The sequence below is a fragment of the Heterodontus francisci genome, chromosome 16 (assembly GCF_036365525.1).
Source record: "Heterodontus francisci isolate sHetFra1 chromosome 16, sHetFra1.hap1, whole genome shotgun sequence".
Taxonomy (NCBI): domain Eukaryota; kingdom Metazoa; phylum Chordata; class Chondrichthyes; order Heterodontiformes; family Heterodontidae; genus Heterodontus; species Heterodontus francisci.
Window position 1 is genome coordinate 94,487,665 of NC_090386.1, and position 144,179 is coordinate 94,631,843.

At 44.4% G+C, this 144,179-nt stretch overlaps 1 protein-coding gene and 1 pseudogene across 1 annotated transcript; both read right to left on the reverse strand.

The window, feature by feature from the left end:
- Positions 1-226: 226 nt before the first annotated feature.
- psmf1 (proteasome inhibitor subunit 1) lies at positions 227-60,213 on the reverse strand. Its single transcript, XM_068048648.1, has 7 exons — positions 60,049-60,213; positions 57,714-57,866; positions 52,463-52,545; positions 43,299-43,496; positions 19,901-19,954; positions 8,979-9,137; positions 227-721 (listed from the first exon to the last, which is right to left on the reverse strand). Exons 1-7 carry the CDS (start codon positions 60,175-60,177, stop codon positions 670-672), a joined length of 828 nt encoding a protein of 275 aa, XP_067904749.1. The 5' UTR covers positions 60,178-60,213; the 3' UTR covers positions 227-669.
- Positions 60,214-98,701: 38,488 nt separating this feature from the next.
- Positions 98,702-100,881, reverse strand: LOC137378326 (general transcription factor II-I repeat domain-containing protein 2A-like; annotated as a pseudogene).
- Between the last annotated feature and the right edge of the window lie 43,298 nt (positions 100,882-144,179).

Here is a 144,179-nt window from a genome sequence, read left to right on the forward strand (position 1 = left end):
TCTTCCCAGGGCAATACTTCGAAGGGAAAAGATTTGTAGGGCTACAGGGAAAGAACTGGGGGAGTGGGACTAACTGGCTCATTCAAAGAGCTGGCACAGATACGATGGGCCGAATGGCCTCCTTTTCTGCTGTAAGATTCTATGAATTCATGAGCAATTCTCCACAAAATGTCTTTACTGAATAAGGAAACAAGTGCATCGACATAACAGACTGCAATCAAACTACTTTTTCATTTACACATCAGTTTATTAACAGAATCACTTAACTCAAACCCTCTTATGCATTTAATATCACCCGCCTACCTCAAAGGCATTGCACAATGACAACTCTGTGACAATGTGCAGGAGAATGGTCGTAAGTCAGCATTTGAAGCATGTGCCGGATACGTGACAATAAAGCACTTGGCTGCCCTTAAGAGTTTCACGCATTCAGTTCATCAACTAAGCCCCACTGCGAAAGGCAGACCGGCTCAGCTGAAGCTGATCTTCATACAGGAGCACACCAGAGCAAGCGGCTAAGTTACACAGTTCATAAAATATTCAACCAAAAGAAGCGAAGGCCACAGGATTCCACAAGTTGTGATCTATTTTCCAGGCTTTTTTTAAAATAACAAAACTTGTTTTAGGGGGAGGCAAGGGGGCTGGGGGGGGGGGGGGGGGAGAAAAAAATCACATGAACAAGTCATCATATCCTGGAGGAGGAAGATGGTCTGGGTCAGGGCTGAAAGAGAGAAACATTTTGTAACCATTCAAAAATCTAAACATTAAGCACAAACACCCACCCCCTACCACCAATTCACACAAGTAATGTTCAATGTTGCCAACCCTCCAGGATTGCCCTGCAATCTTCAGGAATTAAAAGATTAATCTCCTGGGGAATGCAGCGAGCAATGCCTAGAAAAGAAATAGTGTGTTTTTTTTTAAATTTGCTTTAAACACTTTCATTTATTAATTATAAAAATATTGGAGATGGGGGGGAAAAAGCTATTTGACCAGGCGGAGTGCTTGGATGTGTGTTGAAACCTCCAGGGATTCTGCCCCGTAAGAGTTTGCAACCCAACAGCGCAGCTGAGAATTCAGCTCTATACGGAAAACTAATCCAGCTGAAGCTGAACAGCCAACAATGCACATACCAGGACGACCACCATGGCAGCTGAAAGGGCAAAGATTTCAATTTTACTGCAGTGACTGACACCCATGTTAGAGCAGATGGTACAAGGTGAACAGCAGCAAGTGCCAAAGGAGCTTCAGCGGTGTCCTGTTTCCGTTGGCACATGGTGACAAGAGCTGGGAACTCACTGGGCTCCAGCAAAAGACTGAGTCATATGCAAACACAACAAAAATTTCCACTGGGACTGCTGCAGGTCGTGCACAGTAACAGCAGCCAGACTGGGGGGCCCGGCTGGTACAGAAGCTACACTGTGTGAACACTAGCACCTGCTTGCTTAAATGTTTCATCTGCAACACACTCCTCTGCTCCTTTAAAGCGTTTTAGCCCATCTATAAAATTAGTCAATTTTTGTCTGTCTGGATTGTTTTGATTGGTCAGTTAGAGACTGTTAGAGACTGTCAGTTGGGCATGTCCACGGTGGGTTTATTTGGTGGGCGAAGACTGGATAATGATTGTGGTGGCAACAGCAGGATGGGGAGATTGGTGGAGAACAAAAACAGCAGAAGGTAAGGGGAGCCCAACAAAGTTACCCTGGCTGGAGGGATTGTTTCTGTGAGGGATAGCACGGGAGGGATGGATGAAATTGGTTAAGTGAGACAAAATTGCAGGGACACTTATTTGATGTAAATTTTACGAAAGCTATCCTTTGTGCTAAAAATGAAGATTCACCAGATTTGAATGAAAGTGTTTTGAAAAGCTGTCAGCTGAATTAAAATACATCAGTGCTAGTGCTATAGACAAAGATGATAGTCTATACCCTTCAGAGTTTCTACAGAGTCTAACTCCAATGGGAATGTCACTGCAAAATCTTAGACTTAAGGAAGAAACAGTTACAATGTTGCTACAAAACTTGAATCCTAAACAAGAACTTTGTCATGGAATAAGATTGATAGTTAAGATTTTTTTTAGATTAGATTAGAGATACAGCACTGAAACAGGCCCTTCGGCCCACCGAGTCTGTGCCGACCATCAACCACCCAGTTATACTAATCATACACTAATCCCATATTCCTACCAAACATCCCCACCTGACCCTATATTTCCCTACCACCTACCTATACTAGTGACAATTTATAATGGCCAATTTACCTACCAACCTGCAAGTCTTTTGGCTTGTGGGAGGAAACCGGAGCACCCGGAGAAAACCCACGCAGACACAGGGAGAACTTGCAAACTCCACACAGGCAGTACCCAGAATCGAACCCGGGACCCTGGAGCTGTGAGGCGGCAGTGCTAACCACTGCACCACTGTGCCGCTGTTCTCTTCGATGATAGATGCTTAAATTATAACAGGCAGATTTCAAGGAACTGGAGTGTTCATTCCTTGAATAATTTTGAGCCCATCAGATATGTAAACCTGCCTTTTCAACTCAGGAGGAAACAGTTCTCAATGAGACTTTCATATTCTATGACTATAAACAGATCACAAGGCCAGACTGTTGACTAAAAATTTGTATTTTTATTCCGAGGCCTGTTTTTACACATGGACAGCTTTATGTAGCTTTTTCCAGAGTGAGAAGTTTTGATTCTGTTGAAATCTTTGGCGAAAGAATAACTAGAAATCCTGTACTTAAAGTACTGTTTCAATAAAGATACTAATTTGACCACAAATGTTTTGCAGGTCTCTGCTAGTGTAAAATGAATGGCTCGATGACATTGGCTATTAAAGGGAAGAATGCATGAAGCATTCACCCTGCTAATGTTAAGCCTAATTTTAAGCCCAACACTAGAAACTGTTGGCAAGCGGGTCTCATATAAAAACCCTCAATGTAACCTACAGGTGCTTTATACACAAACACTGAAAGTACATCAGGATTGTCCAAATGAACAGACTTCTGATTTGGACATTTCTCGATTCTATCAGGTGATTAATATCAGATAACCAATGTGGCAGTCAAGCCTGTAGAACCTGTTTAACATTGGAATGTGCAGTCTTTGTGAACAGGAAGGTGGAACTTTATAACAATTAATGAGGGCACCGTGTCTGAATTCATCATAATTGAGATCTGGCTCAAAAAAGGTCAGGACTAGGTACTAAATATTACTGGATACAGGGTGTGCAGGAAAGGTAGGGAAGGAAAGGAAGGAGGAGGAGTTGCAGTATTGATTAAGGAGAATATAAGAATGTTGGATAGAGAGGAGATAGAGACCCTAGAGGGGTCAAGGGCATAATTGATTTGGTTAGAGCTAAGAAACAATAGAGGTACCATTACATTACTGGGTGTATTCTATAGGTTACCAACTAGTGGGAAAGATACAGAGGATCAAATGTGCAAGGAAATTAGAGGTGCAAAAACTATAGAGTAGTTATAATGGAGGACCTTAATTATCCTAGTATAGACTGGAATAGTAATAGTGTAAAGGACAGAGAGAGGGCAGAGTTTCTACATCAGTATGTTCTCAGTCCAATGAGAAAGGAGGCATTGCTGGATCTGGTTCTGGGAATGAGGCGAATCAAATAGATTAAGTGTCAGTAGGGGAACATTTAGGGGACAGTGATCAGAGTATCATAAGGTTTAGGTTAGCTATGAAAAAGGACAAGGAGCAATTCAGAGTAAAAGTAATAAATTGGGGGGAGGACCAATTTCAGTGGGGTGAGAACAGAGCTGGCCGAGGTAAACTGGAATCAAAGATTGGGAGGCAATTCTGTTAACAGAACAATGGACTGCCTGTAAAGAGGAATTGGTTCAGGTACAGTTGAGGCACATTCTTATGAGGGGGTAAAACGTAGGACAAACAAAGCCAGAGCTCCCTGGATGATGAAAGAGATAGAGCATAAGATGAAGCAAAAAAAGGGTGTGTATGACAGATATCAGGTTGATAAAACAAGTGAGAACCAGGGTGTGGAAAGCTCAGAGTGGAAGTGAGAAAACTAATATGAGAAGCAAAGACAGAGTATAAGAGACTGACAGCTAACATTAAAAGGGAATCCAAAGTTCTTCTATAGGCATATAAATAGGAAAATGGCAGTAAAATGAGGGGTGGGGCCAATTAGGGACCAAAAAGGGGATTTATGCATGGAGACAGAGGGCAGGCTGAGGTACTAAATGAGTACTTTGCATCTGTCTTTACCAAGGAAGACGCTGCTAAAGTCATAGTGAAAGAGGAGGTGGTTGAGACACTGGATGGACTAAAAATTGATGGAGGGGAGGTGAAAGAAAGGCTGGCTGTACTTAAAGATGATAAGTCACCATGACCGGATGAGATGCATCTGAGGATACTGAGGGACGGGTGGAAACTACGAATGCACTGGCCATAATCTCCCAAACCTCCTTAGATAGAGGTATGATGCCAGAGGACTGGAGAAATGCAAATGTTACATCTTTGTTCAAAAAAGGGTGTCAGGATAAGCCCAGCAACTAAAGGCCAGTCAGTTTAACCTCAGTTCTGGGAAAACTTTTAGAGATGATAATCCTGGACAAAATTTAGTTACTTGGACAAATGTCGATTAGTTAAGGAAAGCCAGTACGAATTTGTTAAAGGCAAAGCACATTTAACTAATTTGATTGAGTTTTTTTGATGAGGTAACAGAAAGAGTTGAAGAAGGCAATGCAGTTTTTTTTAATTCATTCACGGGATGTGGTAGTCGCTGGCCAGGCCAGCATTTATTGCCCATCCCGAATTGTCCTCGAGAAGGTGGTGGTGAGCTGCCTTCTTGAACCGCTGCAGTCCATGTGGGGTAGGTACACCCACAGTGCTGTTAGCAAGGGAGTTCCAGGATTTTGACTCAGCGACAGTGAAGGAACGGCGATATAGTTCCAAGTCAGGATGGTGTGTGACTTGGAGGGGAACTTGCAGGTGGTGGTGTTCCTATGTATTTGCTGCCCTTGTCCTTCTAGTTGGTAGAGGTCGCGGGTTTGGAAGGTGCTGTCTAAGGAGCCTTGATGCATTGCTGCAGTGCATCTTGTAGATGGTACACACTGCTGCCACTGTGCGTCGGTGATGGAGGGAGTGAATGTTTGTAGATGGGGTGCCAATCAAGCGGGCTGCTTTGTCCTGGATGGTGTCGAGCTTCTTGAGTGTTGTTGGAGCTGCACCCATCCAGGCAAGTGGAGAGTATTCCATCACACTCCTGACTTATGCCTTGTAGATTGTGGACAGGCTTTGGGGAGTTCAGGAGGTGAGTTACTCGCCTCAGGATTCCTAGCCTCTGACCTGCTCTTGTAGCCACGGTATTTATATGGCTACTCCAGTTCAGTTTTCGGTCAATGGTAGCCCCGAGGATGTTGATAGTGGGGGATTCAGCGATGGTAATGCCGTTGAATGTCAAGGGGAGATGGTTAGATTCTCTCTTGTTGGAGATGGTCATTGCCTGGCACTTGTGTGGCGCGAATGTTACTTGCCACTTATCAGCCCAAGCCTGGATATTGTCCAGGTCTTGCTGCATTTCTACATAGACTGCTTCAGTATCTGAGGAGTCGCGAATGGTGCTGAACATTGTGCAATCATCAGCAAACATCCCCACTTCTGACCTTATGATTGAAGGAAGGTCATTGATGAAGCAGCTGAAGATGGTTGTGCCTAGGCACTACCCTGAGGTACTCCTGCAGCGATGTCCTGGAGCTCAGATGATTGACCTCCAACAACCACAACCATCTTCCTTTGCGCTTGGTATGACTCCAGCCAGCGGAGGGTTTTCCCCCGATTCCCATTGACCTCAGTTTTGCTAGGGCTCATTGATGCCATACTCGGTCAAATGCTGCCTTGATGTCAAGGGCAGTCACTCTCACCTCACCTCTTGAGTTCAGCTCTTTTGTCCATGTTTGAACCAAGGCTGTAATGAGGTCAGGAGCTGAGTGGCCCTGGCGGAACCCAAACTGAGCATCACTGAGCAGGTTGTTGCTAAGCAAGTGCCGCTTGATGGCACTGATGATGACACCTTCCATCACTTTACTGATGATTGAGAGGAGGCTAATGGGGCGGTAGTTGGCCGGGTTGGATTTGATGTGGTGTACATGGACTTCCAAAAAGCTTTTGACAAAGTGCCACAGAAACGACTTGTCAACAAAGTCAAAACTCATGGCATAAAAGGGACAGTGGCAGCATGCATATGAAGTTGGCTGGGTGACAGGAAACAGAGTAGTGGTGAATGGTTGTTTTCAGACTGGAGGACAGTATATAGTGGGGGTCCCCAGGAGTTAGCATTAGGTCCACTGCTTTTCTTGATCTATATTAATGACCTAGACTTGGGGACAATTTCATAATTTGCTAATGACACCAAACTTGGAAGCACTGTAAACTGTGAGGAGGATAGTGAAAGACTTCAAGAGGACATGTGGCAGAGAAGTGTGAAATTATACATTTCGGTATGAAGAATGAGGGTGAGGCAATATAAAATAAAGGATACAATTCTAAAAGGAGTGCAGGAGCAGAGGGACCTGGAGGTATTGGTGCACAAATTGTTGAAGGTAGCAGGGCAGGTTGAGTAAGTGGTTAATAAAGCATTTGGGATACTGGGCTTTATAAATAGCAGCACAGAGTACAAAAGCAAGGAAGTTATGGTTGAACTTTTATAAAACACTGGTTTGGCCTCATCTAGAGTACTGCATCCAATTCCGGGCACCACACTTTAGGAAGGGTGTGAAGGCAATGGAGAGGGTGCAGAAAAGATTAGATTAGAGATACAGCACTGAAACAGGCCCTTCGGCCCACCGAGTCTGTGCCGACCATCAACCACCCATTTATACTAATCCTACACTAATCCCATATTCCTACCAAACATCCCCATCTGTCCCTATATTTCCCTACCACCTACCTATACTAGTGACAATTTATAATGGCCAATTTACCTACCAACCTGCAAGTCTTTTGGCTTGTGGGAGGAAACCGGAGCACCCGGAGAAAACCCACGCAGACACAGGGAGAACTTGCAAACTCCACACAGGCAGTACCCAGAATCGAACCCGGGTCCCTGGAGCTGTGAGGCTGCAGTGCTAACCACTGCGCCGCCCCAAAGACAACCCCTTTGATAGTGTGGCATTCCCTCAGTACTGCCCTGGAGCATCAACCCAGATTTTGGGCTAAAGTCCTGGAGTGGGACTTGAACCCACAACCTTCTGACTCAGAGGCAAATGTGTTACCAACTGAGCCAGGGCTGACACCAAGATTTACAAGAATTGTTCCAGTGATGAAGGACTTCAGTTATGTAGATAGATTGAAGAAGGTTGAGAGATTTTACAAAGATATTCAAAATCACGAGTGATCTGGACAGAATAGGTAGAGAAAATGTTCCCATTGGCAGAAGGGTTGAGAACCACAGCTCACTGATTTAGGTGAATGGCATCGTGAGGAAAAACTTTTTTTTTCCGCAACAAGTGGTTAGTATCTGGAAAGCACTGCCTGACAGCATGGTGGTGGTAGATTCAATCAGGGCTTTCAAAAGGGAATTGGCTAATTACACGAAGAGAAAAAATTTGCACGATTACAAGGAAAGGATAGGGGAGTGGAACTAGCTGAACTGCTCTTGCAGAGACCTGGCACAGACACAAAGGGCCAAATGGCCTCCTTCTGTGCTGTAACCATTCTACGGTTCTATGAAATGCTTTGTCCAAATCTAAACCTATTTTGCATTTCTTACAACCCTTGGAACCCACAAACTTTAAATCGCCTTCAATTCTGTTTCCGACACACTCCCCCTCACTCCTGCAACATCTTTCTCATTCCTCTCTATCTATTACGCTACTTCTATCTTGTCTTTACTGTGTTTCTCGGTATCTGTTTGTGACTCTGTTTACTTTATTCAGTCTGTACTCCTTCAATTTTTTCCGCTCCTTGATGCCTGTTCTCTCTCATGTCTCCTTCACTTCAACTTGCTCTCTCTCCCCTCCCCATCATCTCCCACTCATTTCTCCACTTCATCTCTCTTTCTCTCTCCCTTCTCCACTCATCTCGCTCTCTCTCGCTCCCTTCTCCACTCATCTCGCTCTCTCTCGCTCCCTTCTCCACTTCATCTCGCTCTCTCTCCCTTTTCCACTTCATCTCGCTCCCTTCTCCACTTCATCTCGCTCTCTCTCTCCCTTTTCCACTTCATCTCTCTATCTCTCTCTCTCCCTTCTCCACTTCATCTCTCTATCTCTCTCTCTCCCTTCTCCACTTCATCTCTCTATCTCTCTCTCTCCCTTCTCCACTTCATCTCTCTATCTCTCTCTCTCCCTTCTCCACTTCATCTCTCTATCTCTCTCTCTCCCTTCTCCACTTCATCTCTCTATCTCTCTCTCTCCCTTCTCCACTTCATCTCTCTATCTCTCTCTCTCCCTTCTCCACTTCATCTCTCTATCTCTCTCTCTCCCTTCTCCACTTCATCTCTCTATCTCTCTCTCTCCCTTCTCCACTTCATCTCTCTATCTCTCTCTCTCCCTTCTCCACTTCATCTCTCTATCTCTCTCTCTCCCTTCTCCACTTCATCTCTCTCTCTCCCTTCTCCACTTCATCTCTCTCTCTCCCTTCTCCACTTCATCTTCTCGCTCTCCCTTCTCCACTTCATCTTCTCGCTCTCTGTCTCTCCTCCACTTCATGCCTGAACGTTCCTGTCATGTCCTCCTGCACAGTGGAAACATTCAATAGTGCAATTTTAGATCATATTCTTCCAATGTCAGGCTGCAAATGGAAAAATCATATTGAGGTATACATGGTGATAGGGGTGGGAGCAATTTGGCTTTGCAGATCAAGAAGTATATTCCACAGTCAAGCAGGTTGGTTTAGAAGTGATTGTTTCTACAATGTATGGGCCCAAGTCCAGTCAACCAACCGCAATCCATTTGTAAAGCTTCCTGTGAATTTCTAATCAGTAAAAAGAGTTCACACATACCCAGAACGACCCGGTCCAACTGGTCCGAATGGGTCAAACCTGGCTCCGGGCGGGACTGACCCTGGAGGAAGCTGTCCGGGTATCCCTGACGATGGGTCAAAGCCAGAATTTGGGATTCCTGACCTTAAAGGATCTACGATCATTCCACCTCTTCGATCACTGGTGAACAGAAAAAGAGAAACACTTTGAGCCTACGGCATAAAAACCAAGGACCAGCCTTCAGCTGGGCTTGGGATTAAACCTGATCAAGGCCAAGGATTTACAGTCCAGGAGTGGAGATTGATAACTCATTCAGAGTTAGATTTCAACACTAACCTCAGAGTCAAAATTAGCAGTTTTTCAGGCAAGTGCCCTCACTTGATCCTCTCAGAATGAACGTGAACACACAACACCAAATGCATTTGTATAGACTGACATTCCTAGCACAGTAGCGAGGGCGTGCTACACTGTCGGAGGTACCATTTTCGGGTGAGGCGTTAAACCAATGCACCATCTGTCCACTCAGGTGAATGCAACAGATCCTTTGGCACTATTTTGTAGAAAGAGGGGTATTCAGGTCAATATTTATCCTTTAACCAACATCTATAAACAGATTATTTGGTCATTTATCCCCCTATTATTTGTGGGAGCTTGCTGTGCACAAATTAGCTGCTGCTTTTTCTACATTGTGACAGAGACTATGGGCTGAATTTTCAGCCTCTGCCAAGGCCAGGATCGGAGGCAGGCTTGAGCTAAAAATAGCCTCACTGGCCATCTGCTGGTTCCCCAATTCCACCCTGCTTCCACGTCATTTTTACAGAGGTGGGATGGTGCTGGTGAGCGGCAGGGCTACCCGCCTGCACATGGCAGGTAGCCAACATGGCTCATTAAGAGCCACTTAAGGCCAACAAAAGGAGTTCAAGTGGGATTTTCCAGTCGGCCTCCAGGTTCCGGGAAGGGGCAGGAGCTAGTTTAGGTGCCTGAAGGCGGTATCCCAGCAGCAGGCCAGGGGGTCAGTGCTCCAGGCAGGTCTATAATTGGAAAAATGAGGATAACTTTATAACAGGCAAGAATTCTCTATCCCAGAGGGCTGTGGATACTCACTGAATATATCCAAGACTGAGATCGATAAAGGATAGAGCAGGAAAGTGGAGTTGAGGTTGAAGATCAGCATGACCTTGTTGAACGGCGGAGCAGACTCGAGTGGCCATATGGCCTACTCCTGCTCCTATTTCTAATGTTATAATAATGGCCGGGATTTTACCCTTGACGGACGGGTGCCGTCCACTGACTGAAATGTCGGTGGTGAACCCGCCTCCGCCTGGCCTGGGGATCTGATCCGCATTTTGCAGTTCCCCGGCCTTTAGTTGGTCTGAGGCGGGACTTCCACCCGCTTGATGCAGGAAGTCCCACCTAATGGAGCTGCCGGCCAATCCACCAGGAGTGGTGGCCACTGCTGAGACTGCTTCCCGATACCTGGGTTGAAGATGTCGGGGAACCCGGAGAACGAAGGTAAGTTTTTGGTGCCTCATTGGGGGTGATTGGTTGGGCCCCGGCGAGGCAAGGGTGGTCGATTGGGGGGACGGAGGGACGTGCTGGGGGTGGTTGGGGCAGTGGGGGTGGCCCTCTGTCAGGCACAGGGTGCCTGATCATGAGGGCCCCCCGCCCCGAGGCCGTCAGAGAGCCGCCTGCTTTTGTCAGGCGGCTTCTCTCGGGCCTGGGCTGCTCGACCAGCCAGAGGTAAAATCCACGTGGCGGAGGCCCTTAACTGGCCGTTAAGTTTTTCATCGCCGCCGCCCTGCACAAAGTGGTGGCGTAGGCGGGAGCAGGTCGGGAAGGACCCCCTGAGCCTCCCATTCCATTTTACGCCCCCACCCCACCTCCGCCACCTTCCTGCTCTTTGGGGCGGGGGGGGGGGGGGGGGGGGGGGCGGTGGGTGAGTAAAATCCCGGCCAATGTTTAAGAACAGCACTGTGCAGGCGTCCCTGTCAAAGGCTGCTCACACAGCAGGCGGAACATGTTATCGGAGCTGGTTACCGATGCTTTCCTTAACTTGGAATTGTTTCACGGTCTGTCATTTCCCCCTATCCATTTTAGTTCCCACCTTAAATGATCCCACCCAGCTGCCTTTTTCCAGCAGACAGCGTGATGCGGTCTGGGGCTGTGATCTGAACGTAGCCAATACAACCCACTCGCATGGCACCAATACAACTGCTGGTTGGGCCAGTGGAGAGTGAAGCTCAAAAGACAGTCAATACTGATATTTGTAACCACATCGACAAAGGTAAACCAGAATAAAGCACTCACCATGAATACAATTATCCCAGCGGTGCCTCATTGATAGCACTCTCACCGCTGAATTGAGCACATAATCTAGGACATCACTTCAATGCAGCACTGAGAGGGTGCAGCAGTGTCAGAGGCACACAATGAAAAGGCCCACAAACAGCAATGAGATAACAACCATGTGACTCCAGATCCACAGCAATGTGGTTAACTCTAACATGCCCTTTGAAATGGCCGAGCAAGCCACTCAGTTGTACCTAACCGCTACGAAGTCAATAAAACGAAATGAAACTGGACAGACCATCCGGCATCGACCTAGGCAACGGAAACGACGACGACAAACCCAGCCCTGTCGACCCTGCAAAGTCCTCCTTACTAACATCTGGGGGCTTGCGGCAAAGTTGGGAGAGCTGTCCCACAGACTAGTCAAGCAATAGCCTGACATCGTCACACTCACGGAATCATACCTTACAGACAATGTCCCAGACACTGCCATCACCATCCCCGGGTATATCCAGTCCCACCGGCAGGACAGACCCACCAGAAGTGGTGGCACAGTGGTATAGAGTAGGGAGGGAGTTGCCCTGAGAGTCCTCAACATTGACTCCGGACCCCATGAAGTCTCATGGCATTAGGTCAAACATGGGCAAGGTAACCTCCTACTGATTACCACCTACCGCCCTCCCTCAGCTGATGACGCAGTACTCCTCCATGTTGAACACCACTTGGAGGAAGCACTGAGGGTGGCAAGGACACAAAATGTACTCTGGGTGGGGGACTTCAATGTCCATCACCAAGAGTGGCTTGGTAGCACCACTACTGACCGAGCTGGCCGAGTCCTAAAGGACATAGCTGCTAGACTGGGTCTGCGGCAGGTGGTGGGGGAACCAACATGAGGGAAAAACATACTTGACCTCATCCTCACCAATCTGCTGCCGCAGATGCTTCTGTCCATGACAGTATTGGTAGGAATGTCCACCGCACAGTCCTTGTGGAGACCACGTCCCGCCTTCACATTGAGGATACCGTCCATCGTGTTGTCTGGCACTATCACCGTGCTAAATGGGATAGATTTCGAACAGATCTAGCAATGCAAAACTGGGTATCCATGAGGCGCTGTGGGCCATCAGCAGCAGCAGAATTGTACTCAACCACAATCTGTAACTACATGGCCCGGCATATCCCCCACTCTACCATTACCATCAAGCCGAGACCAACCCTGGCTCAATGAAGAGTGCAGGAGGGCATGCTAGGAGCAGCACCAGGCATACCTCAAAATGAGGTGTCAACCTGGTGAAGCTACAACCCAGGACTAGCATGCCAAACGGCGTAAGCAGCATGCGATAGACAGAGCTAAGAGATCCCATAACCAACGAATCTGATCTAAGCTCTGCAGTCCTGCCACATCCAGCTGTGAATGATGGTGGACAATTAAACAACTAACTGGAGGAGGTAGCTCCACAAATATCCTCATTCTCAATGATGGGAGAGCCCAGCACCTCAATGCGAAAGATAAGGCAGAAGCATTTGCAACAACCTTCAGCCAGAAGTGCCGAGTTGATGATCCATCTCGGCCTCCTCCTGAAGTCCCCAACATCACAGATGCCAGACTTCAGCCAATTCGATTCACTCCGCGTGATATCAAGAACCGACTGAAGGCACTGGATACTGCAAAAGCTATGGGCCCTGACAATATTCCGGCAATAGTACTGAAGACCTGTGCTCCAGAACTTGCCGTGCTCCTAGCCAAGCTGTTGCAGTACAGCTACAACACTGGCATCTACCTGGCAATGTGGAAAATTGCCCAGGTATGCCCTGCACACAAAAAGCAGGACAAGTCCAACCTGGCCAATTACCGCCCCATCAGCCTACTCTCAATCATCAGTAAAGTGATGGAAGGTGTCATCAACAGTGCCATCAAGCAGCACTTGCTTAACAATAACCTGCTCAGTGATGCTCAGTTTGGGTTCCGCCAGGGCCACTCAGTTCCCCACCTCATTACAGCCTTGGTTCAAACATGAACAAAAGAGCTGAACTCAAGAGGTGAGGTGAGAGTGACTGCCCTTGACATCAAGGCAGCATTTGACTGAGTATGGCATCAAAGAGCCCTAGCAAAACTGAGGTCAATGGGAATCAGAGGGAAAACACTCCACTGGCTGAAGTCATACCTAACGCAAAGGAAGATGGTTGTGGTTGTTGGAGGTCAATCATCTGAGCTCCAGGACATCACTGCAGGAGTTCCTCAGGGTAGTGTCCTGGGCCCAACCATCTTCAGCTGCTTCATCAATGGCCTTCCTTCAATCATAAGGTCAGAAGTGGGGATGTTCGCTGATGATTACACAATGTTCAGCACCATTTGTGACCCTTCCTAACAGCACTGTGGGTATACCTACCCCAAATGGACTGCAGTGGTTCAAGAAGGCAGCTCACCCCACCTTCTCAAGGGCAATTAGGGATGGGCAATAAATGCTGGCCTGGCCAGTGACGCCCACATCCCGTGAATGAATAAAAAAAAGATAATCTCTTCTTAGTGATATTATTTGAGGGATAAATATTGGCCAGGACACCATGGAGAACTCCCCTGCTCTTCTTCAAAATAGTGCTATGGGATCTTTTACATCCACTTGAGGGGGCAGACGCAGCCTCGATTTAACATCTCATCTGAAGATGGCATCTCTGACAACAACACCAACTTGTATTTCTATAGCATCTTTAATGTAACAAAACACTTCAAGGCACTTCATTGGAGCTTTATAAAGCAACATTTGATTCTGAGCCACATAAGGTGATACTAGGGCAGATGACCAAAAGCTTGGTCAAAGAGGTAGGTTTTGAGGAGTGTCCTAAAGGAAGAAAGAGAGGTTTAGGCAGGGAATTCCAGAACTTACGGCCCAGGCAACTGAAGACATAGCCACAAACGGTGGAAATGATTAAAATCAAGGATTCTCAAGAGGGCAGAATTAGAACAGCACAGAGATTTTGGAGGGCTGTGGGATTGGAGGAGATTACAGATAGGTTATAACACTCCCTCAGTACTGGCACTTGGAGTGAAGTTGAAGTGGTGATCCATAGGGAGGACAGAGTCACACTTTCAGACAGAATGGAGGTGTTCAATAAAGCAGTAATCTAATCTGTGATTGGTTGCTGCTCACAGTGGAGACCAAACACTAGATGGGAGGAAGCACGTGTGAATGTCTGTTTCTCACTGAATATTTGGGCAGATAGCAATGATGGGACAGGAGGTGAATCAACAGGCGCTGTGCTCACTGCAACTTAACAGGACAGTGAGAGCACAAGGGCAGCTAGAAGTTAGCATGATGGCGGACTCAACAAGAGTGTCCGGAAAGAGTGGAAATGTCCTCAGTGGTGGGATCATATTGCGGATGGTGAAAGGCCAGGAGATGATGTGATAAGTGCAGGGGCTGGAATGGAAGGTGCCATGGATGTGGAGTGGGGTGGGGTAGGTAAGGGATGGGAGTGAAAACAGAGGCGCTGGTCGCAGCCCACGGGCAAAGAGCAGCTTCGGTAGCAATTGCCACAACTATAACTGCACGGGTGTGGCACCTTGTGGCTTCACAGTGATGCTTGAATGTAGTAATGATATACCCGACCACTCAACGTGGATGAAATAACCAAGAGGCAGTAAAATGGTGGGTCAGGAGTCCCCCAACCCCACCTTATAAAATATGGGCTTGGTTATTTCTGGATCAGGACAAAACATTACTTTCATCAGTTGGGCCAGATTTCTCCCCCCCACCACCACCCCCCCCTCAACATTGTGGGTCAGAAGAGGCTCCTCCTGCACAGTTATCTCCTCCTTCACAGAGCAAAATATTCAAAAATTGGTGCACAGTAAAGTGTATAGCTTCCTTGTACTTCCCATCAGTACTTTGAGATAAGAATCAGTGACTTCCGGTCGCTGAAAGAAGTAACTGCTTTGCAATGCAATAAAATTCATGGATTGAGATTTCAAACAACGAGAGCAGGTCAAACAGTAATATACTCTTATGAAAAATTGCTTACAGTTAATACAGGACTACCAACGCATTGCCACATCTGCTGAAACATAATCACCTACTTAACCAAAATGGAATAAAATACTCTGCAGATCACACTTGCAGAATCCAGTCGCTGTTGGCTTGATTAAAAAGGGAGGTGATTTATTGGCCTTGACCTTCACAAATTACAGAATAATAATGGGGACTCGGGCATACATGAGGGCGTACTGTAATATAACGCAGATTGACTGATAGAGGGCAGTCAGTTCGAGATCTTCCATTATGCAGCACATCCTCAATTAGAAGCTGCTGCTCAACCACAAGCTAGCCACTGATATTTAATTGTAGTTTAATCAGGGAACATTTGCATTCACAAATGAACATTGTAAAACATGGGAGAGCATGTTTAAAATTTGACACAAGATGGAGAAATGCCAAGGATGGAGGAAAGGGCTGTGCACAATGATTTTAAATTCTGTAAAGTTAATGAAACAGAGTTGGAAGGGAAGGTTCAGGGAAGTGTCAGCGTTGCGTTTTTATCAACACCGATCATTTTATATTTAAACCAGTTGCTCTGTGACCTATAGTACTTAATTGAACAAGCCCGTGAACCAATTGACATCTGTGCATCCCTACTGCTCAGCCAAAAGCTGTTACAGGTTTTACAAGCTGGAAGAAGAAAAATGTCTAGCAATTGTCTGTTTAAAAAAAAAAGATTTTATTTTGAGAAGTGTGGAGATAAGATTGAAAAAGGTTTCCATTATTGGAAGCAATTAAAACAGAAATGAAGAGGAAAATATGTTGGTGAAAATGTTGTCCCATTGGAAAAGTTTTCTTTGAAAGTAAAAGAAGAAAAATAATTCTCTACAATACCATTCATTCATTCAGACCGGATTCACAGCATGAATTGATCCCTGAAGTAAATGGTTTGTGTAGTTAATTATTGCCCTTGTCTTTGCTCTTTCATTTCCAATACAATGGGGACGGGGGGGGGGGGGGGCGCGCTGGGGAAGGAGGGGGCAAGTGCTCCAGAGATTAACCTCCCTGAACCCTAAATCCACTTAAACTAAATGGGACATGAAAGCATTGCAAAGATCAAAACAAGAAATTATTGACTCGAACCCCTATAAAGGTAATGACACAGTTTCTATGAGGCAATGCAGTTTCAGACTTCGATACACAAACTTCCAAATACTTTATTTCAAAAGTATTTTACACACTGTTTTTTGTTGTGGTGGTTGTGGAATAATCAATATGTGATAATGATGCAGAGGAACAGGAGAGGACATTTACTCTGATATCAGGACTTGGACTGGTTAAGCATACTTGCACTTGGGGCCTAAAGCAGAGTCAATGCTCCTGGGTTCAAGTAGAGAGAAACAAATTAAATGTCCTTCCGTGGTTTTCATCAATTAATCTCCAAAATCCAAGTGAGTTCAACCCAGCGATTCAATTTCAACAAGTACTGCCCTAAACTATGTGAGGATAGTACAAGGTAAGGCAGTGTGCATACGAGGCTGGTACAGGATGAGGCAGAGTGCCCGTGGGATTTGTGCAAGGCCTACTATCTTGCATAAAGAGACAGCAGAGTGAGTTAACAGGTGTGAGATTAAACAGATGTTGTTCTTTTGGGTACTGTGCAGGCCTCTGTACAACCCTCAATGTTACAATAAGCACCCTGCAACAACAACTTGCATTTATATAGTGCCTTTAATGTAGTAAAATGTTTTAAGGCGCTTCGCAGGAGCGTTCTCAGACAAAAATTGACACCAAATCACATAAGGCAATAGAGTCATAGAGTTGCACAGCACAGCAACAGGCCCTTCGGCTCATCGTGTCTGTGCCGGTCATCAAGCACCTATCTATTCTAATCCTATTTTCCAGCACTTGGCCCATAGCCTTGTATACTATGGCATTTCAAGTGCTCATCTAAATACTTTTTAAATGTTGTGAGGGTTCCCTGCCTCTAACACCCCTTCAGGCAGTGTGTTCCAGATTCCAACCACTATCTGGGTGAAAAAATATTTCCTCAAATTCCCTCTAAACCTTCTGCCCCTTATCTTAAATCTATGCCCCCTGGTTATTGACCCCTCTGCTAAGGGAAAAAGTTTCTTCCTATCGATCCTATCAATGCCCCTTATAATTTTGTATACCTCAATCAAATCTCCCCTCAGCCTTCTCCGCTCTAAGGAAAACAACCCTAGCATATCTAGTCTCTCTTCATAGCTGAAAAGATCCAGCCCAGGCAACATCCTGGTGAACCTCCTCTGCACCCTCTCCAGTGCAATCACATCCTTCCCATAGTGTGGTGCGCAAAACTGTACACAGTACTCCAGCTGTGGCCTAACTAGCGTTTTATACAGCTCCATCATAACCCCCCTGCTCTTATATTCTATGCCTCAGCTAATAAAGGCAAGTATCCCACATGCCTTCCTAACCACCTTATCTACCTGTGCTGCTGCCTTCAGTGATCTATGGACAAGTACACCAAGGTCCCTCTGACCCGCTGTACTTCCTAGGGTCCTACCATCCATTGTATATCCCCTTGCCTTATTAGTCTTCCCAAAATGCATCACCTCACACTTCTCAGGATTAAATTCCATTTGCCACTGCTCCGTCCATCTTACCAGCCCATCTACATCGTCCTATAATCTAAGGCTTTCCTCCTCACTATTTACAACACCACCAACTTGCATGTCATCTGCGAACTTACTGATCATACTTCCTATATTCACATCTAAATCATTAATGTACACTACAAACAGCAAGGATCCCAGCACTGATCCCTGTGGTACACCACTGGTCACAGGCTTCCAATCGCAAAAACAACCCTCAACCATCACTCTCTGCCTCCAGCCACTAAGTCAATTTTGGATCCAATTTGCCAAATTGCCCTGGATCCCATGGACTCTTACCTTCTTAACCAATCTCCCATGCAGGACCTTATCAAAAACCTTACTGAAGTCCATGTAGACTACATCAACTGCTTTACCCTCATCTGCACATCTAGTCACCTCCTCGAAAAATTCAATCAGGTTTGTTAGATACAATCTCCCCGACAAAGCCATGATGACTATCCCTGATAAATCCCTGCCTCTCTAAGTAGGGATTAATCCTGTCCTTCAGAATTTTTTCCAATAGTTTCCCTACCACTGATGTTAGACTCACTGGCCTGTAATTACCTGGTTTATCCCTATTACCTTTCTTGAATAATGGTACCACATTCGCTGTCCTCCAGTCCTCTGGTACCTCCCCTGTGGCCAGAGAGGATTTGAAAATTTGTGTCAGAGCCCCTGCTATCTCCTCTCTTGCCTCACATAACAGCCTGGGGTATATCTCATCCAGGCCTGGGGATTTATCCACTTTTAAGCCCGCTAAAACAGCAAATACTTCCTCCCTTTCAAAGCTAATTTGTTCAAGTATATCACAATCCCCCTCTCTGATCTCTACACCTAATTCGTCCTTCTCCATAGTGAACACAGATGAAAAGTAATCATTTAAAACCTTACCTATGTCCTCCGGTTCCTCCGGTAGGGCCTAATGGGCCCTACTCTTTGCCTGGTTATCCTCTTGCCCTTAATATACTTATAAAACGCTTTGGGATTTGTCCTTTATCTTGCCCGCCAGTGTTTTCTCATGTCCCCTCTTCACTCTCCTAATTACTTTTTTTAAGTACCCCCCTACTCCTCTAGTGCCTCCGCTCTTTTCAGCGCTCTGAATCTGAGATAATAAGGAACGATGAAGAGCTTGAAAGTGGTAGATTTTAAGGAAGGTCTTAAAGGAGGAGAAATTGGTAAAGAAGCAGAGGGGTATAGGGAGGTAATTCCAGAGCTTAGGACCGAGGCAGTTGAAGGCCAATGGTGGAGTGATCAAAACTGGGGACACGTAAGAGGCCAGAATTGGAGGAGCAGAGAAATCTTGGGAGGGTTGTATGGCTAATGGAGCGGAGGTGAGCCATGGATGGATTAAAAAATTTAAGATCTCTGCATAATCCTGTTTAATGCAAGTACCCTACAGCTCTCCATATAGCTCAGTTACAGACTGATCAAATTGAAACGAATGCAACCACAAATCCAAAACTGAAGTTTATATTTTTGTTTCAACAAAGATCCACTCAAGTTTTCATCTTGTGTTTGTGTTAAGAGACCCTGGTGTAGAAAATGTGTGTGCATTCTTCACCACTGAACAAGGAAGCAGTAGCACAGTGGTAATGTCACTGAACCCATAATTCAGAGGCCCAGGCTAATGCCCTGGGGACAAGGGTTCAAATCCTGTCATAGCAGCTGATGGAATTTAAATTCAATGAATTATTAAAAATCTGGAAATGAAAGCTAGTCTCAGTAATGGTAGCATGAAACGATCATCGATCGTCATAAAAACCCATCTGGTTCACTAATGTCCTTTAGGGAAGGAATTGCTGTCCTTATCTGGTCTGGCCTACATGTGACTCCAGACCCATAGCAATGTGGTTGACTCTTAACTGCCCTCTAAAATGGCCTAGCAAGCCACTCAGTTGTTCAAGGGCAATTAGAAATGGGCAACAAATGCAGCCTTGCCAGTGACACCCACATCCCACGAAAGAATAATAAAAAAAAGTCTTCCAAAGACTCCTGAAATTGGAATCATTGTGTTGTATCTATTAAACAAATGCTTTCATACCCAAATGGATCGAGGTCATCTCCTCCTGTTGCAAATGGAGCCATAGGGTCAGACCTGGAGTGGGAGGGTTAGGGGAAGAAAATGCATTTGTTAGCTGAGTATGCAAATGATTAATACATTAAAAGACTTCAAACATCCCTGGAAGTGTCATGATAGCTGTGATGGATTTCTTAAAATACTTGACATGCCATACAACCATCTTCTCATAATATTCAATGGTATTACTGTCATCGACTATCCCAACATCAACACCCTGGGGGTCACCATTGACCAGAAACTTAACTGTAACAACCACATAAATACTGTGCCTATAATACCAAGTCAGAAGCTGAGTATTCTGCAGCGAGTGACACATTCCTGACTCCCCAAGCATTTCCACCATCTACAAGCTACATGTCAGGAGTATGATGGAATACTCTCCTCTTGCCTGGATGAGTGCAGCTCCAACATTAGATGCTTGGCACCATCCAGGACAAAGCAGCCCGCTTAACTGGCACCTCATCTACCACCTTAAACATTCGCTCCTTCCATCACCAGTGCACCGTGGTTGCAGTGGGATCCATCTACAAGATGCACTGCAGCAACTTGCCAAGGCTCCTGTGACAGCACCTCCTAAACTCACAACTTCTACCACCTAGAAGCAAAGTAAGTGCATGGGAACACCGCCACTTCCAAGCTTCCCTCAAAGTCACACACAACCCTGACTTGGAAATATATCGGCCATTCCTTCATCACCGCAGGATCAAAATCCTGGAACTCCTTACCCAAGAGTACTGTGAGAGCACCTCCACCACACAGATAGCAGTGGTTCAAGAAGGTGGCTCAACACCACCTTCTCAAAGGCTATGAGGCAACAAATGCTGGCAGTGACGACACCCACATCCCATGAATGAATAAAAAAGTTCTATAAAAACGCACTGGTTTCCTGCAGCATTCGTAAAAATGCATCTCATCAAAGGTTTACAGGCAATCGCACAAAAGGTCCTGTCCTCCACACAGCACGCAGAATCTATAAACCACCAGCCGAAGTGATTAACAGAAGCTTGGCTTCTGTTCATACAAACATAGAAAGTAGGAGCAGAGTAGGCCATTCGGCCCTTCGAGCCTGGTCCGCCATTCATTATGATCATGGCTGATCATCCAACTGAAGAAGAGTCACTGACCTGAAACCTTAACTCTGCTTCTCTCTCCACAGATGTTGCCAGACCTAATGAGTATTTCCAGCATTTCATGTTTTTAATCCAACTCCGTAACCTGTTCCTGCTTTCGCCCCATACCCTTTGATCCCTTTAGACCCAAGAGCTAAATCGAAAACATACAATGTTTTGGTCTCAACTGCTTTCTGTGGTAGCGAATTCCACAGGTTCACCACTCTCTGGGTGAAGAAATTTCTCCTCATCTCAGTCCTGAATGGTTTACCCCGCATCCTTAGACTATGACCCCTGGTTCTAGACTCCCCCACCATCGGGAACATCCTTCCTGCATCTACCCTGTCATGTCCTGTTAGAATGTTCTAACTCTGCCAAGCTGCGGATTTAGTACCACGATGATGCAGAGATTGACTGTGCTTTTTAGCCTGCTAGTCACACTCTGGCGTCCTGTCAGCCCTCTGAGAACTCTGCACTCCTCCAATTCCGGCCTCTTGAGCATCCCAAGTTTTTATCACCCCATCACTCCAATAGTCATGCCTTCATCTGCCTGGGCTCCAAACTCTGGACTTCACCCATGCCCCCTCTTAAGACCTCCACCTCTCCTCCTTTAAGATGTTCTTTAAAACTGAGATCTTTGACCACACTTTTAGTCACCTGTCCCTGTAGGTTACATATTGCTTGATTATTATTTCATCAGCATTCATGTAGGGAATGATCACTAACATCGTAACACTTGAACCTGAGTACATCAGTGCTGCTAACCTCAAAAGTGTCTGAAATCAACAACAGGTTTACTGGTCCTGCTCTTTCACATACTCAGATATTACAGCTTTCTCTGCAAACATGCGCAGTGAGGGGAACTAACACAGATACAAGGATTGGATAACAGTCTGGACACCAAAGTGAGGGAGGAGGGAAACCAAATATTCCATTGACTAGAGAAGTTGCTCACATGGAAACTCAGCTATAAAGACTCACGGACTGTCTCTCCCATGCCTGTAACTTGTTCTCCTTGATTATAAGCGCCAAGAAAAATGTGGTCATGGGACCAGGTGTTTCATCTCCACCCATGATCACACTAAATAACACCCCACTGGAAGTAGTTAGAAAATTCTGCTACCTTGGGTCCACGGTGACAGACAATCTGTCCCTTGATGCAGAGCTTGACGCACGCATAGGGAAAGCAGCTACTAGCTTTGGCTGACTTGCGAAATGCGCATGGGATAACACCGGGCTGACCCTGAGGACCAAGCTCACGGTTTATAAGGCCTGTGTTCTCAGCACCTTGCTGCGTGGCTGTGAAACATGGGCAATTTACAGTTAGCAGGAAAAGAAGCTCAATTTCTACCTTTGCTGTCTGCAGCACATTATGGGTCTATCCTGGCAGGACAAAATCACAAATGTGGCAGTTCTCTCAAAGGCAGAGCTCCCAAGTGTGTTGACACTAATCAAACAGAGGCGGCTTCGGTGGATCGGACACGTCCGCAGGAAGGAAGACAGTCGCATATCCAAGGACCTTCTGTATGGTGAGGTAGCCAGGGTCAGATGACAAGTGGGGCGCCATAATCTCTGCTTCAAGGATGCTTGCAAGCATGACGATCACACTTGGGTGTCACTAGCTGGAGAAAGAGAGAAATGGCAACACATCTGACTGGTGTGCACTACCACGATGACCAGTTGCTACAGCAGCTTGGCAACAGGCGCCAATGTCCATAACAACAACTCACAGCGTCACTTGGCAGCTTCACGTGCAGCACTTGTGCCAGAACCTGCCTCTGAAGGACTGGCCTTCACAGTCATCAACAAAGGTGCACCAAGAGAAGACACCCCACCTAAATGGATTGTTTGCTGCATGTCCATCAACTTGCATAGATGGAAGGATGCCAACCAGAGAACTTGGGATTGTTCTCCTTAGAGCAGTGTTGGTTACGGAGAGATTTAATAGAGGTGTTCATAATTATGAAGGGTTTTGACAGTGTAAGTAAGGAGAAATTGTTTCCAGTGGCACAAGAGTCGTTAATCAGAAGGTACAGATTTAAGGTAAATGGCAAAAGAAACAGAGGGAAGTGAGGAGACTTTTTTTTTATGCAGAGAGTTGTTGTGATCTGGAATACACTGCCTGAAAGGGCGATGAAAGCAGATTCAATTGTTACTTTCAAAAAGGGAACTGGATCAGTACTTGAAGGGGAAAATTTGCAAGGCTATGGGAAAAGAGCAGAGGATGAGTGGGAATAATTGGATAGCTCTTTCAGCGAGCCGGTACAGGCACGATAGGCTGAATGGCCTCCTCTTGTGCTCTATCATTTTACGATTATACCCACCACAAGATTATTCGTTGGCACAGGCAATGCATAACCATGAAGAAACACTTTCAACAACAGATTTTTTTTTGGATAAAATTGGATGCACAGATGCCAATAGTATTTCTACAGGTTGCACTCAAAATGAAGAGAGTTGGTTAGAATAAAGCAAGTTGACGAGCACATGGTGCAGGTTTCCAGGCTATCCTCTACTGTACTTGATCCTGGCCCCAGCAAATGCAGGATAATAGCTGCTTGTTTCATTTTTGGTGGCAGCGTAATGATAATCTACAGAGATGTTATTCATCAGAAATACATCTGACATTTTCTGCAATCTCAAAGGAAAAGAACATCTTTGCAGCTTTGAAGCAAAATAATTTTAAAAAGCTAATTAAAACATCAATTTAGAAGCTCAACTGAGGAGACTGGCTGATACTGTGTTTAAGTCATAAATTACAATCTGCAAAATTGGCAATTTCAACACATGCCAACATGTTACAATCTCTCCAAAACCTCTAATTAACATATCAAGATTTTAAAGAAAGCTTCAGTTAAAAATGCTCTATAAATATTATGAAGGGTTTTGATGGAATAAATAAGGAGAATTTGTTTCCACTGGCAGGAGGGGTGGTAACCAGAGGCACACAATTTAAGGTAATTGGCATAAGAACAAGAGGGGAGATGAGATACTTTTAGATGAGTTGTTGTGATCTGGAATGCACTGCTTGAAAGGATAATGGAAGCAGATTCAACAGGAATTTTAAAAGGAAAATTGGGTAATACGTGGAGATATATTTACAGGGCTATGGGGAAACAGCTGGGTAGTGCGATGAAACGGATAGACCTTTCAAAGAGGCAGCGCAGGCACAATGGGCTGACTGGCTTCCTTTGTGATGTATGACTGCATAATTAAAAATGATAAATAATTCCAGATCCCATATGTATCCAAGTCTTTGGGATGTCACCAAAATAAACTGTCGTAACTAAAATTCCTCCTGCAAATGATCTCCACACAATTTTGAACCTTTTTCACAGTGGGACAAACGTTTCTGATCACCAAATAATAATCAAGACTGACACTCTAGTGCAGTACTGAGGGAGTGCTGCACCAAAGGAGGTGCCACCTTTCAGCTGAGACATTAAATGATTCCACAGCAAATAGGGCCTTTCGTAACCTCAGGGTGCCCCAAAGCACTTCACAGCCAATGAAGTACTTTTGAAGTGTAGTCACTGTTGTAGTATAAGTAACACAGCAGCCAATTTGCACACAGCAAGCTCCCACCCTCTCGGGTGGATGTAAATGATTCCACAGCACTGTTCCGAAGAAGAACAGAAGTGTTCTTCCTGGTGTCCTGGTCAATTTTTATCCCTCAACCAATTTCACTAAGATAGATTACCTGGTCATATATCTCATTGCTGTTTCAGGTGAAGCAGCCATTTACTTGTACTTCTTTCAATTTAGTATACTGTATTCGCTGCTCACAATGAGGTCTCCGCTACATTGGGGAGACCAAACGCAGATTGGGTGATCACTTGGCTGAACACCTCTGCTCAATCCAAAAGCATGACCCTGAGCTTCCGGTTCTTACCATTTCAACACTCCCCCTTGCTCTCATGCCAACATTTCTGTCTTTGGCCTACTCCAGTGTTCCAGTGAACATCAACGCAAGCTCGAGGAGCAGCACCTGATCTTTCCATTAGGCACTCTACAGCCTTGCGGACTGAACATTGAGTTCAATAACTTCAGAGCATGACTGGCCTTTTTTTAATATTTTATTTTTTTAACCATGTGTCTGCTTTTCATGTAATCAGAACTGCTCATTATTTTGCTATTAACACTCTTTCTGCTCCAATGCTTTGTCTTTCACCACAAGCATTAACACACGCTTTGCCATTGTCCCAGGACAGCTTTATTATTTAATCTCTCCTGGCCTCTGCCCTATCAAACACCTTCGCCTTTGTTCTCTCCCCCACCCCGTCCCCTTCACTTGCTTAAAACCTAATTCTTTTCTAACCTTTGCCAGTTCTGATGAAAGGTCACAGACCTGAAACATTAACTTTGTTTCTCTCTCCACAGATGCTGCCAGACCTGCTGAGTATTTCCAGCACTTTTTGCTTTTGTTGTTGTAAAAACCCATCTGATTCATTAATGTCCTTTAGGGAAGGAAATCTGCCATCTTTACCTTATCTGGCCTATGTGTGACTCCACAGCAATGTGGTTGAACAATTTTCCAACTGAAAATGAAAGGCTTTTTTAAAAAGAGCAAAGCACATTCCCAAAGTTTAAAACAATGCAACTAAATGAAAGGTGGTTCATGAGCTAATCAAAGTTGTTTCCCCCAGAGACTGAGCAATAAACCATTTTTTTTTAGCACTTCCAAGGAATCGGAAAACATCACACCAATTTTCTAGAAAGCCTTTTGATACCAGTCTGTCAGTGGAGAGAGAGAGAGAAATAAGGAGAGGCTTTTGAAACAAAAAGGCTGCAGACAGTCAAGGTCGGTTAAATGGAAAGTTGTGAAAACATATTTATTAAGCAGAGTGGTTAGAAATGCTGAATGTTAAATTAGAAAATATCAGAGGCAAAATTCAATTATGCTGGGGATGCAAAATAGACAGTAGTCGATCGACTGCCTGTTATACACCCCGCCTAACTTTCATTGACACAGATTTCAATGGAATGGAAATTTGGGCAGCAGGTGCAACAGGTAGCCAATCCACTACAACCTGTGTTCTGTTGCTGCCAATTTTGAATTTAACCCCACCATGTTGTTACGGAAGTGATTTTTTTTTGTTAAAATATTTTTTTAGGAATTCATAGTCAAACTGAAGAAATGTTTATTTATTTATTTAGAGATACAGCACTGAAACAGGCCCTTCGGCCCAACGAGTCTGTGCCAACCAACAAACACCCATTTATACTAATCCTACATTAACCCCATATTCCCTACCACATCCCCACCATTCTCCTCCCACCTACCTACACTAGGGGCAATTTACAATGGCCAATTTACCTATCAACCTGCAAGTCTTTGGCTGTGGGAGGAAACCGGAGCACCTGGCAGAAACCCACACGGTCACAGGGAGAACTTGCAGTTGGACCAGTTTTCTTTTCAAGAGAGTCATCATAGGAACACTGAAAGAACTGGTTTGGCAACAATGTTTACTGGTTGTCACATGACTCAAGTTAAAAATAGAACAGAAATCCTGGTAACGGGCAGATGTGGGCAGAGAAGTGACAGGCACCCCTTGATAGGACAATCCCAGGAGCAGCAGCGTGCACCCGAGAGGGCAGCAAACCCACAAGCTTTAGGTTGTAGTGTCAGTGTGTTTTACATTCGGGAATGAGATAATGTTAGCTCCTGATGTTGCAGTGTCAAGGAAGGAGAGAAGACCACAACCCAGCTCGCCTTCCAGCAACTATCAAAGACCCTGAGAAGTCCACTGTGTCAATTCATCTCGCCTCCTGACTTCAAAGAAAAGCCTGCTAAATTACTTCTCAACGCCGCCTGCAAAGAACTGTTCTAAAAGATCTGAGTGACTCGTCTACATGTACTCAGAAGTTAGACTGTGTGCCAGTTTTGGAACACAATATATCCATCTGCTGTTTTCTTCAGGAATGAGCAAGTATTCAGCCCAAATTTTTTTTTTTGTCTGTAACAGAGCTCTGAATGATAATCCCTGTTTTTTTTCAGTTAACCGGTGTATGTAAATGTGAATGCGTGCGTGTGTGTGAGGGGCTAAAGTAAAAAGGGAACTTTAAAATTTCTATCTGTGTGTTTAGGCTTTACTTCATTACTAGTTAAGATTTGTTTTGTAATAAACTGATAATTTTGTTATTCATTAAAGAAACCTGGATAGTGTGTTCTATTCTGGAAAAAATAGAGTATATGATTGACTGTATCGGAAAGTGGAAAAATTTAAAATATATGTTGTGATCTGTGGAGAAATGGGGCTAGAATAAACAGTGCATTCCTCCCGCCTCAGTCTCAACAGTGTTTAAACAAAGTAAAATAACTCACTAATGTAGGGAAGCGTGGCATATTCGTTATTTCATATTATTACAGACAGAAGTTATATGATTGAACAAAGTAATCTGAACAGAACTGCTGTTCTGTATAGTCACTCACTGTGAAACAAAGCTGATTAACAAACCATAGCAAGCCTCACCTCAGAGTATTTTGTTGGACTAACTTCAGAGAGATTGAGAAATAAATGTGTGAAAGACAGGAATATCTAGTTTAGGTCACAAAGGGCATTACTGTTACATCCCAGGATTATGCTGTTAGATAAGTCGATATTGGGCAGTGTGAGTCATTTGCCATACAAAGCATGATGGTTGGACCACCTCAGGAGAAACTGATGCCACTAAAACGAATAGGTATCTATGGTTGAACGGAATTCGTAACAGTATTGAAAAGCCTGCAATACTACAACCTTAGAAAATATTACTGTAGTGTATTGAGAAATGTGTGTGAGAAACACCTACATTTTTAGAAATTGCAACAGACCTTTTGAAAAAAACATTAATGAATAACTTAACAGCAGTTCCTGTAGGGTAAAGGCATGACAGTTATAATGAATTCTCTGTAGAATGTAATTTCCAATGGGACCATACTCTACAAGATGAATGAGTACAAACTAAACATAGTAGCAATACTATCAATTCAGTGGAAAACTTATACGGATATTGATCGCTATTTGGAATAAAATGAACAAACTTATAGCATATCCATTCAGACTGTGTGTGCATATACTCAAATGGGGAGGGGGAGGGTTTGAATTGGGCGGGAGGAGCAAAGGGTTTACTACTAATGCAAATCTGACTCCTCCTCCAACATCCCCAAGCTAGTAGACTTGCAACAATAACTGGGCAGGTGCACACTTCAATTTCCCCCGAAACATGCACCACTCTGTCTGCACCCAGACTGGGAGCCATGGCCCCCGAATGCAGCCTATGCATGCTACGTGCGCAGCAACTCCATAGACCCAGGTCCATGGTCCAGGTCCTGGCATTGCACACACAGTGATGATTGAGGAAGGCGGGTGCTTCATTGATTACAGGTAGGTGCATCCCTGTGGGGCAAGCAAGCAGACATGACTTAATGGCTGCTCTGAAGTGCTACGACAATCTTGATTTATATAGCGCTTTTAATGTACTAAAAACATCCCTAGGCAATTCACAGGAGATTTGTAAAGAAAATGTGACACTAAGTCACATAGAAGACATTAGGGCAGGTGATCAAAGCTTAGTCAAAGATGTAGGTTTTCAGGAGGAAAGAGAGGTAGAGAGGCTGAAGGGTTCAGGGACAGTCGAGATAAACTCTGGGGTTTCTCCAGAGTTCTTGAAAAACTGCAGGGTCATAGAATCATTGAATGATACAGCACACAGCAGAACATTTGGCTTATTTTCCATGTGCTAGCTCTTTGAAAAACTATTCAATTTCCCACTTCCCTCCACCCCCACTCTTTCCAATGGCCCTGTAAATGTTTTCCCAGGAAAACATTCTAGTTACAGCAGGAAAATCAGACTGCAATAAATTCAGAAGCCTTACCACTCACCCACCAATACCTCACTTCAACAAACTCCTTACAGCTGCCCACGGTCAGTGGAAACCTCTACTCTCAATAAAGAAAAAAAAGTGCAAGGTATGCAAAGTATTTTTGGTTAGAATACAAACTTTAAATTATTTGACCCGAATTTAACGCCCGTCGCAGGAGCAGGCTAGAGGCAGGGGGGTGTAAAATTGAGTGAGAGGCAGGGGATGCAGTTCCCATCGCCTTTCCACCCCTGCTGCAATTTTACAAGCAGTGGGGAAGGTGACACATGGCCTGCCTGCCCCAGGCCAATTATGGCCCTTGAGTGGCCAAATAATTGCCATTTAAGGGCCTCCACCTACCACCGCTGGTATATTACCAGTGAGGACAGGCATCTCAGGAGGCTGCCCAGTAAAACATGGTGGCCTCCCTGTGGGCTCGGGGGTGGGGGGGCTTCCTGATTGAGCACCCTGTGCCCCACGGAGGGCCCCCCCCCCCAAGGCATGAGTCACCCCCACTGGAGCATATTACCAACCCCTCCTGCCTCACTGGGGCCCAGCTAATTTTGTGGGGCCTCGCCGGGGACACTTACCATAATTGCGGGGCCTCCTCCATTGCTGCTCCTCTCACTGGGTGCAGTCCCAGTAGTGGCCACCGCCCCCAGTGGCGACGCTGGGACTGGGAGCTGCCAGCCCGCTGATTGGCTGGCAGCTCTTGGAGGCAGGTCTTCCTGCCTCAGAGGGATGGAAGTCCCGCCTGAGGCCAATTAAGGACCTGGGCCACATAAAATCACTGCATGGCTTCCAGGCCCAGTGGAAGCAGGCTTGCCACCAACTTTTTGGCCGGTGGGCAGGGCCGCCGCCCCAATTTAAAATTCCTGCCTTGGTTTTTGCTTGTATTTAAGCCTTTTACTTTCATTCTGAAGACCCCAGGCAGGGTGCTCACAGCTGGAGCTCGTGACCTGGCACATACTGAAATGCTTTCTGTTTTTTTGAAGAAATGTCTCCTTTAAAAATAAAAGAGAAAGAACTTGTATTTATATAGTGTCTTTCGTTATCACAAGATGTTCCAAAGCACTTCATTGCCAATTAAGTAGTTGTTGAAGTACAGTCAGTATTGCAATGAAGGAAACACAGCAACCAATGTGTATGCAGCAAGGTTCCATAAACAGCAATGTGATAATGCCTAGATAATTTGGTTGAAGGATAAACCTTGTCCAGGACACTGGGAAGAACTTCCTGCTCGTTTTTGAAATAGTGTCATGACATCTTTTAAGTCTACCTGAAAGGACAGACGGGTCCTCGGTTTAATGCCACATACGAAAGACGGCAACTCCAACAGTGCAGCATTGCCTTAGTACAGCACTGCCTTAGTACAGCACTGAAGTGAGTGTTTACACATAAACACACAGATAAACAACTATATGCAGGACTGAACTAATACCTAGTAGTCATTAAATACAACAGCTGCAACCTCCAAAGCACAAGCTATTAAAATGATAAACAGTCCAACTGTTACCAGTGACACCTCAAACCAATTATACAAGTTACTGAATCAGCTTCCACAGAACATGAATTCACCAAAGGAAATAAGTGGTTCTTGGCAAAACAAACCCTCTGACACACTGCTGGCGGCAGGGAACACAGCAAAGCAACACTCTTACAACAGAAATAATACAAGGCACATAATTACTGCTTCGGTATTTAGTGATGAGCCAGTAGCGCAAACTTGTTAGAGAGAGCACGGTGTCAGAATGGGGTGGGATTGAGGCCAATCCAGCTCTGAGGGAGTGCTGCACTGTCAGAGGTGTCATCTTTCAGGTGGGCCATTAAATTAATGCTCAGGTGGATATAAAAGATCTCTTGATACTATTCAAAGAGCTGGTCGTTTCCCACCCACCCAGACTCCTGACCAGCATTCACGCCTCAAAACAAAACAAATGGTTTATTTATCTCATCTGTTGTTGTGGGATCTTAATGTACGTTAAATGGATACTGTGTTTCTCTACTTAACAGCACTGACTGATCTCCAAAAGTATTTCATTAGCGATAAATAGTGGTGATAGGAGCAGTTTAACTTGTCTGTATTCTAATGGAAAAATACAGCTCCAGAGACCAGTAAAAAAATCAAAATACTGCGGATGCTGGAAATGGAACTAAAAATAGAAAGTTCTGGCAATATTTAGCAGGTCTGGCAGCATCTGTGGAGAGAGAAACAGGGTTAATGTTTCAGGTCGATGACCTTTTATCAGAAACGTTATTTCTACTTCTCTCTCCACAGATGCTGCCAGACCTGCTGAGTATTTCCAGCACTTTATGTTTTTATTCCAGAGACCAGTAATTGCAGTGTCCTTAACTACAGTCAAACAGAGCAACTTACTTCCTGGGGTTCAAAAACCTGTTTCGAAATGCCATCTGGGATATCATAGAATGGTTACAGCACAGGAGATTCACATTCCCACACCAGCTCTCTGCAACAGCAGCTCAGCTAGTCCCACTCCCCCACAGCCCTGTGAATTTTTTCTCTTCAAATAATTATCCAATTCCTGTTTGAAAGCCATGATTGAATCTGCCTCCACCACACTCTCAGGCAGTGCATTCCAAATCCTAACCACTCACTGCATAAAACAGTTTCTCATGTCACCTTTGGTCCCTTTGCCATTCAGCTTAAAATCGATGTCCTCTGGTTCTCGACCTTTCCACCAATGGGAACAGTTTCTCTCCATCAACTCTGTCCAGACCCTTCATGATTTTGAACACCTCTTTCAAATCTGCTCTTAACCTTCTTTTCTCTAAGCAGAACAGTCCCAGCTTCTCCAATATATCCACGCAACTGAAGTCTCTCATCCCTGGAATCATTCTTGTAAATCTTCTGCACCCTCTCTAAAGCTTCACATTCTTCCTAAAGTATACACCCCTTTGAACAAGTGTTTAACATTTGAATTTCTCCTGTATCATCTAAGGAGGATTGGAAGATTATGCCCAGTGACTCTGCAATTTCTACCCTTATTTTCCTCAGTATCCTCAGATACATCCCATCCGGTCCTGATGACTTATCGAACAATCATCATGAGTCACAGTAAGAAGTTTTAGGCTGACTATGGAAAAGGATGAGGAACAATCAGAGTAAGAATAATTAACTGGGGGAAAGCTAACATCAATGGGTTAAGAACAGATCAGGGATGAATAAATTGGAGTCAAAGGTTGGCAGGTAAAACAAAGAGATAGTTCGGGCATAGTCAAGGTACGTTCCCTCGAAGGGGAAAGGTAGGGTAAACAAATCCAAAGCTCCCTGGATGACAAAAGAGGTAGAGATTAAGATAAAGAAGAAAAAGTGTGGTTACGACAGATGCCAGGTAGAAAATATTATTGAGAACCATGCTGAATATAGAAGGTTCAGAGGGGAAGTGAAAAAGCAAATAAGAGAAGCAAAGAGAGAGTATGAAAAGAGACTGGCAGCTAACATAAAAGGGAATACCAAAGTTTTCTATAGACATATAAATAGTAAAAAGGTGGTAAAAGGAGGAGTGGGGCTGATTATAGACCAAAAAGAGGATTTGCACATGGTGGCAGAGGGCATAGCTGAGGTCTTTACTAAGGACGAAGATGCAACCCAGGCAATGGTGAGCAAGGAGGTAATTCAGATACTAGAGGGTTTTAAAATTGATAAGGAGGTTGTATTGGATCAGCTGTCTGTATTTAAAGTGGATAAGGCACCAGGACCAGATGAGATGCATCCGAGGTTAGAGGGAAGCGAGAGTGAAAATTGCTGAGGCACTGGCCATAACTTTTCAGTCTTCCTTAGACTCAGGGGTGGTGCCAGAGGACTGGAGAATTGCAAATGTTACACACTTGTTTAAACAAGGGTGTAAAAGATAAGCCCAGCAACTACAGGCCAGTCAGCTTAACATCGGTGGTGGGGAAAATTTGAGAAAGAACAATTCAGGACAAAATTAATAGTCACATGGACAAATATGGGTTTATTAAAGAAAGCCAGCATGGATTTCTCAAAAGAAAATCTTGTTTAACTAACTTGCTGGAGTTTTTTTGAAGAGATAACAGAGAGGGTTGATGAGGGCAATGCAGTTTATGTGGTGTACATGGACTTCCAAATGGCATTTGATACAGTACTGCACAGCAGACTTGTGAGCAAAGTTACAGCTCATGGAATAAACTCTATAATAGCAACATAGATATGGAATTGGCAGAGTGACAGGAAACAAAGTAGTGGTTAATGGATGTTTTTCAGGCTGGAGGAAGGTTTGTAGTGGAGTTCCCCAGGGACCCTTGCTTTTTCTGATATATATTAATGACCTAGACCTTGGTGTGCAGGGTACAATTTCAAAGTTTGCAGATGATACGAAACTTGGAGGCATTGTGAACTGTGAGGACAGTGTAGAACTTCAAAAGGCCATGGACAAGTTGGTGGAATGGGCGGACAGGTGGCAGATGAAGTTCAATGCGGAGAAATGTGAAGTGATATATTTTGGCAGGAAGGACATGACGACACAATATAAAATATAGGGTACAATTCTAAAGGGGGTGCAGGAGTAGCAGGACCTGGGTATATATGTGCATAAGTCATTGAAGGTGGCAGGACAGATTGAGAGAGCAGTTAATACAGCATACGGTATCCTGGGCTTTATTAATAGGGGCATAGAGCAAGGGGGTTATGTTGAATTTGTATAAGACACTAGTTTGGCCTCAGATGGAGTAATGTGTCCAGTTCTGTGTGCCGTGTTTTAGGAAGGATGTGAAGGCATTAGAGAGGGTGCAGAAAAGATTCAAGAGAAAAGTTCCTCATCCCTGAAACCACAGTTATGAAGACAGATTGGAGAAGTTGGGTCTGTTTTCCTTAGAGAAAAGAAGGCTGAGAGGAGATTTGATAGAGGTATTCAAATACATGAGGGGTCTGAACAGAGTAGATAGGGAGAAACTGTTCCCACTCGTGAAAGGATCGAGAACGAGAGGGCATAAATTTAAAGTAATTGGTAAAAGAAGCAAAAACGAGATGAGGAGAAACTTTTTTTACGCAGTGAGCGGCTAAGGTCTGGAATGCACTACCTGAGAATTTAAAAGGGAATTATACCATTATCTGAAAAGGAGGAATGTGCAGGGTTATGGGGAGAAGGTGGGGCATTACGTGAAATGCTCATTGGGAGAGCTGGTGCATAAAGGATAGGCTGAATGGCCTCCTTCTGCACTGTAACAATTCTGTGACTGTGAAAGAAATAATAAACATGCACTTCTATAGCTCCTTTCACGCCCTCAGTATGTGCCAAATGTTTTACAGCCAAAGAAATGCTTTTGAAATGCAGTCACTGTAATCATGTAGGAAATGCGGCAGCCACTTTATGCCCAGCAAGATCCAACCAACAATGAGATAATGACCAGGTCATCTGTTTTAGTGAAGTTGGCTGAGGGATAAATATTGGCCAGTGCCATGGGATGTTTTATGTCCACCTGAAGGGCCTCAGCTGAACGACTCATCTGAAAGACAGGACTTCGATGGTGCAGCACTTCCTCAGTACTGGAATGGGAAAATCAGCCTAGATTTTGAGTCCAAGTTTCTGGCGTGGGACTCAAACCCACGATCTCAGTGATACCCAATGAGCTGTGGCTGACACCTCATCAGCCATCTGCCTTTCAACCTGCATTTAAAGAGGGTGTTTGGAGCTTGCACAGAAGGGATATAAATCGTAACGCTGAAATGAAAATGAGGCACTGGAGAAATTCAAGAATGTGCTTCTTAAATGCTGTGCATAAAAACAGATTTAAATAAGGATGCTGATGATAATTTTTAAGTCACAGCTCAAGGGCAGTGGTGTGTATCACAGCAGAGCCCATGCACTAAACACATCTGAGCTGACTCAATGAATTTAATTAATTAGAGCAGTGCATAAACTTACCTTTATTAAACAGTGGAGGCTGCATTGCCATAGAAATGTTATAGAAGCCCATTAAAAAGAAATCAATTCATTGAAGCAATGTCTGTGGAATTTAAATCACATCAATCCAGATAAAATTGAAAATTGGTTTATTTAGTCTCTGTAGAACAGATTTAATCACCAAGCAAGCTGCAATACAATACTGCGCAAACACGAGAGCTATATGCTGCCAGTGAAGAACAAGCAGCAAGTTAACTCAACTCCAAAACTAAAGATCAGACACTAGGCTGCTGCTAAACAGCCAAGATGCTGAGCGACTCAGATGCAAGAGGCTGGGGGTCACAGATCCAGAAAGTTTATCAGTTTTATGCACCTTTTCATCACAAAGCAGTTGACTTTTACCGGGTCCAGTTTGATGAGCAGCTCCCTGGCATTTAAACCAAGTATCTGTCCGACTCAAGTACGGGCCTTGGCACATCTCGCACGGACTTAGAAGATTGGTGGCTTTAAGTCCCACTGCAGGATTTGAGCACTTAATCAGAGATGTAATTTCAGTGTATCACTGAGGGAGTGCTGCACCTTTGGAGGTGCTTTCTTTCGGATGAGACATTAAACTAATGCCCGTAGGCGGCCACAATACAGCCCACAGCACTAAGGAAGAGTTCTACCGGTGTCCTGGACAATGTCGGTCCCTCAGTCCAGTACCACCAAAAACAGATGAACTGGTCATTTATCTCGTTGGTGTTTTATGAGATCTTGCTGTGTATAATTTGGCTGCTGTGCTTGTGTACTTAACTACGATGCAACAGATTCAGGCAAGAAAAGACCTACAGCCCATCTAGTTCACCTATTCCACTGTGTTCACCTTGGTGTATTTCTAATAACCCTGAATCCCATTTGCCGACTAGAACCAGTCTAGTTCAATCATGAAACTCATTAAGGTTTCTTGCTCCACTGCCTGTACCAGTGATCTGTTCCACAAACCTACAGTACCTTGCAGTAAAAGAAAAAGTTCCTCCAGCATTTTCTTTTGTCGTTAATTTGCAAATATGACCCCTCGTACTTAAATTCCATACACAGCCCAAAAACTTATTTGGATGCAATTTGTCATCATTTTACTCACTTCTATCGTATTCCCTCATGAACAGTCAATCTTTCTTCTTAGGTGATTCCCTCAAGTTCTTGGATCAACTGTGCGCTCCCTCCAATAACTGAGTATTATTTTTTGAATTAAGGAGACTAAAACTACAGCAGTACTCCAGATGTGATCTAATCAGGGACAAACAGTTTTAAAATGACATCTCCAGACTTAAATGTTATTCCCCTTGCGATGCAATTTTAGTTTTTTTTTTATATAAGATAGTCTGCGAACATTGTCCTGATGATTTTAGTAACCTGTTCAGTAATGCCCCAAGATCATTTAGCGCATAATCCACATCGACCTTCCATCTCCCAAATCTTATAACTATGCACTTCCCAGTATTAAACTGCATCTGACATTTCTCTGCCTGCAGATTGAGTTTCATCAAGATCCTTTAGAATCTTGTCACTTGTGACTGTTCCTAATTTTATCTTCTGCAAATGTTGACAGATTGGGTGGAGAAATGGCAGATACAGTTTAATATAGGGAAATGCACAGTTACAAGATTTGGCAGAGGGAAGAGTGATGTAGATTATGTGCTAAATGGAGCCAAAGATTTATTTTTGAGGTGCACTCACTGTTGTAAGGCAGGAAGTGCAGCAGCCAATTTGTGTACAGCAAGATCCAACAGAGAATAGAAAGATAACGACCATCTAATCTGTTTTTTCTTCATTGCTGGCTAAGGGATGAATATTAGCCAGAACTCCCCTGCTAATCTTTGAACAATGTCATTTGATTTTCTACGTCTGCATGTGAAGACAGCCAGTGCCTTGGTTTAATGTATCATCTGAAAGACGACACCTTTGACAATACTGCACTGAAGTGTCAGCCTAGTTTATATGCTCAAGTCTCTGGAGTAGGATTTAAACGAGTGCTACCCACAGCTGACACGAAGAAGAAAATCTATCTCTTTGAGATTAAACAACAAAGAATTTGTTACAAGCACCATGATGGGCTTCAGGTGAGCAGAAGTGGGTACACTGATCTTCCATGATCAGCACCAGTGCAGCATTGGCAGACCAATGTTACTCAGGAACATAGGAGGCCTTTTAGCCCTGGGCCTGTTCTGCCATTCAATGATATCATGGTTGATCTGCAGCCTAACTCCATATACCTGCCTTTGCCCCACATTGCTTAATACCTTTGATAACTTTAAATCTGAGATTGGTTAACCAAAATCTAACAATTGACATAGCATCTATTGCCGTTTGTGGAAGAGAGTTCCAAACTTCTACCACCCTTTACGTGTAGGACTGTTTTCTAACTTCACTCCTGAATGGTCTGGCTCTAATTTTAAAATTCTGCCCCTAGTCCTAGACTATCCAACCAATGGAAATAGTTACTCTCTATCTAACCTATCAGTCCCCATTATTTCCTGGAAAACTTCAATCAAATCACCCTTTAACCTTCTAAATTCCAGGGAATACAACCCTAGTTTTTATAACGTCTTTGTAATTTAACCCTTGGAGTCCAGGTATCATTCTGGAAAATCTACACTGCTCTCCCGACAAGGGCAATCTCTCCTTCCCAGAAATTTTCACAGTATTCCAGGTGTGGTCTAGCCAGGGCTTTGTCTAGTTGAGGCATGATTTCTACCCCTTTGTATTCTACTCCTCTAGATGTAAATGTCAGCATTCCATTAGTCTTTTTGATTATTTTCTATACCTGTTCAAGACATTTTAATGATCTATGTAGCTGGACCCCACAGTATCTTTGGACCTCTACGGTTGCTAGCTTTTCACCATTTAGAAAGTACCCTGTTCTATCATTTTTAGTTCCAAAGTGGAGGACCTCACACTTGTTTACATTGAAATCCATCTGCCACAGTTTTGTCCATTCACTTAATCTGTTAATATCGCTTTGTAATTTCATGCTTCCAGCTACATTGCGTACAATGCTGCCTATCTTTTTCATTAGCAAACTTGGATATGTGACTTTCTCTCCCGTCATCTAAGTTGTTCATATCATTTGAGGCCCCAACACAGATCCTTGCAGGACACCACAAGTCACATTCTGTCAATTGGAGTACCTGCCCATTATCCCTAATCTCCGATCCTACCGCTCAGCCAGTTTCCTAACCAGGTCAATAATTTGCCTTCAATTCCATGAGCTCCAACTTTGGCTTACAATTTCATTGCATAGGAAACTTTGATGACTGGTATCAATGTTCTTTCATGTAGATTGCAGTGTTAACCCAAAACAACATGTTACAGCACAGTAGGAGGGTAATCATCCCATTGTGCCTCTTTGAAAGAGCCATTTACTTAGTTCCACTCCCCTGCTCTTTTCCCATAGCCTTTGCAAAGTATATATCCATTTTTCTTTTAAAATTTACTACTGAATCTGCTTCCGCCACCCTTTGAGGCAACACATTCCAGATCACAATAACTCCTTGTAAAAATAATTTTCTTAGCTCCTCTTTGTTTCAAACAGTTTTGTGAACAGATTCTAAAAATGCTTGACTTTTGGAGGAAGCAACATATGGAAATGTTTCAATTAAGAGCTTGTTCTCAAAAATTGTGTCTGCGATAGCGAATCTCTCGGCCCAGTGCTGTCTGTTAAAGACACTTCCAATCACATCTGGTATTCCATATTGTTCATCACACTGGATTTTATTGGTGAATGTAACACAGAGGTGGGGAACAGGAGTAACTCAGCATTCAAATGTTCATACAGTTACCCACAGTTTGCAAAAACTGTCAATTCATTTCAAAATAACTTGCAGCGAGGGGTCTCTTGTATTTAGCTGTCAGCCCTGGCTCACATAGTAGCACACTTGACTCTAAGCCAGAAGGTTGTGGATTCAAGGGCACAAAATCTAGGCTGACATTCCAGCGCACAGGGAGTGCTGCACTGTTAGAGGTGCTGTCTTTCAGATTAGACATTAAGCTGAAGGCCTTGTTTGCCCATTCATGTGGACTTAAGAGGTCTCATTGCACTATTTCAATCCAGTTCACTAAAACAGATGATTTGGTCATTTATTCCATTGCTGTATGTGGGGTCTTGCTGTGCAGATTGGCTGCCTCTTTTCCGACTATACAATATATAAATGCAACTCTTTCTTCCCTTCCTGTGCAATCTGAAAACATGACAACTATTTAGTTTCTGCCTGTGCTTTTTGTTAGAAATTCTTAAACATTCGGTCTCTTTACAAGAAGAGTCTCCACTGCCAGTCAAGAACAACCTCGAGCTGCCCCACCTAGTGGCTGAAATGGAACATTACTCCACTGATGCCAGTTGCAACAGGCAGACCAGAACAAATTGCACCAGGAGGTGACACTGGGTCTGTCTCCAGAGAAGGGTGAAGGGGACAGAATGCAGAAAGAGATGAATAAATGAATTATTATATCACCATTATAGTTGACAGCCTCAAAGCATTGGAAGTGCAGCTGGCATAAGATTTACAGAACTGGCGAAAAGCCTGTAATTTATTGCACTGATACAACTCACACCTGGGACAGGAGTTTAAACGTTAATTCTATTCAGAATGCCTGCCACTTGAAGGTCAGCTAATCCTTTTAAAAGATAGAAATAATATAACTTCCAATCATAGAATTTTTGGCACAAGGGGAGGCCCCTCTGCTATCTTCCCACACAACACAAATTACATTTATATAGCACCTTTAATGTAGCAAGATGTCCCAAGGTGGTTCACAGGAGTGGAACAACAAAACATTGACACAGAGCCAAAGGAGGAGATAATGGTTCCGATGAAAGGTCACAGACCTGGAACGTTAACGTTGCTTCTCTCTCCACAGATGCTGCCAGACCTGCTGAGTATTTCCATCACTTTTTGTTTTTATTATAGAGGAGGTATTAGGACAGGTGACCTAAAGCTTAGTCAAAGAGTTAAGTTTTAAATAGCATCTTAAAAGGGAGAGGGAGAGAGAGAGAGGAAGAGAGAGAGAGACAGGAGAGGTTTAGAGAGTGAATGCCAGAGCTTAGAGCCCAGGCAGCTGAAGGCATGGCAGCTAATGGTGGAGTGAAGGAAATATGGGATGCACAAGAAGCCAGAATTGGAGAGGCGCAGAGATCTCGGAGGGTTGTTGGGCTGGAGGAGATTTAAAGAGATAGTTAGGGGGCGAGGCCATGAAAGGATCTGAACACAAGGATGAGAATTTTGAAGTCGAGGCGTTGCCCATGTAAGTTGTTGAGCACAGGGGCACTCCATATTCTTCTTTAGAAATAATTACCCAGTAACTTCTTTTGAATACTGTAACTGATGGATCATTGATTACAAATTGTGCCTAAGCATTCCACATTCTCACAATTACGTGAAAAATGTTTCTTCCTTTCATTCAGTTGCTTTTCTTGAGGTTATGATCATTAGCTTTCCATTTACCCATCAGAGGAGCAAATCTCAATTGACCTTCAGCTCTCCTCCCTCAATGCTCTCCCTTTGAGAGATTACAGTCCTAGCTGCTAGTCATTCCTTGTACCTCAAACAGCCTCATCATGGGTATCGTCTTGGTAAATCTGTACTGCCCTATTTCCCCACTGCTATCATACAACAAGGAGCCCAAAACTGCCCTGTTCCAGACATCACCTAACAATGTTTCGTACAAAATCATCACGGCTTTTACATTTGCCTACCCACTTTTATAGATACACATATCTGTACACAAACATCTCTTTGCTCTTCCAGGTACTGAGACATTTGACATTTAAGGTAAATTTTCATTTCTTTTATTCTTGTTTCCAAAATGCATAATCTTCTTAATTAAGAAAGGACTTGGATTTATATAGCACCTTTCACAGCCTCAGGTTGTCCCAAAGCACTTTACAGCCAATGAAGCACTTCTGAAAGTGCATTCACAGTTGCATGTAGAAAACATAGCAGTCAATTTGCACACAGCAAGCTCCCACAAACAGCAATAGGATAATAACCCAGATAATATATTCTAGTGATATTGGTTGAGGGATAAATGTTGGTCACAGCACTGGGCAGAACTCCCCTGCTCTTCATCGAATAGTGCCATGGGATATTTTACATCAACCTGAGAGGGCAGGTGGGAGTCTTGGTTTAAAGTCTCATCCGAAAAATGGCACCTTCAACTGTGCTGCACTCCTTCCACTGGAATCTCAGCCTAGCTTTTGTATTAACCTGCACCTGCCACTTACCTGCCCATTTCCCTATCCTGATAACATCCTCCTGTATTCTATCTGACAGTCTGCTATTCCTCCCTGCTTGGGTATTAACAGCAAACTTTGATATCACTCCTTTATGTCTGAGTTCAGGTTTTTTAGCTCCACTACCGTTCCTTGAAGTCCATTCCCTGTGCTGATCATTCTATGTCTGAAGTGTTTAGTCTTTCCTGATATGTCACAAATTTTCCTTTCACGCATTTCAACCGACATCTCTTTGTAACTCTACTGTCATGTTTCAGATTGAAGTAATGTTCCAATCCATTTACCACCATACTTTACCCTGCAGGTGTAAAACCCTGGCTCAGAGGGTAGCACTCTCTCCTCTGAGTCAGAAGGTCGTGGATTCAAGGCCCCCTCCAGAGATTTGAGCACAAAATCTAGGCTGAAACTCCCACTGCAGCTGAGGGAATGCGACACTGTCGGAGGTGACATTAAAATGATGCTCCGCCTGTCCTCTCAGGTGGACGTAAAAGATCCCAAAGAAGGGCTAGGAAGTACTCTCTGGTTTCCTGTCCAATATTTATCCCTCAACCAGCATCACTAAAACAGATTAGCTGATTATTATAACATTGTTGTTAGCAGCTGTGTTTTCTACATTACACCAACGACTACACTTCAAAAGTACTTTATGGGTTGTAATGCGCTTTGGGACATAATGAGGCCATAAAAGTGCTATATAAAGGCAAGTCTTTCTTTCTATAACAGAAATTTTTAAAAATGAAAACTGCAGTACAATATATTCAGGAGCTATGACAAGGCTCACTATACTTATTGTACCCTGTCAATATTCCAGTGTGTATGATACCAGAAAAGGCCATCTGCCAATCAAAACACTCCTTCTGCTGCATATCTATGAGAATGTCAAACACAGACTCACCTGCACTCATTTCCTTAACGTCTGTGTGATTCAAACAGAGCTGTTAATATCTCTATAACCTGTACCCCACTTCCTCAACAGGTAGAGATTCAGTACCTTTCTGACGGCATCAGCTCACCTAGAATAGGCAGCATGTTCCAGCAATCTTTGTTATATCCTCTTATCTGGTCACTTCTCATTTTGAATTGTGCTCGAGGCTTTGCCAGTTGTGTCATTTATGCCCTTGTGTTTTATGCTAAATAACCTGCTTATCTTACCTTTGTTCAGATAAAGAGTATCACATCTCCTGCCAGTCTTTCCTTTTCCTGCAGTTAAAGCGTTCTACCCCATCGAGACGCCCACTGAGACTCCTCTGTCACAGGTTTGTCTCATTAGTGTCACTACACACAAATTATTGACCAAAATTCCCACTTCTGTTGACTGGTGATGAACCCAACAAGATGTAATGAAACTCTTGCTGGCAGAAGTGTACGTGTGTAGCATGGAAATAAACACCAGCCCCATGGAGCTCAAATCAAGAGTGCATTCAGTCCTCACATCAAAAACAAGAACGATTTCTCTTTCAAGACAGTCGGCACACGCAAGAAGGGCTGAATGGCCTCCTTCTATGCCATAAGATTCTATGATTTAAATTGCGATATTTTTTCTCTCTGTTAAGATATTGCCAGAGTAAGTGCCACAGATTTGGAGAAACAAGCGGACACACTGCTTGCACCCGTGTCTTATTTTCATTCGACACCCTGTGGGGTAGGGATCTCAGAGGGAGTAGCACCTCCTTCATGAAGGTTTCAACAGACTTCCCAAGGATGTGGAAGGCACTAAATGAATAGACGTTCCTTCTTTTTGTATTTGCCGTGCTGGAACTTTCACCTATGAGTCAGAAGGTCATGGCGTTTGAGCCCCACTTCAAAAAAAAGGGCACATAATCCAGGTTAAGACTAGTGCAGTACTGAGGGTAGCTGCACTGTCGGAGGTGTCATCTTTTAAATGAGACATGAAATCAAGGTCCAATCTGTCCTCTCGGCTGAACATAAAAGATCTCATGCTACTATCCAAAGAACAGCAGAGGAGATTCTCCCATTGTGGGAGCTTGCTGGGCACAAACTGGTCCCGTCTTTTCCTATGATGCAACAGTGGTTATGCCTCAAAAGTACTTCATTGGCTGTAAGGCACTTTGGAACATCCTGAGGTCATGACAGATGCTGTATAAATGCAGTTTTTAAAAAAACACTCACTGCAATGTATGGAAGCCTCATCTCCTGAACCACCTTGCTTTGTGCTCAAAGGTGAAATCAAAAGCTGCCCAGTGCACCAACTGAGCCACTTTTTTGAAGAGTAATGAGATTCCATACTCACCAGGGGGACTGCCGCTGTGGCACACGGTGTGGAATGAAGAGTGGGTTGGTGTCCGTGTGTGGTTGAGCCTCTGTAGCAGACCGAATTGGTTTCTTTCCTCTCTGTGGCCCTCCTCCAGCTCTCTGCTTCGTGCCAAGTAAAGGAGAAACTATTGTCGATTCAATGCGACTCCGCAACTCCTGTTCCTTCTTGAAGACTCTGATTGGGGAAAGGGCAGAGAAACATATCCATAAGAGTGGCAAAAAAATGGTTCTGGATAAATGATTAAAATGACACCTGTCAGTGGGTATTTGTAACCCTGCTGGCGAGAGTGAATCTATGAAGATAGTCAAGTCACAGAATGATACAGCACAGAAGGCAGCAATTCGGCCCATTGTGATTGTGCTGGCTCTTTGGAATGCTATCCAGTTAGTCCCCTTCCCCTGCTCTTTCCCCATAGCCCTGCAAATTCCCTTTTGAATGCTATTACAGAAGCTGCTTCCAACACCCTTTCACGTAGTGCATTCCAGATCACAACAACTCGCTGTGTTAAAAAAAACTTTCTCATCATCTCCTCGCTGGTTCTTTTGCCAATTATCTTAAATCTGTGTCCTCTGGTTACCAACCCTCCTGCCACTGAAAACAATTTATCCTTATTTACGCTATCAAAACCATTCATGATTTTGAACATCTTGATCAAATCTCCCCATTAATCTTCTCTGCTCCAAGGAGAATAACACCAGCTTCCCTCTCCACGTAACTGAAGTGGCGCATGCGTGGTACCATTCTAATAAATCTCCTCTACATACTCTCCAAAGCCTTGGCATGCTTCCGAAAGTGTGGTTCCCAGAACTGAACTCAATAGTCTAGTTGAGGCCTAACCTTTTACAAAGGTTCAACATAATTTCCTTGCTTTTGTACTATATTCCTCTATTAATAAATCAATGATCCAATGTCTTTTTGAACAGCCTTCTCAACTTATCCTGCCACCACCTTCAAAGAAAAGTACAACTGCCAGGTTTTTAGTTCGTAATCCTTGCTGCAATTATGGAAGTCTCAAAGGGTTGGTAACCAGAGGACACAGATTTGAGGCAATTCGTAATAGAACCTGAGGCCAGATGAGGAAAAATTCTCCTTACACTGCGAGTTATGACAATCCGGAATGCGCTGCCTGAAACGGTGGTGGAAGCAGATTCAACTTTCACGAGAATTAGACATATCCTAAAAATAAAAAAATTGCAGGGTATGGGGAAAGAGCAGGGGAGTAGGACTAACTGGATAGTTCTTAGCTCATTCAGATAGCCAGCACTGGCATGATGGGCCAAATGGTCTCCTTCTGTACTGTATGATTCTATGAAACTGCTGCTACTCAAAAGCACACACACAGCGATTCCTCTGACTGCACGTTGACCATAGATTGGAATTACTTTGTCAGTGGGTCAATCTCACCGTAATAGTTGACACTTTAGCAAGCACCGGGACTCCCAAGATCATTTACAGATTAGATTAATCAAAGAATCCTAGAAATTTATAGTAAAGAAGGAGGTCACTTGGCACATCGCATCAGTGGCAGCCAAAAAAAAAATCCATCCGAACCCCACCTTCCAGCTCTTGGTCTATAGCCCTGTACATTATGGCATTTCAAGTGCATATCCCTGTACTTTTTAAATGTGATGAGGGCTTCTGCCTCTACCACCCTTTCGGGCAATGAGTTCCAGACTCCCACCACCCTTGGGGTGAGAAAATTTCTCAACTCCCCTCTAAACCTTCTATTACTTTAAATCTATGCCCCCTGGTTATTAATATCTCTGCTAATAGAAATAGGTCCTTCATATGCACTCTATCTAGACCCCTCATAATTTTATATGCTTTAATTAAGTTCCCCCTTAGCCTCCTGTTTCAAAGAAAACAACCCAAGTTGATTCAATCCTTCCTCATAACCAAGATTCTCCAGTCCAGGCAATATCCTTGTAAATCTCCTCTGTACCCACTCTAGTGCAATCACATCCTTCCTGTAACGCAGTGACCAGAACTATATGCAGTGCTCCAGCTGTGACCTAACTCGTGTCTTATACAGTTCCAGCATAACCTCCCTGCTCTTACATTCAATAACTCAGCAAATAAAGGGAAGTATTCCACATGCCTTCTTCACCAGCTTATCTACCTGTCCTGCTATATTTAAAAATCTGTGGACATGCACTCCAAGGTCCCTCTGTTCCTCTACACTTCTCAGTATCCTACCATTTACTGTGAATTCCTTTGCCTTGTTTGTCCTCCTCAAATGTATTACCTCACACTTCTCTGAATTGAATTCCATTTGCCACTTTTCTGCCCAGCTGACAAATCCATTGATATCTTCCTGCAGTCTACAGCTTTCTACCTCACTATCAACCACACCATCAATTTTTGTATCATCTGCAAACTTCTTAATCACGTTGGTGACATTGAAGTCTAAATCATTGACATATAACTTGAAAAGTAGGGCATCTAATATGGGGAACTGCGATACCCCATTGGAAACAGCCTCCCAGTTACAAAAAAAAACTATCAACCTTTACCCTTTGCTTCCAAATGAATCCAAATTCTCCATAGCCACAGGCCCATTATCCTGGAAGATGAAATGCAAATTCTCTGAAACTGACAGGGAAGCACGAAAAGGTGCAAAACTATCAGCTGAGCTCAAGGTCTCTGACATATTTGAAGAACTCTGGGGAATACTCAAGTTACTTGCTTCCTTAAATTAAAGCATTCTTTCTCAGCTCCTGGCGACAAGATCGATTTCCTGTCTGTGTTGAAAAAAAGACAAGCTTCTTTCTTTTAACATCTGTGTTTTCCTTTCTCCCCCTCGCCTGTTTATTCCCCGTGTCATTTATTGAGTTTCTACCTGTGGAACATTTTTTTCTGCTACTCACAAGGCTAGTCAACAGTGACAACATGTATTTATATAGCACCTTTAACATAGTAAAACATGCCAAGGCACTTCGCAGGAGCATTATCAGGCCAAAAAAAATTGACAGGGCCAAATTTGATTGAGTCTTACTAATTTGATTGAGTTTTTTGAGGAAGTGACGAAGATGATTGATGAGGGAAGGGCGGTGGATGTTGTCTATATGGACTTTAGTAAAGCCTTTGACAAGGTCCCGCATGGCAGACTGGTGCAAAAGGTGAAGTCACACGGGATCAGAGGTGAGCTGGCAAGATGGATACAGAACTGACTCTGTCACAGAAGACAGAGGGTAACAGTGGATGGGTGTTTTTCTGAATGGAGGGATGTGACTAGTGGTGTTCCACAGGGATCAGTGCTGGGACCTTTGCTGTTTGTAGTATATATAAATGATTTGGAGGAAAATGTAGCTGGCTGATTAGTAAGTTTGCGGACGGCACAAAGGTTGGTGGAGTTGCGGATAATGATGAGGATTGTCAGAGGATACAGCAGGATATAGATCGGTTGGAGACTTGGGCGAAGAAATGGAAGATAGAGTTTAATCCGGACAAATGTGAGGTAATGCATTTTGGAAGGTCTAATGCAGGTGGGAGGTATACAGTAAATGGCAGAACCCTTAGGAGTATTGACAGGCAGAGAGATCTGGGCGTACAGGTCCACAGGTCACTGAAAGTGGCAACGCAGGTGGATAAGGTAGTCAAGAAGGCATACGGCATGCTTGCTTTCATTGGTCGGGGCATAGAGTATAAAAATTGGCAAGTCATGTTGCAGCTGTACAGAACCTTAGTTAGACCACACTTAGAATATTGCGTGCAATTCTGGTCACCACACTACCAGAAGGACGTGGAGGCTTTGGAGAGGGTACAGAGGAGGTTTACCAGGATGTTGCCTGGTCTGGAGGGCATTAGCTATGAGGAGAGGTTGGAAAAACTCGGATTGTTTTCACTGGAACGACGGAGGTGGAGGGGCGACATGATAGAGGTTTACAAAGTTATGAGCGGCATGGACAGAGTGGATAGTCTGAAGCTTTTTCCCATGGTGGAAGAGTCAGTTACTAGGGGACATAGGTTTAAGGTGCGAGGGGCAAAGTTTAGAGGGGATGTGCGAGGCAAGTTTTTTACACAGAGGGTGGTGAGTGCCTGGAACTTGCTGCCAGGGGAGGTGGTGGAAGCAGATACAATAGCGACGTTTAAGAGACATCTTGACAAATATATGAATAGGAAGGAAATAGAGGGATATGGGCCCTGGAAGTGCAGAAGGTGTTAGTTTAGGCAGGCATCAAGATCGGCACAGGCTTGGAGGGCCGAATGGCCTGTTCCTGTGCTGTACTGTTCTTTGTTCAAAGGAGGAGACATCAGGACAGCTGACCAAGAGCTTCATCAAAGAGGTAGGTTTTAAGAAGTGTCTTAAAGGAAGAGAAAGCAAGAAATGGAGAGGTTTAAGGGACGAATTTCAGAGCTTAGGGCCTAGACTGCTTAAGGTATGACCACAAAAAGAAGGAGGAAAGAAGTGGGAGATGGAGAAGAGACCAAAGTTGGTCACACAAAATGAAAGATGTGATTAATTCCAACAGGACAGGCCTTCCCATTTATTTGGGAAACTAAGTCCTTTATCCCACTATGAGTTGGCAGCTCTCTAGCAAACAGCACTGTGGGATTACCTTTACTGCAAAGACTGCAACGGTTCAAGAAGGCAGCTACACCATTTTCTCAAGGGAATTAGAGATGGGCAATAAATACTGGCCTTGCCAGCAATGCCCACATCCCATGAATGAATAAAACAAAGAACTAAATATATTTCCTTCCTATGTGTATTCATTATGGGTTATTAGAAAAGAGTGTAGTGACATGTTAAAAGCACAGTTTCAGAAGTGAGTGATAAAGACCATTGGCCAAGAAGATCTCACTTCCATTCTTGGGCTGTGCTGATCTCAGTCAATGGACAGCATTTGCTTCACAACTGGCACTGATGCCTATGGGCTGGGGGAGGTGGGGAGAATCAGCTTGGGGTCCCTGTTCCACCTGACAAAAAGTGCAGACCAGTACAACACCAAGTGAGGACAGGGTCAGGGTTCAAAGTGATGCCATCGGAGGTTGAAAAGCCAGCTCACACCCGAAGAGCGCATACTTCAATGAGGTACCAAGGGGTGTGGGGGCTCAGGGAAACGCCCTTCAATGAGACTCAGCGCCTTGAGAACTCAGTACTTAGATTCCTTTTAAAGAGGCCCACATTTGATAACAATGCCAGAAAAGTGCCAGTTGTGCCTCAGTGGGTAGCCCTCTCACCTCTAAGTCAAACGGTCATAGGTTCAAGCCCCATTCCAGAGACTTGAGCACAAAACCTGGGCTGGCAGTCTGAGTGCAGTATTGAGGGAGTGCTGCATTGTCAGAGGTGCCATCTTTCAAACAAGATGTTAAACCAGGGATCCATCTGCTCTCTCAGGCAGACTTAAAAGACCACACAACATTATTTGAAGGGGAGTTCTCCCAGTGTCCTAGCCAATATTTAAACCTCAACCAATGCACTGCTAGAGAGTGTGGTGGAGGCAGGTTCAATTGAGGCATTCAAAAGGGAATTAGATAGCTATCTGAAAAGGAAGAATACGCAGGCTTAAGGGGAGATGGTGGGAGAATGGAACTAAGTGAACTGCTCACTTGGACAGCCGGTGCAGACATGATAGGACGAATGGCCTCCTTCTGTGCTGTAACAATTCTGTGATTAAAGCAGATCATCTGTTATTAATTTCATTGCTGGGAGTTTAGTGCCCAAATTGGCTGCTGACTTTCCTTATAATACAGCAGTGACACTACTTCAAAAGTACTTCATTGGCTGCCAAGTGATTTGGGATGTCCTTGGATGATGAGAGGTGCTGTGGAAATTGTTAAGCCTTTCTTTAATCTTTTTATAATTGTTTTGTGCCATTTATGACACATGTGCTCTCATTCTTAGGTCCTGACCCAGTGAAAGCCAAACTAGATCCGATTGCTGGACTGCTGCCAGTCAGCCTAATATCGAAGGCTGCTGCAGAAAATGTTAAAAGTCAGAGCTGCTGCAAGGAAGTCAGCTGGCTGCATTTGGAGTGGAATTATTCTGACATACAGCAGTACCATTCCGACTGACAAGCACAGCAAATTACAGTTGCATACATTAGCTGCTGCAGTGCTGCTGTGAGCATCAATTTTGCTTCCAATCCGTCTTCCTCACAAGTGATGGGATCTTTTCAGTCCCAGCCTGCCAGCTCAGGCGATAAAACACTTCCTCCCTCCTGGGTTTTAATTACTCATGACCCAGAGGGAACACATTAAAAGGTTTATTTCCTTTAAATTTCAATTAAAGTGCACTGAAGGTCAAAAGGACTGCTGCCGAGCCCAGGCAGCCTGAGAGAACTGCTGATAAATGGGAGATGGGCATGATTGGGGAGAGCCTGGGAATTGGTTTATAGCTCCTTCCTGTGGCCAGAATAAAGGGGCATAACCTTAAAATTACAGACAGGTCATTTGGAGGGAAATCAGGAAGCACTTTTTTCCCTACACACAGCGTAGTGGAAATGTGGAACTCTCTCCCCAGAAGGCTATGGAGGCTGGGGGACAAGTGAATTTTCAAGACTGAAATCATAGGTTTTTACAGAGAATTTTACAGCACAGGAACAGCCATTCAGCCCAATTGGTCTGTGCTGGCATTTATGTTCCCCACACAAGTCACCTCCAGCTTTAATTTCTCACTCTATCAGCATATCTTTCTATTCCTTTCTCCATCGTGTACATATCTAGCTTCTCCTTAAATGTATCTACGCAATTCGCCTTGAACACTCCCTGTGGTAGAGTTCCACACTTGCACCATTCTCTGGGTAAAGAAGTTCCTCCTGAATTTCTTATTGCATTTATTAGGACTATCTTATATTTACAAATATTTTACTATTAGTTTTGGAAATGCCCAAAGTGGAAAATATCTCTCTGTCTACCTTATCGTACCCCTTCATAATTTTTAAATACCTGTATCAAGTCATGGCTCAGTCTTCTCTTTTTGTTAAGAAAGGGTATCAAGGGATTTTGAAAAAATGGAGTTGAGGTACAGACCAGGCATGACCTAACAGAAATGCAGAACAGGCTCAATGGGCTGAATGGCTTACTCCGTTCTTCTGTACTCTTACCAGCAAAACCAATTTGCCGATGGATCCCTTTCCTAGTTTACTCCCACCCCCTAAATGGTGTTGGGACATGTTTCCAATACCTCATGTGTACGCAGAGGCCGTCAGCAGGTTCTTCAACCTGAAGGAGGGGACATCACAGTTTAGCCTAATCCTGATTTCACTGAACATCTAAACAGGACCAGCTTCCTGGGAACAGAAACCGTGGTGGAATTCAGACCCCTGCCTAGCCCACCAACCAAGTTGAGATTAGTTCACTCAGCACAGAATGGGAATCAAACTTACCTGTTCTGCATGGATCAGTATCACACTGAGCTAGGTTTCTGGAGTGTAATTAGTCTGAAGATATTTTTGATCCAAGTGAGAGCTTTCTTTTTTAAATTAAAAAGGTTCCCCTCAGGGAATGTTGATAGCAGGACTACCTGGTATCACTGGGGGAACATGAAGAGATTGCATGACTATGGGCGGGTGGGGCAGGGTGCTACACCATGTCGAGGGGTACGGACAGTAGCATAGTGGTTATGTTGCTGGACTAGTAATCCAGAGGCAAAAAACAGAAAATGCTGGCAATACTCAGGTCAGGCAGCATCTGTGGAGAGAAAAACAGTTAACATTTCAGGTAGATGACCTTTCCAGCATTTTCTCTTTTTTGTTCCATATTTTCAGCATCTGCAGTATTTTGCTTTTGTTTTAGCAATCCAGAGGCCAGGAGTAATGATCCAGAGACATCAGTTCAAATCCCATAATGGCAGCTGAGGAATTTAAATTCAGTTAGTTAAATAAATTTGGAATAAAAAGCTAGTCTAGACCATAAATCTACCAGATTGTCATAAAACCCCATCTGGTTCACTAACGTCCTTAAGGGAAGGAAATCTGCAGTCCTTACCCAATCTGGTCTATAAGTAACTCCAGACCCACAGCAATGTGGTTGACTCTTAACTGCCCTTTGAAATGGCCTAGCAAACTGCTCAACAGCATTCAGTCGGTTCACCACCACTTTCTTAAGGGCAAATAGGGATGGACAATAAATGCTGGTCTTACCAGTGACACTCACATCCCATGAATGAATTTTAAAAAAAAGGACAGGGCAGGGTTCATGCTGCATACAGTATACTAAATTGAAATAAGTACATGTAAATCGCTGTTCACCTGGAAGAAATGTTTAGGACCTTGGACAGTTAGGAAAGAGGAGGTAAAAGGGCATCACCTGCTCTTGCATGGAAAGGTGTCCTGGGAAAGGGATGGGGTGTTGGGGGAGATTGAGGAGTGGACTAGGGTGACACGGAAAGAACGGTCCATTCGGTATACTGAAAGGGGAGGGGGAAGATGTATTTGGTGGTGGCGTCACGCTGGAGGTGGTGGAAATGGCGGAGGATGATCTGTTGAATATGGAGTCTGTGAGGTGGAAGGTGAGGAAAAGGGGAACCCTATTGTGGTTCTGGGAGGGAGGGGAATGGGTGAGAGCAGAAGTGCGGGAAATGGGTTGGGCACGGTCAAGGGCCCTGTCGACCACAGTTGACAGGAATCCTTGGTTGAGGAAAAAAGACATATCAGAAGCACTGGTGTGGAAGACTGCAACTTTTCTGATGATGCAACAGAAACAAAGAAACTGGGAGAATGGACTGGAAGTCTTACAGGAAGCAGGGTGTGAGGAAATGTAGTCGACGTAGCTGTGTAAATAGCCTACCTCCGGAAATGGAGTTTGGATTTTCAAAGCCTATAGACTGGAGAAGGATGGGAATACTGAGGGTGCTCTGCCATTTGAGGTCCCAGAAAAGAATTAATTAGAGTGGGGAAACAGAGCAATGAGCCTTAATTTCAACACGGTAAAGACACAGGAAGCAACAGAAGCATACAGGATATCTTGGATTAGGTGTTCCCATTGTTGAACCCATTTTAAATAAAAACGAGTGCCCGATAATGCTTTGACCAGAGTGTCAGGCCCATATTTGGCATTTAGGAGAGTGAAGAGTGGATAGTTAAGAGGAACACTGACCACAGCAGCATAAATAAAGACCTTAACGCTTGCGCAATTATTCTAATTGTCAAACTTGATGTACTAGAATCAGAAACAAGTTCTTCTTGTATATTTACCGGTCATATTGCTGCAGGTGATCTGAGCTGATATAGTCATCTACATTCACTGTCAAATCTACAACCTGTTCAGACTGGCAATTCTGAAAAGAGAGAAACAAAAGCAACAGAATAAACAGATCACTAGATAGATAAATAGGAATGAGAAAGGCCATTCCATCCATCCTCCCAATACATCAAATATAGAAGCAAAATACTGCAGATGCTGGAAATCTGAAGTAAAAACAGAAAATGCTGGAAATACTCAGCAGGTCTGGAGAATCAAAGTTAATGTTTCAGGTCAATGACCGTTCATCAGAACTGGTAAAAGTTAGAAATGTATTAAGTTTTAAGTAGGTCAAATGGGGGAAGGTGGAAAAAGAACAAAGGAAAGGTCTGTGATAGGGCAGAAGAGCGGAGACATTGAATGACAAAAAGAGTTGGTGGAGCAGAGCCAAAGGGAGCAGCAATGGGACAAGTAAAGAGACAAATGATGTGTCCAGAGGAGGTGTGAATGGCAGAATAATGAATAGCTGCTGTCAAAAAGCAAAAGAAAAAAAAAACAAGATTAAGGCCGAAACATAAAAAAAAGGAAAGAAAATGGAGTCATGCTAGTGTATTGACCAGAGATGTTCTGCAAACAGTCACCCAATCTGTGTTTGGTCTCTCCAACGTAGAGTAGACTGCATTGTGAGCAGTGAATACAGTATACTAAATTGAAATAAGTACACGTAAATCGCTGTTTCACCTGGAAGGAGCGTTTGGGGCCTTGGACAGTTAGGAGAGAGGAGGTAAAAGGGCATCTCCTGCTCTTGCATGGAAAGATGCCGTGGGAAGGGGATGGGGTTTTGGGGGAGATTGAGGAGTGGACCAGGGTGTCGCGGAAAGAACAGTCCCTTTGGAACATTAAAAGGGAAGGGGAAGATGCGTTTGGTGATAGCATCAAGCTGGAGGTGGCAGAAATGGCGGAGGATGAAAGGGGAGGGGAAGATGTGTTTGGTGGTAGCATCACGTTGGTGGTGGTGGAAATGATGGAGAATGATCTGTTGAATATGGAGTCTGTGAGGTGAAGGTGAGGAAAAAGGGAATCCTATCGTGGTTCTGGGAAGGAGGGGAAGGGGTGAGAGCAGAAGTGCGGGAAATGGGTTGGACACGGTCAAGGGCCCTGCTAACCACAGTCAGGGTGAATCCTTGGTTGAGGAAAACAGGACATATAAGCGCTGGTGTGGAAGACTGCAACTGTTGTAATCATGCAACAGAAACAGAGAAACTGGGAGAATGGAATGGAAGCCTTACAGAAAGCAGGGTGTGAAGAAGCGTAGTCGAGATAGCTGTGAAGATAGCCTACCTCCAGAAATGGAGACAGAGAAGTCAAGGAAGGGAAGGGAAGAATCTGAGATGGACCATGTGAAGGTGAGAGAAGGATGGAAGTTGGGAGCAATGTTGAAAAAGATTTCCAGTTCAGGGCTTGAGGAAAAGCATCTCATCTTTCAATTCGGCATTTTACAGCCTTCTGGACTCCACATGGAGTTCAACAATTTCAGACTGCAATCTCTGCCCCCATTTTGATTCCTTTTCTTTGCACGTTTTGGTCTTAATCCTGCTTTTCTCTTGTTTTTGCTTTCAGATGGCAGCTGTTCAATATTCTACTATTCACACCTCCTCTGGACACATCCTTTGTCTCTTACTTGTACCATTACTACTCCCTTTGGCTCGGCACCATCGCCTCTTTTGCCATTTAATGTCTCCTGTCTTTTGTCCTAAAACAGACTTTCCCTTTTTTTCTTTTCCCACCCTCCCTTATTTGACCTACATAAAACCCATTACATTTCTAACTTTTCCCAGTTATGATGAAAGGTCATCAATCTGAAATGTTAACTCTGTTTCTCTCTTCAGATGCTTCCAGATCTGCTGAGTATTTCCAGCACTTTTTATTCCCAATACATCTAATTGCCTTCATTACCATATCTGATCGCCATCACTGTGTGAACAGCAACTTCCCGGCAGCAGCCCTAAATTTTCCTTTTGCTGTTTTAAACCTGGGCTCTCCTGAGTTACTGTCCCCTTTCAGTAGTGTTTGGATTTACCTCTTCTATACCTGTACAATTTTAAGTGCCTCCATGAGGTCCCACCTCATCCCCTTCCCTTAAGGATCAAAAAGTCATCAACCTGAAACGTTAACTCTGCTTTTCTCTCCACAGATGCTGCCTGACCTGCTGAATGTTTCCAGCATTTCCTGCTTTTGGATCAAAAACTCAAGTTGCTCTCGTCTTTCCTCATAAGTTGGTTCTTTGAGACTACACCAACAACTTGCATTTATAAAGCGCCTTTAACATAGCAAAATGTCCCAAGGTGCTTCATGGGAGTATTATCTAACAAAAATCAACACCGAGCCACATAAGGAGATATTAGGGTAAGTGACCAAAAGCTTGGTCAAAGAGGTGACTTGTAAACAGCATCTTAAAATGAGAGAGAAGTGGAGAGGCTTAGGGAAGTTGGCAAACTGTAACTAGTGGCGTGCCACAGGGACCAGTGCTGGGGTTGCAACTATTTACTGTCTATATTAATGACTTGGATAAAGGGACCGAGCGTATTGCAGCCAAATTTGCTTCCTTCATCCTTCACAAAATTACTTCTGGTTATCTTCATCCTTCTTCTGACTTCGGCATTGCACCTACCATCGTTTGTTATCATTTGTCCTAAACAGACAAACTTATCTACTTGTTCCCCTATGACACCATCCACTTCAATCTTCATTCTGGTTCTAATGCATCTTAACTTAAACGGAGAGACACTGGAGAATGCTGCAGTACAGAGGGATCTGGGCGTGCTTGTACATGAATCACAAAAAGTTAGCATGCAGGTACAGCAAGTAATTGGGAAGACAAATGGAATGGTGGCCTTTATTGTAAGGAGGAGGCGGCATAAAAGTAGGGAAGTCTTGCTGCATCTGTACAGAGCATTGGTGAGATTGCACCATGAGTACTGTGTTTAGTTTTGGTCTCCTTCCTTAAGGAGGGATATATCTGCAGTGGAAGCAGTTCAGAGAAGGTTGACTAGGCTGATTCCTGGGATGAAGGGGTTGCCTTATGAGGAAAGGTTGAGCAAGGTGCGCCTATACTGATTGGAGTTTACAAGAATGAGGGGTAATCTTATTGAAACAAAAAAAGATTCTGTAGGGGCTTGATAGGGTGGATGCTGAGAGGATGTTTCCCTTCATGGGGGCACATAGAACAAGGGGGCACCATTTGAAAGGGGTCTCCCATTTAAGATAGGGATCAGGAAGAATTTCTCACAGAGGGTTGTTAATCTTTGGAATTCTCTTCCCCAGAGAGAAGTAGAGGGTGGTTCATTGAATATATTCAAGGCTGAATTAGACAGATTTATGGGGGGGGGGGGGTGCGGGGGGCAAACAGGAAAGTGGAGCTAAGGCCACAATCAGATCAGTCATGATCTTATTGAATGGCGGAGCAGGCTTGAGGAGTCGAATGACCTGTTCCTATTTCGTCATAGAAATTTCAGCACAGAAACAGGCCCTTCAGCCCATCATGTCTGTGCCAGCCATCAAGCACCTAACATTCTAATCCCATTTTCCAGCACTTGGTCCGTAGCCTTGTATGCTATGGCGTTTCAAGTGCTCATCTAAACACTTAAATGTTGTGAGGGTTCCTGCCTCTACCACCTCTTCAGGAAGTGCGTTCCAGATTCCAACTGAGTGAAATTTTTTTTTCCTCAAATCCCCTGCCCCTTACCTTAAATCTATGCCCCCTGGTTATTGACCCCTCTGTTAAGGGAAAAAGTTTCTTCCTATCTAACCTATCTATGCCCCTCATAATTTTGTACACCTCAATCATGTCCCTCCTCAGCCTTCTCTGCTCTAAGCAAAACAACCCTAGCCTTTTCAGCGTCTCTTCATAGCTGAAATGCTCCAGCCCAGACAACATCCTGGTGAATCTCCTCTACACCCTCTCCAGGGCCATCACATCTTTCCTATAGTGTGGTGCCCAGAACTGTACGATCTTATGAATTCCAGGGATGAGGGCGTAGGCAGCTGAAGGTACTGCCACCAATGGGTGGAGTGATTAAAATCGGGGATGCGCAAGACGTCAGAATTGGAAGAGCGCAGAGATCTCAAAGGGTTGTAGGGCTGGAGATCATAGAGATAGGGAGGGGGAGGCCATCAAGGGATTTGAAAACAAGGATAATAATTTTAAAATGTAACGTTCCATCGCAGGCTCTTCTCTGCACAATCTATAGGACTTGAATGTCTCCAAGATCAGAAATGCACTCAGTCCACAAGGTGTGGTCTGACTACACTGTTCTGATATGACTTCCTCCAATTTGCTCTCTACTGCTTTGCCTATATACCACAAAACTCTGTTTGCTTTGTTGATTGCTGCTGTGGAGCAACTGAATTTATCACCAGACAAGTCTATGATTGTTTTTCCAATGATACAACAGAGACTACTCTTCAAAAGTACTTCACTGGCTGTAAAGCGCTTTGGGAAGTCCCGAGATCGTGAAAGATGGTATATAAATGCGTTATTTTTTTCTTTACTAATAGCCCTGCATCACTTTCATCTTCACAGTCAGCTACTTCAACATCAGTCACAGAATATGTCGTTTTTTGGTCCCATATCTATATTGAATTCCATTGGCCACTGATTAGTCCACTTGCTCTGCCTATTCAGATTCAAGTCGCTCCTCACTCCCATCGCTAATCTGGTATCATCTATGGATCTGAATAGTTTGCAGTATGCTTCTCAACCCAAGCTGTTAATGTATATTACAAATATTAGAGGTTCCAACACCAAAAACAATTTGCATTTATATAGCATTTTTAATCTAGAAAAATGTTGCCTCCCAAATCCGCCTTCACCTTTTCCACAATTCCATATATGAATCTCTCCAATCAGACAGAGCATTCAAGCTGCCCGAACCAAATTCACAAATAACCTTCTCAGTTAGCGTGATGCACTATCCCTCCTTGACCTCTCTGTAGCCTTTGACATGGTCAATCACATCAGCCTCCTCCAAAGCCTCTCCTCCATTGCTTCTGCTCAGTGGGATTGCACTCACTTGATTCCATAAGTCATACCAGAGAATCTCCTACAATGGCTTTTCTTCCTGACCCTGCACTATTGTCAGTGGAGTCCCCAAAGGACATCCCATGTGCATTAACACAGGACTCCCAGTGGGCTCCAAATCTGTCTCTACACTTTGTGGAATGTAATAAAATTTCACTCAAATACTGGATTAATCATACTCTTACCATAACATTAACAATCAAACTGGAATCAACAGTGATTGCCTTTAACAAAAGTTCTTTCTGATCATTATCCGAGTGATAACGCAGCGTGTACAGCTCCTGATTGACATTCCAGCCTGTGGGCAACAGCTCCTTCTTCCTCTCATCAGTCAAGGCCTGCAAAAGTTGAGGCACATACAGAAATTCAGTTAAACCGACTACATCTCAATGCAAAATATATCTGTTAAGGGTAAAAATTTAATTTCTCCTGAATTATTTTATATATTACTTTTAACGGTGCATTTTAAAGGGAAGCTAGTTAAGTACATGAGGGAGAAAGAAATAGAAGGTTATGTTATTAAGATGAGATGAAGTAGGGTGGGAGGTGGTTGTGTGGAGCTTAAACACCAGCAAGGTCCTGTTGGGTCTGCTTCTGTGCCAGAACATTCGACTTAAAGTTTGGAGTTGTTGTGAAGCAGTTTCAGCTAAAACTATAAATTACAAAGACTCGACAACAGAAAACCAGATCCACTCAAAGTAGGTCTACTCACCCAGCCCCGATATCCCTCTAATCCCTTCACCCTCATGGATGCATCAAACCTCTCCTAAATGCAACAATGCTCTCTGCTCCAATCACTCCAAGCGGGAGAGAGTTCGACATGCTCACCACTCTGCGTAAAGAAATTCCTCCTAAATTCTTTATTTAATCTATTAGTAATTATTTTATATTTATGGTAACAGTTTCTCCACGCTGACCGTGTCACTCTATTTCATAGTCTTGAAAGACCTGTATCATGTCTCCTCACCTCTTTTCTAGAGAGAAAACCGCAGCCTGCTCAATCTTTCTTGAAGAGTTGCCTTAGCATCTGATTTGCACTGCTCGTGAATCAAGTGCTTAAGCACAAATGACTCCAGATTGAAGCAGCCACTGCAGTAGTCCAAGGTGCTCATGACAGCCTGTTGGGGCGTCACTGAGAAATGGAATTCTTTCCACTTAATTCCAGGTAACCCAGTGACCTAATAGGAAGCAGGGTGGTCCTTCCTGGACAAGTAGCAGAAAGATGACCAGTGCTCTGTCCCAATAGGCTGTATGATCGTAGGCAATTAAATTCCAGCAGTAACTCTGCGCACACTTCAGTGGCCCATAACTTTGGCTGTTGCTGAGCTTTCTGAGATAAATGGGATCTATCTATTTGCCAGCCACAGCTCAGTTGGTAGAGTCAGAAGGTCGAAAGTTCAAGCCCCATTCCAGAGATTTGAGCACATAATAAAGGCTGACACTCCGAGTGCAGTACTGAGGCACTGTTGGCAGTGCTGTCTTTCGGATGAGATGTTAAACTGAGTTTCCGTCTGCCCTCTCAGGTGGATGTAAAAGATCCTATGGCACTATTTCGAAAAAGAACATGAACATTCTTCCCAGTGTCCTAGCTGCTAACCTATCTATATCCTGTTGCAGGAGATTTGTATCACCCTCAGTGTTTGTCACTCCTCCAAGTTTGGTATCATCAGCAAATTTTGAAATTCTACTCTGTATTCCTAGATCCCAGTCATTTATATATTGCAAAAAAAATCAGTGGTCTGAGCACTGACCCTTGGGTGACACCACTGTCCACCAGTCTGAAAACAACCATTTATCAGAACTCGCTGTTTTCTGTCCTTAAGCCAATTTTTTATCTAATTGGACACTGACCCTCCTATTCCATGATTCTCACTTTTGTTAACCAGCCTTTTATGTGGATGTCAATGAAGTGCTTTTGAAGCGTAGTTACTGTTATAATTATGGGAAATGTAGCAGGCAATTTGCACACAGCAAATTCCCACAAACAGCAATGGGATAAGGGTCAAATGGTCTGCTATTTTAACAACGTTGGGGACCTTTTCCCACATTAAAGGCTCTCGATAAGCACAAACTGGATAGCTTGGCTTGGAGACTTTTCAGTGGGGAAGGGATAGGATTCCAGGAGATTGGGATCCCTGCTGGAGCAAAGCACCACCCTTGTCTCCTGCAGGTTTGAGGCAATTTGCACTGAAATGGGGGAAAATCTCACCTTCCTCTCAATGCTTCAAAAAAAAACAGGGTTCATTAACTTTAACAAGGGGGGGGGGGGGGGGGAAGAGGAGGAGGGAGCTGCTGCACCTGCCTGGCTCAGGTGAGCCCCACACACCTGTAGGGGGTAAAAGGTCACTGGGAATAGGCCCAGGCCTAGGGTCAGGGTCACTCCGACAGGCAAGGCCGAGGCCCTGGGCCTGCTTCGGCCCGGCGCACTTTCGCTTTCCATTCCCTCCGTCTCCAGCTCTCATCTCCCGGGGAAACGGCAGCCCTGGAGCCTCCTCTTCCACCCCCGGGCCTTTCGCTCACCTGGTCCCCGACCCCCAAACACTTGAAGCCGGCCCTGACCAGCTCCCAGTGGATGAAGCAGATCAAGGCGTCCTGTGGAGAAGCCAAATCCCGGGCCACCGAGTGATAGAGCAGCTCCAGGCCCGCCATGGTGCGGGAGCGCGCACTGAGCGGTGTCGCGCAAGGGGCGGGAGCGCGCACTGAGCGGGGTCGCGGAGCGGCCCAGGAACCAGTTCACCATAGCAACCACTGGCCTCAAACCTTGGTGCACACAAAATACAATCAAATAGAAAAATAACCGTGTTTTAAAAAAATAACTGCATAGGACACAGTCGGAATATCTTGCAAACAAAATCATACTTTGAAAAGTTTTTAATTTGGTTTTATTATCATTTGAAACTTAAAAGTGTTTGTCTTCTTCTTCTTCGGCCTCTTTGTCTCGAGAGACAATGGATAAGCACCCGGAGGGGGTCAGTGGTTTGTGAAGCAGCGCCTGGAGTGGCTATAAAGGCCAATTCTAGAGTGACAGACTCTTCCACAGGCGCTGCAGATAAAATTGGTTGTTGGGGCTGTTACACAGTTGGCTCTCCCCTTGCGCTTCTGTCTTTTTTCCCTGTCAACTGCTGTCTCTTTGACTTGCCACACTTTAGCCCCGCCTTTATGGCTGAGCGCCAGCTCTGGCGATCACCGGCAACTGACTCCCACGACTTGTGATCAATGTCACAGAACTTCATGTCGCGTTTGCAGACGTCTTTAAAGCGGAGACATGGACGGCCGGTGGGTCTGATATCACTGGCGAGCTCGCTGTACAACGTGTCCTTGGGGATCCTGCCATCTTCCATGCGGCTCACATGGCCAAGCCATCTCAAGCGCCGCTGGCTTAGTAGGGTGTATATGCTGGGGATGTTGGCTGCCTTGAGGACTTCTGCGTTGGAGATACGGTCCTGCCAGCTGATGCCAAGGATTCTCCGGAGATGGAATGAATTGAGACGTCACTCTTGGCTGACATACGTTGTCCAGGCCTCGCTGCCGTAGAGCAAGGTACTGAGGACACAGGCTTGATAGTTTAGTTTAGTTTAGAGATGCAGCACTGAAACAGGCCCTTCGGCCCACCGAGTCTGTGCCGACCATCAACCACCGTTTTACACTAATCCTACATTCCTATCACATCCCCACCTATCCCTATATATTTCCCTACCACCTACCTATACTAGGGGCAATTTCTAATGGCCAATTTACCTATCAACCTGCAAGTATTTGGCATGTGGGAGGAAACCGGAGCACCCGGAGGAAACCCACGCAGACACAGGGAGAACTTGCAAACTCCACACAGGCAGTACCCGGAATTGAACCCGGGTCGCTGGAGCTGTGAGGCTGCGGTGCTAACCACTGCGCCACTGTGCCGCCCATACACTCGGACTTTTGTGTTCCGTGTCAGTGCGTCATTTTCCCACACTCTCTTGGCCAGTCTGGACATAGCAGTGGAAGCCTTTCCCATGCGCTTGTTGATTTCTGCATCGAGAGAGGTTACTGGCGATAGTTGAGCCTAGGTAGGTGGACTCTTGAACCACTTCCAGAGCGTGGTCGCCGATATTGATGGATGGAGCATTTCTGACGTCCTGTCCCATGACGTTCGTTTTCTTGAGGCTGATGGTTAGGCCAAATTCGTTGCAGGCAGCCGCAATACTGTCGATGAGTCTCTGCAGACACTCTTCAGTGTGAGATGTTAATGCAGCATCGTCAGCAAAGAGGAGTTCCCTGATGAGGACATTCCGTACTTTGGTCTTCGCTCTTAGACAGGCAAGGTTGAACAACCTGCCACCTGATCGTGTGTGGAGGAAAATTCCTTCTTCTGAGGACTTAAATGCATGTGAGAGCAGCAAGGAGAAGACGATCCCAAACAGTGGAGGTGCAAGAATACAGCCCTGTTTCACGCCGCTCAGGATTGGAAAGGGGTCTGATGAGGCGCCGCTATGCTGAATTGTGCCTTTCATATCGTCATGGAATGCGATGATGATACTTAGTAGCTTTGGTGGCCATCCAATCTTTTCTAGTAGTCTGAAGAGACCACTTCTGCTGACGAGGTCAAAGGCTTTGGTGAGATCAATGAAAGCAACATAGAGGGGCATCTGTTGTTCACGGCATTTCTCCTGTAGCTGGTGAAGGGGAACAACATATCAATGGTGGATCTCTCTGCTCGAAAGCCACACTGTGCCTCAGGATAGACGCGCTCAGCCAGCTTCTAGAGCCTGTTTAAAGCGACATGAGCGAAGGCTTTCCCCACTATGCTGAGCAGGGAGATTCCACGGTAGTTGTTGCAGTCACCGTGGTCACCCTTGTTCTTATGGAGGGTGATGATATTGACATCGTGCATGTCCTGTGGTACTGCTCCCTCGTCCCAGCACAGGCAAAGCAGTTCGTGCAGAGCTGAAAGTATAGCAGGCTTGGCACTCTTGATGATTTCAGGGGTAATGCTGTCCTTCCCAGGGGCTTTTCAGCTGGCTAGAGAATCTGTGGAAGAGCCTGTCACTCCAGAATTGGCCTTTATAGCCACTCCAGGTGCTGCTTCACAAACCACTGACCACCTCCAGGCGCGTATCCATTGTGTCTCGAGATAAGGAGGCCCAAAAGAAAGAAGAGAATCAATGGCATCACTGAGTTCCGATTTTGTTGGCTGTACGTCCAGCTCATCCATGACTGGCAGAGACAGGGTTGCATTGAGGGCGGTCTCAGTGACAACATTTTCCCTGGAGTACAGTTCTAGGTAGTGCTCCACCCAGCGGTCCATTTGCTTCCATTGGTCAGTGATTGTGTCCCCTGATTTAGATTTGAGGGGGGTGATCTTCTTGACGGTTGGCCCAAAAGCTCTCTTAATGCCATTGTACATCCCTCTGATATTTCCTGTGTCAGCAGCCAGCTGAATATGACTGCATAGGTGTTGCCAGTAGTCATTTGCGCAGTGCCTAGCTGTTCTTTGTGCAGCGCTTCTGGCTGCTTTAAGTGCTACGGTTGTTAACTCGCTGGGGGCTTTCTTGTAGTTCAGCAATGCAATACGCTTAGCGGCTATGACAGGTTCCAGCTCTTCAATGTGAGATTGAAACCAGTCTGCATTCCACTTCACACAATTTCCATAGGTGGTCATTGCTGAGTCATAGATGGCGTCTCTAATCTGGGCCCACTTGGTCTCTGCATCCCCTGTAAGAGTGTTTTGGAGGGCTTTTTCAAGTGAATTTAGAAACCTGCGTGACAGCTGTGGATGAGAAATTCTGCTGGTGTTGATGCGCGGGCGGCCCTTCTGCTTGGAGTGATGCAGCTTCTTTGGTTTGAGGCTAACCTTGCTGCACACCAGGGAGTGGTCAGTGTCGCAGCCGGCACTGTGGAAGCTGCCTGTGATTTGAACACTGTTTAAAGAGGCTCGCCTTGTAACGATGAGGTCCAGCTGGTGCCAACGACATGATTTTGGGTGCCTCCAAGAAACCTGGTGACAGGGTTTAGTGTGAAAGAATGAGTTGGTGATGCAGAGGTTATGATAGGTACACAACTCAAGCAGTCTCTGTCCATTCTCATTCATCCTTCCAACGCCATAGCGCCCAAGGCAGGAGGGCCATGAGTCATGGTCGGCCCCAACCCTGGCATTAAAGTCCCCCAGCAGGAATAGGTGTTCGGTGTTGGGGATGCTACGAATGATATTATGGAGTTCCTCGTAGAACTGGTCTTTAGCTTCAGGTGGGGAGCAGAGTGTTGGAGCATAGATGCTGAGTAGGTGTACTGGATCAGAGGCGGTGAACAGTCGGATGGACAGTATGCGTTCCGAGCCATTTGAGGGTGGCTCTATCATGCTGGGCAAAGAGTTTCTGATGGCGAAGCCCACTCCGTGCTGTCTTTATAATGCTCCTATAAGTACAAGAATAAAGAAGTCTTGCTACAATCGTACGGGGCTTTGGTGAGACCACATCTGGAATATTGTGTGCAATTTTGGTTTCCATATTTTAGGAAGGTCATACTTGCATTGGAGGCAGTACAGCGAAGGTTCACTAGGTTGGTCCCTGGGATGAGAGGGTTGTCCTGTGATGAGAGACTGAATAAATTGGGCCTATATTCTCTGGAGTTTAGAAGAATGAGAGGTGACCTCATTGAAACTTACAAGATTCTGAAGGGGCTTGACAGGGTAGACACTGAGAGGCTGTTTCCGCTGGGGAATCTAAAACACGGGGGCACAGTTTCAAGGATAAGGGGACGATCATTCAGGAATGAGATGAGGAGAAATTTCTTCACTTAAAGGGTTGTGAATTTTTGGAATTCTCTACCCCAGAGGGTTGTAAGTGCTCCACCACTGAATATATTTAATGCTGAGACAGAATGATTTTTGGTCTCTCAGGGAATCAAGGGATATGGGCAGGAAAGTGGAGTTGAAACCCAAAATCAGCCATGATCATACTGAAAGACGGAGCAGGCTCGAGGGGCCATATGGTTTACAGCTGCTCCTATTTCTTATGTTCTTACATTAAGCACCTTGGGGTGTTTTATTACGTTAAAGGTGCTATTTCAGTATAAGTTGTTGTTGTTAAAGGTGCTATATAAATGCAAGTTATTCGACTAGTGCAGCTGAAAACTTTATTGCCTTTGTTACCTCTAGACTTGATTATTCCAGCACTCTCCTGGCCAACCTTTCATCTGCCACCTTGTGTAAACCTGAGCTGATCCAAAACACTGCTGCCTGTATCCTAAATCACTCCAAATCCTCTGTTTCCTGATGTGCATTGGCTCCCAGCCAGGTAATGTCTCAAATTTAAAGTTTTCATTCTTGTTTTTGAATCCCTCCAAGGCCTCGCCCCTTCCTTTCCCGGGAACCCCCTTCAGCGCTACAATGTCTAAGATCTCTCTGCTCCTCCAATTCTGGCCTCTCGCGCATCCCCAATTTTCATTGCTCCACCATTGGCGGTCGAGCCTTCAGCTGTTTGGACCCTAAGAAATTCCCTTCCTAAACCTCTATGCTTTTCATAGGAATGTAAGGACAGGAGTAGGCCATTCAGCCCATCGAGCCTGCTGCTCCGTTCAATTAGATCATGGCTGATCATCTACCTCAATGCCACTTTCCAGTGCTATCCCCATATCCCTTGATGTCCTTAGTATCCAGATATCTAGCAATTTACGACCTCTCTCTCCTACTTAAAATGCTCCTTAAAACCTACCTTTTTGACCAAGCTTTTGGTTACTTGTCCTAATTTCTCCTTATGTGACTCGGTGTCAAATTTTGCTCCTGTGAAGCGCTTAGGACATTTTACTACTTTAAAGGTGCTATATAAATGCAACTTGTTAACCTTTTTAATTTATCTTTGTAAAATTTCGACAAGCAGTTTCATTGATCAACAATCTTTTAGATATGAAATCTTCTAGCAATTTATTTTGCTGCAGCTTATCACATGACCAACTAGATTGTTTTACATTTGATTGACAGATTCAGCAGACCTTCGTTCTTTGGTTCCTGGAACCCACGTGACTGTAACCAAGAATAACAGAATGATGAAGTTTCAACCCAAGTCTTCCTGGTTTGTAAAAAGAAAATTCTCTTCAAAAATATTTTGCCAGGGCCATAGACTGGCCAAAGGTTTGGTGAAAGGTCATTGACCTGAAACATTAACTCTGTTTCTCTCTCCACAGATGCTGCCTGGCCTACTGAGTATTTCCAGCATTTTCTGTTTCAATTTTTTCTTCCTATTTAGCTTAAAATGATTGGAGATTTATTGTAAGGTAAAAGGATGAGCAAGGAATAAGCAAAAACGATATAAATATACTACCAGATATGATTCTATAGTAACCTTCAAAGGGCAATTAGGCATGCACTTGAAGAGGACTAATTTGCAGGGCTATGGTGAGAAAAACTGGCCAGTGGGACTAATTAGCTCTTTCAAAGAGCCAGCACAGTACAATGGGCTGAAGGGCCTCCTTCCATGCTGTATGATTACAAAAGGAACATAAGAAATAGGAGCAGGAGTAGGCCATTCGGACCCTCAATACTGCTCTGCCATTCAATAAGTTCATGGCTGATCTGATCGTGGCCTCAACTTCTCTTTCTTGTCTGCCCCCCATAATCCTTGACTCCCTTGTAAATCAAAAATCTGTCTAAATCAGCCTTGAATATATTCAATGACCTAGTCACCACTGCTCCCTGGGGAAGAGAATTCCAAAGATTAACGACCCTCTGAGAGAAGAAGTTCCTCCTCGTTGCTGTTTTAAGACTCCTTATTCTGAAACTGTGCCCCCAGTTCTAGATTCCCCCATGAGGGGAAACATGCTCTCAGCATCCACTCTGTCAAGTCCCCCCAGAATCTTATATGTTTCAATAAGATCAAGTTTCTAAATGTCAATGAGTATAGGCCCAACCTGTTCAACCTTTCCTCATAAAATAACCCCTTCATCCCAGGAATCCACCGAGTGAATCTTCTCTGAACTGCATCCAATGCAATGGCCGGAATCTACCCGGCCCCTTGGAGGTGGCTTTGGAGGTCGAGGTGGAGCTGGGAATGTCGCAGAAAATCCCATTGGGACAGCTCCCTGGCTGCCACGGGAATTGGCAACCTGCTCCACGGAAGCGGGCAATCAATCAAGCCAATTAAGGGCCCACTTAAGGGCCATTTTCCCACACTGATGTAGCTTTCCTGGTACGCACGGACCCCACTCTGAGACTGGAGCTTGGCAATAATTTGGAGGAGGCCTTCTGGTATGATGTTGGAAGGCCATCAGAGCTGCATTCCATGCTCCTATGACAGAGCTGCAAGGTTGAAACGGCCAAGCCGCAGCCAAAACCATTTCTGTTCCCCCTCCACACTGATGGCCCTAACAGCTCTGGGCCTTCTTTGTTCTGGAACTTTCTGCAACTTTTCAAGAGCGCCTCCATTTTGAGGCACCTTCATGCTCACTTTCTGCCTCAGCAGCACCCACCTTTCCTAGTGCGGCTGCCAGCTGGCCATTCCTGCGGGCCCTCTCATTGGGTGTCCTGCATCACTAATCCACCCGCCGAGCACGGAGGTGGCCAATTAGGAGGTGGGCGCACTGCCGAGATGCGTGGGCTCGGGATCCCCAAACGGTCCCGATGTCGGGAAATTCAGCCCTCTGATTCCACATTGCGCAAAGACCTGGAATTCCATTTTCATGAAACATCAAATTTACTGTAGTAACATTATTATTTCTCAGGATGTTGGCATCACTGGCAAGGCCAGCATTTATTGCCCATCCCTAATTATCCTGTGATATAATTGAGTGGCTTGCTGGGCCACTTCAGCGGACAGATTGAGAGTCAACCATGTCGGTGTGGGTCTCACCAGTAAGGACAGCAGGTTTCCTTCGCTAATGGACATTAGTGAATTGGTTGTTTTTATATGAAAATCCGACAGCTTCGTGGTCACTTTAACTGAAACCAGCTTTTTATTTTCAGATCTTTTTAAAACTGTATTCAAATTTTCAAACTCGCATGGTGGGATATGAACTCTCATTCTCTAGATTACTGGTCCAGTAGCATAACCACTATCCTATCCGATATTACATTACTGGCTCATAGTAAAAATATGACACACTTTACTGAGTTCTGAACCCCACATGCACGGTCACAGAAAGAAAAGGCAAAATCATGCATGATATATTGAAGTCAAAACGGCTTCATTTCTGTCCCAATTTATGATAAGCTTTTGCGAGCCGTATACTGTTGTCGACCCCAGAGTGACCAGGGACTTTGTTTTTCTTTTTGAGCAGTGCCATTTTGCACAAGTTTGTAAATGAATTGGAATGAATCGACTGGGTGTAATATCCATCACCGCGGCACTAGACACAGTCCAACAACAGGGGGCAGGCTTTATGCATGAAATTGACCCACTGTTCTTACTGGCCCCAGTGACTCTGCAGCTGACTAAGTCTGTTAAGTTCATAGATAAAAATAAACAGTTTCAAGACTTTGCTTCCAATTTCCACCGTTCTCTCAACTTCATAAGGTCCATCTCAGACTCTTCCCTTCCTCAACTTCTCTGTCTCTATTTCTGGTGATAGGCTATCAACCAATATTCACTATAAGTGCACAAACTCCCACAGCTACCTGGACTACAGCTCCTCACACCCTTACTTCCTGCAAGGACTCGATTCCATTCTCCCAGTTTCTCTGTCTCTGTCACATCTAGTTAAGGGCTTCCTGATCTAATTGAGGTGTTTGAAATGATTAAGGGATTCGATAGGGTAGATGCAGGCAATATAAACAGAAAATGCTGGAAATACTCATCAGGTCTGGCAGCATCAGTGGAGAGAGAAGCAGAGTTAACGGTTCAGGTCGATGACCTTTCATCAGAACTGGAAAAAGTTAGAAATGTAATAGATTTTGAGCAAGTGAAAGGGGGGAGGGTGGGAAGAAGAACAAAAGGGAAGGTCTGTGATAAGGTGGAGGGCAGGAGACATTAAATGACAAAAGATTTCATGATACAAAGCCAGGTTAAGAAACAAAAGATGTGTCTGGATGAGGTGTAAGTGGCAGGATAGCTGCCATCCAAACACAAGGTAAAGGAGTTCAGAAAGATAAAAGGGCGGGGAAATTTTAAAAAAACAGCAAAAATAAACATGAATGGGGGCAGAGGTTAAGACCTAAAATGATTGAACTCAGTGTTGAGTCCGGAAGGCCGTAAAGTGCCCCGTCAAAAGATGAGGTGCTGTTCCTCGAGCTTGCATTGAGCTTCATTGCAATACTGCAGCAGGCCGGGGACAGAAAAATCAGAGGGGGAGCAAGGTGGAGAATGGTGGTGTTCTGCAAAGCGATCATCCAGTCAGTGTTTAGTGTCCCCAGTGTAGAGGAAATCACATTGTGAGCAGCAGATATGGTATACTAAATTGAAAGACGTACAAGTACATCGCTGTTTCATTTGGAAGGAGTGTTTGGGGCTCTGGATGGTGGGAAGGGAGGAAGTAAAAGGGCAGATGTTGTATCTTCTGCGCTTGCATGGAAAGGTGCCATAGGAAAGTTGGGGAGGTGTTGGGGGTAACTGAGGAGTGGACCAGGGTGTCACGGAGGGAACGATCCCTTTGGAATGCTAAAAGGGGAAGGGAGGGGAAGATGGGTTTGGTGGTGGACATGGCAGAAATGGCGGAGGATGATCCGTTGAATATGGAGGCTGGTGGGGTAGAAGATGAGGATAAGGGGAACCCTATCATGGTTCTGGGAATGAGGAGAAGAGGTGAGAGCAGAAGTGCAGGAATGGTACGGACACGGTTTGTGGGGGGTGGTGGGGATCCTCGGTTGACGAAAAAGGAAAAGATATCGGAAGTGCTAGTGTGGAAGGTTGCATAATCTGAACAGATGTGACGGAGACAGAGAAAACTGGGAGAATGGAATCTAGTCCTTGCAGGAAGTAAGGGTGTGAGAAGCTGTAGTCCTGGTAGCTGTGGGAATTTGTGCACTTATCGTGAATATTGGTTGATAGCCTATCACCAGAAATGGAGACAGAGAAGTCGATGAAGGGAAGAGTCTGAGATGGACCTTATGAAGTTGAGAGAATGGTGGAAATTGGAAGCAAAGTTGATGAAGTTTTCCAATTCAAGGCGAGAGCAGGAAGTGGCAACGATACAGTCATCAATGTGCTGGAAAGGAGGTGAGGAAGAGGGGTCTGAGTAGGACTGGAACAAGGAATGTTCCACGTAACCCAAACAAAAGGCAGGCATAACTAGGACCCATGCGGGTACCCATAGCAACACCTTTAACTTGAAGGAAGTGAGTGGAGTTGAAGGAGAAATTGTTCAGTGTGAGAACGAGTTCAGCCAGGCGGAGGAGGGTTGTGGTGGATGGCGACTGGTTGGGCATCCATTCTAGGAAGAAGCGGAGAGCCCTCAGACCGTCTTGGTGGAGGATGGAGGTGTAGAGGAATTGAATATCCATGGCGAATAGGAGACTGTCATGCAAGTCCCCACCTGCCAAGAATGAGGCATATTAATTTTGTCATATGAGCATTGATTTTAAACTTGCTGGGAAGAAGAGAAGGCCTATTACAAGGGCTGGCAGATACTTCGCTGAAAAACATTTGCATATTAACAGACAGTGCTTGTGGAGACAAAAGGACACATTCAACCCACAATGGATTTTGATCACCAGATATTGAAGGTGTAAGGAAGAGAATTCCAGAGACTGCTAAGGTGATACAATCCACAAAATCCAGGACTGGTTAAACATGACTAACTGGCTGGTGCAGGGTTTTTTGAACAAGCCACAGAGTTTTTGAATGCAGAAAGACTGTTTGCTCCTGGAGTGAGAAGACCTCTCCTGTCTGTTCCTATCTCTTTCTCACAAGCCTCTGGACCCATTGAGGACACATGAACGTCAAGAGAGAAAGGTGTCCTACCGCGAACAAGGTTTGAGAAGAATACTGGGCCCCAACGAAAAGCAGTCCTACCTACAATCAAGAACTTTACAGTGAGCTCGAAGAACATCATTGAAGAACAAAACCATCTTCAGATATTGCCTCAAACTTTTCCACTTTATTTCTTCTGCTCTCTTCTGTCTCTATTTGCATGTGTGTATCGCATATGCATGCTAGCATGGGCGCGTCGCATATGCGTAGGCGTTAACCGAATTAGAGTTTAAGTTTAATAAAGTTCAACCTTTTTTTCTTTAAACCTAAGAAAACCTGTCAGGCTACTTTGGGCGGCACAGTGGCGCAGTGGGTAGCACCGCAGCCTCACAGCTCCAGCGACCCGTGTTCAGTTCTGGGTACTGCCTGTACGGAGTTTGCAAGTTCTCTCTGTGACCGTGTGGGTTTCCTCCGGGTGCTCCGGTTTTCTCCCACAACCAAAGACTTGCAGGTTGATAGGTAAATTGGCCATTGTAAATTGCCCCTAGTGTAGGTAGGTGGTAGGAGAATGGTGGGGATGTGGTAGGGAATATGGGATTGACGTAGGATTAGTATAAATGGGTGGTAGTTGGTCGGCACAGACTCGGTGGGCCGAAGGGCCTGTTTCAGTGCTGTATCTCTAAATAAATAAATAATTGGAAAGCGGTGAACAATGATTCACCAAGGGGGAACTTAAAAAACGGTGTGTTTAAAATTAAACCTTGTATGGTAAGACCAGGTGAAGGCTGAAAGAGAACCCTAGACCCCTTTCTTACCTGCTCGTGACAGAGGCAATGAAGGCCTGAAAACTGTTGAAGTGGCAGAGAGCATCGGAAGAGTCATGGGTGTAGGTGGGAAGAGACTGGACAGGGGGAGTAAAAATAGAGACAAGATAGGAAAAAATCAGTTCAGTGGGGCAGGAACAGACTGAAACAATGGGTCTTCCAGGGCAGTCTTGTTTGTGGATTTTGGGAAAGAGGTAGAAGCGGGCTGTATAGGGTTAAGCAACTGTGAGGTTGGAGGTCATGAAGGGAAGATCTCCAGAGGAGATGAGGTCAGTGACTGTCCTGGAAACAATGGCTTGATATAAAAACAGAAAGTGCTGGAAATACTCAGCAGGTCTGGCAGCATCTGTGGAGAGAGAAATAGAGTTAACGTTTCAGGTCTGTGACCTTTCATCAGAACAATGGCTTGATGTTTGGTAGTGGGGACATGGTCCAACAGGAGGTAGGAGGAAATGTCAGAGAGTTGGTGTTCAGCCTCTGCTAGAGAATAATGGCATCACCCTTGTCAGCGGGTTTGATGATGATGTTCGGGTTGGATCTGAGAGAACAGAGCGCTGCAAGTTCAGAGGGAGATAGGTTAGAGCAAGTGAGGGGAGCGGAGAAATTGAGATGGCCGATGTCTTGCCGACAGTTCTCAATGAAAAGATTGAGGGAGCGTAAGAGGCCAGAGAGAGGGGTCCAGATGAAGGGACAAAATTGGAAATAAGTAAAAGGGTCCACTGAATGGGGGAGGGGAATGACTTCTGGCCAAAGAAGTGGGTGTGGCGGCGATGCAAGAAGAGCTCAATGTTATGCTGAGTTCAAAATTCATTGAGGTGGGGGCGTAAGGGGATAAAGCTGAGTCCTTTGCTGAGGACAGATTGTTCAGAGTCAGGGAGGGTATTGTGAATACATGGCAAGGGGTAGGAAAAGGGAAAAATGGAGGTGGTGGTATTGATTAAGGAGAGCATTGCAGTGCTGGAGAAATAGGATGTCCCAGCGAGGTCGAGGACTGAATCTGTCTGGCTAGAGCTAAGGAACAAACAATGGGTGCAGTTAAATTGCTCGGTGTTCTCTATAGGGCATAAACTAGTGGGAAGGATGTAGAGGAAGAAATATGCAAGGAAATTACAGAGGTGCAAAAATTATAGGGTAGTTATAATGAGGGAATTTAATTATAGACTGGGATAGTAGTAGTGCAAATGACAGTGAGGGGCAAGAGTTCCTAGAGTGTGTTCAGGCAAATTTTCGACAGCCGCGTGTTTCCAGTGCAATGTGAAAAGAGCCACTGCCAGACCTGGTTCTTGGGAATGAGGTGGGTCAAGTGGATCAAGTGTCAGTAGGAGAACATTTAGGGGACAGCGATCATTGTATCATAAGGTTTAGGCTAACTATGGAAAAGGACAAAGAACAATCCAGAGTAAGAATAATTAATTGGGGAAAGCCAACTTCAATGGGGTGAGAACGGACCTGGGAGGAATAAATTGGAGCCAAAGGTTGGCAGGAAAAACAGCAAAGAACAAAGAACAAAGAAAATTACAGCACAGGAACAGGCCCTTCGGCCCTCCAAGCCTGCGCCGATCCAGATCCTCTATCTAAACATGTCGCCTATTTTCTAAGGGTCTGTATCTCTTTGCTTCCTGCCCATTCATGTATCTGTCTAGATACATCTTAAAAGACGCTATCGTGCCCGCGTCTACCACCTCCGCTGGCAACGCGTTCCAGGCACCCACCACCCTCTGCGTAAAGAACTTTCCACGCATATCCCCCCTAAACTTTTCCCCTCTCACTTTGAACTCGTGACCCCTAGTAATTGAATCCCCCACTCTGGGAAAAAGCTTCTTGCTATCCACCCTGTCTATACCTCTCATGATTTTGTACACCCCAATCAGGTCCCCCCTCACCTCTGTCTTTCTAATGAAAATAATCCTAATCTACTCAACCTCTCTTCATAGCTAGCGCCCTCCATACCAGGCAACATCCTGGTGAACCTCCTCTGCACCCTCTCCAAAGCATCTACATCCTTTTGGTAATGTGGCGACCAGAACTGCACGCAGTATTCCAAATGTGGCCGAACCAAAGTCTTATACAACGGTAACATGACCTGCCAACCCTTGTACTCAATACCCCGTCTGATGAAGGAAAGCATGCCGTATGCCTTCTTGACCACTCTATTGACCTGCGTTGCCACCTTCAGGGAACAGTGGACCTGAACACCCAAATCTCTCTGTACATCAATTTTCCCCAGGACTTTTCCATTTACTGTATAGTTCACTCTTGAATTGGATCTTCCAAAATGCATCACCTCACATTTGCCCTGATTGAACTCCATCTGCCATTTCTTTGCCCAACTCTCCAATCTATCTATATTCTGCTGTATTCTCTGACAGTCCCCTTCACTATCTGCTACTCCACCAATCTTAGTGTCGTCTGCAAACTTGCTAATCAGACCACCTATACTTTCCTCCAAATCATTTATGTATATCACAAACAACAGTGGTTCCAGCACGGATCCCTGTGGAACACCACTGGTCACACGTCTCCATTTTGAGAAACTCCCTTCCACTGCTACTCTCTGCCTCCTGTTGCCCAGCCAGTTCTTTATCCATCTAGCTAGTACACCCTGGACCCCATGCGACTTCACTTTCTCCATCAGCCTACCATGGGGAACCTTATCAAACGCCTTCCTGAAGTCCATGTGTATGACATCTACAGCCCTTCCCTCATCAATCAACTTTGTCACTGAACAATGGGCTACCTTCAAAGAAGAGGTATTTCGGGCACAGTCAAGGTATATTCCCTCAAAAGAGAGCTCCCTCGATGACGAAAGAGATAGAAATTAAGATAAAGAAGAAAAGGTGTGTTTATGACAGATGTCAGGTAGAAAATACTACTGAGAACCAGGCTGAATATAGAAGTTTCAGAGGGGAAGTGAAAAAGCAAATAAGAGAAGCAGAGAGTATGAAAAGAGACTGGCACCTAACATAAAAGGGAATCCCAAAGTCTTCATTAGTAAAAGGGTGGTAAAAGAAGGAGTAGGGCAAATTAGGATCAAAAAAGGGGATTTATGCATGGGGGCAGAGGGCATAGCTGAGGTATTAAATGAATACTTTGCATCTGTCTTTACCAAGGAAGAAGATGCAACTCAGGCAATGGTGAAAGAGGAGGAAATTCAAATACTAGGAGGGTTTAAAATTGATAAGGAGAAGGTATTCGATAGGCTGTCTGTACTTAAAGTGGATAAGGCACCAGGACCAGATGAGATGCATCCAAGGATACTGAAGGAAGTGAGAATGGGAATTGCAGAGGTACTGACCATAGTCTTCCTTAGACTCGGGAGTGATGCCAGAGGATTGGAGAATTGCAAACGTTATGCCTTGTTCAAAAAAGGGTGCAAAGATAAGCCCAGAAACTACAGGCCAGTTGGTTTAACTTTGGTGGTGGGGCAACTTCTTGAAAGAATAATTTGGGACAAAATCAATAGTCACATGGACAAATGCAGGTTAAATAAAGAAAGCCAGCATGGATTACATAAGGGAAAATCATGTTTAGCTAACTTGCTGGAGATTTTGAGGAGATAATATAGTGGGTTGATGAGGGCAATGCAGTTGATGTGATGTACATGGACTTCCAAAAAGTATTTGATACAGTGCCACACAACAAATCTGTGAGCAAAGTTATAGCTCATGGAATAAACGAGACAGTAGCGACATGGATATGGAATTGGCTGAGTGACAGGAAACAAAGGGTAGTGGTTAATGGATGTTTTTCAGGCTGGAGGAAGATTTGTAGTGGAGTTCCCCAGGGGCCAGTGTTGGGACCCTTACTTTTCCTGATACATATTAATGACCTAGAATTTGGTGTACAGAGCACAATTTCAAAGTTTGCGGATGATATGAAACTTGGAATCAATGTGAACTGTGAGGAGGATAGTGTAGAACTGCAAAAGGACATAGACAAGTTGGTGGAGTGGGTGGACAAGTGGCAGATGAAGTTCAATGTGGAGAAATGTGAAGTGATTCATTTTTGTAGGAAGAACATGGAGAGACAATATAAAATAAAGGGTACAAATCTAAAGGGGGTGCAGGAGCAGAGGGACCTAGGTGTTATATGTGCATAAGTCATTGAAGATGGCAGGACAGGTTGAGAGAGCAGTTAATAAAGCATACAGTATCCTGGGCTTTATTAATAGGGGCATAGAGTACAAGAGCAAGGAGATTATGTTGAACTTGTATAAGACACTAGTGCGGCCCCAGCTGGAGTATTGCATCCAATTCTGGGCGCTGCACTTTAAGAAAGATGTGAAGGCATTAGAGAGAGTACAGAAAATATTCACGAGAATGATTCCAGGGAGGAGGAACTTCAGTTATGAAGATAGATTGGAAAATTTGGGACTGTTTTCCTTGGCGAAAAGAAGGCTGAGAGGAGATTTAATAGAGGTATTCAAAATCATGAGTTGACTGAACAGACTAGATAGGGAGAAACTGCTCCCACTCGTGAAAGATTCGAGAATGAGAGGGCAGAAATTTAAAGTAATTGGTAAAAGATGCAAAAGTGACATGAGGAAAAACTTTTTCACGCAGCAAGTGGTTAAGGTCTGGAATGCAGTGCCTGCGAGTGTGGTGGAGGTAGGTTCAATTGAAGCATTTAAAAGGGAATTAGACCATGATCTGAAAAGGAAGAATGTGCAGGGTTACGGGGGGAAGGCGGGGGAATGGCACTAAGTGAATTGCTCATTCGGGCTGAATGGCCTCCTTCCGCACTGTAACAGTTCTGTGATTCTGTGGGTGAGATTCAAAGAAGAGATGGCATCAGAGGGAAGGGATGGGGGAAGAAGGATACAGAGGGAATCCAGAACTGAGTAATAGAGTCATAGACTCACCTCTTCCTATCTCTGTAACCTCCTCCAGCACTACAACACTCCAAGCCATCTGCATGAAAACTAGGATGAGAATTTTAAAATTGTGGTGTAGCTGGACCAGGAGCCAATATAGATGAGTGAGCACAGGGATGATGTTAAATGGGATGGTGCGAGTTAAGATATAGACAGCAGTTTTGAATGAGCTCAAGTTTATGAAAGGTGGAAGATGGGACCCTCAGCCCGAGCTCTTTTTAAGCAGACAGAAGATCATTCAAGGCTACATTTCAATAGGAGCAGGAGGAGGCCATTCAGCCCCTCCAGCCTGTTCCACCACGCAATTATCTGGATATGGATCTCAACTACCCCTACACTCACCTTTGTTCCATATTCCTTGCCCCCTTACCCAACAAAAATCTATCGATCTCAGTCTTGAAAATTTCAGTTGACCCCAGCCCCGGCATCCGGAGGGAGTTCCAGATTTTCACTATCCTTTGTGTGGCACTGTTTTCTGATTTCACTCGTTCTGGAATTCCCCACCAGAGGAAATGTCCTATTGGCACCTCGATGAGATCACCCCTCAAACTTCCTGTGGCTCCTTTTTGGTGAGACTATCTTAAAAAGCCTGCTGAAGGAGGCGTGTATCCAACAATAGATATCTGGGTCACATTTTTTTTTCTGTCATATCAATTTCAGCAGTCAGACCTCCTCATATTTCTTAATCACAACAATTGAGAGCATTTTTATTGCTCAGTATCTCTTTACCTCTGTGTAAAGCTTCTTCAAAACACACCACGCAAAATACTGCGACTCTAGAACTGATTCAAGACAACTCAGATATTTAATTTAAACTGTCCTACTTTAACTGTAACACCCAAAATAGCACATAGTGCACCCCTGGTAACCTTCCCTTTTGTGAATTACACCACTATTTTCCATTGATGAGGAAGACTCTTTGAAAGCTTTTGCATTTTATTTAGGTGTCAGCCTTAGTTCAGTGGGTGGCATGCTTGCCTTATAGTCTGAAAGTGGTAGGTTCAAATCTGACTTCAGTACAAATTCCAGGCTAGCACTCCTAGTTTTGAGGGAATGCTGCACTATCAGAGGTGCTGTCTTTTGGATGAACTCTTAAATTGAGAGTTTCCTGTTTCCAGTTTCCTGGTCCCAACCGCCTCCTCTTCACTATGGACGTCCAATTGCTCTACACCTCCATCCCCCACCAGGATGGTTTGAGGGCTCTCCGCTTCTTCCTGGAACAGAGGCCCAACCAGTCCCCATCCACCACCACCCTCCTCCGCCTGGCTGAACTTGTTCTCACATTGAACAACTTCTCCTTCAACTCCATGCACTTCCTTCAAGTAAAAGGTGTCGCTATGGGTACCCGCATGGGTCCTAGTTATGCCTGTCTTTTTGTGGGATATGTCAAGCATTCTTTGTTCCAGTCCTACTCAGGCCCCCTCCCCCAACTCTTTTCCCGGTACATTGATGACTGTATCGGTGCCGTTTCCTGTTCCCGCCCCGAACTAGAAAACTTTATCAACTTTGCTTCCAATTTCCACCCTTCTCTCACCTTTACATGGTCCATCTCTGACACTTCCCTTCCCTTCCTCGACTTCTCTGTCTCCATCTCTGGGGATAGGTTGTCTACCAATATCCATTATAAGCCCACTGACTCCCACAGCTACCTTGACTACACTTCTTCACACCCTACCTCCTGTAAGGACTCCATTCCATTCTCCCAGTTTCTCCGTCTCCGACGCATCTGCTCTGATGATGCTACCTTCCATGACGGTGCTTCTGATATGACCTCCTTTTTCCTCAACCGAGGATTTCCCCCCACTGTGGTTGACAGGGCCCTCAACTGTGTCCGACCCATTCCCCGCACCTCTACCCTCACCCCTTCCCCTCCCTCCCAGAACCGTGACAGTGTTCCCCTTGTCCTCACTTTTCATCCCACCAGCCTCCATATCCAAAGGATCATCCTCTGCCATTTTCGCCACCTCCAGCATGATGCCACTACCAGTCGCATCTTCCCCTCCCTTCCCCTGTCAGCATTCCGAAGGGATCGTTCCCTCCGCGACACCCTGGTCCACTTCTCCATTACCCCCACGACCTCGTCCCCGTCCCAGGGGACCTTCCCCTGCAATCGCAGGAGGTGTAATACCTGCCCATTTACCTCCTCTCTTCTCACTATCCCAGGCCCCAAACACTCCTTTCAGGTGAAGCAGCGATTTACTTGTACTTCTTTCGATGTAGTATACTGTATTCGCTGCTCACAGTGTGGTCTCCTCTACATTGGGGAGACCAAGCGCAGACTGGGTGACTGCTTTGCGGAACATCTCCGCTCAGTCCGCAAGCAGGACCCTGAGCTTCCGGTTGCTTGCCATTTCAACACTCCCCCCTGCTCTCATGCTCACATCTCTGTCCTGGGATTGCTGCAGTGTTCCAGTGAACATCAACGCAAGCTTGAGGAACAGCATCTCATCTACCGATTAGGCACACTACAGCCTGCCGGACTGAACAGTGAGTTCAATAATTTCAGAGCATGACAGCCCCCCATTTTACTTTCATTTTTAGTTATTTTTTCTTCCCTTTTTTTTACATTCCTTTTTACATTTTTTACAATCTTTTTTTGCATTTATTTCATTTCATCTTAGTTTGTTCAGTTTGCTTACCCACTGTTTTTTTCAGGTTGTTTTTCTTCAGGTTTGCACTTGCTGCTGTTCAATATTCAGTGTATTCACACCTAATCTGTGCTAATGCTTTGTCTTTCAACACACCATTAACATATTGTTTGCCTTTTCTCCGTGACCTTTTGGTCAGCTATGTGGCCTGGTCCAATCTGCACCTTCTCCTTTGTTATCTCTTGCCCCACCCCCACCTCACTTGTTTATAATCTGTGACTTTTCTAATATTTGTCAGTTCCGAAGAAGGGTCACTGACCTGAAACGTTAACTCTGCTTCTCTTTCCACAGATGCTGCCAGACCTGCTGAGTGATTCCAGCATTTCTTGTTTTTGTCTTAAATTGAGATCTTGTCTGGGTAGAAAGGATCCCACAACACTATAGCAGTGGAGTTCTTCCTGATGTCCTGGTCAATATTATTCCTCAACCAGCATCCGGTAGTTATCTTGTGGGATCTTGCTGTGTGAAAATTAGCTGCTGGATTTCCTACATTACAGCAGTCACAGCATATCAAAAGTACCCCATTGTCTATGATATAAAAACAGGAAATGCTGGAACCACTCAGCAGGTCTGGCAGCATCTGTGGAAAGAGAAGCAGAGTTAACGTTTCGGGTCAGTGACCCTTCATCGGAACTGACAAATATTAGAAAAGTCACAGGTTATAAGCAAGTGAGGTGGGGGTGGGGCAGGAGATAACAAAGGAGGTCTAGATTGGACCAGGCCACATAGCTGACCAAAAGGTCACAGAGCAAAGGCAAACAATATGTTAATGGTGTGTTGAAAGACAAAGCATTAGTACAGATTAGCTATTAATACACTGAATATTGAACAGCAATTGAATATTAATCACCTCTAAGTCTGCCAAATGATGCTTCACCTCCCGAAGGACGTGGATGAGCTTTCCGGACGTCGATGGTGGGCACTGAGGAAATGGCTTATTACCTGCACCAGATTCCACCCCCCCTCCCCCCCCCTTTACCCCCCTTCCACCCCCCCCCACCCCCGTCCCCTTCCCTGCTCCACCCTCTCAGCTCACCCCCTCACAACCCCGTCCCAGCCCGCCCCCCCCCTCGCACCATCTTCACCCCGCACCCCCTTCCCCTGCACCCCCCCCCACCCCCTCCCTCTACCCCTCCCCCTTGCATCCCCTCCTCCCACCGGCACCATCCTACACCTGTGTAGGGGCCCCAACAACCCCACTGCCTTGTGGGCGTCTCGGGAGAGACCAAGGCTAAGGGAGTAAACCCTAACAGAAAATCCGGAGCGGAACCCCGTAGGCGGTCATGTGTCACCTTTGGCATGTTTCCGGCAGTTCCTGCAGCCATACTGGTGCCAAACGTCGTGTCCTGCACTCCTTTGGACCCCACCAGAAAGGCCGAGAGGGGGGTTTTGACGACTGGGCAACTCTCAACCTCCATAAATTTGCCCAGGCATGCGCCATGGAGAGGTCACTCCATAGTTGCCTCACAGCGACTAAAACAACACGGAAGGCAGCAGTTACGGGTTATAAGTCCAGATAAATTGGCGTAGAAACTGGGCGCCACGGGTTGCCTTTGTCGGTGGGAGAGGTCATTGCACCTCACTGGACAGCTACCGCCCGCCTCAAACCGGGCAGCCCCCGGTCAATAAGGTTCTGTCCCGCCACAGTCTGCCTGCTTCAATGGGTGCTTGGAGCTCAGGGTCATTGCCCGAAAGGTGGACTGATACACCGCACCAAACAACATGAAAAAAGGAAAGAAGGTACCAGCCCTTCGCTTTGCAAGCTGGAACGTCAGAACTATGTGTCCTGGCCTGTCGGAAGACCTTGCACAAATCAACGATTCTCGGAAGACCGCCATCATTAACAACGAGCTCAGTAGATTCAATGTGGACATTGCAGCACTTCAGGAGACTCGCCTCCCCGCGAGTGGCTCTCTAGCAGAGCAAGACTACACCTTCTTCTGGCAGGGCAGGGATCCTGAAGAACCAAGACAGCATGGAGTGGGCTTCGCCATCAGAAACTCCTTGCTCAGCATGATAGAGCCTCCCTCAAATGGCTCGGAACGCATACTGTCCATCCGACTGCTCACCACCTCTGGTCCAGTACACCTACTCAGCATCTATGCTCCAACACTCTGCTCCGCACCTGAAGCTAAAGACCAGTTCTATGAACAACTCCATAACATCATTAGCAGCATCCCCAACACCGAACACCTATTCCTGCTGGGGGACTTTAATGCCAGGGTTGGGGCCGACCATGACTCATGGCCCTCCTGCCTTGGGCGCTATGGCGTTGGAAGGATGAATGAGAACGGGCAGAGACTGCTTGAGTTGTGTACCTATCATAACCTCTGCATCACCAACTCGTTCTTTCACACTAAACCCTGTCACCAGGTTTCATGGAGGCACCCAAGATCACGTCGTTGGCACCAGCTAGACTTCATTATCACAAGGCGAGCCGCCTTAAACAGTGTTCAAATCACACGCAGCTTCCACAGTGCGGACTGCGACACCGACCACTCCCTGGTGTGCAGCAAGGTTAGACTCAGACCAAAGAAGTTGCATCATTCCAAGCAGAAGGGCCACCCGCGCATCAACACGAGCAGAATTTCTCACCCACAGCTGTTACAAAAATTTCTAAATTCACTTGTAACAGCCCTTCAAAACACTCCCACAGGGGATGCTGAGACCAAGTGGGCCCACATCAGAGACGCCATCTATGAGTCAGCTTTGACCACCTACGGCAAAAGTGCGAAGAGAAATGCAGACTGGTTTCAATATCATAATGAAGAGCTGGAACCTGTCATAGCCGCTAAGCGCATTGCACTGTTGAACTACAAGAAAGCCCCCAGCGATTTAACATCCGCAGCACTTAAAGCAGCCAGAAGTACTGCACAAAGAACAGCTAGGCGTTGCGCAAACGACTACTGGCAACACCTATGCAGTCATATTCAGCTGGCCTCAGACACCGGAAACATCAGAGGAATGTATGATGGCATGAAGAGAGCTCTTGGGCCAACCATCAAGAAGATCACCCCCCTCAAATCTAAATCGGGGGACATAATCACTGACCAACGCAAACAGATGGACCGCTGGGTTGAGCACTACCTAGAACTGTACTCCAGGGAGAATGCTGTCACTGAGACTGCCCTCAATGCAGCCCAGCCTCTACCAGTCATGGATGAGCTGGACATACAGCCAACCAAATCGGAACTCAGTGATGCCATTGATTCCCTAGCCAGTGGAAAAGCCCCTGGGAAGGACAGCATTACCCCTGAAATAATCAAGAGTGCCAAGCCTGCTATACTCTCAGCACTACATGAACTGCTATGCCTGTGCTGGGACGAGGGAGCAGTACCCCAGGACATGCGCGATGCTAACATCATCACCCTCTATAAAAACAAAGGCGACCGCGGTGACTGCAACAACTACCGTGGAATCTCCCTGCTCAGCATAGTGGGGAAAGTCTTTGCTCGAGTCGCTCTGAACAGGCTCCAGAAGCTGGCCGAGCGCGTCTACCCTGAGGCACAGTGTGGCTTTCGTGCAGAGAGATCGACTATTGACATGCTGTTCTCCCTTCGTCAGATACAGGAGAAATGCCGCGAACAACAGATGCCCCTCTACATTGCTTTCATTGATCTCACCAAAGCCTTTGACCTCGTCAGCAGACGTGGTCTCTTCAGACTACTAGAAAAGATCGGATGTCCACCAAAGCTACTAAGTATCATCACCTCATTCCATGACAATATGAAAGGCACAATTCAACATGGTGGCTCCTCATCAGAGCCCTTTCCTATCCTGAGTGGTGTGAAACAGGGCTGTGTTCTCGCACCCACACTTTTTGGGATTTTCTTCTCCCTGCTGCTTTCACATGCGTTCAAATCCTCTGAAGAAGGAATTTTCCTCCACACAAGATCAGGGGGCAGGTTGTTCAACCTTGCCCGTCTAAGAGCGAAGTCCAAAGTACGGAAAGTCCTCATCAGAGAACTCCTCTTTGCTGACGATGCTGCTTTAACATCTCACACTGAAGAATGCCTGCAGAGTCTCATCGACAGGTTTGCGTCTGCCTGCAATGAATTTGGCCTAACCATCAGCCTCAAGAAAACGAACATCATGGGGCAGGATGTCAGAAATGCTCCATCCATCAATATTGGCGACCACGCTCTGGAAGTGGTTCAAGAGTTCACCTACCTAGGCTCAACTATCACCAGTAACCTGTCTCTAGATGCAGAAATCAACAAGCGCATGGGTAAGGCTTCCACTGCTATGTCCAGACTGGCCAAGAGAGTGTGGGAAAATGGCGCACTGACACGGAACACAAAAGTCCGAGTGTATCAGGCCTGTGTCCTCAGTACCTTGCTCTACGGCAGCGAGGCCTGGACAACGTATGCCAGCCAAGAGCGACGTCTCAATTCATTCCATCTTCGCTGCCTTCGGAGAATACTTGGCATCAGGTGGCAGGACTATATCTCCAACACAGAAGTCCTTGAAGCGGCCAACACCCCCAGCTTATACACACTACTGAGTCAGCGGCGCTTGAGATGGCTTGGCCATGTGAGCCGCATGGAAGATGGCAGGATCCCCAAAGACACATTGTACAGCGAGCTCGCCACTGGTATCAGACCCACCGGCCGTCCATGTCTCCGTTATAAAGACGTCTGCAAACGCGACATGAAATCGCGTGACATTGATCACAAGTCGTGGGAGTCAGTTGCCAGCATTCGCCAGAGCTGGCGGGCAGCCATAAAGACAGGGCTAAATTGTGGCGAGTCGAAGAGACTTAGTAGTTGGCAGGAAAAAAGACAGAGGCGCAAGGGGAGAGCCAACTGTGCAACAGCCCCAACAAACAAATTTTTCTGCAGCACCTGTGGAAGAGCCTGTCACTCCAGAATTGGCCTTTATAGCCACTCCAGGCGCTGCTTCACAAACCACTGACCACCTCCAGGCGCGTATCCATTGTCTCTCGAGATAAGGAGGCCCAAAAGAAAAGAATTGAACAGCAGCAAGTGCAAACCTGAAAAAAAAAATGGGTAAGCAAACTGAACAAACTAAGATGAAATGAAGTAAATGCAAAAAAAAAAAGGTTGTAAAAAATGTAAAAAAGAATGTAAAAAAAAAAGGAAGAAAAAAATAACTAAAAATGAAAGTAAAATGGGGGGCTGTCATGCTCTGAAATTATTGAACTCACTGTTCAGTCCGGCAGGCTGTAGTGTGCCTAATCGGTAGATGAGATGCTGTTCCTCGAGCTTGCGTTGATGTTCACTGGAACACTGCAGCAATCCCAGGACAGAGATGTGAGCATGAGAGCAGGGGGGAGTGTTGAAATGGCAAGCAACCAGAAGCTCAGGGTCCTGCTTGCAGACTGAGCGGAGATGTTCCGCAAAGCGGTCACCCAGTCTGCGCTTGGTCTCCCCAGTGTAGAGGAGACCACACTGTGAGCAGCGAATACAGTATACTACATTGAAAGAAGTACAAGTAAATCGCTGCTTCACCTGAAAGGAGTGTTTGAGGCCTGGGATAGTGAGGAGAGAGGACGTAAATGGGCAGGTATTACACCTCCTGCGATTGCAGGGGAAGGTGCCATGGGACGGGGACGAGGTCCACTCCTCCATTACCCCCACCACCTCGTGGCTGGTCCAATCTCGACCTCCTTTGTTATCTCTTGCCCCACCCCCACCTCACTTGCTTATAACCTGTGACTTTTCTAATATTTGTCAGTTCCGATGAAGGGTCACTGACCCGAAACGTTAACTCTGCTTCTCTTTCCACAGATGCTGCCAGACCTGCTGAGTGATTCCAGCATTTCTTGTTTTTATTTCAGATTTCCAGCATCCGCAGTATTTTGCTTTTATTCCATTGTCTATGAAGTGCTTTGGGATGTCCTGAGGTCAGGAAGGGGTGCAGCATTAATGCAAGTTTTCCTTTCAATCCTTTTAAAAAAGAAAGGGAAGTTTAATAAAATCCTGGTGTTGATCATTTTCCTACCAATCGTTCACTCTGCCAGCACTGCTATTTTTTAGAATGGGCAGTCCAGTGCTTGTAAAACATGGGCGCCTGGCTGTGGCTTGCATGCGGCATGTTCATCGTCTTTGAATAGCAACATAGAGGAAGTGCCAGAGGCGTCTTTGCACACTCACCCATAAGGGAAAATCTGAGCTTGGTCAATCAAGCTGGTGTTGAGTTTCTGCCAGACCTGTGTAATACTGGTGTGAGGAGGGGTGGGCATTTGTTCAATAAAATTGTCTCCATCAGCTGTTTCTGTTGTAGTTTTAACTGAGTTCCATCTGGCTCATAACTTACAACTATTTACCAGAATTGAACTTGATTTTCAGACTTATTCCAATCTCACTAGTGAATATGCCAACAATTGTACAATTGAGAGGCATAGTCAGGCAGGCTCTGTTTCTTGCTTGTCTGATTAAATTACATCGGTAAAGCCAATTCAATAAAGTGGAAATTCAGTCTTTTTAATATATCCATACATATTTGTATTGGAATGCCTGGGCCCTAAGCTCTGGAACTTTGGATCGATGGCCCTTCATCAGAACTGTTCTGACAACAGATTATCGACCTGAAACGTTAACTCTGTTTCTCTCTCTGCAGAGACTGCCTGACCTGCTGAGTATTTCCAGCATTTTCTGTTTTTATTTCAGATTTCCAGCATCTGCAATATTTTGCTTTTCTATAAATGCTTTGGGACAACTTACTACATTAAAGATGCTATAGAAATGCAAGTTGTTCTTGTTGAAATGTGCAAGCTGCAATGTTAAACAATCTGAGACTTGCAATAAAACATCCCATTTGGAAGGCACCTGTCCATGAGGGAAAACGTCCGTGATTTGTTCCTCATTCCCTCACCTCTGTACTAGATTATAATTTTAAAAAAGAGGATGCATTTATGTAGTGCCTTTCATGACCTCAGGATATCCCAAAGTGTTTGACACCCAATGAAGTACTTTTGGAAATGTAATCACTATTGTAGAAAACGTGGCAACCAATTTATGCACAGCAAGATCCCACAAACAATGATGAGATAAATGACCAGATAATTTGTTTTAGTGATGCTGCTTAAGGATAAATATTGGCCAGGACACTGGGAAGAACTCTACAAAACTGTGCCATGGGATCTTTTACATCCACCTGAATGGGCAGACGGGGCCTTGGTTTAACATCTCATCCAAAAGACAGAACCTCCCATGGTACAGCACTCCCTTGATACTGAACTGAAGTGTCAGCCTAGTTTATGTGTAACGCAATGAGTGCCCTTTATTGGCTGTATGGTGCTTTGGGATATTGTGAGGCCGTGAAAGGCACTATGTAAATGCAATTTATTTTCTTTCTACAAATAGGCTACCTGCTCGAGCCTCAATTCTTCTTGAAAAGATAGCAGGATCAGTTTTCCTGACTTTTGCCTCCAGGGACCGGTCATTCTATGGACGCAAAGTTTGGGAGAGATGGGGAAGAGGGTGGGTGGGAGACCTGGTACACTAAGTTCTGGGGTTTCCTGAGGGACTGTGCCTGCAGTAGGTGCAGGTGTAACAACGTGATGATGGTAAGTTGGAAACAGGCAAACCTCTGACCTCTTGTTTAATTTGCTAACAATCCAGGCACCAACAACACCAACAAAGGTGACATTGGGCTCATATGTGAAAACTGCATCCCATCCCCGCAGATCTGAGACAGTCCCACAGTTTGTCAGTTAGTTCCCAAAGACTAAAACAAAAAGCAAAATACTCTGGTTGCTGGAATATGATATAAACACATAAATTGCCGGAAAACACTCAGCAGATCAGGCACCAGCTGTGGAGAGAGAAACGGAGTTAATGTTTTAGATAGGTGAACTTTCGTCAGAACTGGAAGATCTTAGAAATTTAGAAGGTTTTTTTTAGCAGGTACTGAACCAGGAAAATAAGGGTCAGAAAAAGAACAAAAGAGAAAAGTCTGATAGGAGGCAGGACTGATTAAATGGCAAAGGGCATGAGGGTGCAAGGCAAAAGGAGCTGATAATGGGACAAGGATGGAAACAAAAATAAAGCTCTGGTTCGACTGCATCTGGAGTGCTGTGTTTAGTTCTGGGCACGCACACCTCAGGAATGATATATTGGTCTTGGAGTGGGTGCATCGTTAACTTATGAGGCCAGGTTGCATAGAGTAGGCTTGAATTCCCTTGAGTATAGAAGACTCAGGATTAACTAACTGAGGCGTTTAAGATGATTAAATGATTTGTTAGAGTAAATAGAGAGAAACCATTTCCTATGATAGGGGGAATTTAGAACAAGGGGACATAACCTTAAAATTAGAGCTAGGCCACTGCCAAAGCACATAGAGGGCATTGCACCGAGAGTGTTACATGGAGAGGTCTGCACAGAGAGAGTTACATAGAGAGTGCTACATAGAGAGCATTACGCAAGATAGCCTTACAAACAGCGAGTTATGAGGAGAGTTTTACATAGCGGTCTTTCTGTGATGAGGGTAAAAATTAGTAATAAGAAGGGGAGTTAGATGAAATGATTTCACTTAAAGGGCAGGTGCTTTGTGGCAGGGGAATTCCTGTCGTGAGCAGGAGTAAGAGGGAATGTAATACGGTCTCATTTAGGTTTACTGTGCATGTATATGAATGCGAGGAGTGTGATAAATGAGTTTGATGAGCTGCAGGCAAAGATAGCCACATGGAACTATGATGTTGAGGCGATAATGGAGACCTGGCTCAAAAAAGGGCTGGACTAGGTATTAAATATTCCTGGATACAAGGTGTTCAGGAAAGATAAGGAAGGAAGGACAGGAGGAGGGGTAGCTTGCATTGGAATATGTGAACAGCCTTGGTGACATATACTTACTGATTGTGTGCGAAGTTGACGATTGGCATTGTTGAGGTGCTTGGATGTGTTGTGTGAAAGGCAATCCTGAATGAGTGATGTTGATGCATGTATATAATGGCTGTGATCCATCTTTTGACATGTCATTAAATCTGCACTGTCTCCTGCAGGATAAACACACCCACAACCAATGCGAGTAGGAAAAGACAGGTGGAGGTGTCCCAGACATCAGGGTCTGACTCTGGCTGAGGAGGAGGCGGCAGAAATAGTGAGAGAGGAGGGAGGCAGGGCAATTGCAGATGGCGAGGCAGGATCGTCAAGGTGGAAGGATGAAGTGTCATCTTCAATCTTGCAGCCATATGTGCACACCAAAGGAAAGTGTGCGAACTCATGTTCAGATGATGCTGAAGGTGCCTCTGTCCTTGACTCCACTGCAGGTGCCCGCACTCGAGTCTCAGAACGCTGCGAGGTCCAAGACTTGTCCTCTGGGGAGGAAGATGAAGCCAATGCCCCAGAGGGTGCACCGTTACCTGTCTCTTCTTCCACCTCCGCCAGCGCAGATATATCCATACAGTCCGCGGGGGGGGTTTTAAGATTAGAATCTGGGTCACAGTCTGGTGTGCTCAACACAGACACTTTCAAGCAGTTGAGGGAGCATGAGCAATCGGAAGACTGCTGGGGACCAGGCCCCTGCTCAGCCCCACATTCATGATGATCTATTTGTTGTTATGACAAATCTGCTGGATGTGCAGCAAAGCCATGTGGAAAATATGTTGGAGATGCCTGAGGTCATGCATGGCTTTGTGCGTGCCATGGAGGAGCCCATGCAAGCCATGACGTCTGACATCTGCCAAGCTTATGAGCATATGGCTTCCTCAGTTGAGAGTTTGGTGAGGTCGGTGGTGAGTCTGTTTGAGCATTTGAGCTATATCTGCTCTGACTTGCACTCCATCACTACAGCCATGGGTTCCATGCAGCAGAGTCTAAGTGAGGGGGGGACAAGGAACCTGAATGGCCCTGTGGGTGCTCCTTCCCCTCATGGACACAGGCAGGTGCCACTATGCACCCAGATAGAGGAGGAGCGTGTGCCAGCTGCCCTGAAACCTTTCTCTCAGGACACCCCCAGGTTAAGCGGCATCTTGGCCACCCCCACCTGCCCCGCCGACATTGAATCCCTTACCTCCAGCAGGCGAGCACATGGGGCATGCGCATCAGTGCTGCAGACCACCATTAGGACAGAGCCTCCAAGGTCCCGTCCCTCCAGAGGACGCCCACCATGGTCATCCACAGCAACAGGGCAATACACTAAGTAGACTCCCTGCACCTCAGCTGCTAATGTCAGGGTGGCACCTAGATAACGAAACATAGAAAATAGGAGCAGGAGTAGGTCATTCGGCCCTTCAAGCCTGCTCCGCCATTCATTATGATCATGGCTGATCATCCAACTCAGTAACCTGTTCCTGCTTTCGCCCCATACCCTTTGATCCCTTTAGACCCAAGAGCTATATCTAACTCCTTTTTTTTTTAGAGATACAGAACTGAAACAGGCCCTTCGGCCCACCGAGTCTGTGCCGACCATCAACCACCCATTTATACTAATCCTACATTAATCCCATATTCCTACCACATCCCCACCTGTCCCTATATTCCCCTACCACCTACCTAAACTAGGGGCAATTTAGAATGGCCAATTTACCTATCAACCTGCAAGTCTTTGGTGGTGGGAGGAAACCGGAGTACCCGGCGAAAACCCACGCAGACATAGGGAAAACTTACAAACTCCACACAGGCAAGAGTCCTTCTTGAAAACATACAATGTTTTGGCCTCAACTACTTTCTGTGGTGGCGAATTCCACAGGCTCATCACTGTCTGGGTGAAGAAATTTCTCCTCATCTCAGTCCTGAAAGGCTTACCCCCTTTCCCTAGACTATGACCCTGGTTCTGGACTCCCTCACCATCGGGAACATCCTTACTGCATCTATCCCGTCAAGTCCTGTTAGAATTTTATAGGTTTCTATGAGATCCCCCCTCACTCTTCTGAACTCCAGCAGATATAATCCTAACCGACTCAATCTCTCCTCATACGTCAGACCTGCCATCCCAGGAATCAGTCTGGTAAACCTTCGTTGCACTCCCTCTATAGCAAGAACATTCTTCCTCAGATAAGGAGACCAAAACTGCACACAATATTCCAGGTGTGGCCTCACCAAGGCCCTGTATAATTGCAGCAAGACATCCCTGCTCCTGTACTCAAATCCTCTCGCTAAGAAGGCCAACATACCATTTGCCTTTTTTACCGCCTGTTGTACCTGCATACTTACCTTCAGCGACCAGTGTGCGAGAACACCCAGGTCTCGCTGATATTCCCCTCTCTCAGTTTATAGCCGTTCAGATAATAATCTGCCTTGTTTTTGCTACCAAAGTGGATAACCTCACATTTATCCACATTATACTGCATCTGCCATGCATTAGCCCACTCACTCAACTTGCCCAAGTCACCCAGAAGCCTCTCTGCATCCTCCTCACAACTCACCCTCCCACCCAGTTTTGTGTTATCTGCAGATTTGGAGATATTACATTTAGTTCCCTCATCTAAATCATTAATATATATTGTGAATAGCTGGGGTCCTAGCACTGATCCCTGCGGTACCCCACTAGTCACTGCCTGCCTTTTGGAAAAAGACCATTTATCCCTACTCTTTGTTTCCTGTCCGCCAACCAATTTTCTATCCATTGCAATACACTACCCCCAATCCCATGCGCTTTAATTTTACATGCTAATCTCTTATGTGGGACTTTGTCGAAAGCCTTCTGCAAGTCCAAATATTGACCTGAAACATTAATTTTGTTTCTGATGCTGCCGGACCTGCTGAGCATTTTCAGATTTTCTTTCAGATTTCCAGCATCTGGAGTATTTTGCTCTTGTAACACTTTTCTTGCAGATGGTTTTTGTTGCAGTTGTACAGACACCAAGGTGCCAACTGGCTGGCTCTGCCCATTAGATCAGCTGCTGACCCCAGGCCAGAGCGATGCAGACCGCTACCAATCCCACATAATTATAGGAAGCGAGCTCGCTGCACAATGGGCTGGCTTTGCACTAGCAGTTGTGCATTCAAGCCACACTTAGTTTTGGTCTCTTATGTTCCCTGTATTATGGCTGTCAACTTCTTGCAAAAGGTAGATTGGAAGAACATAACCTACACAATGAGAGGGAGATCCAATACAGGGAGACACCAAATGGTTAATCCTCAAGGCTCTGTCTTGGTTCAGTTTCATGAGATTGTAGCACACATGTCTGTTGCCTTGGCTTCACCTGTTAATTGGTACAGTAGAAATTGGTACAATGGTTATGTTACAGGATTGATGATTCAGGGACAGGAATTCAGATCCCATTACAGCAGCTGGGAAATTTAAATTCAGTTAATTAAATAAGTCTGATATAAAAAGCTACTGCCAATAATGGTGACCATGAAACTACTGGATTGTCAAAAAACCTATCTGGTTCATGAATGCCTTTTTGGGAAGGAAACCTGCTATCCTTACCTGGCTTGTTTTCAATGTGGTTGACTCTTTAATGGCCGAACAAGCCACTCGGTCCCTTTGTCCAAGGGGACTTCAGTTCTATTTAAGAAGGCAGCTCACACCCACCTTCCCAAGGGAAATTAGGGATTGGTAATAAATTCTGGCATTGACAGCAAAGCTCACATTCTGTGAATAAATAAGAAGGAATTCACGGTCACAGTACCCAAGAAATATTAAAGCTGGAAGATTATAATGTGGTTCAGTTACTGCAAGGTAACCCTGTAACATTGCACACACAAATCAAGTATCTGACTCTTGGACTGGGGAGCATAGTCACTGATATATGTTGTCTATATCTGGGTGAGTTTATCAGTCACCAGCTGGAAAGAATCTGGAATATCTGCAGGCAGGAAACATCCAGGATAATCAGTCAGAAGAAGGATTGAATAAAGATCATTGGGAGAAGCCACAGGCGGTTTCCAACAACTTCAGTTTTCTTTTCAGGCTTTTGGGGCCTTCAAGTAATGTGGGCACTGTAGCTGAACACTTAAGAAAGGCATTATATCTCCTTGCAGAATAACAGACATTGACTTGCATTGCTACATTTCTGGGGTGTGTCACGCTCACGAGGAGTGCAGTGATAAACATACAGAAACAAACAGAAGAGTTATAAAAAATTAGCATTATTTTAAAAGACTGGTGCATTTGCAGTCAACAAAAATGGAGGACAAGTCACATGACTCATACCAACTCCTGCACTAAAATACACATTCATGTCTACTAGAACTAAAACCAATTAACCCTGTCTACATGGAAATTAGACAGCTTATGGATCTGAACTGTGCACAAAATGAACTAAAACAAAGACACTCCCAGATTCTATGTCTCCAGCAACCCTTCATCACAATAGAGTGTGATCAGCCTATTATATTATCAAAATGGGGCCATCGAAAGCTATTGTACAGTCCATCAAGAACTGAAACCTAAAGTCACACAGGCAAAACCAACACTCAATGAATTTACCTTTGAAGGTCAGTGACCCTTCTTTGGGTTCCGAAGAAGGGTCACTGACCTGAAACGTTAACTCTGCTTCTCTTCCCACAGATGCTGCCAGACCTGCTGAGTATCTCCAGCATTTCTTGTTTTTATTTCAGATTTCCAGCATCCGCAGTATTTTGCTTTTACCTTTGAAGGTAATCATCATCAGTCTGGTCTCTCCAACATATGATCAACATCAAAAGCCATCTTGAATTCTAGCACAAGGCTGAGAGAGAGAGAGGCCAGTTCCAGCTATCATTTGAACCTGAGACAAGTTGAAAGTTAACTGTAACAAAGAAAAGAGAGTGCCTTTGAAACAACTCCTCCACCTGTGAAAACTGAACTGAGAATATCAGCACTGTCTTCAAACTGAAGTGAACTGTCAGCAGTCTTCAGCAACCCAGCAAATACAAGACAATCAGCAAACAGGTCTGTAACCTTAAAGCTCACCTTCTGAGAGGATCCCACAGGTTTTCCGGAAACAACAGACTTTTACACCTTAAACTCTTAACATCTCTTACCCTTTCCCTTCCATCTACCTTCTCTTGTGTGTGACTGTGACAGCGAATGTGTGCGTGGATGGTGTTGCGAACAATTCAGATGATTATTGTTTAATAAATATTTAATCCTCTGTTTTAAACTTATGAGAAAACCTGTCACTATCAGTTTATTTGGCAAACAAAACAGAGGGACTGAAACACTAATTGAAAGAAAAGTACTGTCTGTGGTCCATTGGGAGGTGAAAAGTGGAAACCACCACACCCTCACCCACCTGGTCATAACAGGTGAGATATCACCGAAATATTAATTGACTGGAAGCCCTTTGTGTTAGTGTTGGCAATGTTGATGTTTGTTTGGTGCAATCTTAAGTCATTACTTTTTCATCATTGAATCTTCTCTGAATCCAGTTCCAATCCTATTGTTCTGTCCCAGCCAATGTTTCAGGTCAATGACCTCTTATCAGAACTTTTTCCAATTCTGATGAAAGGCCATTGACCTGAAACGTTGGGCAGATTTTCCCATCCCTTTGGAGGCAAAGGTGGGAGGGGTGGGGGGAGCAGGAAATTTAGAGAAAAAGGCACTGGGATGACACCCCAACATGTTCCGGCCTCCTTGCAATTCTTTTGGAGGTCATAGAGTCATAGAGTCATTACGGTACAGAAGGAGGACATTGAGTCCATGGAGTCCATGCCCGCTCCCTGTAGAGCAATCTAATCAGTCCCATTCCCCTGCTTGATCCCCATAGAGTTGCAAGTTTATTTCCCTCAACTGCCCATCCAATCACCTTTTGAAATCATTCATTGTCTCTGCTTCCACCACTCTTGTAGGCAGCAAGTTCCAGGTCATTACCAGTTTCTGCACAAAAGACGTTCTTCCTCACATCACCCCTGCATCTCTTGCCCAGAACCTTAAATCTGTGACCCCTAGTCCTTGTACAATCAATTAATGGGAACAGCTTTTCTTTGTCTACCTTAGCTAAATCTGGTGTAATCTTGTACACCTTTATCAAATCTCCCCTCAATTGCCTTTGCTCCAAGGACAACAACCCCTTAGCTCTGTCTATTGCATGCTGCTTCTGCTGTTTGGCATGCAAGTAGTCCTGTGTTGTAGCTTCACCAGGCTGACATCATTTTGAGGTATGCCTGGTGCTGCTCCTGGCATGCCCTCCTGCACTCTTCATTGAACTAGGGTTGGTCCCCCAGCCTGATGGTAATGGTAGAGTGGGGGTTATGCCAGGTCATAAGGTTGCAGATTGTGGTTGAATACAATTCTGCTGCTGCTGATGACCCACAACATCTCATGGATGCCCAGTTTTACATTGCTAGATCTGTTCGAAATCTATTCCATTTAGCATGGTGGTAGTGCCACACAACATGATGGTGGGTACCCTCTGTATGAAGATGGGACTTTATCTCCACAAGGACTGTGTGGTGGTCACTCTTATCAATACTGCATGGACAGATGCATCTGCAACAGGTAGATTGATGAGGATGAGGTCAAGTAGGTTTTTCCTTCTTGTTGGTTCCCTCATCACCTGCTGCAGACACAGTCTAGCAGCTATGTCCTTTAGGACTCGGCCAGCTTGGTCAGCTTGATGCTACCGAGCCACTCTTGGTGATGGACATTGAAGTCCCATTATATTTTCTATCTCCATTATTATCCAAGAAGCCCTGGCTTTGGTTCCATTGCTTTTCACTCTTGTTGGAATGTACCTAGCTTGTACCTGAAACATCTCTGCCTTAAAGATCATGCATTGCACTGTTACAGGTTTTCCTGTCAATCTTTGGTTCCATTTCATTCTGGCTAGATCCCCTCTCATCCCATTGCAGTTCGCCGTCTTCCAATGTAGAAGTTCAACTTTAGATCCTTTCTCTTCTACTCTACCTATCCACTGTTTTGTTTCATGTTTATGCTTGGGGCCAGGGCTGTTCATTTTTCTGTCAATTAATACCCTCTCCATACTAACGCTTTGTCTTTCACCACAACATTAACACACTGCGTTTGCTCTGTGACCTTCTGTGACTTTGTCCTATCAACACCTTCTATTTTGTTATTTCTTATCCCACTCCCGCTTTACTTGCTTAAAACCTATTACATTTCGAGCCTCTGCCAGTTCTAATGAAGGGTCACTGACCTGAAACGTTAACTCTGCTTCTCTCTCCACAGATGCTGCCAGACCTGCTGAGTATTTCCAGCATTTCTTGTTTTTATTTCAGATTTCCAGCATCTGCAGTATTTTGCTTTTATTTTAGTGAATTCCAGACACCCACCACCCTCTGGGTGAAAAAGTTTTTCCTCATGTCCCCTCTAATCCTTCTACAATCACCTTAAATCTGTGCCCCCTGGTAATTGACCTCTCTGCTAGGGGAAACAGATCCTTCCTGTCTACTCTATCTAGGCCCCTCATAATTTTGTACACCTCAATTAAGTCACCCCTTAGCCTCCTCTGTTCTAAGGAAAACAACCCTAGCTAATCCAATCTTTCCTCAAAGCTGCCACCTTCAAGCCCTGGCAACATTCTTGTAAATTTCCTCTGTACTCTCTCCAGAGCAATTATGTCCTTTCTGTAATGTGGTGACCAGACTGTATGGAATACTCCAGCTGTGGCCTAACCAGTGTTTTATACAGTTCCAGCATTACATCCCTGCTTTTGTATTTTATACCTCAGCCAATAAAGGAAAGCATTCCATATGCCTTCTTCACCACTTTATCTACCTGTCCTGCAACCTTCAGGGACCTGTGAACATGCACTCCAAGGTCTCTCATTTCTTCTACCCCTCTCAATATCCTCCCGTTTATTGTGTATTCCCTTTCTTTGTATGCCCTCCCCAAATGCATCACCTCACACTTCTCCAGATTGAATTCCATTTGCCCCTTTTCTGCCCACTCAACCAAACCATTGATATCATTCTGGAGTCTACAGCTATCCTCTTCACTATCAACTACACGACCAATTTTTATGTCATCTGCAAATTTCCCAATCATGCCTCCCACATTTAACAATTTATATAAATGACTTAGATGAAGGGACCGAAGGTATGATTGCTAAATTTGCTGATGACACAAAGGTAGGTAGGAAAGTAGATAGTGAAGAGGACATAAGGAGGCTACAAAGGGATATGGATAGGTTAAGTGAGTGGGCAAAGATCTGGCAGATGGAGTATAATGTGGGAAAATGCAAAGTTGTCCACTTTGGCAGGAAGAATAACAAAGAAGCATATTATCTAAATGGTGAGAGATTGCAGAGCGCTGAGATACAGAGGGATCTGATGTCCTAGTACATGAATCGGTTAGTATGCAGATACAGCACGTAATTAGGAAAGCTAATAGAATGTTACCGTTTATCGTGAATGGAATTGAATACAAAAGTAGGGAGGTTATGCTTCAGCTATACAGGGCATTGGTGAGACCACATCTGGAGTACTGTGTACAGTACTGGGCTCCTTATTTAAGGAAGGATGAAAATGCGTTGAAGACAGTACAGAGAAGGTTTACTCGACTGATACCTGGAATGGGTGGGTTGTCTTACGAGGAAAGATTGGACAGGCTAGGTTTGTATCCGCTGGAATTTAGAAGAGTAAGAGGCAACTTGATTGAAACATATAAGATCCTGAGGGGTCTTGACAGGGTGGATGTGGAAAGGATGTTTCCCCTTGTGGGAGAATCTAGAATCAGGGGTCACTGTTTAAAAATAAGGGATCACCCATTTAAGACAGAGATGAGGAGAAATGTTTTCTCTCAGAGGTTCATGAGTCTTTGGAATTCTCTTCCTCAAAAGGCGGTGGAAGCAGAGTCTTTGAGTATTTTTAAGGCAGAGGTAGATAGATTCTTGATAAGCAAGGGTGTGAAAGGTTATTGGGGGTAGGTGGAAATGTGGAGTAATCAGTTCAGCCATGAACTTATTGAATGGTGGAACAGGCTCGAGGGGCCGAGTGACCTACACCTGATCCTAATTCGTATATTTGTATGTACGTATGTAAGTCCAAATCATTAATATATACTACAAACAGAAAGTGACCCAACACTGAGTTCTGTGGAATGCCACTGAAAACCGTTTTCCATTCGCAAAACATCTGTTGACCATTACCCTTTGTTTCCTGTCAATGAGCCAATTTTTGGGTCCAACTTGCCACATTCCCCTGTATCCCATGGGCTTTTATTTTTCTGACCAGTCTGCCATGTGGCACAGTGGTTAGCACTGCAGCCTCACAACTCCAGTGAACTGGGTTCAGTTCTGGGTACTGCCTGTGTGGAGTTTATAAGTTCTCCCTGTGACTGTGTGGGTTTCTCCTTTTTCCTCCCACAGCCAAAGACTTGCAGGTTGATAGGTAAATTGGCCATTGTAAATTGCCCCTAGTGTAGGTAGGTGGTAGGAGAATGGTGGGGATGTGGTAGGGAATATGGGATTGACGTAGGATTAGTATAAATGGGTGATTGTTGGTCAGCACAGACTCGGTGGGCTGAAGAGCCTGTTTCAGTGCTGTATCTCTCTATGACTCTAATGTGGGACCTTGTCAAATGCCTTACTAAAATCCATATAGACCACATCCATTGCACTACCCTTATCAATCCTCCTTGTTACTTCCTCAAAAAACTCAATCAGGTTAGTAAGACATGATCTTCCCTTGACAAATACATGCTGAATTTGTAAGTGATAGTTTATCATATCTTTCAGAATTGATTCTAATAATTTACCCACCACCAAGGTCAGACTGACTAGCCTATAATTATTTGTCCTATCCCTCACACCCTTTATAAACAATGGTACAATGTTCACAGACCTCCAATCCTCTGGTAACGTGCTTGTATCTAGTGAGGATTTGAAGATGATCATCAGAGCCACTGCTATTTCCTCCCTGGCTTCATTTAACAACCTGGGATACAATTCATCCGGTCCTGGTGATTTATCCACTTTCAAGGATGTCAGACCCTCTAGTACTTCCTCTCTCATTATGTTTATCGTATCTAATATTTCGCACTCCTCCTCTTTTACTACAATGTCTGCATCATCCCTCTCCTTTGTGAAGACCTTGACAAAAAACTCATTAAGAACCCTGCCCACATCATCTGCATCCATGCATAAGTTCCCTTGTACATCTCTGATAGGTCCTACCCTTTCCGTAGTTATCCTCTTGCTCTTAATGTACTGGGAATACATCTTTGGGATTTCCTTGATTTTACCTGCCAATAATATTTCATGTCCTCTTTTTGCTTTCCTAATTTCCTTTTTTACTTTACCCCTGCACTTTCTATACTCCTCTAGGCTTTCTAAAGTATTAAATATTTTGTGACCGTCATAAGCTTTCTTTTTCTGCTTTATCTTACCCTGTATGATTCTAGATAACCAGGGGCTCTAGATTTAGCCGTACCATCCTTTATCTTTGTGGGGACATGTCTACACTGTGCCAGCAGTATCCCGGTTTTGAATGCCTCTCACTGATTTTCCTTCAAGTAGCTGTATCCAGTCCACTTTCACCAGATCACGGTCGTAGAATTTGCCTTCCCCCATGTTAGAACTTTTACTCCTGTTTTATCTTTGTCCTTGTCCATGATTCTGCTGAAACTAACTGTATTATGGTCACCATCTCCTAAATGATTACCCACTTCTACCTCATCCACTTGCCCAGCTTCATTTCCAAAGACTAGAATTGTGACTAGAATCTAGAATTGTGCCCCCTCTTGTTGGGCATGTAATATGCTGGCTAAAAAAGTTCTCTTGAATGCAGTTCAAGAATTTTGCACCCTCTGTGCCCTTCACACTGTTTGTATCCCAGTTGATATTAGGGTAGTTGAAATCCCCAACTATTATTGCCCTATTGTTTTTGCACTCATAAATTTGCCTACATATTTGTTCTTCTATCTCCCTCTCACTATTTGTGGGTCTATAGCACACTCCTAGTAATGTGGTTGCCCCTTTTTTATTTCTGAGCTCAACCCATATGGCCTAATTTGATGATTCATTTAGCATATCATCCATCCTCACAGCTGTTATTGATTCCTTAACCAATAAAGCTACACCAACTCCTTTTTTATCCCCCTCTCTATCTTGCTTGAAAACTCTATATCCAGGGATATTGAGCTGCCATTTTTGCCCCTCTTTAAGCCAAGTTTCTGTTATAGCAATGATATCATGTTGCCATGTGCCTATCTGTGCCCTCAGCTCATCAGCTTTAATCTGTTGTAAAGTGGGAAAGTGGCAGAACTGCTTGTTTCTATTTGATGCGAGAAAAGGAGTAACTTCATCATAAATAACTTGACACTGAAATGCAAATCATAAGCAAAACACCCCTTCCCTCAGTCTTAAATTCAGTTTATTCACATGGTCCATGATATCAATAGCAAATGTAGAGTTAGAGAACCTGTTCAACTGTGGAAAATCCAAATCTTTCTCTTTCATTTCCAAAAGCAAATCAATCTCAACTCTCAATGCTCACACTCTTCTCTATACTTTACCCAAACTAAATAATCTTACACTGGTATGATGCAGAACACCCGTGAGCTGGGATTCAGATTCCTCAAGCTGAGTTACAAATTGCCTGTGATTTAATCCCTTTGCTCAAATGTAATTGATCACCTTCAGAACGACATTGAGAACCTTTTGATGAATTATAGAATGCAGAAAAGTAATTTTCTGTTCTGGATTTGTGTCTCTGACTTGGTCTTGAATTCTTTTCAGTCATCCAAAATGTTTGCCTGTCGGCGTTGAGCTTCCATCGGTCGTCACACTCAACAATTTTTTTCCAATCCTAATTTTGATGTCTGCTGATTTACAGCCTCCAATAAATCTTTTCCTCTTGTCATATCTTTAATTGACTGCATTGATGCCAATTCTTCTGTGAACTCATGACTTTTGGCGATATCGCAAATGAAAGTTAATATCTGGGTTACATCACAACTCTCATCGATAAATAGGAGGAATTGTTTACCTTACTTTTCAACTGCAGGTCCAGGTTCTCAGAGACATCCTCAACTCGTCTCACAATAGCTCACCTCAACAAGCAAATGTTCGCAAACTATTTTTTCTTGTCTGGACACAAAATCACGGCAGATTTAACCATCCATTCCTTTCTAAATTCTCCTTCAGATAATAGTTTACTCTTCTTGACAGTGTTGTGTGCAATCACGTAGCTCATTCTTATAATTCCATCCTGTGCCACTGATAGTTTTGTGAAAAAATTTTGCTCTTTTTTGCATCAGCTTTATTTGCTTTCTCTTCAGCAGACAAGTTTTTATGGGTTTTTTTCATATTTGTGCTTGGGGCCAGGCTGTTAATTTTTCTGTCAATTAACTCCCTCTCTGCACTAACGATTTGTCTTTCACCAGACCATTTGCCTTTGCTCCATGACCTTCTGGTCAGTTATTTTCTGTGATGTTGTCCTATCAACACCTTCTCTTTGGTTATCTCTTGCCCCACCCCCGCTTTTCTTGCTTAAAACCTATTACATTTGTAATATTTGCCAATTCTGATGAAGGGTCACTGACCTGAAACGTTAACTCTGCTTCTCTCTCCACAGATGCTGCCAGACCTGCTGAGTATTTCCAGCATTTCTTGTTTTTATTTTTATATTTGGATGCATGTTTACTCTCAAAATGCTGGTTCAAATAGTATTCTTTGAATACGGCAACACTCCCTTTGCAAATTAAGCTCACAGCTTTAACATCCACATCAGTTAAGAACATTTTTAGAAGTCCATTCTTTGTGGAATATTTTGCATTCGGCATCTACCTTTCTCTTCTTTAGTGAGCTCATTCCCAAATTTGGGTTCAAGTTTGAGCGTATTTTACTGGTTGGACTCGGCAACAATATGATGTAGTCACATCAAAACCAATGAACCCCAGTGAGGCCCAAATCGTGCATCAATACTGTAGCCCAAAGAGACACATTTTTATTCATGGGTGTAGTGGTGATATATATATATCTTTTTTTTCCCTTTTCCTAGGACAATGATTCTCAATTTTCTTTGATTGAAGGACTCCTTTTCAAATGGATGAGTAATTACTGCCACCCCCCTCTCCCCCCATCTAAATTGTAATAATATATGGTCATCATAATATGAAAGTGCTGCATTTGAAGAATATTTTAATAATGCTTTTAAGAAAACCTGTATTTACTTACAAATATCAGATATACAGATTTTATCCCAATATTACTTTTGTGCTATTGATTGGGATGAATATTTATTGATCAATAAATCATTGAAATCAGAAGGGTTGGCAATATTGCTAAAGACGAGGATAAACACCAACATGGACTGGTAAAGCTGTATGACCTGTTTCGTATTGTAATTTCTGTGTAATGAATATTCTGTTGTGGCATCATTTAGCATGTGAAGCATTCACGGAATAAACAAAATTCTGTGGTGACTAACTCACCTCTTGTTTCCCCAGTGCCTGTCCACCATCTACAAGGCACAAGTCAGGAGTGTGATGGAATACTCTCCACTTGCCTGGATGAGTGCAGCTCCAACAACACTCAAGAAGCTCGACACCATCCAAGACAAAGCATTCTGCTTGATTGGCACCCCATCCGCCAGCTTACACGTGCACTCTCTACACCACCGGCAGACAGTGGCAGCAGTGTGTACCATCTACAATAATATAAAAGCAAAATACTGTGGATGCTGGAAATCTGAAATAAAAACAAGAAATGCTGGAAATACTCAGCAGGTCTGGCAGCATCAGAACAGCTCTGAAGAAGGGTCACTGACCTGAAACGTTAACTCTGCTTCTCGCTCCACCGATGCTGCCAGACCTGCTGAGTATTTCCAGCATTTCTTGTTTTTATCTACCATCTACAAGATGCACTGCAGCACCTTCCAAACCCATGACCTCTACCACCTAGAAGGACAAAGACAGCATGTGAATGCCACCACCTGCAAGTTTCCCTCTAAGTCACACAGTCCTGACTTAGATCTGTATTACTGTTCCTTCACTGTCGCTGTGTCAAAAATCTGGAACTCCCTTCCCAACAGCACTGCGAGTGTACCTACACCACATGGACTGCAGCGGTTCAAGAAGATGGCTCACCACCATCTTCTCAAGGGCAATTAGGGTTGGGCAAGAAATACTAGCCTTGTCAGCAATGCTTAGATCCCATGAAAGAATAAAAAAACTAATAGCGTAAATGTTTGTTTTCTGATCACTGAAAATATTTGATAGGCACAGTAACTGGTAAATTTAATAATCTACTTATACTACGTTTACTGGCACTTTAAACCATTTCAGTGAATTCTGTTCAAGTATTCAACAGAAAGTAAGAAGAAATCGGGAGACAATCAAATGGTTACTTTCATTGTAAATCTTCATCCAGCTCTCAGCATTCCTTCATGCAAGCTCCCCTCCTCACATGATGGCTGCACTCTGTTCCTGTTTTGCTCCAAGCCTGCCTCCACCCGTTGCTCATTTTCTTGCTCTTCCTGTGGTCATAGAAACATAGGAACCTTGGAACAGAAGGAGGACATTTAACCCCTCAAGCCTGTTCTGTCATTCAATGAGATCATCGTTAATCTGCAACCTAACTCCACCCACCTGCCTTTGTCCCATATCCCTTAGTACCTTTGGCGAACAAAAATCTAGCAATCCATGTTTTAAAATTAACAATTGATCTAGCACCAATTGCCATTTGCGGAAGAGAGTTCCAAACTTCTACCACCCTTTGTGTGTAGATGTGCTTCTTAATTTCACTCCCGAAAGGTCCAGCTCTAGTTTTTTGACTACGCCCCCTAGTCCGAGATTCCCCAACTAGTGGAAATAGTTTCTCTCAATCTATCCTATCTGTTTACATTCATTTAAGGTCTAAATCAGGTAAGCTGATTTCCTTGATACAACTCCAGCTATTTTGAAAGGTTTTCTCCTCCAAAGACTCCCAATCTTACTCTTCAGCATATTTCGCAGACCCCCTGGAAAGTCTATTTGGACACCCAGGGGTTCTTGGATCTCAGTTTGAGAACTCTGTGCTATTCACAGTGGCAGGCTGGATATGTCCCCTGGATGTCTATCTTTAGCAGCTGGGGTAGTATGAACCTCTGGCCTGACATTACAGGGGCTGGTGAGTAGATTAATTCATTAGGACCCTCAAAGCTTTTAGGATTGGATAATCCACTCTGGGATCAATTAGTAACCGGTCTGCGAACAACAGGAGAAGGTAGGGAATAAGAGAAAATCCAATGTTTGGAGATGGATAAAATGAGGAGACACTCTAATATGCACAGAGGTCAAGTGTCACATCTGGTGGGGGGGGTGGGGGTGGGTTTCGAAATGGCTTGGGCAGCAGTCAGGGAGCAGATTGCCAGCTTGTGTGTGGTCTAAAATAAAGCAGGAAAGAGAGAAAATATTAATGAGACCCAGTGGTTAATGGTCTGACTGCAAAGATGTTCCAGTTACTTGCTAATTATCCAATTGTCCCTTAATGCTTGTGCTTTAATGGAACACAGCTCAGAGTGCGTGTGCGCTCATAAGGGAGGCTTCTTCTGTGGGGTTTCTGATGTGAATCTCTGAGTTTTGAAGAGCTTCCCTTGGTCAGTGTAGGAGGTTGAATGGAAAGTATGCTGAGGAAACCGAACAGGCAGTTACTGTTCACAATGTTTTGCTTTCTTTATCTGAGTAACATTTTGCTCATTGAGGAGAAATGAAGCCACGTGAGACTTATAATTAAAGTATTAAACTTGTGGTGGGAAAGACTCTGTCATGAGTACAGGCTCCCTTTGGGCTACATAGTAATTCCATTGAAAGTAAACTTTTTCTTTTGCAAACTGACGGGGTTATACTGGAAGTTGTTTCAGAGTAAAATGATTGAAATGTTAATATGTTAAGTGACTCATAGGCTTTATTGAAAGGTAGAGGATAAGAGACAGAAGGTTGTGAGTTTGATCTTTGGAGTTCACACAGACATAAATTGAGACTTTCCCATGCTTGTGGTTTGCATCTTGGACATCTGCACAGTGATCTTTGGGTGTTCATCCCAATGGCGCTTAACTAACCGCCTAATTCAACTTTTTCTGTTGCCATTCAAATTGCCTGTCTGTGTCTATTTTTGAAAAGAACTGGCATTTTCCACCACGGCCCATAACACCAACCAAGGATGGGGGTCCTACTTATTCTTTTTGATTTTTTCCCCAAAAATATACTTTATTCATAAAATATGTAAAGGTACATTACAATAAAATTCAACTGCGGCAGTTCACATTGTGCATTACAGATCAATTTGGGTACATACGGCTCTAGGGTGCCTCACTCCACTTACAATGCAGATTGCATCTAAATTTATATTGCATTAAAACATACATCCTGTGGGGCTTTACTTTGGTTCCAGCCCCTCAGTGTACTATGGCGGGATGGCCCTAAACTGTGACCTTTCCCCCATTGAGCCTTTGCAGTGGCTGCCCCAACCTTCAGTATGTCCCTCAGCAGATAGTGTTGGACCTTCGAATGTGCCAGTCTGGAACACTCGGTCGTGAACAGCTCCTTCCACTAAATAAACCAGTGAAATAGAGCATGCAGAAAGCTATGGACAGCGTTCAGGCTTGGGCTGATAAGTTGATAGTGACAAATGTGCTACACGGATGCCAAGCAATAACCCTCTCCAACAAAACAGAATCTAACCATCTCCCCTTGAAATTCAACAGCATTACCATCACTGAATCCCCCACTATCAACATCCTGGGGATTACCATTGACCAGAAACTGAACTGGAGTAACCACATAAATACTGTGGCTACAAGAGCAGGTCAGAGGCTGGGAATTCTGCAGTGAGTACCTCACCTCTTGACTCCCCAAAGCCTTTCCACCATCTACAAGGCACAAGTCAGGAGTGTGATGGAATACTCTCCACTTGCCTGGATGAGTGTAGCTCCAACAAACACTCAAGAAGCTCAACACCATCCAGGACAAAGCTTCATCAGTGAATTATTTTGTTCTTTCTCCCTCTGGATTTTGCAAAGTCATTTGTTGGACTGAATGTTTATAAATCACTGGTTCAGCCTCAGCTGGAGCATTGTGTTCAATTCTGGGCACCACACTGTAGGAAGGATGTTAAGGCCTTGAGGAGGTTTAAAAGAAGAGAGAAAGAGGGGAGAACTACCCTGCTCTACTTGGAAGTAGTACCATTGGATCTTTTACATCCACTTGAGAGGGAATACAAGGGGATACACTTCCTTCAAGCATGGGTCCTAGTTATGCCTGTCTTTTTGTGGGATATGCCGAACATTCCTTGTTCCAGTCCTACTCAGGCCCCCTCCCCCAACTCTTTTTCCGATACATTGATGACTGTATCGGTGCTGTTTCCTGCTTCAGCCCCGAACTGGAAAACTTTATCAACTTTGCTTCTAATTTCCACCCTTCTCTCACCTTTACATGGTCCATCTCTGACACTTCCCTTCCTTTCCTCGACTTCTCTGTCTCCATCTCTGGTGATAGGCTATCTACTAATATCCATTATAAGCCCACCGATTCCCACATCTCCCTCCACTACACTTCTTCACACCATGCCGCCTGTAAGGACTCTATTCCATTCTCCCAGTTTCTCCATCTCTGACGCATCTGCTCTGATGGTGCTACATTCCCTGACAGCGCTTCTGATATGTCTTCCTTTTTCCTCAACCGAGGATTCCCCCCCACTGTGGTTGACAGGGCCCTCAACTGTGTCCGGCCCATTTCCCGCACCTCTACCCTCACTCCTTCTCCTCCCTCCCAGAACCGCGACAGGGTTCCCCTTGTTCTCACTTTCCACCCCATCAGCCTCCACATCCAAAGGATCATCCTCCGCCATTTCCGCCACCTCCAGCGTGATGCCACTACCAAACGCATCTTCCCCTCCCTTCCCCTGTCAGCATTCCGAAGGGATCGTTCCCTCCGCGACACCCTGGTCCACTCCTCCATTACCGCCATCACCTTGTCCCCTTCCCACAGCACCTTCCCCTGAAATCGCAGGACGCGTAATACCTGCCCATTTACCTCCTCTCTCCTCACTATCCCAGGCCCCAAACACTCCTTTCAAGTGAAGCCGCGATTTACTTGTACTTCTTTCAATTTAGTATACTGCATTCGCTGCTTACAATGTGGTCTCCTCTACATTGGGGAGACCAAACGCAGACTGGGTGACTGCTTTGCGGAACACCTCCGCTCAATCCGAAAGCATGACCCCGTGCTTCCGGTTGCTTGCCATTTCAACACTCCCGCCTGCTCTCATGCTCACATCTCTGTCCTGGGATTGCTGCAGTGTTCCAGTGAACATCAAAGCAAGTTCGAGGAATAGCATCTCATTTACTGATTAGGCACACTACAGCCTGCTGGACTGAACATTGAGTTCAATAATTTCAGAGCATGACTGGCCCCCCCATTTTACTTTTATTTTTAGTTATTTTTTCTTTTTTATATATATATTTTTTGTGTTTATTTTATTTTATTTCATCTTAGTTTGTTCAGTTTGCTTACCCACTGTTTTTTTTTCATGTTTGTACTTGCAGCTGTTTAATTTTCAGTCTGTTAACACCCTATCTGTACTAATGCTTTGTCTTTCAACACACCATTAACATATTGTTTGCCTTTGCTCTGTGACCTACTGGTCAGCTATTCTGTGACAGTGGCGCAGTGGTTAGCACCGCAGCCTCACAGCTCCAGGGACCCGGGTTCGATTCTGGGTACTGCCTGTGTGGAGTTTGCAAGTTCTCCCTGTGTCTGCGTGGGTTTTCTCCGGGTGCTCTGGTTTCCTCCCACAAGCCAAAAGACTTGCAGGTTGATAGGTAAATTGGCCATTATAAATTGTCACTAGTATAGGTAGGTGGTAGGGAAATATAGGGACAGGTGGGGATGTTTGGTAGGAATATGTGATTAGTGTAGGATTAGTATAAATGGGTGGTTGATGTTCGGCACAGACTCGGTGGGCCGAAGGGCCTGTTTCAGTGCTGTATATCTAATCTAATCCTATCTACACCTTCTCCTTTGTTATCTCTTGCCCCATCCCTGCTTTACTTGCTTATAACCTTTCACATTTCTAATATTTGCCAGTTCTGAAGAAGGGTCACTGACCTGAAACATTAACTCTGCTTCTCTCTGCACAGATGCTGCCAGACCTGCTGAGTATTTCCAGCATTTCTTGTTTTTTTAGGGGATACAAAGATTGGATGTCCACCAAAGCTACTAAGTATCATCACCTCATTCCATGACAATATGAAAGGCACAATTCAGCATAGCGGCGCCTCATCAGACCCCTTCCCTATCCTGAGTGGCGTGAAACAGGGCTGTGTGCTCGCACCTACACCGTTTGGGATTTTTTTCTCCCTGCTGCTCTCACATGCGTTCAAGTCTTCAGAAGAAGGAATTTTCCTCCACGCAAGATCAGGTGGCAGGTTGTTCAACCTTGCCCGTCTAAGAGCGAAGACCAAAGTACGGAAAGTCCTCATCAGGGAACTCCTCTTTGCTGACAATGCTGCCGTAACATCCCACACAGAAGAGTGCCTGCAGAATCTCATCGACAGGATTGCGGCTGCCTGCAACGAATTTGGCCTAAACATCAGCCTCAAGAAAACAAACACCATGGGACAGGACGTCAGAAATGCTCCATCCATCAATATCGGCGACCACGCTCTGGAAGTGGTTCAAGAGTTCACCTACCTAGGCTCAACTATCACCAGTAACCTGTCTCTCGATGCAGAAATCAACAAGCGCATGGGAAAGGCTTCCACTGCTATGTCCATACTGGCCAAGAGAGTGTGGGAAAATGGCGCACTGACACGGAACACAAAGGTCCGAGTGTATCAAGCCTGTGTCCTCAGTACCTTGCTCTACGGCAGCGAGGCCTGGACAACGTATGTCAGCCAAGAGCGACGTCTTAATTCATTCCAACTTTGCTGCCTCCGGAGAATCCTTGGCATCAGGTGGCAGGACCTTTTCTCCAACACAGAGGTCCTCGAGGCGGCCAACATCCCCAGCATATACACCCTACTGAGTCAGCGGTGCTTGAGATGGCTTGGCCATGTGAGCCGCATGGAAGATGGCAGGATCCCCAAGGACACATTGTACAGCGAGCTCGCCACTGGTATCAGACCCACCGGCCGTCCTTGTCTCCGCTTTAAAGACGTCTGTAAATGCGACATGAAGTCCTGTGACATTCATCACAAGTCGTGGGAGTCAGTTGCCAGCGATCGCCAGAGCTGGCAGACGGCCATAAAGGCGGGGCTAAAGTGTGGCGAGTCGAAGAGACTTAGCAGTTGGCAGGAAAAAAGACAGAAGCACAAGGGGAGAGCCAACTGCGAAACAGCCCTGACAAACAATTTTATCTGCAGCACCTGTGGAAGAGTCCGTCACTCTAGAATTGGCCTTCATAGCCACTCCAGGCGCTGTTTCACAAACCACAGACCACCTCCAGGCGCTTACCCATTGTCTCTCGATACGAGGAGACCAAAGAAGACAAGGCATGGTTTAACATCTCATCTGAAAGGCAGCACCTCTCAGGCCAGCACTCCCTCAGTACTGCACTGGGAGAATCAGCCTGGGTTCAAGTCACTGGAGGGGGGCTTGAACCCATGTTAATTTTGACTCAGGTGAGAGTACTATCCACTGAGCCAAAGTTAATAAGGGAACAATAGTGGTTTGTCTATATAAATAGTTGTGAGTGTACTGTTGTGATCCATCTCAATCAACAAAAATTCAGTGCTCTGAGTCAAACAATTACACTGCTCTAAATTAGCTTATAAATCTCTGGTACTGGTGGCATGTTACTAGTGTCTTCACAGGGAATGCATCTTTTTAGTGGATTAGATATCTTTAGTTGATCCTCAGTTTCAACTCCATTTGCTTTTCTAGTTCGAAAGGGAAGGATAGAAAATTGTTAATGAAGAGTATGTTCATTTCAGACAAGTTCTTTTGGGCCTCCTTATCTCGAGAGACAATGGATACGCGCCTGGAGGTGGTCAGTGGTTTGTGAAGCAGCGCCTGGAGTGGCTATAAAGGCCAATTCTGGAGTGACAGGCTCTTCCACAGGTGCTGCAGAGAAATTTGTTTGTTGGGGCTGTTGCACAGTTGGCTCTCCCCTTGCGCCTCTGTCTTTTTTCCTGCCAACTACTAAGTCTCTTCGACTCGCCACAATTTAGCCCTGTCTTTATGGCTGCCCGCCAGCTCTGGCGAATGCTGGCAACTGACTCCCACGACTTGTGATCAATGTCACACGATTTCATGTCGCGTTTGCAGACGTCTTTATAACGGAGACATGGACGGCCGGTGGGTCTGATACCAGTGGCGAGCTCGCTGTACAATGTGTCTTTGGGGATCCTGCCATCTTCCATGCGGCTCACATGGCCAAGCCATCTCAAGCGCCGCTGACTCAGTAGTGTGTATAAGCTGGGGATGTTGGCCGCTTCAAGGACTTCTGTGTTGGAGATATAGTCCTGCCACCTGACAAGTAAAACTGAATAAAAGTGCCTACAGAATGCATGACTGTTAGCTTCATACACTGAAGTTAAATTCAATAAAAATAAAAGTCTTGGAATTATGAGCAACTTCCAGGACGTCAGAACATCACAAAATGCCAACAGCCCAGTTTATAGTCATTGTTGTAATGTAGTAAACACTGCAGCCAATTTACACACAGCAAACTGCCACATACAGCAATGTGATAATGATCAGAACATCTATTTTAGTGATATTAGTTAAGCTGGACATCAAGGTAACTTCCCTGCTTTTCTTCTGAATAGTGCCATGGGATTATTTGCATCCAACTGAGAGAGCAGACAGGGCATTGGTTTAACATCTCATCTGAAAGACATCACCTCTGACAGTGCAGCACTCCCTTTGTACTGGCACTGGAAGGACCAATCCAGATTATGTGCTTAAGTGTCTGGAGTGGAACTTGAACCCCCAACCTTCTTATACAGCACCAGCAGTGCTACCCAAGGCGAACACCCCATGCACATGTTAGTAATTTACAGGTGGTCCTGCAATGTTTTACAATAGCTATCTTAGTTTACAACAGCTGCAGCAGGCCATGTGTTGTGGTCAATTCTGCTACAGTTTGGGAAACACATGCAGTGCATATTGGGTGTAAAAACGCATCTCATGGGTGAAAAATGTCTCAATAAATGATGAGCCTGAGCCTGAGCCTGAGCTGGCAGTTGGAGCATGGTCGAAGTGGGAGAGCTGACTCTCTGCTCCTTTCCTCAGTGAGAGTGTGTAATGTTGGGACGTCTCAATTAAATGGAACTGTTGAGAAATATAGGAAGTGATACCCATGAAGATTCAAGCCTGGGGGTGATGCATTGATGAGAAGCTCAGCATAGGATTTATAGCCCGTCAAACCACACTGTGGATGTATCGGTTACAATAAGGAATCTCTGGGATAGATTTATGTAATAGATTTTTAAAATTTATTCCAGGAACGTGAGCGTCACTGGCTAGGCCAGCATCTATTGCCTACCCCTAATTGGCCTTGAGAAGGCATTGGTGAGCTGCCTTCTTGAAATGCTGCAGTCCATGTAGTGCGGGTATGCCCACAGTGCTGTTAGGGAGAGATTTCCAGGATTTTGACCCAGCGACAGTGAAGGAAGAGTGATATAATTCCAAGTCAGGATGGTTTGTGGCTTGGAAGGGAACTTGGTTCGTGATGGTGATCCCATGCATCTGCTGCCCTTGTCCTTCTTGGTGGTAGAGATCGCGGGTTTGATGCTGTCGAAGGACACTTGATGCGTTGCTGCAATGCATCTTGTAGATGGTACACACTGCAGCCACTGTGCACGGGTGATGGAAGGAGTGAATATTTAAAGTGTTGGTGCCGGTCAAGTGGGCTGCTTTGCCCTGGATGGTGTTGAGCTTGTTGAGTGTTGTTCAAGCCGCATTCATCCAGACAAGTGAAGAGTATTCCATCACACTCCTGACTTGTGCCTTGTAGATGGTGGACAGGCATCAGCCTGTGTAATTCTGTAATCAGGGTGTTATCATTGGCTCTGGAATGATATTGGTTAAATCTAATCTCTAAATATCAGCAATAGGTAAATGAAGGCACACACACTTACACACGCAAACAACTTGGCCCTCTGGCAACTAAGCTAAAATGTTGGATTGGGTATTTACTTATTTAATTGCCCTGGTTAAATTTACTATTCTTTTTATATCCAGTCCCAATCTATATATCTTCAATGATGTCAGTGATCCATCCCTGAAAGCTGCAGGATGCTTTCCCCTCCACAGGAGGGCAACGAGGAGCTCTCAAATTTCTCATTCTCGAATACACAGACACAATTAGACAAACAAACACATTTAGACACACACACACTTAAATACAGACACACACACAGACACACATTTCTTATTCATTTATGGAATGTGGGAGTCACTGGTATCGCCAGCATTATTACCCATCCTAATTGCCTTTCAGAAGCTGGTGGTGAGCTGCTTTCCCGAATACAACCGAATGATTCATAGAATCATAGAAATTTACATCACGGAAGGAGGCCATTTGACCCATCGTGACTGTGCTGGCTGACAAGGAGCCATCCAGCTTAATCCAACTTTCCAGCTCTTGGTCTGTAGCATTGTAAGTTTAAGCATTTCAAATGCATATCCAAGTATCTTTTAAATGTTATGAGGGTTTTTGCTTTTACCACCCTTTCAAGGAGTGAGTTCCAGATCCCGAGCACCCTTTGGGTGAAAAAAATCTCCTCTCCACAGTACTCCAGCTGTGGCCTAGTGTTTTGTGCAGTTCTGGCATAACCTCCCAGCTCCTATATTCCAAACCTTGGCTTATAAAGGCAAGTATCCCATATGCCTTCTTGACCAGCATATCTACATGTCCAGCTACCTTCAGGATCTGTGGACATAGAAACATAGAAAATAGGAGCAGGAGTAGGCCATTCGGCCCTTCGAGCCGGCTCTGCCATTCATTATGATCATGGCTGATCATCCAACTCAGTAACATGTTCCCGCTTTTGCCCCATACCCTTTGATCCCTTTCGCCCCAAGAGCTATATCTAACTCCTTCTTGAAAACATACAATGTTTTGGCCTCAACTGCTTTTTGTGGTAGCGAATTCCACAGGCTCACCAGTCTCTGGGTGAAGAAATTTCTCCTCATCTGAATCCTGAAAGGTTTACCTCGTACCCTTAGACTATGACCCCTGGTTCTGGACTCCCCCACCATTGGGAACATCCTTCCTGCATCTACACTGTCAAGTCCTGTTAGAATTTTATAGGTTTCTATGAGATCCCCCCTCACTCTTCTGAACTCCAGTGAATATAATCCTAACCGACTCAATCTTTCCTCATACGTCAGTCCCGCCATCCCAGGAATTAGTCTGGTAAACCTTCGCTGCACTCCCTCTATAGCAAGAACATTCTTCCTCAGATAAGGAGACCAAAACTGCACACAATATTTCAGGTGTGGCCTCACCAAGGCCCTGTATAATTGCAGCAAGACATCCCTGCTCCTGTACTCGAATCCTCTCGCTATGAAGGCCAACATACCATTTGCCTTTTTTATTGCCTTTTGGACCTGCATACTTACCTTCAGCGACTGGTGTACGAAAACACCCAGGTCTCGCTGCATAGTCCCCTCTCTCAGTTTATAGCCATTCAGATAATAATCGGCCTTCCTTTGCTACCAAAGTGGATAACCTCACATTTATCCACATGCACTCCAAGATCCCTCTTTTCCTCTCCACTTCTCACTATCTTATCATTTACTGTGTATTCCTTTGCCTTGTTAGCCTTCCCCAAATGCATTACCTCACACTTCTACAGACTGAACTCCATTTGCCACTGTTCTGCCCACCTGACCAGTCCATTGATATCTTGCTGTAATCTACAGCTTTCTTCTTCATTATCAACCACACGGCCAATTTTCATATCGTCTGCAAACTTCTTAATCATACCTTCTACATTCAAGTACAAATCATTGATATATAACACAAAAAGCAAGGGATCTAGTACTGAGCCCTGTGGAACCCCACTGGAAACAGCCTTCCAGTCACAAAACATCCATTGACCATTTGCTTCCTGCCTCTCAGCTAATATTGGATCTAACTTGCCACTTTGCCTTGGATCCAATGGGCTTTTACTTTCATGATGAGTCTACCTTATCAAAAGCCTTGCTAAAATCCATATAGACTACATCAAATGCACTGCCCTCATCAACCCTCTTTGTTACCTTCTCAAAAAATTCACTTGTTAGTCAGACACAACCTGCCCTTAAAAAATATGTCCTGACTGTCTTTGATTCATCCATCTTTCTAAATTTATCCTGTCACTCAGAATTTTTTCCAATAATTTTCCCACCACTGAGGTTAGGCTGACTGACCTGTAATTACTCGGTCTATCCCTGCCTCTCTTTTTAAACAATGATACAATGTTAGCTGTCCTCCAGCCCTCTGGCATCACACCTGTAACCAGACAGGATTGGAAAATGATGGTCAGAGCCTCAGCTATTTCTTCTCTTGCTTCCCTTAACATTCTAGAATACATTTCATATGGGCCTGGAGATATATCCACTTTCAAAGATGTTAAAGCTCATAATACTTCCTCCCTCACTGTTAATTTCATCGAATATTTCACACTCCACCTCCCTGATTGCAACGTCTGTAACACCCCTCTCTTTTTGTGAAAACAGACGCAAATTATTTATCAAGAACCATACCAACGTCCTCTGCCACTGATTTACCTTCAAGTATCAGTTTCCAGTCCACCTTAGCTAAATCACATCTCAGCTCAGTAAAATTAGCTTTGCCCCAATTGAGAACTCTTATTCCTGGTCTATATTTGTCCTTTTCCATAACTACCATAAATCTAACTGAATTATGATCACTTCCACCAAAGTGCTCGCTAATTAATACCCCTTCCACCTGCCCAGCTTCATTCCCTAAAGCAAAGTTCAGAACTGCCCCCTCTCTTATTGGGCTTGCTAAAAAGTTCTCCTGAATGCATTTTAAGAATTCTGTTTCCTCTGTATCTTTCACACTAATTCTATCCCAGTTAATATTAGGTTAGTTAAAATTCTCCATTATTACTACCCTATTGTTTTTGCTATTGCATCTTCCTCCGACTGTTTGCAGGGCTGTAGAACTCTCCCAGTAGTGTTATTGCCCCTTTTTTGTTCTTCAGTTCAATCCATACGATGATCTCTCCACCATATTCTCCCTCCTATAGTTGTTTTTTCAAAAATCAGTAGTGATGCGGCTTGCTAGACCATTTCAGAGGGCAGTTGAGAGTCACCCACGTTACTGTGGGCCTGGTAGAGGCCAGATAGGGTAAGGATGACAGATTTCTTGAAAGACTTTAGTGAACCAGGTGGGTTTTGATAACAATCTGGCAGTTTCATGGTCACCATCACTACAACTAGCCTTTTATTCTAGATTTATTTAGTTCATTGAGTTTAAATGTCCCGGCTGCTGTGGTGGGATTTGAACCCATATCACCAGCCCAGAGCACCAGATTACTAGTCCAGCAACATAACCACTATAGTATAAAAGCAAAATACTGCGGATGCTGGAAATGTGAAATAAAAACAAGAAATGCTGGAACCACTCAGCAGGTCTGGCAGCATCTGTGGAAAGAGAAGCAGAGTTAATGTTTCGGGTCAGTGACCCTTCTTCGGAAATGTTCCGAAACGTTAACTCTGCTTCTCTTTCCACAGATGCTGCCAGACCTGCTGAGTGGTTCCAGCATTTCTTGTTTTTATAACCACTATAGTATATTGGAGATACTGTACCCCTTACTTAGACACAGATACATACACACACAACTACAGACACATACAGAACTATCACACACACCTAGAGACACACAGACATAGACAGATGCTGATACATATTGGCACTCAGAAACACCCAGCAAACATCCAAACATCTGCCATAACTTTTAACTTAGGTGTGAGCATAAATCGGGTGAATCTGAAATTGACGGCCTGTTGACTCCAACAGAACGAAAACTGTCAAGGGTGTATAACAGGCATCGATCTGATGTCCTCCATTTTTTGCATTTATATAGCACCTTTCACAACCTGAGGACCTCTCAAAGTGCTTTAGAGCCAATCTATTTTTTTTTGAAGTGTATTCAATATTGTAATTTAGGAAGCACGGCTGTCAATTTACACACAGCGAGCTCCCACAAACACCAACCATAAAATGACCAGAAAGAAGTGTTGTTTGAGGAATAAATATTGGTCAGGACACCAGGGAGTACTCCCCTACTCTTCTTTGAACTAGTGCAACGGGATCGTTTATGCCCACCCGAGAGGGCAGATGGGGCCTCGCTTTAATATCTCATCCGAAAGACGGCACCTTCAACAATGCAGCACCTCCCTCAGTACTGCCCTGGGAGTGTTGGCCTGGATTATGTGTTCAAGTGGAAGCCCCACAGAGTGTGTGGATGAAATCTGCCAAACAACAGTGCACAGACTGCCTGGTCCTACACTTCCATAATAAGTTCCTCAAATGCCTCTTGCCATTTTATGCTGAGGATATGCAGCATTGTACCAAGGATAAATACCAGGAACCATGTTCTGAGGACAATGCAGGGCTATCGAACCTGGTAGAAATTGTGAACTGAAGTCTTTTGCACTAGTAGTGTTTGCGATGCCTTCTCCCTGATCGCTGCCCGTTATCTCAACAGAAACTCTGGCAGAATTTCTACTACTGCACCCACCCCCCACCCACCTTTCCAGCTGGCATTGAAATTCCCCCATTTGTTCAATGTATCTCAGTGCTGAATATCTGCTCCTAATTGTGGCATTTACTGCTCTTCTGGCGACATGGAAAAGCTCTTCCTGTGTGGGTTTGGCTTGTGCCTCAGTCCAATGTGCTGCATTTAAACAAACAACACATTTGTTATCCCAAGTGCGGGTGAAAGTGCAGCTGGTTTCTGCTTTTGAAGACTTCTGTGTTTGTGTATATGTGTGCGCCCTGTAATTGTTCCCTGTCTCACTCGCACACATCAACAACAACCGAAGTCATATGCATTTATACAGGGCCTTTAACGTGGTCGAGGTGCTTCACAGGAGTGATAAACAAAATTTGAGACCAAGCCACCGAACATGATGTTAGGACAGGTGACCAAAAGCTTGGTGAAAAAAGGTAGGTTTAAGGAGCGTCTTAAAGGAGGAGAGAGAGGTTAGGGAGGGAATTCCAGAGCTGACAGCCTGAGCAGCTGAAGGTACAGCTGCAATTAGTGGAGTGATTAAAATCGGGGATGCTCAAGAGGTCAGAATTGGAGGAGAGAAGAGATCTCAGAGTGTTGTAGGTGCTGGAGGAGGTTACAGAGATTGGGAGGGGTGAGGCCGTGGAGGGATTTGAAAACATGGATGAGAATTTTTAAATTGAGACATTACCGGGCTGGCAGCCAATGTAGGTCAGCGGGTATAGGGGTGGTGGGTGAACAGGACTCAGTGTGAATTAGGACAAGGGCAGCAGAGTTTTGGATGAGCACAAGTTTACAGAGGGTGCAAGGTGGAAGACTGGCCAGGAGAGCATTGGAATAGTTGGATCTACAGGTAACAAAGACAAGGATCAGTGTGTCAGCAACAGATGAGTTGAGGATGGGCTGGAGAAAGACAATGTTATGGAGGTGGAAGTCGGCGATCTCAACAACTACCCTTCCCCACCTTATCACTTGCCAGCCCTAAACTGCTGGGTTGATGGGAAAATGGAGTTTTCTTTTAGCATGTGTTTATCTTTTGGGGTCTAATCACAATTAGTTCTCATATTTTAAATGTCTGTAAACAAAACTACTTCAAAATCTGTTGAAAGAATTCATGTAATTCAACAATTATACATTCCCCTACTGGTTACATGACATTGCAACACTCTCGAAACAGTGGTTACATCTAAAGTTGTTTACTTGTATGCACGATCCAGCTTTCAGTTGCTATCGATGGGATTATATCATTAGAAAACATTTTCTGTGACTTTATAAAATTGTATTTGTGAACATTGGTTTCAACCGAAGAATTTAATTACGTTTACACAGAATGAGATTTAAAGGGGACTGAAATTCATTAAAAAAAGGACAAACATTTGACCCCACTTTTTCTGTTTTGTTACAAAAACCTGGGCCAAACACAGCCTTTTGGAGTTTGCTTTAATGCAAGAAATGACTGAGGGCAGTCCCCTACTGCCCTGGATTCCCTTCTTCTGCCTTCCCGCTGTATCCCGATGTTAACCTGCTCTTTAGAGCCATAGGGCAGAGCACCCCTGGAGGGCAGAGGGTACCTCTTTAAATGTGCAAATCGTGTCCCAGTGACGTTATTGGCCTGTGAGGGAGGAGCTGAAACGGCCACTCTGTCTGTCCTGAGCTGCCAGGAGGTGGATTGTGGGACAGAAGACGCCCAGGCAGGCAAGTGAAAAACATTAATTGCAGTGGCCTCCAGTCTCACAAGGAAGACTTGGGACCCCCTTCCCCCCCCCCCCTTCCTCAGCCAGAACTCTCCCCCAAATCACAGCCATTCCACTCTTCCCCACAAATCATGGTCAGAGATTCTCCCTGTCTGTCCCCCCCCCAAACCAAAGCCAAAGGTTCCCCCCTCCCCTCCTTCCAGTCTGAGCCAGAGTTCCCTCACTCCTTCCAACTGACCAGGGAACAATCCCACAGGTCCAAGGTTGAGGCCTCCTGTTACCAAATTCTGGCTCCAGAATAAGTAAATGAGGCCTGAACGTTAGGATATGTGAACCCGGGCTCCTCAGGTGCACTGCCCCCTTTGAAGCTCTCATGCAACAAACCAAGCCCTGTCCCCCCTTAAAATCAGGGCCACAGAGGAAAACATGCCACAGCAACAGTTAATAAGATGGAGAGGTTGTCAATCGCAGTGTCTATACTATCTGCGCACCTGGTTCTATTAAGTCTTACTACTGCCCAGATTTTGAGCTTCAACTTGAAGTGAAAGTTAGTGTGGTCAAGGAGCCTGGTTAAAGTTTAAGGTTAATGGGTTGACCAAGCATTGAGCTGTCCATGTGTAACCAACATCAATGGTTGCACAATTCCGACATATGTTGACATATCCCTGTGCTCGCTGACCTACACTGGCTTCTGGTTCAACAACCCCTCGATCTTAAAATTCTCATCCATATGTCCAAATTCCTCCATGGTCTCACCCTTCCCTATCTCTGTAATCTCCTCCAGCCCCACAACCATCTGAGGTGTTTGTGCTGCTCCATTTCTGGTCTCCTGGTCATCCCAGATTTTCTTCTCCATTGGTGGCGATGCCTTTAGCTGCTGGAGTTCCAAGCTCTAAAATTTCCTCCCTAAACCTCTCCGCCTCCCGACCCCTCCCTTTACTCATTTCATTTACTCTTGCTCTTTAAAACCTACCTCTTTAACCAAGCTTTCGGTCACCTGCCCACATATCTCCTTATGTGGCTCAATGTTAGATTTTGTCTGATAATATTCCTGTGACGTGCCTTGGGACGCTTTTTATTCTGTTAAAGGCACTATATAAACGTAAGTTGGTGGGGTTATGTGCTGTACATCAGAGCAAAATGGAACTCCGCATTGGCCATCAGCTTGTTCCACAAGCAGCTGGTTGGATGTGGGTAGCTACTCCATATAAACACATGGAAAGTAGATGTTTTGGCATCTGCAGCACATCTCCAATAATTACAGTGCAGATCCATGCTTGTGGTTCACTCTTCCTAGCACTTGAGCCTTGAAAAGACAAAGAGAACTATGTTTAATGAGTTCCGGACTTCAGAGGAGAAAATACTTCAATTTCTGAGGACGGAAACCTGGACCATTAGCTGATGAGAAGCATTGATGGAAGAGAAATTGACTGCAGGGATTCTCTGAGGTCAGAAAAGAACCAGTTGCAATGCAAACTGTAGAGAAGGAGTGAATAAAGTGCAACCTAAGGTGAATGGAGTGGTGAAAATGCTTTGATGCAATAATTGTGGGAAAAGAGAAAAATGGAAATATGTTGCACCTCTGAGTCAGAAGGATGTGGTTTCGAACCCCACTTCAGGGACTTCAGTACATAATCTAGGCTAATACTTCAGTGCAGTACTGAGGAAGTGCCAAACCGTTGGAGTGATTGTCTTTCCAATGAGATATTAAACCGAGGTCCCGTCTACCTTCTCAGATGAGCATAGAAGATTCCATGGCATCATTTCAAAGAGGAGCTGGGGAGTTATTCCCTTAACCTGGGCCAATATTTATCCCTCAACCAATGTGACTAAAGCAGATTATCCGGGTCATTATCACATGGTGGAAGACCCACGGAACCCCAGAGATGTGGCCTAAACCGTTAAGAGCTGAGGAAATGTTGGATCTCAGGAAAGCAGCTAAAGTATGGATAAAATATAAATTAGAATACCAAGTACCTGTCACAAATAGGCAAGACTGAGATTGATAGGTTTTTGTTGGGTAAAGGTATTCAAAGGTATTGATCAAAGGTGGGTAAATGGACTTGTGGTGCAGATCGGCCAATGCTCTAATCGAATGGAGGAACGGGCTTGAGAGGGTGAATGGTCCACTAATCCTTTTCCACAAGGTGTACCCTCACATTCTGTAAATAATTTTTGTGTATTGAATCATAATAACCAATAATAGAGGTATATCCTTTGCAGCATTACTGTGGGAGCAGTAAGGTACTGAATACTTACCACGGCCGTCACGGAACACAAAACCCACAGGCACTACCTCCATTGTGGCTGCAGTCTGTACTTTCTGAAGGACACATTGCAGCAATTCACCAGCCTATTACCATTGGATTTTCCCAGCTCTGTGACCTCTACCACCCAGAGGGACAGGAACAGCAATATCATGGGAACACAAAACAACTCCAATTTCCCCTCCAAGTCATATATTAATCATCCTAACTGATTACCACCATTCCTTCATCATCACTGGGTCAAAATCCTGGAATTCCCAACGTAACAGCATTGTGTGAGATGCCAGGATATTGAAGTCCATTAAAAAAATTCATTACTGGCAAAGACCAATTTCACCTTCACCATCCATGTTAAAGAAAACAATCTGCATTTCTATAGTGATTTTCATGACCTCAGGATGTCCCAAAGCACTTTACAGTTAAAAGAGTCTTTCTCGAAGTATTATCACTGTTTTTAGAACATTACAGCGCAGTACAGGCCCTTTGGCCCTCGATGTTGCGCCGACCTGTGAAACCATCTGACCTACACTATTCCATTTTCATCCATGTTGTAAAGCAGGAAACGTGGCTGCCAATTTGCACATAGCAAGCTCCCACAAATGGCAATGTGATAATGACCCAGATCATCTGTTCTTGGTGACATTATTTGAGGACTAAATATTGTCCAGGACACCGGGAAGAACTCGCTTGCTGTTCTTCACAATAGTTCCGCGGGATCTTTCACGGCCACCTGAGAGAGCGGGGGGCCTTGGCTTAACGTACCTTCTAAAAAATAGCACCTGTGTCTGTGTAGCACTCTCTTAGTACTGGCAGTGGATTATATCAACCTAGGTTTCTTGTAACTCTATGTTCAGGATTGGAAGTCTTGCAGTTGTCATATAATGACAAACATATGGATGGCTGTAGAAAGCTGTAAAGTGTCAGCAGCACTCAGCATATCAACTGCCTAACAGCTTACCCCATTTTTCATTGGTGACACAAGGAATCTAACCACATGGCGTGCTAGACATCACACTCAGGCTGGAACAACTTGAGCCGTGCTGCTTGTTACGTTGGGATTTTGTACTAAGTCATGCCTTGGGATCTGCCAACCTTTGGTGTGTTTGATAGTTCAAATGCCCAGAGACATGTGCCATCAAGCAGGGCACACTGACTAGTGATGAACAGAAGAAGGTCTAACTGATTTCTCCTCACCCCATCCTACTGAGACTAATTGTAGAACCCTTCCCATAGCACCTTGGCTGAGATCAGTCTATTCAGAACCATCAAGGATCAAGCTTGACAACTTTTAATCCATACCTTTCCAATAGGTTATTTATAAGTAGTGGTGATCTGCCCAAGGGCAGGCCCTCTGCACATTTCTCCACCCCTCACGGTCCTGCGCTTTCCTCTTCCGTTGCTCATAAAAACCTCCCTTTTTTTAACTTCCATGAGAAGTGAGCAATATGACTCGGGAAAAAGTACATGAGGTGGTTTCCCATTGCCTTCCTTGTGTGCGTTCAAGGAAGCACAAGTCCCCTTCCCAGAGGATCCTCTGGGCAGCCATTTGATTTATGAGAAAGAGCAATTTTCAAACAGCACTTTGGCAGTAAGGAACTTTTCACATCAACGGTGCATATTGGGAAACTACAGGCAGTGTGCCTGTGATTTTTCACGAACTTCAATTGTAGGTTATTAATTCAACACCTAGAATGTCACCCTGGCATCATTCTGAAACACATGCTTCCACCCTATTCTCCATTTGCTTAAACCCCAGGGGTATCAGCTGTGGCTCAGTGAGTAATAGTGTCACTTTTGAATCAAGAAAGTTGAGGTATCAAATCCCACTCCAGAAACTTAAACATATAATCTAGGCTAACATTCTCAGTGCAGTACTGAGGGGTGCTGCATTGTTGGAGATGCCAATATTCAGATGAGCCATTAAACTGAGGACCTATATGCCCTCTCAGTGGATGTAAAAGATCACATGGTACTTTTCCAAGAAGAGCAGGGGTAATACTCTTGGGATCTGGCTGATATTTATCCCTCAGCCAACATCAGTAAAACAGATTATCTAGTCATTATCACATTACTGTTTGTTGGAGCTTGTGGTGTGTAAATTGATTACTGTGTGCCCTACATTACAACAGTGATTGCATTCATTGACTGTTTCTTCTTCTTCTTTGGCCTCCTTGTCTCGAGAGACAATGGGTAAGTGGTTTGTGAAGCAGCGCCTGGAGTGGCTATAAAGGCCAATTCTAGAGTGACAGACTCTTCCACAGGCGCTGCAGATAAAATTGGTTGTCGGGGCTGTTACACAGTTGGCTCTCTCCTTGCACTTCTGTCTTTTTTCCTGCCAACTGCTAAGTCTCTTTGACTCGCCAGTCTTTAGCCCCGCCTTCATGGCTGCCCGCCAGCCCTGGCGATCACTGGCAAATGACTCCCATGACTTGTGGTCAAAGTCACAGGACTTCATGTCGCGTTTGCAGACGTCTTTAAAGAGGAGACATGGACCTGGGTCTGATACCAGTGACGAGCTCGCTGTACAATGTGTCCTTGGGGATCCTGTTTAGTGCTTTAGGATGTGTTGAGGTTGTGAAAGGCATTTTAGAAGGATCTGTCTGTTTTCACTTCTCTCCTACAATTCCACAATTGTAACAGAGAGCACAAGAGGAGGAAGATGAAAAGAAGACATGAAGAAGAGTGAGATGATGGACGAAAGCTTGTCTAGAAGTTATTTAAATTTAAAAAGATTGAATAAAGCTGGGAAGCAGTGAGGATTCATTCTTCCTATCCTGAAGGATATTGCCCCCAGGCTGGAAGGAGTGCTGTAGGTTTTAATGGTTAACCACTGTTGAAAGCTCAAAGCAGTCGTTTGCTCCCTGAATTCACTTTGAATTACATGAGCGGCAGAAATATTTCAGTGCAATATGACTAAATCCTCCAAGGGATCGGAAGTTACTGTGGTTATTATGGATGACAGTCTTGTCTGCTTGGAGAATAATATCCAGTGGTAATGAATGTCTAGAGACAGTATTCAGCACTGTGCTGGAATTGGGGCTAAAATTAAGCAAAACAAATGCCAGCTACGCAAGCATGACATGGGAAATTTTGGACCATCTCGTCAGTAAGATGGAGTGCAACTGGTTCACACTAAAGTTAAAGCTTCTGGGAAATGTTTTTGTCCCACCAAATAGTGCTGAATTGTGTCAAGTCTTAGAGGTGATTGGATGCCTGGGCAGGTTTCTACCAGATCTGTTGTGTACCAGAAATTGACTTGCAAGTGACTGTTATAGGCAGGTTTGGGATTCGGCCTAGGAGCAGGCATTTGAGGAAGATAAAAGAAAATATCATTAACAACAGTGTAAATGTGTGATGGTGTAGGCAAAGCTCTGGGTACATGGTTATGGTCTGTGTTGCTGCAGAACCGTAGAAATTAGTTTCTATCAGAAGTGGAAAGAAAATTCACCTCAATGAATAAATGATATCTTGCTTGGATATGGACTTGAGAGAGATTTATTAGATAGTTACAGGGGTCAAGCCCTCAACCGTCTCCATAAAGCTCTTAGCCTTTCTATCTCTCTCGTCCTTTAAGGCACTCATTAAAATCTACCTCTTTGACTAAGCTTCTGGTGTCAAATTTTGTTTGATAACGCTCCTTTGAAGCACCTTGGAATGTTTTACCACGTTAAGGGCACTATATAAGTATAACTTATTATTGTTGTTGTTGAAACCAATAACTAACACGTTGGAACCAAGAAAATTGTAACATTTTAGAAACATTGAATTCTATAATGTAGAAGGAAGCCATTCGTACTTGTGCGGGCTTGTGAAATGAGCTAGCAATTAGTCCCACTCCACTGCTCTTTTCCCATAGCCCTGCAAATGTTTTCTTTTAACTAAATATACAATTCACTTTCAAAAGTTATTATTGAATCTACTTCCACAATCCTCTTAGGCATTCTAGATCATAACAGCTCACTGCTTAGAATAATTTCTCATCTCTCCGCAGCGTTTTTGCCATCTTCATTCTCTGTCCTCAGGTTACTGACCATCCTGCCAGTAGAGACAGTTTATCTCCATCTACCCTATCAAAACCCACCAGAATTTTGAACACCTCTATTAAATCTCCCCTTATTCTGCTTTGCTCTAAGGAGAACTATCTCAGCTTCTCTCATCTCTGCATATAGCTGCATTCCCTCATTCTTCGTACCTTTCTGGTAAATCTCCTCTACAGCCTCTCTGAGGCCCCGAAATGAATACAAAACTCTAGTCTGAGGTCTAACCAGTGTTTTAGAAAGGTTTAGCTTAACTTTCTTGCATTTGTACTCTATGTGACTATTAATAAATGCAAATATCCTGTAAGTTTTTTTTAGAAGCTTTATCAGCTTGGCCTGCCACCTTTTGATGTGTTTTATGTTGCAGGCCATTCAGTCCATCGAGTCCATGCTGGCTCTCCACGGAGCTATGCAGTCAGTCCCATTCCCCGGCTCTATCCCTGTAGCTCTGCAAGTCTATTTCTCTCAGGTGGCCATTCAACTTCCTCTTGAAGTCATTAAGCATCTCCGCTTCCGCCACCTTTGTGGGCAGTGAGTTTCAGGTCATTACCACTCGCTGTGAAAAAAATTCTTCCTAATATTCCCCCTGCAAGCTTTGCCCAAATTTTCAATCTGTGTCCCCTAGTCCTTATACCAGTATTTCCTTGTATAACTTATCTAAGCCTGTGATAATCTTGTGCAATTCTATTAAATCTCCCCTCAATTTCCTTTGTTCTAAGGAGAACAAACCCAGCTTTTCCAAGCTAAGCTCGTAACTAAAATTCTCCATCCCTGGAATCATTCTGGTAAATCTCCTTTGTAACCTCTCAAGGACCCTCACATCCTTCCTGTAGTGTGGTGACCAGAACTAGATGCAATACTCCAGTTGGGGCCTAACCAGAACTTTATAAAGGTTCAGCATAACTTCACTGCTTTTGTGCTCAATGCCTCTACTTGTGAAGCCCAAGATCCCATATGCTTTACTAACCACACTCTTAATCTGTCCTGCCACCTTCAAAGATCTACGCACATGCACCCCCAGGTCCCTCTGTTCCTGCACACTCTTTAGAACTGTACCATTAAGTCTGTATTGCCTCTCCCTATTCATTCTGCCAAAATGCATCACCTCACACTTCTCTGTATTAAATTCCATCTGCCACCTGTCTGCCCATTCTGCTAGCCTATCCATCTCCTGTTGCAGGTGGTTCATATCATCCTCACCGTTTGCCCCACCTCCAAGTTTGGTGTCGTCAAAAATTTTTGAGATTCTACTCTTTATTTCAAGATCCAAGTCATTTACGTATAGCTAAAAAAGCAATGGTCCCAGTACTGACCCCTGGCGAACATCACTGTCTACCATCCTCCAGTCTGAAAAGCAACCATTTACCACAACTCACTGTTTTCTGTCCTTAAGGTAACTTTTTTTTTATCCAATTGTACACTGATCATCCTATTCCATGAGTCTCAATTTTGTTAACCAGCCTTTTATGTGGTACCTTATCTAATACTTTCTTAAAATCCAAATAAACACCATCCACTGCATTCCCTTCATCAAATTTTTCTGTTCCTTCATCAAAAAATTCAATTAGATTAGCCAAGCATGGGTCTGCCTTTAACAAATCCGTGCTGGCTCTCCTCAATTAACTCAAACCTCTCTACGTGTCCATTGATATTTTCCCTGATTATTGTTTCTCAAACCTTACCCACCACTGATGCTAAACTAACTGGCCCGTAGTTACTAGGAATGTCCTTACACCCTTTCTTGAATAAGGGTGTCAGATTTGCCTCTCTCCAATCCTCTGGCACCTCCCTGTATCCAGGGAAGATTGGAAGATTGTGGCAAGCCCTTCCACTATCTCCATCCCCACTTCCTTTAGCAACCTGGGATCCAAGCCATCCGGACCAGTGACTTATCTACCCTAAGCACAGCCAACCTTTTTAGTACCTCCCCCCTTTCAATTTTTATCCTATCCATTGCCTCTACACTCTTTACTTTTACTGATATTTTGTCAGCCTCCATTTCCTTAGTGAACACTGCTACAAAACACTCATTAAGTATATTAGCCTTGCCCTGCACCTCTAAGCATTTATTACCCTCTTAGTCCCTAATAGGCCCCACTCTTCCTCTTACTACCTGCTTACTATTTATGTGCCGGTAGAAGATATTTGGGTTCCCTTTAATCTTTTCATATTCTCTCTTTTATCAGTTGTATTTTCCTCTTTATCTCCCCACTCAATTTATTGTATATGGTCTGGTTCTCACTTGATGAGTTCAACTGACCTGCATCACACACCCTCATTTTATGTTTCATCATCATCTTTATCTCCCTCGTCAACCAAAGAGCCCTGTTCTTGGTTTCCTTACCTTTCACCCTTGTTGGAATGTTCCTAGTCTATACCTGAAGCATCTTTTCCTTAAAGAAAACCTATTGTTCCAATACATCTCCTTCTGTCAGTCTTTGATTCCATTCTACCCTGGCTAGATCCCTTCTCATCGCATTAAAATTAGTCCTCTTCCAATCTAGACATTCTATCTTATTTTGTTCCTTGCTTTTCTGCATTACTAGTCTAAACCTGATGATACGATGATCACTCTTACCCAAGTGCTCTCCCACAGACACTTGGTCCACTTGGCCCACCCCATTCCCCATCACCAGATCCAGCAATGCCTCTTTTCGAGTTGGGCTGAGAACACACTGATCAAGGAAGTTCTCTTGCTCAACGTGGGAGCTCAGGGACACGGCTGATGTCCCTGACTCCTTCACGTGCTGGAAGTGTGTCCAGCTGCAGCTCTTGTTAGACCGCATGATGGCTCTGGAGCTGCGGATGGACTCACTTTGGAGCATCCACGATGCTGAGGAGGTCGTGGATAGCACGTTTAGCGAATTGGTCACACCGCAGATTAGGATTGCTGAGGGAGAAAGGGAATGGGTGACCAAAAGGCAGAGAAAGAGCAGGAAGGCAGCGCAGGTGTCCCCTGCGGTCATCTCCCTCCAAAACAGGTATACCGTTTTGGATACTGTTGAGGGAGATGGCTCACCAGGGGAAGGCAGCAGTAGCCAGGTTCATGGCACCGTGGCTGGCTCTGCTGTTCGGAAGGAGGGGAAAAAGAGTGGAAGGGCTATAGTCATCGGGGATTCGATTGTAAGGGGAGTAGATAGGCGGTTCTGTGGTCAAAAACGAGACTCCCGAATGGTATGTTGCCTCCCAGGTGCACGGGTCAGGGATGTCTCAGATCGGCTGCAGAACATTCTGAAGGGGGAGGGTGAACAGCCAGTTGTTGTTGTGCACATAGGCACCAATGATATAGGTAAAAAACGGGATGAGGTCCTACAAGCAGAATTTAGGGAGTTAGGAGCCAAGTTAAAAAGTAGGACCTCAGAGGTAGTAATCTCAGGATTGCTACCAGTGCCACGTGATAGTCAGAGTAGAAATGAAAGAATAGTCAGGATGAATGCGTGGCTTGAGAGATGGTGCAGGAGGGAGGGGTTCAGATTTTTGGGACATTGGGACCGGTTCTGGGGGAGGTGGGACTATTACAAATTGGACGGTCTACACCTGGGCCGGACTGGAACCAATGTCCTTGGGGGTGCTTTTGCTAACGCTGTTGGGGAGGGTTTAAACTAATGTGGCAGGGGGATGGGAACCAAATGAGGTCAGTGGACAGTAAGGAGGTAGTAACTAAAGCCTATAAGGAACTAGATAATGAAGTCAGCCTGACTAAGGGAAAGAGTAGACAGGGAGCAGATGATGAACGCAAAGGGACTGGTGGTCTGAGGTGCATTTGTTTTAATGCAAGAAGTGTAGTAGGTAAGGCAGATGAACTTAGGGCCTGGATTTGTACCTGGGAGTATGATGTTATTGCTATTACTGAGACTTGGTTGAGGGAAGGGCATGATTGGCAACTAAATATCCCAGGATATCGATGCTTCCAGCGGGATAGAGAGGGAGGTAAAAGGGGTGGAGGAGTTGCAGTACTGGTCAAAGAGGATATCACAGCTGTGCTGAAGGAGGGCACTATGGAGGACTCAAGCAGTGAGGCAATATGGGCAGAACTCAGAAATAGGAAGGGTGCGGTAACAATGTTGGGGCTGTACTACAGGCCTCCCAACAGCGAGCGTGAGATAGAGGTACAAATATGTAAACAGATTATGGAAAGATGTAGGAGCAACAGGGTGGTGGTGATAGGAGATTTTAATTTTCCCAACATTGACTGGGATTCACTTAGTGTTAGAGGTCTAGATGGAGCAGAATTTGTAAGGAGCATCCAGGAGGGTTTTCTAGAGCAGTATGTTAATAGTCCAACTCGGGAAGGGGCCATACTGGACCTGGTGTTGGGGAATGAGCCCAGCCAGGTGGTTGAAGTTTCAGTAGGGGACTACTTTGCCACAAAATCCCAAAGCCTTTTATTCATATATAAGGAGCAAGAGGGTAACTAGAGAAAGGATTGGCCCACTCAAGGACAAAGGAGGAAAGTTATGCGTGGAGTCAGAGAAAATGGGTGAGATTCTAAACGAGTACTTTGCATCGGTATTCACCGAGGAGAGGGACATGACGGATGTTGAGGTTAGGGACAGATGTTTGATTACTCTAGGTCAAGTTAGCATAAGGAGGGAGGAAGTGTTGGGTATTCTAAAAGGCATTAAGGTGGACAAGTCCCCAGGTCCGGATGGGATCTATCTCAGGTTACTGAGGGAAGCGAGAGAGGAAATAGCTGGGGCCTTAACAGATATCTTTGCAGCATCCTTAAACACGGGTGAGGTCCCGGAGGACTGGAGAATTGCTAATGTTGTCCCCTTGTTTAAGAAGGGTAGCAGGGAAAATCCAGGTAATTATAGACCAGTGAGCCTGACGTCAGTGGTAGGGAAGCTGCTGGAGAAGATACTGAGGGATAGGATCTATTCCCATTTGGAGGAAAATGGGCTTATCAGTGATAGGCAACATGGTTTTGTGCAGGGAAGGTCATGTCTTACCAACTTAATAGAATTCTTTGAGGAAGTGACAAAGTTGATTGATGAGGGAAGGGCTGTAGATGTCATATACATGGACTTCAGTAAGGCGTTTGATAAGGTTCCCCATGGTAGGCTGATGGAGAAAGTGAAGTCGCATGGGGTCCAGGGTGTACTAGCTAGATGGATAAAGAACTGGCTGGGCAACAGGAGACAGAGAGTAGCAGTGGAAGGGAGTTTCTCAAAATGGAGACGTGTGACCAGTGGTGTTCCACAGGGATCCGTGCTGGGACCACTGTTGTTTGTGATATACATAAATGATTTGGAGGAAAGTATAGGTGGTCTGATTAGCAAGTTTGCAGACGACACTAAGATTGGTGGAGTAGCAGATAGTGAAGGGGACTGTCAGGGAATACAGCAGAATATAAATAGATTGGAGAGTTGGGCAGAGAAATGGCAGATGGAGTTCAATCAGGGCAAATGCGAGGTGATGCATTTTGGAAGATCCAATTCAAGAGTGAACTGTACAGTAAATGGAAAAGTCCTGGGGAAAATTGATGTGCAGAGAAATTTGGGTGTTCAGGTCCATTGTTCCCTGAAGGTGGCAACGCAGGTCAATAGAGTGGTCAAGAAGACATACGGCATGCTTTCCTTCATCGGACGGGGTATTGAGTACAAGGGTTGGCAGGTCATGTTACAGTTGTATAAGACTTTGGTTCGGCCACATTTGGAATACTGCGTGCAGTTCTGGTTGCCACATTACCAAAAGGATGTGGATGCTTTGGAGAGGGTGCAGAGGAGGTTCACCAGGATGTTGCCTGGTATGGAGGGCGCTAGCTATGAAGAGAGGTTGAGCAGATTAGGATTATTTTCATTAGAAAGACGGAGGTTGAGGGGGGACCTGATTGAGGTGTACAAAATCATGAGAGGTATAGACAGGGTGGATAGCAAGAAGCTTTTTCCCAGAGTGGGGGATTCAATTACTAGGGGTCACGAGTTCAAAATGAGAGGGGAAAAGTTTAGGGGGGATATGCGTGGAAAGTTCTTTACGCAGATGGTGGTGGGTGCCTGGAACGCGTTGCCAGCGGAGGTGGTAGACGCGGGCACGATAGCGTCTTTTAAGATGTATCTAGACAAATACATGAATGGGCAGGAAGCAAAGAGATACAGACCCTTAGAAAATAGGCGACATGTTTAGATAGAGGATCTGGATCGGCGCAGGCTTGGAGGGCCGAAGGGCCTGTTCCTGTGCTGTAATTTTCTTTGTTCTTTGTTCTCTTTGTTCTTCCTAAACACATTTTAGAAATTACTCCCCCTCCTTAACCTTTACTCTTTAAAATTATCCCAATCGATATTTGGGTAATTAAATTCCCCCAATATCAGCTCTCTATAGTTCTTGCACATCTCTGTGATTTCCCTGCAGATTTCCTCCTCTATCTCTCTTTCACTATTTGGAGGCCTATAGAATACCCCCAGTCGGGTGATCATACCCTTTTTGCTCCTCAGCTCTAACCAAATGGATTTGGTCCTTGCTCCTTCAAGGACAGCCTCCCTTTCCAGCCCTCCAATGTCTTCCCTAATCAAGACTACTGTTGCACCTCTCTTTTTTTCCTTCTCTATCTTTTCTGAACACTTTATATCTTGTATATTAAGTGCCCAGTCCTCACCATTTTTAAGCCATGTTTCCATTATTACCACTACATCATATTCCCATACTATATTTGTGCTTGTAGCTCACCATCTTTATTCACCACATTTCATGCAATTACAAACATGCATTGTAACCTTGTCTTTGCATTCCTTGTATTTTCTATTTCCTACTCTAGTGCTATCTGGCTCTTTCAATTCTCTGTGCACCTTGCTGTTCCTGTCTTGTATTATCTCCTGGTTCCCGCACACCTGCCAAGTTAGTTTAAACCAGGGAAGGATTTGACTGTAGTTGTCGCACTGTCCAGGGCAAAAATTAATATTGATGTGCTTAAGGCTAATGTCTCAGAAAAGAACTGCACTTCTAAGAGGAAAGTCATGTGCAGACAGCCAAATTCAAATGGATCTTGAGTGTACTGCAGAACAGTGGCCGACATATATGCTGTGTTCCCGATGAATATTACACTGGAGGAGGACTCCCTGTAATGAACATACTGGAACAGGTTTGTAATCCTTGCTGCAGTGAAGAGTGAGATTCGTGACAATGGTCCATGAGAGGCATGAAAAGAAAAACAAATTTGCATTTATATAGCATGACCTCAGGATGTCCCAAAGCACTTTACAGCCAATGAAGTATTTAAGTGTAGTCACTGTTGTAATGTAGGAAATGAAACAGCCAATTTGCGCACAGCAAGCTCCCAGAAACAGCAATGTGATAATGATCCACATCATCTGTTCTTGGTGACATTGTTTGAGGACTAAATATTGTCCATGAAACCAAGGAGAACGCCCCTGCTCTTCTTAAAAACAGTGCCATGGGCTCGCTTACATCCACTTGAGACAACAGATGGGTTTAATGTCACATCTGAAAGATGGCACATCCAACAGTGCAGCACTCCCTCATTGTTAACTTTGGGAGTGGGAGTGCTAGCCTAGAATTTGTATGTAAGTCTCTGCAGTGGACCTTGAACCCACAACCAGCTGACTCTCCAAGCCACAGCTGACAAGTTGACAACTTGCCAAAAAGGAGACAAATATGTCCATGTGGTGTCCAGGCACCAGCCAGGACATCAGAGAGAAGGTTTCATCATGTGGGTTCTGTCAGCTTAATTAAACCAATGCAAAGGAAAGATACTTTGATCGCAACAGCGTTACCAGAAAGACCTTGGGAGAAGACTTCCGTGGGTAGTGTGAGCACAGGCATAACTTGCAATTAGTGATGGCTATTCCAGCCATTTCAAAAAAGCTCATCCATCAAATATAATAAGTCATCACGCTATTGGAAAGTTTTAAAAATGTTAAGATATAAAACATGTTAGACCTCAGCTTGAGTATTGCATTGAATTCTGGGCACCACCCTTTAGGAAGGATGTCAAGACTTTGAAGAGGGTGCAGAAGAGATTTACTGGAATGGTACCAGAGTTGAGGGACACCAGTTACATAATGTGACTAGAGAAGCTGTTATAAAAACAGAAAGTGCTGGAAATACTCAGCAGGTCTGGCAGCATCTGTGGAGAGAGAAACAGAGTTAACATTTCACGTCTGTGACCTTTCATCAGAACTGGTATAGGTTAGAAGAGAATTAGGTTTTAAGCAAGTGAAGGGGGTGGGGTGGGGGGGTTGGTGGTTGGTGGGGAAGAGAACAAAGGGAAGGTGTCTGATAGGGCAGGAGAAATTAAGTAACAAAGCTGTCCTGGGACAAAGGCAAAGTGTGTGTTAATGCTTGTCATGAAAGACAAAGCATTGGAGCAGAGAGACTGTCAATAGTGGAATAATGAACAGCTCTGACTACATGAAAAGCAGGCACATAGTTAAAAAATAAAATAATTACAAAATATAAAAATGTAAAAAAAGGTCAGTCATGCTCTGAAGTTATTGAACTCAATGTTCAGTCCGCAAGGCTGTAGAGTGCCTAATCGAAAGATCAGGTGCTGTTCCTCGAGCTTGTGTTGATGTTCACTGGAACACTGGAGTAGGCCAAGGTCAGAAATATTGGCATGAGAGGGGTGGGGGTGTTGAAATGGCAAGTGACTGGAAGCTCGGGGTCATGCTTTCAGACTGAGCGGAGGTGTTCTGCAAAGCAGTCACCCAATCTGTGTTTGGTCTCCCCAATATACAGGTGACCACATTGTGAGCAGTGAATACAGTATACTAAATTGAAGGAAGTACAAGTAAATCGCTGCTTCACCTGGAAGGAGTGGTTTGGGGCCTTTGATGGTGAGGAAAGAGGAGGTCAAAGGGCAGGTATTACACCTCCTGGTGATTGCATGGGAAGGTGCCATGGGAAGGGGACAAGGTGTCAGGGGTCATGGAGGAGTGGACCAGGGTGTTTCGGAGGGAACGATCCCTTTGGAATGCTGACAGGGAGGGGAAGGGAAGATCTGTTTGGTGGTGGCATCACGCTGGAGGTGGCAGAAATGGCAGAGGATGAGAAGCTGTTGTTGTTCTGCTAGATGCAGAGAAGGTTAAGGGGAGACTTGCTAGATGTGTTCAAAATCATGAAAGGCTTTTAATAGAGTAAATAAGGAGAAATTGTTTCCAGTGGCCGAAGGGTTGGGAACCCGAGAATGTAGATTTAAGGCAAAAGAGGCAACGTGAGGAAATTCCTTTTACACAGAGTTGTTCTGATTTGGAATGTGCTGTCTGAAAGGACGGTGGAAGCAGATTCAATAGCAGCTTTCAAAAGTGAATTAGATAAATACTTGAAAGGGAAAAAAATTGCAAGGCTATGGGAAAAGAGCAGGGGAGTGGAACTAATTGGATAGTTCTACCAAACAGCCTGCACAGACATAATGGGCCGAATGGCCTCCTTCTGTGATTCTATGATGTTTGCTCATTGTGGTAGTCCTGAGAAACATTTTACTAAAAATGATATAGGGCAGGGACCCGGGTTCGATTCCGGGTACTGCCAGTGTGGAGTTTGCAAGTTCTCCCTGTGTCTGTGTGGGTTTTCTCCGGGTGCTCCGGTTTCCTCCCACAAGCCAAAAGACTTGCAGGTTGATAGGTAAATTGGCCATTATAAATTGTCACTAGTATAGGTAGGTGGTAGAGAAATATAGGGACAGGTGGGGATGTTTGGTAGGAATAGGGGATTAGTGCAGGATTAGTATAAATGGGTGGTTGATGTTCGGCACAGACTCAGTGGGCCGAAGGGCCTGTTTCAGTGCTGTATCTCTAATCTAATCTAATATAGAGTTCATGTTTACAGTTTTGGACACCCAGAATGTACTACCAGTGTGTACAGATTACTCCAGTCCTTATTTACAAACAGCCTGAGAGGGATATACCAACTACAAAAAGAATTTTGAAACAAGTGGGCTCTTCCAGTGTTACTCAGTTAACAAGCAATTTTAGTTGCAGCTATAGGTAATAAACCAGCACTATCACTAATAGGAAGTAAGATTAAAAATACAGGCCCACAAATATTCATGGCTTGGGTCTATTCCTGCCCTAGTGATAGCAGAGGGATGTTGGGAACAGCTGAAAAATAGGGCAGGGTTGAACATTCCATTTGGCTGTTATAAAATAATCGACAGGGGTAGAGGGGGAGCAAGGACTCGGAATGCTGGAGATTCCAGACCTCAATCTTTTATTGGTTTCTAGCTCAATCCAACACCTCTTGACCCCTCCACTGCTTGTCTGATATCCAGTACTGGAAGAGCAGATAGTTCCTCCAATTAAATATTGGGAAGACCAAAGTCATGGTCTTCAGTAACCGCCACCTACTGTGTTCCCCAGCCACTGATTCCAGCCCTCTCCCCGGCCAATGCCTAAGACTAAACCAGGCTCTTTGCAACTTTGGCATCATATTTGCTCCTGAGCTGAGCTTCTGACCACATATCCTCTCCAACACCAAGACCGCCTTCTTCCATCTCTGAAACATCCCCTGTCTCTGTCGTTGTTTCAGCCCCACTGCTGCTGAAGCCCTCATCCATGCCTTTGTTACCTGCAGACTTGAATACTCCACTGCTCTCCTGGATGACCTTCCACCTCAACCCGTCATAAAGTTGAGCTCAACAAAACCTTCGCTGCTGTATCCCAATTCACACCAAATCCTGTTCACCCATCATCTCTGTGCACACTGACCTACATTGGCTCCTTGTACAGCAACACCTCAATTTTAAAATTCTCATCCTTGTTTTCAAATCCTTTCATGACCTCGCCTCATCTCTGCAACCTCCTCCAGCCCTCTGAGATATCTGCACCCCTCCAATCATGGCCTGTTGCATATCCTCAGCTTTCTCACCTCACGGTTTGTGCCTGTTCCTTTACCTATCTGGGCCCTAAGCTCTAGAATTCCCTCCCGAAACCTCTCCTTTCTATGCCTTTCTCTCCTCCTTTAAGACTCTCCTTCAAACTCACCTCTTTGACCAAGCTTTTTGTCATTTGCTTGGCATTGTCAGATAGTGGGGCTTGGTGTCAGTGTGGCTCAGTTGATAGCACTCTTGCTTCTAAGTCAGAAGTTTGCATATTTAAACCCCAATCCAGGCCCTTAAGTGTAAAATCCAGGCTGATGCTCTTTATGCAGAACTGAGGGTGTTCTGCATCATTGGAGATAGTGCATTTTGGATGAAATGTTAAACCAAGGCCCTATTTGCCCACTCAAGATCCTGTAGCAGTGTTGGGAGAAGAGTGGGGAGCTCCCCCTGGTGCCAAGGCCAATATTTATCACTCAACCAACACCAAAAACAGATTATCTGGACCTGTACCTCATTGCTGTTTATGGGACCTTGCTGTGCACAAATTGGACACCCCATCTCCTTACATTACAACAGCGACTATACTTCGAAAAGTATTTCATTGGCCGTAAAGAACATTCAGATGTTGCGAGAGGCATGGCATAAATACATGTTCTTTCTTTTCCATTTGTTAACTGATTGATGGAATGTATTCTTCACAACAAACTTGTGGATGGTGGAAATCCCAGACCATTCCATTTGACTCATTGCCAGTGACGGCTGTTCCTTTCATCGGGATTTTATTGAAAGCACCTGCACAGCAGCTAATGTTTAATGTTCTTTCTAAAACTACTGTTGCATTTGGCTGACACACAAGAGAATGTTTTCATTTTTGTGGAACTGTCTTTCCATCAGGGGTTCATCAACTAGGACCTGCCTCCTCCTAAATTGGTAATAAGGTGGCTTCCGTGAAATGCGAAGAATGCCAGGTTGAAGAAGTTTCGATTACTTACCCTGCCGGGTAAGCTAACTTTTCAAGGGTTTCTGCATATTTGGGAATTTCCACATGATAAGCAAAAATGGAGGGAAGAATCTTTTTTTAATGACTCTCATCATGGCTTCTTGCCTCAACATCCTTCCTTCAGCCTTAAAGATGGACAATCTGGTTAATGGCCTTGCCCATTGATAGAGTCAGTGCTATTTTCCATTCACCTGGTATTGGTGAGATATTGATCAATAACTTTTTGATTCCATTCCTTCACTGACTTGTGGCTGTTTAGTTTCCAAACTCAAACAGGATTCTCTCGATTTAAGGCCAATGTTGCTGCTGTCTTGATCTAATACAAAGGTATAGAGTTTCTGCTTTAGGCGCAATCAATGAATTGCACCTTTTTTGAGAAATTGTTTTCAGAATTTGCTTTGAGAAATATTCCTTGATATAGTTCAGAGTGGTAACTTGGTGCAATTGGATTTACACAACTAAAAATGGTTTTATCACAAAAAAATAAGCATTTTTAATCTATCAATCCAACATTTGTGGCTAACCTGATTTGAAATGTCTGAAAATTTCTTTTAAAAAATCTACAGAACCATTTGTTAGTTATATTGGGATACTGTAGTCAGTTTTTAAGTAACTGAAAGAAAAATAAATTCTAAAGCTTTTAGAAGTCCCAGGAAGCCCCGCTAAATGAGTGCAATTAACAGTAGTTAACATTAACATCAAACAAAGTGACTCCTGACCACGCAGCCAAGTGCTGATGTCATCACTGCGTTCCCAGCTACGCACATGCGCACACAGAATGGTGCCTTTCTGCCAGTGTGGTGCTGTGCACGCCCAGCCTACGTAAGCACCCGGCTTGCCAGGACTAGTTCGCGCATGCGCTCTAAAACGTCATCGCGTGTTGGAATGGGGCCGCTCGCTCTCGGCCGTCTTCCCTCAGCCACTCACCCCAGGCCTCGCCGTTTCCCCCCCTTGGCCGATCGTTCCCCACCGCGTTGCCCAAATAAGCGGCAAGGAACGAGCCGCCAAAGCGCAAGGCGGGGAGCAAGCGACTGAGGGAAGGCAGCGACTAGTCAGGGAGCGAGCGGTGAGCAGACAGGTGCAGGATGGAACGGCAAAGGAAAGCTCGGTGTCAGAAGGGAGTGGGGTATTGTTGGGGGTGGGATGGAGGCAGCAATTGCACCCATTGAGGGGTTTTGGGCTTAATTCGATTTTTAGTTCAAAATTGAGCAGCACCATCTTTATTACTGGCAGCTGCCTGAGACGTCGCAGACAGTGACATTTCAGTGGATGAGGCTGCATTTGTGCATGTGCCAGTACTGCGCCACCTAGTGGTTACATTGTCAGCAAACGCAGCCTTAACAAAAACTCACCATGGTGATTAATTCACTCTGGTGATGTGGCCAGTTTAGTGGGTGGGGTCAGCATGTAGTCAATTCTTTTTAATCTAGCACAGATGATCTGAAAACTCAATTTGCACTAAACTGAACTTGCTTTTAAAACTCTGTGATCTTTGGCACAGGTTATGCCAATTTCAAGCCAATTATGCCGAAAAAGAACAATGAAATGAACGGAAACTCTAACCCAGAATCTCTTACTACTAACTACACCATCTCTGTGGCAAGGAATATATCGAGAACATACAACGCAATCTAACTAGACACAGGGTTGATTAGAGACCCATTGAGCTAATTCCAAATCAACCATTGATCAGTCATCGAACTTGTTCACAATTGATTAAATCAGGGTTCGTGTTCTTTAACTGTAACTTCCATTATTTAATGTAAAATCAATGGCCTTTGGATGAGACATTAAACAAGGCCCCCTCTGCCCTCTCAGGGGCTGTAAAAGTTTAAACAACATTATTTTGAAGAGCAGGGGAGTTCTCCCCAGTGTCCTTGCCAATATTTATCCCACAAGCAACATCACTAAACCAGATTACCTGGTCTTTATCACAATGCTGTTTTTGGGAGCTTGCTGTGTGCAAATTGACTGCTGTGTTTCCTTCATCACAGTCCTTGACTGTTGGGATGTCCTATAAATGCAAGTCTTTGTTTCGTTTACACTGATGCTCTTTTACAAAGGTCATGGAAGCATTTATAATGTGGTGTTTCTGAAATTTAACATGCTTGTTAACTGACCCTATCTTGTGCTATCCTATAACCCGCACTTTCCCAAGCTATCTTGCTGTATTTTAAACATGATTCCACTTTACCATCCAGCACTCTAACAGTTAACCAGTCCCTTGTCTGTAAGTAATTAGGGGATTTTCAAGTATAAATGTGGGTCCTTGGATAGCTCAGATTAACCTAGCATGACTAAGTAAATTACAGGAGCCAACTCCTGTGTATTTCTCTTTCAATAAAGCCACCGATTGGTGATTCATGTCATCTGGCCTTCATTCACCAATAATCTGGCCCTGAGGCAGAAGGAGCAAAGCCTAAACTGTTAGCAGATTTCTCAGTGTCCTCAAGTCAGAGATAGTTATTAAGTGCAGGAGATGCTTCAATCGTCAAGTGTGGATCCCAGCTGTTGGGATCATGTACAAGTATCTCAGAAACACAATCCATATACCTGTACCCTGTCATCTCACGATAAAGACATAATCCTCATTTCAAAGGGAAGCATCTGTTGTAAATTTTACACTCATGCCCTATTCTGTTCACATATAACATGGAACGCAGAAAATGTTAACCTATTGAATCACTTGCCAGTTTCCTGAGGTATAGACTACATAATTGGATAAGAATGTGTTTTATTATGGGTCTTGCATGATTCAGAAATAGAAGAAATTTTAGCCTTAGACTCTCTAAGCATAGAATTTTCCTTATGGTCACTCCCTGGGTGGCACCATTTTCACAGTGGGAAGCCCAGCCAATGTCCAGCCTTTCCGGTGTGAGCTTACAGCTTTAACTCTAGTTAATTATCCAGTGTCCCTCCACGATTCAGCAGTAACTTTCAAAAGGGAATTGGATAAATACTCGAAGGAAAATTTTGCAGGGATACGAGGAAAGACAAAGGGGGAGAGTGAATAATTGAATGGCTCTTTCAAAGGCAAGATGGGCCAAATGGCCTCTTTCAGTGCGGCATCATTCTATGATTCTGTGATTGTCCCAACTCTCTTGTTCTTGGAGTCCCATTATCATGGGCCATAGAATGAGGAATGTTGGTCATTGCGTTAGTTACTTTGCTCCCTAATCACAACAGTCAACAGTAAGGAACCTAAAGGGCCGATGAGGACCCTAAATGTTTGACTGGTTGGGAAGAGGCTGCGTGGTTGAAGGTGAAAGGTCATATAATGAAATCGCCAGGAAAAAGACCAATCAGAGTTGGCAATCTGGGAGAGTTAAAAATTTCCCCTTTTAAGTTGGCATGAATGAGGCATGCCCAACATAGTTCAATAATGTTATTCATGTCCTTTTAATTTATTTCTATTTCCATGTGTTTACTGAATCCTCCTGAACCTTTGCTTTAATGCAGCACCATTACATCTAAAAGCCTCATTTGAGAAGAACTACCCCTCAATTATATCTAAAGACGGGCTCATCCAGCCTCTTGGCTCCTTTTTATTTGCGTCTCGCTGAGAATGTAGCCAATGATGGAAGCAGCATGCAAAGCCAACGAACATGATCAGCCTGGCTTGTCGGTCCTTTGATCTCCTAGGGAAAGCACTTAAAGAAATTCTTGTCTCCTCCTGCGGGATTGGTGAGTCACACTAAAGTCATACTTGACAGAGTTAACAAGGCATGATCCACTCTGGAACTGAAATAAAGGTTTGTTCTAAAATCAGAAAATGCTGGAAATACTCAGCAGATCTAGCAGCATCTGTAGAGAGAGAAACAGAATTAACATTTCAGGTCTGTGATCTTTTATCAGAACTGGAAAAATTAGTGATTTAACAGTTTATAAGCAAGTTTGGAGCCAGGGAAAAGGGCAGGGAGAGGAAAGAACAAAAAGATCTGTGATAGGGTGGAGGACGGGCATGATTGAGGGACGATAGTGCAAGGCAGAAACAGGTGAAATTGGTGAGTCTGGTTGGTTGTAAAGTGCCTAATCAAAAGATGAGGTGCTGTTCCTCAAGCTTGCATTGAGATTCTTTGGATCAATGTAAGGAGGTCGAGGACAGAAAGGCCAGAGTGGGAGTGGGGGAGGAGAATTAAGGCTTGTCTTAAAACTTTGGGGTGAATTTTAATCCCCAAAAATGAGCAGGTTGGGGTCAGGTGAGCTATAATTTTTTTTAAAAAATCAGTTATTGTCCCTTGACTCCAGATGCTCTACCCTTGTTATGAGCTGACAATGTGGTACCTCATCAAACACACACACTCACACATACACATATACACTCAAACACAGACACACATTCAAACACACAAAGGATCACATACGCACTCACTCATGCTTATATACATGTTCACACTCAAACTCACACATACATATACATTAGGGTGATCATATTTTCTAAACTGAATCCAGGGACACACAGGACAGGAGCACAGCAAAGTAGCCAGGATGGGGAATGTAGGCTGTGCAGTGTCACAAGTCAAAAACTTTGCGTGGCCTATATTTTAACATTTGTACAGATACATTACAAATGTAAAACAAGTGTGCATATAATTACGGATCTGATGTCACACTATTGAAGTGCATTCAGACACCGTTTATAAATCACACAATAGCAATGTTCAGGGAGTTCAGTTTTTTGCACCCGCTGTCTATACAGTCTGGTCTGTGTTGACACAACTTGGCAAAAAAATTGGTAACAGAACTTGAACTAACAGGTGATGTCAAAGCAGCTTTGTATTAGTGGTACCTTTGTATTGTTTTCTAGATGTCCTGTCTCCACTATAAATGGAAAATACTGACTGGTATATAGAACATAACGCAGATGTTTCTTTTCTGGTTGGTTGTAAATATGGAAAATCTTTGAAGCTAATTGTTAAAGCAGCAATTACACTTCTTTGCCAACGCCATTTTCACTTTACACCAAATCTCAAATTTCATGTGTGCTCTACGTCATACGCAATTCAGTCAGTGCCATAGCTATGTGCTGTACCATCTATATTATAGCTAATAGTAATAACAGTAAGAGAAATGTTCTGGATATTTCTCTCAATTGCATTTATTATTATTAAGACATTTAGCAGACACCTTTATCCAAGGTGACTTACTCTACATACTCTGTATTATACCTCACTATGCATTAGACATTTTCAAACATAGGCAATTAATATAAAAGCAAAATATTGCAGATGCTGGAAATCTGAAATAAAAACAAGAAATGCTGGAAATACTCAGCAGTCTGGCAGCATCTGTGGCGAGAGAAGCAGTGTTAATATTTCAGGTCAGTGACCCTTCTTTAGAATATGTAAGAAATTAATAGCTAGGGTATTTGGGAATGGGTTTTGTGAACCGGGGACATAGTTCACCTAGGGACTCAGTAACTCATCCGGGAACAGTGAGATCCCCTTGGGGAAATGGCCAGTTTTACACTTTCTCCAGGAATTATGGCAATCTTGCGCCAATGTTACAGCAGGAGATGAGGAGAAAGCTGCAGGAATCAAGGAGCCCCTTTGTGTGACCTCACACTTCAATTCATAGATACCAAGGGTTTGGTTGTGGGAGCACTGTTTAGTGTGGAGGGTGAGAGAAATAGGGGGGAACCTACAAATGTAACATCCATTTTAAGGGCAAGGACTTAGAATCATAGAATAGTACAGCACAGAACCAGGCCATTCTGGCCAATCGAGTCTTGACACGCCTCTTATGCGTTCTATCACAGCGCTGAGTGTCCGAAACACGATTCAAGATCTTGACCATGTTCCAGGACTAATGCCTCAATTGCATTTTCTCAGAAAAACAGACACTTCAAGATTGCATTATAAAGCACGATCAGTGAGGGAGGCAGTGGTTTAGCGGTAATGTCACTGAACTAGTTATCCAGAGACCCAAGTTAATATCCTGGGGGCATGGCTTCGAATCCCACCACAGCAGCTGATGGAATTTATACTCAATTAATGAATACAAAATCTGGAATGGAATCTCCATGAAACTATCATCAATTTTTGTAAAAATCCATCTGGTTCGCTAATATCACTGAGGGAAGGAAATCTGCCATCCTTAGCTGGTCTGGCCTACGTGTGACTCCAGACCCACAGCAATGTGGTCAACTCTTAACTGCCCTCTGAAATGGCTGAGTAAGTCACTCAGTTGTCAAGGACAATTAGGGGTGGGCAACAAATGCTGGCCTTGCCAGCAACACCCACATCCCATGAAAGAATTAACAAAAGCCCTTAGTCCCCAATAATACACAGCACCAGTAGCCATGGCAGCAAGCATTGAAGTATGGGCACCCACATCCGAGTCTATCTCTGATATTTGTCCCCTTATTTAAGAAAATACATTTACTGAAAATTACATTGCATCACTGGTTTAAAATCCACATAGTCTAAAGATTATTTCAGCCAAAAATAGTGTTTTATCCATCCTCCATACACTAAGTATTGAATATTTAGCAATATGCTAAATCCATATATTCATATATTCCTCAGTTTAGCAGGATTGGTCAGAAATGAAACATCTTCAGCTCAAGAAATAAATTCTCCTAAACGTCAGTGTGAAGAAATTAGAAGTGGCCAAGCCAGGCAGTTCCCACAGACTCAGGCTCAACAAGCAAATGTCAAAACACAAACAATGGGAAAAACACAAAGAATGCAGAATAGCACCAACACAATCCTGACAAAGCTTTGGCAAATGGACCTAAAAGCAACATCCAATTGATGTAAAGGGAAACCAACTGGTAAGTAATATATAAAATCATACAGCATTTACAGAATAGAAACAGGCCATTCGGCCCAAAAGGTCCTTGCTGGTGTATATGCTCCACATGAACCCCCAGCCGCCTTTCTTAATCTTACCCCATCAACATATTCTTCTATTCCTTTGTCCCTCAGGTGTTTAACTTCCCCGTAAATGCTCTATGTTATTCGTCTCTCTCTTGAGATAGAAGCTTCACCTGAATACCCTATTGGATTCGTTATGGACTATCTTATATTTATGGCTCCTAGTTTTCAACTCCCCAACAAGTGAAAACATATTCTCTATGTCTCCCCTATCAAACCCCTTCATACTTTTAAAGAATGGGAAATGAAAGAGAAGTTTAGGATAAGCGATTTGTTTTCCTCTTGTGTGACCAACAACCACTAAACATCCTGGATGCTGTCCTCAATCTTGCTTTTCCTGTTGGCTTGCCAGAGTACTTGCAGTGACCACTAAATCCTACAATTATCACAGAGATGAGGATGATTGTAGATTTAAAAAAATAAAAGTAGGTATTCCAGCCGCCTTCAATGCTCTCCCACCTTTCTGGATTCAGGTCACACTGGCTGGCACTTGGAACGTAATTAAAAGAATTCCATCACAATTCAGCCCTGTCACAAAAGGAACAACAAAGACCTGAGCTGTGTCAGCTGTGGACACTCAATGACCAACACAGAACAGTCTCCGAGCACTCAAAGGGCTCTCCTACATTTTATAGTTCTCTGAAATATATTTGGAATTTCCTCATTAGCTCGCACCATCATCCATCACTCCCGTGCTCACTGGCCTACATTGGCTCTCGGTTAAGCAATGCTTTGATACTAAATTTCTCATCCTTGTTTTCAAATCCCTGAATGGCCTCTCCCTTCCCTATCTCTGTTACCTCCTCCAGCCCGACCACCCTCTGAGATCTCTGTGCTGCTCCAATTCTGGCCTTTTGAGCATCTCCAATTTTAATCACTCCACCTTTGGTGGCCATGCCATCAGCTAAGGCCCTAAGCCCTGGAATTGTCTCCCTAAACTCTCCACCTCTCTATGTCTTTTTTCTCCTTTAACATGTTCTTCTAAACCTACCTCTTTGACCAAGCTTTTGATTGTTTGCTCTAAAATCTCTTTGTGTTGAATTTTGTTTTATAACGCTCCTGTGAAATGTCTCGGGAGGTTTCACTTGCTAAAGGTGCTGTATAAATACAAGTTGTTGTTGTTAAGGCATCTCACGATTGGGAATATTCATTTACTCGCATCCAGTGATGTCACTGAATCGGCAGGCCACCATGTTGGGTCTAACAGAAAGTGTATTATAACAAAGTCTGACAATAGATATGATGTCACTGAGAGTGTATTCATAGGAACATAGGAACAGAATGTGGCCATTCAGCCCCTTGAGCTTATTCTGTCATTCAGTTAGATCATGGCTGATCTGTATCTTAACTCCATCTACCTGTTTCAGTTCTATAACCTTTTATAGTCTCCACAACAAAAATCTAATGATCTCAGTTTTGAACTTTACAATTGGACCCCCAGGCTCAGCAGCTTTCTGGGGAAGAGTTCCAGGTTTCCACTACCCTTTGCATGAAGAAGTGTTACTAATATCACCCCTGAACAGTCTCGCTCTAATATTAGAGCTATGCCCGCTCCTTCTGGATTCCACCACTGGAGTTAAAATTGATTCTGATAATCAGCGTGTAGTGTAACAGAAAATGTGTTATAGAATCATAGAATCTTACAGCACAGAAGGAGGCCATTTGGCCCATCATTCCAGTGCTGGCACTTAGAAAGAGATGTCTAAGTTAGTCCCACTCCCTCGCTTTTTCCCCATAACCCTGCAAATTAGACCTCTTCAAGTAAATGCCCAATTGCCTTTTGAAAGTTCCTATGGAACCTAATTCCACCATACTTTCAGGTAGTGCATTCCAAATCACAATAATCCTCTATATGGAAAATATCTCCTCATTCCCCCTCTAGTGCTTTTGTCAATTATAACCGAGAGCCATAGAATGAACATGGGTTTTAAGAGCCAAACATTTTTCTCCACACACAGGACTTGCTCTACTCAGGTCTGTAGCTGTGTGGTATAGGGTTCATGGTAAGGTATCATTCCATTTATTTTCCACTGCAAAAACAGCTAACAATTCACATTAAGTGGCATGTTTCTCCTAATCTATCACAAACAATTTTATTTGTTTAAATGTTCTTTGATTAAAAAAAACAGTTTAATCAAGCTCATTTGCTCCATTTAAATTAGGTTGTTTGATCCTGGGAGCCAGATCCCCAAAACATACTGTGTTAACTTGATCCTAAAACTAAACATTTCAACATCCAATTGCAGTCATTTTGTATTGACCAACAGAAAGAAAGATTTGCAATTATATAGCACCTTTCACAACCTCAGGATGTCCCAAAGTATTTTACAGTCAGGTGAAGTACTTTTGAAGTGTAGTCACTGTTATAATG

What these genes read in the sequence shown, in the direction of transcription:
- psmf1 (XM_068048648.1), bottom strand. Translation starts at nt 60,177, where the DNA reads ATGGCGGGCCTGGAGCTGCTCTATCACTCGGTGGCCCGGGATTTGGCT. An exon ending in GTTTGATTGTTAATGTTATG is followed by an intron (nt 52,546 to 57,713) that starts GTAAGAGTATGA and finishes CTCTCTTTTCAG; the next exon opens with AATTGCCAGTCTGAACAGGT. An exon ending in CACCTGCAGCAATATGACCG is followed by an intron (nt 43,497 to 52,462) that starts GTAAATATACAA and finishes TTCCCCAATCAG; the next exon opens with AGTCTTCAAGAAGGAACAGG.